The 125109-nt window shown below is 43.0% G+C and overlaps 1 protein-coding gene across 1 annotated transcript; it reads left to right on the plus strand.

Annotated features, from left to right (window-relative positions):
* The first annotated feature begins 14051 nt into the window (after positions 1-14051).
* Positions 14052-120923, plus strand: KIAA2012 (KIAA2012 ortholog). Its single transcript, XM_075285413.1, has 28 exons — positions 14052-14152; positions 25630-25911; positions 40028-40187; positions 42891-43049; positions 44258-44451; positions 45776-45959; positions 47372-47478; positions 50226-50433; positions 55207-55356; positions 66719-66910; positions 70833-70973; positions 79495-79500; positions 92181-92257; positions 92866-92928; positions 94294-94341; positions 100112-100276; positions 103961-104083; positions 105515-105574; positions 106120-106258; positions 108351-108503; positions 109326-109422; positions 110109-110265; positions 114108-114249; positions 115050-115390; positions 117038-117240; positions 118966-119138; positions 119911-120130; positions 120698-120923. The coding sequence occupies exons 1-28, from the start codon at positions 14066-14068 to the stop codon at positions 120855-120857; spliced, it is 4191 nt and encodes a 1396-aa protein (XP_075141514.1). The 5' UTR covers positions 14052-14065; the 3' UTR covers positions 120858-120923.
* The last annotated feature ends 4186 nt before the right edge of the window (positions 120924-125109 follow it).

Below are 125109 nucleotides of genomic sequence, written 5' to 3' on the forward strand. Positions count from 1 at the left end.
TCTCTTTTCTGTCTCTTGAATAAGAGGCCAGTACTGTATCAGTATGGTTATCATAATAAGGTTTCCGATTTTGCTCCACCCTAAGGTTTACTGCTCAATAACAGGCTATTGTTTCTCCGTCTGCTATGAATTAAGCCACAGGCTGGAACTCTGATTGTTGTTTGGAGAACTTGTTCAGCCAAGATGTAAATCTGATCTAATGTACATCAATGTCTGTAAAGCTCATATTTTATAAATGTTGGCATTTCACTTGAAAGGCCGCTCCACCCAGAAGTATAAGCTCTATATTAGGTTATTGTTTCTCTGATTGTAGCTGCAGATGTTTTACATTTGGGTCAAGGGTACATTAGATCTACATACGTCAGCTGTATTGCTGTGGCACTTATCCTCCGCAGCATTGTATACACACAATCTCTGCAGCTACAGAAAATGCAGGGTTGTGTGTCCTTTGCTGGATCTGTCTATATCTCAAGTGTATCTGAGTTGAGCCGTCAATATATATCCGCAGGGTCCAACGGTTCACCACTGATCAGCTGTTCAAGCAAGCATTTTCGTCTGTTTAAGGTTTCCATTGGGATTGTTCATAGTGGCAAATGTCAGCATTGTCCCATTTACTTGAATTAAAGGTACAGAATTTACAAGTATAAACCAGTTTGCAAACCAATTTTTGCATTGAAGAGGCAAGTGACTTGGTCCCCTTAAACATCTGATCTGTGGGGCTACCATTGCTACAAACTCAGTCCCTGTACCTAATGCCCCACTGAAATATTCTACAAAGCGATGATCCTGTTCACAAAAAGTGGATTGCAAACTGTAGAGTACCATTATGAATTGGCATGTAATGTAAATCTAGAGACGTAGCAAAACCTTTCCAAATGCCTATAGAACTTTCACATTGTTCCCCAATGACAGGTGTTGGAGAGAAGGATGAGGCTGTTGGATTCCAATATGCTCGATCATTTTGTTCTTGGGAAGGTATATGCCCAGCTGAGATGTCTGTCAGCTGTTTTTCCCTCTGATCATGCAAAAGACATGCCAAGAATTCATGCATACGGGGGTTGGCAGAGATAAGTCGGCTGAAGATCTGGGGTTGTTTTTGCAGCAAGTGCATGGTGTTCTCAGTGCAGGTAAATGAATTGTATGCAAAAATTTCTGCAACAAATCTTGTGAAAATATCCTGATAAGACACTTAACTCCTTCATATACCTTGATGTAACTACATGCAGTTACTGAGATTATAGCACTTTGATGTACCACATCTGCATGGTGTTTCCTCAGGCTCAGTTCTTGGACTGTCACTGCACATGTATTAGATAGGTATGGACCACGCCTGTTATTTTTGAGGGGTTTCACCAATATGTGTGGCAGCTTTGATTTTTGTGCTAGTGTCAGGGTCTGTGACGGCATAGGACATAACATGAATAAAGAAGCATAAACAAGTCACTACAACTTTAATGCACTTTACTCAATACTGGACATTACATTAATTTTATGGTTGCACATGTTTTTTTTTTTTTTTTTTTTTTTTATACCTAAAGCCCCTTGCAGACGATCGTGGTGTGAGTCAGTGTGCTATGGGCCCGTATACACGACACACGTCTTGTGTGTGGGCCAACAGCAGGGGTGAACTTGCCCCTTTCGCCGCCCAAGGCGAACTACAGAAAGCCGCCCCCCCCCCCGGAAGGAGGGGGCGGCGCACGAGGGGTGGGGTGAATTAAAGGGGCGGGGCTTAGCGGCGTTCGCAGGCAGAGAGCAGGCACGGAGAAGACCTTCTCTCTGCCTGAGCGTGAGGGGAGGCTGCTGGAGCAGCGCTGCTTCAGTGGCCTCCCCAATCCAGCGCTCGGTGCTAAGCCAGTCCAGGACAGCTTGTCCTGGACTGGCTTATGTAATCAAAAATGCCGCCCTCCCTGGGGCCCTGACACAGGTCGCCTCATGGGAGGTGCGGCGCTGGAACAGTCCAGGCTGCATCAGATAGGACAGGTCCTATTTTTCGGCCTGTGGTTCCGTGGCTCCCATTCATTTAATGAAAGAAGCTGTGGAAGCGCGGCCCATGCACGGGCGGCACACGGGGACATCCCTATGTGCAGCCCATGCTATAATTCACAGGAGGTCGGTTGCAGCATGGTCGTATGATAGTATGAAAACAAACCTACTTTTATTCCAGACTTTCTATTGTTAATGTCTATAAAATAAATGAAGTTCTTCACATTCATCTGTTTTAACAAGTTTCCCCATTTGGTGCCGCTGGTAACATTAGTTGACATTAGTCATGGCATACACAAACTTAAAATATGCTTTATTGTCGGCTGCTAATTGAGAGCAGAGTGTCTTGTATCCCTTATGTGTGATGTGTGGGGTATTCAGCCTGCTTTGTGGGTATATCTTCAGATGACATTGTTTGAAACATAAAACGAATTCTTAGATTAGCTATAAATCATAGGGAATGTGGGCAGGAAGAAATAGTGTGATATTCCTCTGTTACCACAATGCCCAATAGGCTTGTAGGATTGCACAACTAATATAATGCCGGAGGGCAACAAAGATCCAATTCCAGCCTATACTAATATATCATTTTTATTACACCCTCCTGCCAAAAATGTATATGTAATTGGTCAATTTGGACACAATTTTATATAATATATATCATTTTTAGTATGAGTAACTAATGAATGTTATAGCTTACAATAGGTTGGAATTGGATTTTTGTTGCCTTCAGACATAACATCACTTAATTTAATTCCTCTGTCTTCCAGAAATGGTCGCCCAACTAAAAAGATAAATTTCTGTTTTTGTTAACTGTAATATCCCTTTAAGTGTGTCATTACTCATAAGCTCTATATCTGAGTCCCTGATATAGGAGATCTACGTAAGGTTGGTCTATGGGAGGACTCATACTGTATACGGTAAGATAAATTTTATATGTTTTATTTAAGGCCTCAATAAATAATGTTGAATGTATGCTACTGCAATGAAGTCTCTATATTATATAGTCAGTGGATCAAGCACCTGCGTCTTGCAGATATTCTTATGTGAGTTACTAGCAAGTCTTATTCTGATTTGGCACCGCGTAATACATATAACCTAACCAGGGATAACCGCCAGAATGGCAGACATGACCACAGTCAACATCTGCATGGAGTTTGCAGGTTCTCCTGGCTTCTTTGCACACCCCAAAATATACTATTGAATTAGATCTAGTTGTTCTTGGCAAGAAAATTATGGTAGATTTTGAGCACTATAGGTAACTGATCTAAATAGTAAATCTTTGTACAGTGACGCTAAATACTGTATGTTGTTACAATACAAATAACCAGAACTATTGGTTTATGTGTTCAATGGTAGACTCCCTTTAAGGTTGTTTTATCTTTTCCCCAAATGCAAATGAGGTACTTTGAGCACTGGGGGCGAGCCTTCAGCCCTGGGAGCACTGGGGTGATGTCATAACAATGTATGGATAATGGAGGGAGAAAGAGTAAGGTGTACACACACAAGAGACTGATGGAAAGCCATAAGAATCGTACCCCCCCCCCCTTCCTGAGCTTGGGCTGTGAATGGGCATCAGGTAGAATTGGGCCCCTAATCTATATAGACATGTAAATGTCCTATTAACAAGTCCCTGTTTATTACTTGAATGCTAGTAAATTCCAGCTTTCTAATTAATATATGACGGCCTTAAGTACTAGGTATGGAAAGCTTACATTGTGAGGATAATCCTCAGCGCTAAGGTCAAGCACAACAACAGTATGTGTTCTCTGGTTACTTAAATAGCTCCAGACTAACAGACTATTTGCTCTCTGCAAGGCCTGCATTCCAAAGTAGCGGCAAACGCCAATGCTTCCCAAATGATTGACAGCTTATGAGAACCTTCATGACCCTACGGTGAGGATAGCCTGAACATATAGCATATTTACTTCCTTTTGTCTCATAACACTTGTTTGATTTATAGTTACATGTGCCTGCAGACATTGACACATAATAAGCAGCTCCTAGGGAAAAAAAACATATTTGTGAGCAGTGAAAAGCTTTAAGGAACATCATGTAAAACCAGAATATACGAGGTCACAGTGCACCTCTCACCTGCAATATATACACATATATGTGTCCCAATAGATGTAGATAAATTGGTGTATGTGTACTCACAGCTTGTCCTCCTCATCCTTCAATAAGGGCAGGGCCAGCGTCCGCACCCGGCAGATGTGGGCAAGTCCCGGGGCTCAAAGCTCTTGATGGGGCCTACTGGACTGCATTTTTTTTTTTTTTTTAACCTGCTTCATAACCTCCGGTTGGAGCTAAGCTCCGATGGGAGGTTTTAACTCCTTAAATGCAGTGGTCAAACATGACCTCGGCATCCAATGGGTTCCGCTATGTTGCCACTCCCCTGGCACCCCCCGTGGCAAGATCGAGGGGTGCCGATATGTATAATCTACAGCCCGGGGTCTGGCCAGTGATCCCAGGCTGCCTGGAGCCCCCTGTTTCCTGGTTGATCTGGCCGGGACCTCAGGAAGTCCCAGGACCCCAGAGTATGATAATCGGAAACCCAGGGAAGGATACAGACCTAAAAAACACTATTTACCTCTCCTGGGCTCCTGCGCACTCCCTGCTGTCGGCCATCTTCAATGATGGAAGAGACTTCACTTGAGTTGGGCTTGTGTCGTGATGCATAAGGATGCAAGCCCAGCCCATGTGATGCCTGGGATGTCATCAAGTAGGTCTGAAGCCTTCTGGAACCAGGAGAGGTAAATAGCAGTGTTTTGTATGCTAACCTCCCCTCCCCTGGGCCTCCGATCATTATACAGGTAACAGTGTATTAAAAATAATAAAATCTGCAGCTACTGCCGCTACCCCGGTAGTTACAGCCCTGACTAGAACATGTTCTATATCTCATCTATTAGTATGTATAGTTGTTTTCATTTATATAATGCAATGTTATGGTTGGAAAGAACCAAAATCCTTCTGGTTGCAGCTGTACAAACCCTTTTTGCCTTTCTCAGTCACCCATCCTTTCCATGATATGCGTAAACTAATATTTGCTTCCCTCATCCTCCTGTGTTCTTTCACACTAACATGCAGAACTTCCTTATCACATGGACATGACACAGCATGTGATGTATTCTGCGTCTAGTAACGTTCTGTTTTTGTGCTGCCTTTGTAATAGCATAGACAGTTGTCCCTGGTGTGGACTGCGCCAAAATTATTCATGTGATCTTGTCCAATGTTAATAAGCGTCTGCCCGTTATATGACCCAGATAAGACAGTTTAGACAGAAGAATTTTCATTCCTTTGTCCAAAAATTCCAGAAAGTTTTGTCCATTGTTCACCAGATTTGTTTTCGCTCTTATGCTTTTATTAACTTCACCTATGGTCAACAAAACCATGTCCAGGTCTGTCCAATACTGAGAGAGCCAGTTATATGTTACTAGTGGGGGGCCAAAAATTGTCAAAGAACGTTTGCAGATTCCATTACGATGCACTATTTTGTCTTAAAAAATCCTGGATTCCCATTATGATGTACTGGGTCAGTCGGGTGCCATTCGTGTCCATCATTTGACAGATCTGATGCCTCTGTAATTGTTCTCTTTCTGTTCCGTTAACTGAAATATCAATGTTTTAGTGAACTCAGCCTAACCCTTGTCACAAATTAAGACATTACTTCTTCCTTCACACGCCTTTTTGTTGTCTCAGCTTTTGGAACGTTGAATGAAATTCATCCATTTTTCTCTTTTCAAGTGCTTTTTTTTTTACTACACATTTTTGACATGCTTTTTTTTTTTCTATAAAGAGATCTACATGCTACAATTGCAAAAACAGCTCATGCTTCTCGGTATATTGGAGAGTCCTGGGTTTGAATCCTGCCAGGAACAACATCTGCAAGGAGTTTGTATATTCTCCCCGTGTTTATGTGAATTTCCTCCCTTACTCCAAAGACATACTGATAGGGAAAAATGTACATCGTGATTCCTATATGGGGCTCACAATCTACATTAAAAGAAAGGAAAAAAACATTGTGGCCGTTCAGGAGTTGAGTAACTACCATAGCTGTCAGGTCTCCATTGTATACTACTGATCGTGGGCATTCACCTTTAATGGTCGGACATGAGCAAAGCATCTTTTTCCTAATGGCCCCGCCATTTTTGTGATGATCGCTACCCCTTAGAATGAGATCTGGAGGTGACGATCCATTGCATTGACATCTGGGAGCCTATTGAAGGGTTGTCATTGCTACGGGTCTATTACAAGCTTCCACAGGCAGGGTAAAGCCTCACATTGCAGAAATGCAGTGTTTTTTGTTGCAGATTTTCTTCTGCATTTTTTTTTTTTTTTTTTTTTGAGCCACAGTCAGGATGTTAGATGTTCCCCTTTTGCTCAATCCACTCCTGACTTTGGCTCAAAAAACGCATAAAAGTCTGCAACAAAAAAATGCTGCAATTCTCCAACTTGGAGCTTTAGGCCGGGGCCCCAAGGGTCGGAAACACCGCGAAAAATTGCCTCCGTTTTACAGTAATTGCAAAGTGGATGGGATTCTTGTGAATCCCATACCCACTTTGCAGGTAAAATCGCTGCGCGGACACGCTGCAATTTCCAAAACCGGTGGGATTTTAGAAATCGCAGCATGCCAATTATATCTACGGAAACGCCGGCTGCTTCCCTGTAGATATAATTGTAACAGTCCGCAGAAGAAAACTCTGAAAACTTTCTTTTCAAAGCGCTGCAGGAAGAACCGTGATTTGTCCCGTGGGGCATTAGCCTAAACCAGTCTTTGGCTAAAGCCCCACGTTGCGGAAACGCAGTGGTTTTCCCACTGCAGAAAAAACACTGCTTTTTACACTAATTTCAAAGTGAACAGATTCTGGCTCATTCCACACACACACATTGCAGAAAAAAATGCTGCAGAAAAGCCATGTTTTTGTAAATATCAGCATGTCAATTCTACCTACGGAAATCCTAGCGTTTTCCCTATATGTTTAATAATAAAAAAAAAAAAAAAAAAAAACGGCAAAAATGCAATGTAAAACGCTGCAGAAAAAACACGGTGTTTCCACTTCGTTTATTCGCTGCATTTCGCTACGTGGGTCCCATGCAGCCAGTTCATTCAGGTTTCCCAATAGAGTTGAAAGGACTATGCGACCAGGATAGACCCATCTTACTTATGACTCTAAGACACATGAGCCAGCAGTAAGGCTATCTTAAGGATATGGTCATTAGGATAAAGTTTGGACCCAAGTTTTGGGGTTATGGTCTAGTTTTGGAAGGGGTATTGCCAGCTGTACCCTCTTGTCCCGGTTAAGATGGCATGATTAGGAGAGGTGGAGGGCTTCACAGTAGGAGCCTTTCTTTAGAAGAAAAGGCTTTGATTGATCCAATGTAAGCTGTTTCCAGGGAAGCAGATGCCTTGAACAGACCTCTCCAGTAGCAGAAGAATACAAACCATGTGAGGACTGCAGAGACCAAAGTCTTTTGTTAACCCTTTGCATGCTGGTACAAATGAGAAAGTAATTGTATTCATAGTTCATCGCTTCCCCCTCCCTTTGACATAGAAAGGTCTATAATTAAATGCCCAGCTCTAAATTCTGGCTCTTTGTATTTTCTTCAAAGCAGGTTCATAGGGCAGGCACTGAAATAAAGGTGGAATGCCTTTGAATGGAAAGATCAATCTGTTAATGCTCCAAATTATTCCGCCTTTCTTATAGTTATAATACCCCAGCACATTTCAAAGCTTTCATGGTGAGTAACAGTATGTATTCATATTGTACAGTACATGTATACTTACACTTCTACATAATGCAGATTCCCAGGATCACTTGGCACAGACTTTTGTCAACTTGTCGCTCACCATAAAGATCCTTGGCATGCTGAGACTTGCAGTGTTTTTCTTTGTACATGCTTTTTTTTTTTCCACAAGCACAGAGGATTATTTTGCAGAGTTACTTCTCTGTTACCTGCTCCTAGAAATGTGTGCACATGTATACAACTGTCTATTGTTTCAGCCAGGCAAACCACTGCATTCATACGTACTGCTCACTCAGCCCTATGCACGTTGCTGTGTTACATGTAACGTTTGTCGTGACATAGAAGGATATAGCATATTGAAGATTTAGTTTTTCCCCTGTAATATTTTTAAGACTAAGGCCCCCCCTTAGCGGGCCACAGGAAAAAATGATTTTCACAGAAAGTCCACAGAGGCTTCATTTATACATAAGGGGAACTACCAGCATTTCCATAGTCAGTGGCGTAACTACCGCCATAGCAGCGGAGGCAGCTGCCACAGGGCCCGGGACATTGGGGGCCCGGTGACAGCCGCTACCGCTGCTATCATTATACTCGGGGAGGAATATAATGATTGGCGGACCGGGAGAGGTAAGGAACATAAAAAACATGTTACTTACCTCTCCACGATCCTGCCAGGCCTCCTTCCTGACGTCTCTGACGTCACATGAACCTGGCCTGCGTCCCGGGTCATGTGACGTCTGACGTCATTGAACAAGGACAGCAGCGCAGAAGGCAGCGGAGAAGACCGCGTAGGAGCCGGGGGACAGGTAAGTAACAGTAATTTTTTATGTTTTTATTCCCTCGGGTCTCCGATTATTATACTCTGGGGTCTGAAAAGACCCCAGCGTATAATAATTGTTTATGGGTGTCTACAGTGGGACATAGTACTGTGTGCAGGGGCAACTATGGGGGATAATGTGTTAAGGGGTCACTATGGGGCATAATAGAACGCGCAGAAATGCGTAGGAGGGGGTCGGTCGAGGTCTTCGGTGTAGGCTGGGGGGGGGGGGGGCATGTCAAAAGTTCGCCACTGGGCCCCACCATTCCTAGTTAAGCCACTGTCCATAGTTCTAATTGACATGCAGCGATTACGAAAACCGCAACGGTTTGAGAAATCGCAGCGTTTTCGCTGCATGTATTTTTCTGCAATGTGTATATGGGACTCACTAGAATCCCATCCACTTTGCAGTAACTGTAAATCGCCACGGTTTACCCCACGTGTGCCCCAGGATTAAAGGGGTATTCCATTAATTACTGCCGTTAGGTGATAAAAGTTAGATTGGAGGGGGTTTGACTGCTTGGACCCCTAATAATTTCTGGACACATCTCATCTGTGTCCTTGATTGGTAACCGACAAGCTCAACCACTTATCCATTCAACTCTTCTGGCTGCTGTCTTGCTCCTAGGTAAATACCTGAAACTCTGGGACTTGCAGATGCAATTCTTGAGACAGATGCAAGTAAATGGAGGAGTCGCACATGCATGTGTTTCTCCATTCACTTGTACAGGAGTTATGGAAATCACTCTTCTTGTAGCATAAGATACATTTTTAAAATAATAATCTGTAGGACTTCAGGAAATTTCATTTACCCTGTACCAAGAGTTATTTTCCTATTTTGTGTAGTTACAAATTCTTTTAGGACATTTTAGGGTGGTGTTACATGCTTGCATGTATATAATTCAACATTCAAATTTGGTATCCTTTCCATAAACCCTTTAAGGATAGATACAGTATAGTTTGTACGTTAAAGGGGTTTTCCAGGCAAAAAAATCTTTAAAAAAAAAAAAAAGTCTGTTATTGCTATTAATGGCTTAATAAGTGCACCCAGACACCTTTAGCAGTGCTTTGAGTGATTTCTGGGTTTCTCTGGGAGCTCCTGGCATCCTCTGCATTTGTTTACCTGGTGTAGTTTCCTGCTGTGTAGCTTCCATACTACCTCCCTCTCACTCCCCCTCCCTTCTCTCTCACTCCCTTACACCCCCTCCCTGTCTTCCTAGTTATCCCACTACTAGCCCTTCCCAAATAACTAACTCAGCCCACCCCCACCACATCATACTTACCTGTCTTCCTCTTTAGACTTCCCTTCTGGTGCGGGCCCTCCTTTCCATTCACTGTTCTGGCTGTGTGTAGGCTGGAGACACCTAGGCAATAGAGACGGCACCTCTAATGGTGTGTCCACAGACTGAAAATTCCTCTGACACCTGCACAGTAGAGATGGAACGCCATCTTTATTGTGCATATGTCAGAGACACCTCCGGACTGCGCAAGCACTAGCAGAGAGGGAGAGAGGAGGAGCTGTTCCCAGAGAGGAAGACATGTAAGTATGATGGGGTAGAGGAGGGGAGCAATGGTGATGTTCCATTTTGAAAACGGGGAAGCGGAACGTCACCAGATTATCAGAAAGTGTGCCTTGAGTTATCACTTGAACGCCCTAGAGATACGGGTAATTATAGATTATTTTTTATTTTTTTTTTAATGTAAGTAAATTACATGTTAGGCGGGGGAGGGGGGTTAGTTTAGGGATTAATTTTTTTCATCCTAGACAACCCTTCTAATGCTTGACTACTTTTTTCATATGTTCTTTTCTTTGTATGACTCATTTTTACATCTGTAAACCTAGAACTGATGTGAATTGTCAAAAAGCTCCAGTTCTGCCTCATCTGTCTAAAAGATATTCTCCCTGCAGCTTTGTGGCTTGTCAATATGCATTTTGGCAAATTCCAGTCTCGCTTTATGATGATTTACTTTCATCAGTGGTTGAGAAGCACTGACGTACCTTGACCTCTAATCTCTGGAAGTTGTTATAGGTTACTATTCATATTATCCATCTCTTTAATTTGTCCTCATTTTTCCTCCTCCAGCCACGTTCCGGGTAGGTTGGCTTTAGTCCTGTAGACCTTAAACTTCTGAATAATATGTGCAACTGTAGTCAAGCTGTTTGGAGATGGTCATGTAGCCTTTATATTTAACATGCTTGTCTATAACTTTCTTTCTAAGCTCCTGAGACAACTCTCTCCTTAGCCTTCTTTGGTTCTTATTGAGTCTGGTAAACACCATGATACCAAACATCAAAGGAACTATTTTTCACCCTCTACATAGGCGGAGTGACTGATAACAAGTGAGAAGACACCTGTCATGCTACTTACTGGACACACTAGTGTTCCGATGTCCACTGTTTTGGTCCACATGGAGACCTGAAAGACGGAGACCCTGTCCACTTAAAAAGCGATTACTATCGGGGTCCATTGGGTTTTCACTGGTTTTATACTAAAACTGGCGGAGAGGAAAGTCCTCTTTGCAGAACTTTTCTCTCTGATGATTTTACGTGGAATCTGCGGTGAAGTCTCCCATAGAGACTGACGCAGATATGAACCTAGCCTTAGTTCAGCATGTTCCAGTGTTCAAATTATTTTCAATCCTTTGTAGGGTACAGTTGGTGTGTTCAGCTGACATATACTTAATTTGAATAAGTTGTCCCATTACGCACACACACATCCCCTATCCACAGGTTTCTTCAGCTATGAAAACGGGAAAAATGTGCAAGTGATTGACACTCCATTGACTTCTATTGGGCTGTCAGGACTGATGGAGATTGCAGTCCTGGAAGCCCATTGCTGTATGGAATGCCGGCCATGGAAGCGCAATGGCTCCTAATTCACAGAGTGGATGCAGGGGTACTTGTAATCTCCTTATTGCTGGGTGTCCCAGTGGTCAGAGCCCCAGTGATATATCCTCTGGGTAGGGGATAAATGTCTGTAACAGGATAATGCCTTCAACTCTGCAAAACAGTTTAGCATGCATAATGATGGCCGATGACTATGATTTCAACTGCATCACAATGCTAAATGCTCGCCACATGTAAAGGCTTCCTTTGAGAGCTGTAGTGAATGATCATATCATAGGCCATATTCACAACTGCATTATAACCTTTAATGAGGAACGCCATCTGGGCTTTGTCAGTTTTGACAGCAAGAACAGAACAATATCCAGTGGTATTCTTGCTATCTGAATGACTGAAACCTGATGGAACCATTATGGTGATAAGAGCCGTCAGGCACTTTTTGGGTATTTGTAGGATGGGCTGAGCACGTTGTGGTGTGAACCGGGCTGTTGGTAGCATAGAAGATGATGTCTATACGAAATTCCAAAATAGCATTTTATACTTATCAGATGTATGGGTCAGAAAGAGATGGGTGCTTAGATTTTGGATCCCCATAGTGTCAGTGGTGTTTGCTTGTAGATGGCTGCAGTAGATAAGATCCCTGAGCTAATAACAGAACGCAATGAAAGAAGCCATTTATCTTTGTACACAATGTACTCCCTCGCGCCCTCTTTCTTCTTTACACTTTCCCTGCGGGTTTTATAAGATGAATTAGTGGTTTTAACCTGCTTTGACTACAGAATAAACTGGCCACGCGCATTACAAAAATATTGGCCAAACCCATCAGATCACATGACTATTGAGTATAGAAAGAGCCCAACACTTACTACCCTTATGGAAAGAAGCGTCAGACATGGCCAGCAATGGCTCCTACTTCACTACCTATGAATTATAAGACTGTAATGGCCAGTATGAAAGTACAAAGCTAAGGCTGACCATGGGCTTGGGATAACTTTTGGATGAAAACCCATTGGGCACCCATTTTAATCGCAGGTTTTTTTGCAGCATTTTTTTTTGCTGCAGCTTGCTAAGGTACCAAGTTGCAGAAGCGCATCCTTTTCTTATAGCAGATTTTGCTGCGTTTTTTTTTTTTTTGAGCCAATGCAAAGAATGGGACGCATGCGTAGTCGGCTCTGCCATCGGGCAGAGACAACTGTGCATGCATGCGGCCATTTTCTTGTGGTCACTTACACGAGCGTACTGTGTAAGCGGTCAAAAGAAAATGGCCGCAGGCATGGCAGAGCCGACTGCACATGCATCCCATTTAAAGCCAGAAGAAGCCATCCGAAGAACACGTCGTGGAGAGGGTTTTCCAGAGGAAGAAGAGGCCGTTGCTGGAGTGTTTTTTCGCAGCACTAGGGACGCCCCCACTGCTGCGAGAAAACTAATTTGCATACCGATGAAAACCGTGATATCTACCGAACAGCGGCGCGGAGAAGACATCTAAAGGTAGGAGAAGAATAGCCGTTCTTAAGGCTAAAAAAGATGCAGTTTTAATGATTGAATCCCATTAAAGAGCTCTGGAACATCTTTTTTTTTTTTTTTTTTTTTTTTTTTCTTTTTTTATAACTCTGTGCTGTTCCTCTGTTATTCCTCCTAGACATATATGAATAAAGTACTTACTGGGGACGACTCGCTATACTATTGGTCACCATCCTATCAGTGCTGTCAGTGTCAGAATGTAATGGTAACAAGCAGTTGTCAATTTATCCATAAATTTCTATGAGGAATAACACAATTCAGAGCTATAAGAAAAGACGATCCAGAGCTGTTGATGGGGAAAGTATTTACTAAGTCTGGAAATGCTTTCAATTTGTTTGAGGAAAGCTGGAAGAGCAGTGGTATAAATACATTCAGCTTTCCAAGGCTCCTGCATAGCATAGCAATTTAGTATCGTTATACAATGAAATGCATCCCAGTTTTGTATAGGTAGGATTGACATTCGACATGTAATGATAAATCTATATATAAATGTAAAACATTTTTACATTTATACCTATATAGATTTGCCTATCTGTAGCTTAATAAAATAATATTCCAATTACAGTGTATAAGAACACATACAGACAATTCAGACATGTATCTATCTATCTATCTATCTATCTATCTATCTATCTATCTATCTATCTATCTATCTATCTATCTATCTATGTATAGATCTATAAATAGATATATAGATAGATATATAGACATACAAGGGACTATATAGATCAGCATGGAGCAAGTGATTTCCCCAATTTTCCTTCTGGTATTTGCACACCTCCCTGAGGGCTCCTTCTCTCCTCCACTTGGTTGCTACCAAGGTAACCGCAGAAACAATCTCCTTTAACAATGCAGAGCACTGAAGAGTTTCACAAAATGACTTGGGACAGTGCGGTCTATGGCAACCGGTGCAGGGCAGACAACACAAACAGTGCGAGCAATGGGCGGGCCTGGAAACAACACAAATCTTTGCTAATACACGGCTACAGGTCTCTGGCTGGAATCTGATCACTGGATAACTTTGTGAACCCCATCTATCCTGCAGGATTTATCACAAGATGGTGACGGCTTAGCACACTGAAGGCTGGCAGCCCTGGCATGTAAGAGCGCAGAGTATTGGGATGTCCAGCACTGCTGGAAGTCGGCCATGAAAGATGTCAACCCTGTCACTGCTGAGCCGTGGGAATGCCCAGGTGGTCAGGACCACTCAAGAGAAGTTAGTGGTCTACTATGAACCACAGGTGAGATGGACATTTTGGATAATTTACTTAGAGGGTATTTCATTGTCATGTGTACTTACCGTATATACTCGAGTATAAGCCGAATTTTTCAGCACAGTTTTTGTGCTGAAAAAGCCCCCCTCGGCTTATACTCGAGTTAATAAGTTTTCCTAGTTTTTTTTGTGGTAAAATTAGGGGCCTCGGCTTATATTCGGGTCGGTTTATGCTCGAGTATATACGGTATATATAATACTGTGCAAAAGCTTTAGGCAGGTATAAAATAAAATGCTACAAGGTAAGAATGCTTTCAAAAATAGAAATGTTAATAGTTTATTTTTGTGAATTAACAAAATTATGAGAATAAAGAAAAGAGAAATCTAAATCCCATCAATATTTGGTATGACTGCCCTTTGTCTTCCATCAATTCTTCTAGGGACACTTGCACATGGCAGGGAGTTTGTTCCCGCCATCTTGGAGAACTAAGCACAGATCTTCTGTGGATGTCGGCTGCTCCAATCCTTCTGTCTGTTCATGTAATCCCAGACAGACTGGATGATGCTGAGATCAGAACCACCTGTACATAACCATATATACCGTATATATATATGAGTGGTTGTAGCACAGGATTTCTATTTTATTAATGGACATCTGTTCACAAATTTCCTCAGCAAAAAGTGACAAACCTCCACAAAACATCCAAATGCAGATCAGCGAAGGGACATTAACATTTTCAAAGGAAATCGCCATTTATTAAAAATAAAATTTCCACAAGTTTTTTTGTCACTGATTGTTTTTTTGCCCCATGTTCTGAATAGGTCAATATGCAAATTGCTCCATTCCTTTCAATGGGAGTGACGGTGATAGCCAAAACACAGTGCTCCGCTATCTCTGGCACTTCCATTAAACTGAATGGAGTGTTGCGTACACTGCCCAACCACTGCCACTACACACCCAACCAATTCAGAACGGGGGTTGAAAAATGAGGGTCTGAGTGGTCTGAACGCCACTGATCTGCAAGTTATCCCATGGACTGGAAACCCAACAACTCAAGTACATATAAAGCGCAAAGTGTCATGGAAAAAGGCCACACATTGTGAAAAAGCAGCTTTTTTTGTTGCAAATTTTGCTGCAGATTTTTGAGCCAAAGTCAGGAGAGGATTTAAGGCCAGGTTCACACGGGGTATTTTAGACCGGAATTTGACGTGTAGGCCGCCTCAGATTCCGATCCAAAAAACGGGTAGCTGCATCTGGATGCCAGTGCAGTGCACTGGCATGTAGTTGTGGCATTCCACTCCAGATTAGGCCCAAATGAATGAGCCTAGATGGGAGGGAGTGTCTTCAGGTGGACGTTCTCAGCTGAACTGTCCGCGGCATCCGCCTGAAGAATGAGCATGTCGCTTCTTTTTTCCGGGAGCTGGAACAAACCGCTCGCGGAAAAAAGAACTGACAGGATTCCGCTTCAAAATCCCGGACAAAAAACTCAGTGTGAACTCAGCCTTACATCAGGGAAACATCTAAGAGCTTCCTTTATATCTTTCATTCCTTTTCAATCCACTCCAGACTTTGACTCTAAAAAGCACAGCAAATTCTGCAACAAAAAAAGTTGCGTTTCCGCAATGTGGGGCTTAAGCCTTACATATATGTGAATAAAAATGTTCTAAAAGCTATGTTAGTAAAAAAAAAGAGCATCTCTAGTTTATTGCATTTTTAATAATAATTGGCAAATTTCAGAAACCTAAAGCGGTGTTCACACTACCAGCGCTGACCGCCCACGGGTTTCCGTCCTAATCCTCTGAGATAGGGGACAGCTTACTGACGGTCAGTTTTAAAACCCAATCATTTGAATGGATTTTTAAAGTAAACCACCGGTGTCCGTATGCGGACTACCGAACACATTGACAAGCGGTGAGCTTATGAAAGCACACGGACCCAATAGATGCCATGCGAACTCCCTGAACAGATTACCAAACGCAGATGTAAACTGGGTCTCATTTAGAATCTGCAGGTCATTGTGATTATGGCAGTTTATATAATTTTTGATATATTTTAACACCATAACAAAGATATTGTGACACGTATTTAATATTTCCATTAATGGGGTTGTTTAAGGCATCTTTTTCTGCGGGGCCAGATGGGAAAAAAAAATTTTATCTGGTTGTGGAATTTTCAGACCCGGGATAACTAATTTACATATGTTTCTATTTGATTAGAATTTTTGTTTATTTTAAGAATTTTAAGTCTTTAAAAAAAAAATTTTTTAGTGTGTGTGTATATATAGGAAGACTACTATATAACCTGGGAGTCTTCATCGACATAGTCATTGAAGTTATAGACCACCAGACAGCTCCCACGATCTCACTGGGGGGCAGTGGAGGGGGCCTTTTCCACCACATTAGGCCATTTTAAATGGGCTATTGCCTGCAATCATGGCATAAAACACCTGAGAGGCCACAGAACTCATTGCCCCTTCATACAGTATGCCGATCCCCTAAAATTCTTTTAGGCCTCACATAGTAAAACGCTTCAGAAACACGGAAGCAAATGCATCTGAATCCACTGGGCCAGATATATAACAGCTCTGAGCCACTTTGCGTTTCCATTTTTTAAATGCCATATACAAAAAAATTCCACATTTTTTAAGTAAAAAAATATGCAAATCTATTCTCAGGATGTAATTAGGTGAACAGTGCCTCTGTATGCTGCCCTCTAGAGGGTAGCCCCCTTAACATCATGCATGACTCAGTTAATAAGCCTACTGACATGATGCAGAGTTTATTGCCAAATTAGTATTTCTATTCCAAAAGGAACAGATTCCCAGCTATGGACAGCACTGTTTCTGTCTTTTGGACCTCCTCAGCATAGCGCAGGGATAAAAAGGAGGTCCAAAAGACCGAAACAGCGCTGTCCATAGCTGGGAATCTGTTCCTTTTGGAATAGAAATACTAATTTGGCAATAAACTCCATACAGAGGCACTGTTCTCTTAATTACATCCTGGAGAATAGATTTGCACATTTTCTACCCAGAATCCCTAGCGGAGCAGGAATGACTTGTAAGTTTCCATATGCCTATGTAAGCACACACTCTCCCTAATGTGTATGATTATCCCCTGACATTTTTTAAGGTGAGCTTTTTTCTAATGGGGAGGTTGCTGGTGAGCAGTCACACTATTCCCTGATATTTTCCATACGCTCCATATTTGTCATTGACAAATGGCAGGTATGTTCACAAGTTTGTGAAGGACTGTGCTCTATGAGCAGACTCAGGGCTCTTTGTTCTGATTGATTTTGGGTGCTTGTGGCTACAGATGGAGCATTGTAGGCCGTATTCCTTATCTATATACAAAGTGTGATTAATGAGAAGAGCAATGGCCCCCAACAGCTGTCTGAACTGGTGTCTGAAGTCAGGACAGATCTTTTCCAACACTTGAAGGTAGTGCACTTTAGCAGACAGCTAAGTTACAGGATATGTCGCTTGTCAGAGAGTAGGCTTTGGCCTATGTCCGGCCATTAAATTGTGTGGTGAAAAATGAATGAGAATGGATCAACATAAAAGTGGACGGAGCCAATTTTGTCCCTCTTTCTAATCTTCAAAAGTGGGGAGGTATGGTTAGAAGTGCGAGGCCCTTAAAGGGGTATTCCCATGTCCCTTACTCACCAGTCTTCGCTGCAGTAAACTCTTCTTTCTTCCTGGTTTTCTTGCTGCAGTTGGTGGGTGAGGTTTCATATGCAAAGCCAGCAGCGAGACTACGTCGTTTCTATGCCGCTGACCTCCCAGTAAGTAGGGCCCCGCCAAAGTCAATTGCCCAGGGCCCCGCAAAGCCTAGATCCGCCACTGCATTCAACAAGCCACCAGTCCAGGCCATAAAAATGAAGACCAAAGACTGCAATTTTACTAAAATACTGTATTATGTTCTCACAAAGACTAGGACAAATCAGTACCCAGCAGATGAATGTTGTATTTTACGACCATAGTTTGCCCCTATTAACTGTGCCCCGGGACTGTTCCCACATTGACAATATTGCCTGCAAATTGTGCCACATACCCATATTATATTCTGCCAGTAATGTTAGTTTTTTGAGCTCCAAATCCCCTTTATTACCTTCACAAATCCATTAAATGAAATATTAAGGTTTCTGATGCCTGCATTGTCTACAGGTTGTGCATACATATTCACACTAGCACTCGAGTCTCCGTATAAGGCTCCGTCCCCCATTCCACCTAAAATTGGCAGAGAGAAAAGTCCTGCAAGGAGGTTTTTTTTTTTTTCTCCACCGTTTTTGGAGGAAACACAAAGAACCACTTTATAGTGTATGGGGTCCACGAGTTTACTCTGCGTACGATGTGTAGCTGCTTTTTATTTGGATAGGGTTTCTATCTTTCGGGTCACTGAGAAATCCGAACACTAGTGTGAACCTAACGTTTGATAAATGATTAAAGAGCATATATATATAACAGTAGCTAATACTTTACTAGTATACTACTTTCTTCCTGAAGCAGCATTCTGTGAGATCAGACAGCGCTATGGCCATGTCCAACAGATTAGCTTATATTGTCCTATCATCGCCATCGCTCTGGTCTATAAGCATTACCCCTTTTTCCTTCCAAGATGAAATGTCACTGCATAAGTCTAAGGGTAAGTTCACACAGAGTTTTTTGGACAGGATTTTGAGGCCATATCCGCCTCAAAATCCTGACCAAAAAGACAGCTCCCATTGAAATCAATGGGGACTGGTCAGTTCTTTTTTCCGGCAGCCGGAGATGAGCGAGATGCGCATTCTTTCCGGCGGATTCACCTTGTGATATCCACCTGAAGACACTCCCTCCCGACTAGACCCATTCATTTGGGCCTAATCTGGAGCGGAGCGTGCGACTTGATACCGGTGCACTGCACTGGCATCCAGTCGCGGCAACCCGTATTTTCAGGTTCCGGACCGAAAAACCCTGTGTTAACCCGGCCTATAGCTGGTCCTGAGGTTTAGATAGCTGTCAGTAAATACCTGTTCCACCCGACCACATAATACACATCAGGGCTGGCGTCAGCGCACAGCATAGTCGGGCAAGTGCCAGGGCCCTCAGAGGCTCTGGGGGCCCCCTGGCACTTGCCCACCCCAGCACTTGCCTGACCCAATTTCAGCTCATTGGCGTCCGTCTGACGCCAATGAGCTGAATACATAGGCGATTAAAGCAGGAGCTGTCACAGCTCAGCTCCTGCTTTAACGCTGCGGTCCGGCTTCTGCATTTGTAGGCACAATGTGATGACGTCACATCGGGCCTACAACTACAGTGCCTACAAGTAGTATTCAACCCCCTGCAGATTTAGCAGGTTTACACATTCTGAATTAACTTGGCATTGTGACATTTGGACTGTAGATCAGCCTGGAAGTGTGAAATGCACTGCAGCAAAAAAGAATGTTATTTCTTTGTTTAATTTTTTTTTTAAATTGTGAAAAGTTTATTCAGAGGGTCATTTATTATTCAACCCCTCAAACCACCAGAATTCAGTTTGGTTCCGCTAAAGTATTAAGAAGTAGTTCAGGCACAAAGAACAATGAGCTTCACATGTTTGGATTCATTATCTTTTTCCAGCCTTTTCTGACTATTTAAGACCCTCCCCAAACTTGTGAACAGCACTCATACATGGTCAACATGGGAAAGACAAAGGAGCATTCTAAGGCCATCAGAGACAAGATCGTGGAGGGTCACAAGGCTGGCAAGGGGTACAAAACCCTTTCCAAGGAGTTGGGCCTACCTGTCTCCACTGTTGGGAGCATCATCCGGAAGTGGCAGGCTTATGGAACTACTGTTAGCCTTCCACGGCCTGGACAGCCTTTGAAAGTTTCCTCCCATGCCGAGGCCAGGCTTGTCCGAAGAGTCAAGGCTAACCCAAGGACAAGAAGGAAGGAGCTCCGGGAAGATCTCATGGCAGTGGGGACATTGGTTTCAGTCAATACCATAAGTAACGTACTCCACCGCAATGGTCTCCATTCCAGACGAGCCCGTAAGGTACCTTTACTTTCAAAGCGTCATGTCACGGCTCGTCTACAGTTTGCTCATGATCACTTGGAGGACTCTGAGACAGACTGGTTCAAGGTTCTCTGGTCTGATGAGACCAAGATCGAGAACTTTGGTGCCAACCACACACGTGACGTTTGGAGACTGGATGGCACTGCATACGACCCCAAGAATACCATCCCTACAGTCAAGCATGGTGGTGGCAGCATCATGCTGTGGGGCTGCTTCTCAGCCAAGGGGCCTGGCCATCTGGTCCGCATCCATGGGAAGATGGACAGCACGGCCTACCTGGAGATTTTGGCCAAGAACCTCCGCTCCTCCATCAAGGATCTTAAGATGGGTCGTCATTTCATCTTCCAACAAGACAACGACCCAAAGCACACAGCCAAGAAAACCAAGGCCTGGTTCAAGAGGGAAAAAATCAAGGTGTTGCAGTGGCCTAGTCAGTCTCCTGACCTTAACCCAATTGAAAACTTGTGGAAGGAGCTCAAGATTAAAGTCCACATGAGACACCCAAAGAACCTAGATAACTTGGAGAAGATCTGCATGGAGGAGTGGGCCAAAATAACTCCAGAGACCTGTGCCGGCCTGATCAGGTCTTATAAAAGACGATTATTAGCTGTAATTGCAAACAAGGGTTATTGCACAAAATATTAAACCTAGGGGTTGAATAATAATTGACCCACACTTTTATGTTTAAAATTTATTAAAATTTAACTGAGCAACATAACTTTTTGGTTTGTAAGATTTATGCATCTGTTAATAAATCCTGCTCTTGTTTGAAGTTTGAAGGCTCTAACTTATTTGCATCTTATCAAACCTGCTAAATCGGCAGGGGGTTGGATACTACTTGTAGGCACTGTATGTGAGTGGAGTGAGAGCGGCAGGGGAGCGTTGGAAGGTGAGTGTTTTGTGTTAAACAATAAGGTGGAAAAGAAGGGGGGGAGAATGGCATGACACTGGGGAAGATGAAGGGGGGAGAACGGCATGACACTGGGGCAGATGAAGGGGGGAGAACGGCATGACACTGGGGCAGATGAAGGGGGGAGAACGGCATGACACTGGGGCAGATGAAGGGGGGAAAGGCATGACACTGGGGCAGATGAAGGGTGGGAGAACGGCATGGCACTGGGCCAGATGAAGGGGGGGGGAGAACGGCATGACACTGAGGAAGATAAAGGGGAGAGAACAGCATGAAACTGGGGACAGAGATGGAGGTGGGTACATGAAACTGGGGGCAGAGGAAGGGTGTATATGAAACTGGGGGAGAGATGGAGGGGGGGCATATAATTTACGGGTGACTGTAGGAGGATTATACTGTGTGGAGGCACATGAAAAATGAATGAGAATGGGTGGAGTCAACATAAAAGTGGGCGGAGCTAAATTTGCCAAGGTGCGCGCCGCATCTTTTGTCCCTCTTTCTAAGTTGGGAGGTAAAGCGTAGGTAACACCGCGCTCCTGCGTGACGTCACTCGCTTAGTCCGCCCACAGCGGTGTGCAGTGTCCCGACTCCTGTCTCCTCCACAAGGGGGCCCACTGTGGGTCTGTCACCCAAGGGCCCATAAAAAAACCTGGAGCCAGCCCTGATACACATGCACCCTCAGGTCAGCTAAGCATGCATGAGACTTTGATTGGGAGAGGGGAGTAAGTTGCTGTTGCCCACTACTGGTGGTGGTTTCTTTCTCCTGAGACTGAAAGGGTCAAACACGTTTTCCATTCAAAGCAAAGTGGATGAGTCCTAGCGAATCCCATGCCAAGTTTGCAGTAAAAACCGTGCTGAGGACATGCCATGATTTCCAAAACCGGCGCTGGATCTACAATAAGATGACCATAAAATAGACAGACAATGGATTTTAATGGCAATAATAACCTGTTTTTGTGAAAGTAACTTCTATCTGGCACAAAGTATATTTGCACCTTAGTATAAATAATAGGTGGTGAAATATTACAGTGCTCGGCTATTTATTTGTATGTATACGGGATGTATTTCATATTTGTAAATGGCTTGCAGTCTCTCAAGCAGAGGAAAATTGGATTTGGCAAAGCTGTTTAGCAAAGGAAGTTGACTTAGCCGCCATGATGTGTGAATAGTGTGAAGCTGTCATGCAGCAGCTGTGCTCTAACACCCGATATGTATTTTGATGGTCACTTTAGTCTGGGCCTTTGATCTCTTGGATGGGAAGAAGCCAAAGGTTTAACATTTTCTCATATGTTACATCCTGTCTAGTAACATAATCATATTACCGGCACGTAAGGCTGAATCACTTACTATAAATGATTTGTAAATTTCTGCTTAGCAGTTTTCTCAAAGATTGTGTCTTCTTATACTTAGCACTCACTGAAATTATGAAGATCACAAGTTAAGTTAATGGAAGTTTCTTCCCAGATCCCAGCATATTAACCCAACCCCACAGGGAGACAGGTTAGGGTCACCTGAATCAATTGGTGTTATTCCTTTGTGAATTGGTATCTCTGTCGCCGAGATATTGCCTTTTTTGTCAATATGCAAATGACTTCTTTGGAGCAATTAGGATGATGCCGATTACCCCTGTAGAGCAATGACAACACCCTTGTTGCTTCAAAGAGCTAATTTGCATATTGACTTGAGTTCTGCATTTGGGGTATAGACTGGAAGAATCTTCCATACATCATAGTATCCATAGATCTCCATTCACCCAACTATTGCCAATAGAGTGTTTCCTTGCCATTCTTCAGGGTCTTGCGCAGTACTATAATGAAATAATATAATGTCTGCCTGTCTGTTCTTTATGCGCGACCAAATGACTGGACTGATCTTCACCAAATTTCGCACACAGATACTTCAGGTGTCTAGGAAAGTTTAAGACGAGGCCTCAACTCGCTTGGATGTACCGTTGCTGAGATACAGCATTGCCAAAGCAATGACACTCCCCCCCCCATCAGCCAATACAAACCTGCAAGTCTTTCACTCATATTCCAACTGCCATACACACGGTCACTCCACATGTACAATCAAACGCTGATATCCAAACTAAGATCCACACGTCAGAGGATTAGATACGCATGTCTGCACACAGTTCCACACGCCAGAGGATTAGATACGCGCATCAGCACACTGTACCACATGCCAGAGGATTAGATACGCGTGTCTGCATACAGTACCACACACCGGAGGATTAGATATGCGGCTCTGCACACAGTACCACATATTAGAGCTTTACTCCAGATTTCAATAGCAACCCAGCCATTTTTCTTTACTGCTGTATGTCAGCTTTAAAGGGGCAGGGCACTGTGGATGACACTGTTACACAAGGTCACATTCACACAGCTTTACTCCAGGTATCCATAACAACCGATTGCAGGTTTTTCACTGATATAAAAAATGAGATACATATGATCATGTGACACTTAAGGACACACAGAAACACACAAAAACAACATACAAAATACACCATTGCAAAACTGGGCAATTCTTATGGGGCCACTATGCAAACAAAAAATGAAATATACCCGTGCAAAGCCAGGTCCTCCTGCTAGTAGATGATACTGTATATGTCGCTCACACTGTATAACTGTACAGTGGCATATGTTTTACGTAGACATTCACAGGTGTAACTTAAGGCTTACGGGCCTTGATGCAAAACCTCAACTTGGGCCCCCGTATGCACCTTCTCCTCACAATCACTAGTCACACCCCAGCCATACGTTTTAGAAGTATTTACATTTTCCTTCTTCTCTCTTTATGGGCCCAAACCATTGTAAAAACGTATTCACAACATGTCTTTACACAAGCTTCCAATCATTCCCATCCCCTGTCGGTGCCCCCCCACATACTGTAGTAATCTTGCCCCCTTTTGTGTCACAGCCTCCCTCTCAGAATCCCATACCTCCCAACCGTCCCGATTTCCGCGGGACATTCACGATTTCGGTGACGTGTCCTGCGGTCCCGGTTGGAGGGAGGTATGTCCCAATTTTAACTCAGATCTGCGTCCAGAGGACGCAGATCTGAGTTGAACACATACACGGCTGAAGCAAGGAGCTGTCACAGTTCAGCTCCTTGCTTCGCCGCTGCACGCCGCCTACTGGCTGTGTAGACGCGATGTGATGATGTCACATCACATCTACAACTGTGTGCAAGTGAGAGAGAGAGAGGTGCACAGAGAGCGGCGGGGGAACGAGGAGAAGGTAAGTGTAATGTGTACACTGAGGTGGAACGTGAAACTGGGGGCAGATGAAGGAGAGGACGGCATGACACTGGGGGCAGAGATGTGGGGACATGAATCTGGGGGCGGAGATGGAGGGACATGAATCTGGGGGCGGAGATGTAGGGACATGAATCTGGGGACAGAGATGGAGAGGACATGAATCTGGGGACAGAGATGGAGAGGACATGAATCTGGGTCCAGAGATGTGGAGACATGAATCTGGGGGCAGAGATGGAGGGGACATGAATCTGGGGGCAGAGATGGGGGGACATGAATCTGGGGGCAGAGATGGAGAGGACATGAATCTGGGGGCAGAGATGGGGGACATGAATCTGGGGACAGAGATGGAGGGGACATGAAACTGGGGGCAGAGATGGAGGGGGGACATGAAACTGGGGGCAGATGAAGGGTGTATATGAAACTGGGGGAGAGATAGAGGAGGAACATATAATTTACAGGTGACTGTAGGAAGATTATACTGTGTGTGGGCACATGAAAAATTAATGAGAATGGGCGGAGTCAACACAAAAGTGGGTGAGGCTAAATTTACCGCAGCATGCTATGCGCGCCGCACATTTTGTCCCTCTTTCAGTTCTTCAAAAGTTGGGAGGTATGACTATATGCTGCTGATGAACTGCTATCTTTTGCCATTAAAGGGTTACTTTTCTCCTTTCTGAGCGTGGAAGGCTGCGTATCATAAATCTTCTTACTCCAGCTCACCAGAGGGTAAGGGTCATAAATTTATGACCAACTAGGACAACAAAGGAAATCAGAAAGTAGATCAAAGAAAGCTGCAGTTGCTACCACTATGGTTTTGCCAATGTGTATACTGGAAGCCTTGAAGGTGGTGTGGTCAGAACCTTAGTCTCTATTCACATGATGGTGAAAAACAGCCTTTAAGCAATTAAAGTCTATGGGGCTATTCACATGTCTGTTTTTTTTTTTGCCAGCCTGTCAAACAATAGGACATGCCCTATTTCTGTCTGATTTTTGCCGATCAGTCATAGACTCAAATCTGTTAGGGATCCATGGCATTATAGTTGACCATGACCATGGCAAATTGACCATGGGAAATGGGACATCTAATCTGTTTTTCATGATCGATCTCCATCATAGTCGTGGGACTATGCTCCAAGAAGTGTTGATTTTTCTGGCAACCAAGTTCTGGATTTCATGTTCACAAATAACGTAATATAAAATAATAGAGGTCATGTGATTGATTTCTATGAGCAATACTGATCCTTCGTGTTTTGATGTGAATTCCTCTTCAGCTTACTTTGTTTTCTCATTTCTCATTTTAGGATTATTTCAATTGGAAATCCCGCCAAGATTATCACATCAGACAATTTCTCAGTAGTAGATATACTTCCAACCACTACTGGGCAGTGCCAACTCACAAGACTTACAGCACTAGGAAGGGAGCATTGGTTCTCTTTTCTGAGGATTTGGCATTACCAGCATGGAAGGTATCGCAGGACAGGAGGTTGAAAAGAAGATATCGCTACAAAAGGAAGAATTACCAGATTGAGCTCAGCACTCTGCAAGATCTGACGGGGGCGATTTTATCTTACGGAAGAAAACAGGTACATTTATTACAGAGAACAACACCATGGACCCTCGCAGAAAGGTTCAGGTGGACGCAACGTGCGATTAGGATTATTAGTGGCAGACATGTAATGTGCAGAGTCGTAAAGCACAAGAACTATAAAGTAAATATATTTACAGCCAAAAATATATATATAAAAACTATGGGCCTAAATCTTTATGTGGGATATTTGGGGAAGATTTATGAAGATACTGGTCAGGGGCCCAATCTGTATGTCCAGGGTCATGGTTAGGGATCCGGCCCCTGAGCAATGCCTTTGCCTTGGCGACATGAGCACTAGCAGGGGACCTGCAGCTGCCGTATTAGCGCAGCAGCAGAGAACGTCCATTAGTGGGAAGGTAGGTACAGCATACACAAACACATGTTTTCCCCCTATTTGGCCCTCAAATCTTTCAGGTTTACTGACCCCTTTGAGAACTACAACCCACAGCATGTCCAGATGCACTGGAGCTGTTGAGAGTTGTAATCTCCACCCCACAGCTAATTTCTCACTGTATTGTTATGCTGGTGCCTCCTCTAGGGCTCCAGCACAACAATACCTAAGTTGCAGAAACTGCTGAGGACATTTCTATCTGTCACTTTCAGTTTGGAAATGGCGGACACCCTGTGGATCTCATAATAGCTGAGCAGCTGCCATAGCTGCCCAGTGTCTGCTGTTTTATACAGCAGACACCATGCGCTAATGCCCCCGCAGTCAGTGTCTGCACCAAACATGGGCATTAACCCCTCTGGCGCCTTGGTCAAAGCTGACCAAGGCACCATTTTACCAGCGTTTACCGGCATTTATGGGCACCTGGAGCAAGTGTCCCGTTGCTATGACAGCCGGGAACCTTGTCAAGGCTCCCCGGCCTGTCATTCTATACTTTCTATTGCAGGCTACTCTACACAGCCTGCAATAGAAATGACTTTTTTTTTTGCAATGCATCAGCATTGTAATGCATTGCATTAGTAATCAGACTCCCTGGGGTTCAAGACCCCTAGTGGATCTAATAAATACAAAATAAAACATAAGATAGAAGTAAAAAAAAAAAAAAAAAAAAAAGTATAAAAAAAAAATTAAAAATGATTAAAAATTCAAATCACCCCCCTTTCCCTAGAAAACATTTAAAAGTACTTAAATACTGTGAAACACCTACACATAAGGTATCCTTGTATCCAAAAACACCTGCTCTACAAATCTATAAAAATATTTTTCCTGTACGCTGTAGCGTGAAAAAAAGCCAAACATACCAAACCGCCATTTTTTCACTGTTTTGCCTCTGATAAAAATTGGAATAAAGAGTGATAAAAGCAAAAGCAATTCCCCAAAATTGTAGAACTGAAAAGTACACCCGGCCCCCACAAAAAAACCACGCTCTATACATCCCCGTACACGGAAGTATAAAAAATTTACGGGAGTCAGAATATGGCGACCTTTAGAAAAATAAAATAAAATTTTGGCAAAGGTTTGGATTTTTGTTAAGGGGTTAAAATGTAAATGAACCATATAAATTTGATATCCCCGGAATCCTACTGAAACATAGAATACAGGTAACATGTCACTTTGACTGCACAGTGAATGCCATAAAAATGAAGCCCCAAGTCGCACAAATGCACTTTTTCTTCAAATCAACCCCATTCTGAATTTTTTCCAGCTTCCCAGTATATTGTACAGGGTAATTAATAATACTATCATGAAGAACAATTTTTCCCGCAAACATTAAAGGGATTCTACCATTAAAAACCTTTTTTCTGTGGATAACATGTTGGAATAGACTTTAGAAAGGCTATTCGTCTCTTACCTTTAGATGTGATCTCCGCCGCGCCGTTCCTTAGAAATACCGTTTTTTACCAGTATGTAAATTAGTTCTCTGGCAGCGATGGGGGCGGCCCCAGTGCTGAAAATGCGATGAGGGCGTCCCCACTGCTGCTCGAGAACAGGATCCTGCTCCGCCTCTGTCTTCTGCTGAATCCTCCCCTTCTTTCTTCGGCTGCGTCACCTCTGTCAGCTCTGACACTAGTAGAGCCAACTGCACATGTACGGCCATAGTTCCGAGGCCGCAATTGCTATGAACTATGGCCGTGCGTGCGCAGTCGGCTCTACTAGTGTCAGAGGTGACGCCGCCGAAGAAAGAAGGGGAGGATCCAGCAGAAGACAGAGGCGGCACAAGATCCTGTGCTGGTTTTGGAAATCGCAGCGTGTCCGCGCTGTGGTTTTAACTGCAAAGTGAGTATGGGATTCGCATGAATCCCATCCACTTTTCCTGTACTGTATAATGCCGCTGTATTTTTCCCACAGCGTTTCCAGCCCATTGGGCCTCAGCCTTAAGGAGTTTTCACATATAAAAAATACACTCAGATTTTCCGTCATGGAATTGCCATGATGTCACTAAAATCTGCAGTACAAAGTGAAAAGTCTGGTTACTGCAGTGTATTTCACTTGTGGCTTTCAACCATGGCTATTCAGGTGTGCTGAAAATACTACCAAATTTTAGGTGATTTCTGCTGAGACAGCAGTAAGGGAAGCCAGTGAATTTCCCTGATAAAAATGTAGCAGCATCTCCGTCCCATGTGACTCTAGGCATAAAGAAGCAGTCCAGAAAAGACATTTTTTTTCCCCATCCCTGTACCCCTTAACCGATTGTCTCCACACTTCTTGTATGTATATTGCTGTTATCTATCTGCAGTTCACCGTCTTCTATGACTTTTAGGCTAAGGCCCCACATGACATCCTGCAGCAAAAAAGCACTGCAGGAAAAACCGCAGCAGCAACGCATCGCGGGTTTCCTGTAGCGCTTTGTACAGAAAGTTTGCAATGGTTTACTTTGCAGACTTTCTCTTTCAATTATACCTGTAGGGAAAGCTCCAGCGTTTCCGTAGATATCATTGACATGCTGTAATTTCCAAAACCGCCACGGTTTTGGAAATCGAGGCGTGTCCCCTTTGTGTATTGTATAGCAAAGTGGGGATGGGATTCGCTACAATCACATCTACTTTGCTGTGACTGTAAAACACTGTGGGCTATGCTATTAATTCCATGATTCCGCAGCATAGTGTGACATGAACAGCTAGAGGCAATACCATCTTTGCCTGCTGGGGACAGTGTAAGTATCATTCTCTCTGTAGTCTCCCTTGTAATGTAAGAGACCATAAGTATATGGTAGTGAAGGAGGCTGCATTGTTATCTTCCTCATTATAACTGTCTGTCAGGAGCCTGTTTATTATCAGCAGTAACTGCAATAGGAGTTTGTGTCCCTGCTGTGCAGAACCTGTAAGGTGCAGTCTATGCAGATTTAGGGAATTCTAGACTTTTACATAGCAAAAATGAGATCACATGACCTAACTTAAAAGAGGGCTCTCATACATTTTTAGATAGGAAGAACTAACTAAATAAGATACTAACTGAATTATATGTATTGTGTGAATAGGTTCATGATGAAAGAAACAAAAGTACTGACTAGAGATGAGCGAACAGTGTTCTATCGAACTCATGTTCGATCGGATATTAGGCTGTTCGGCATGTTCGAATCGAATCGAACACCGCGTGGTAAAGTGCGCCATTACTCGATTCCCCTCCCACCTTCCCTGGCGCCTTTTTTGCTCCAATAACAGCGCAGGGTAGGTGGGACAGGAACTACGACACCGGTGACGTTGAAAAAAGTAGGCAAAACCCATTGGCTGCCGAAAACATGTGACCTCTAATTTAAAAGAACAGCGACGCCCAGGTTCGCGTCATTCTGAGCTTGCAATTCACCGAGGACGGAGGTTTCCGTCCAGCTAGCTAGGGCTTAGATTCTGGGTAGGCAGGGACAGGCTAGGATAGGAAGGAGAAGACAACCAACAGCTCTTATAAGAGCTAAATTCCAGGGAAAAGCTTGTCAGTGTAACGTGGCACTGACGGGCTCAATCGCCGCAACCCAGCTTTCCCAGGATCCTGAATGGAATACACTGACAGTGTATTCCCGTATACCCCATATATACACCCCAAATCCCCGTTCCAACAGTGTGCCCCCCCCCCCCCCACCTTCACCTCAGAAATACCCTGCAAGTCCCCTAGCAATAGGATTGGGGCTATATACACCCACTATTTTTGCTACTGCCATATAGTGCCATTGTCTGACTGGGAATTCAAAGAATATATTGGGGTTACAAATACCCTCATTTCTTGCTACTGCCATATAGTGCCATTGTCTGACTGGGAATTCAAAGAATATATTGGGGTTACGTGCACCCACAATATTTGCTACTGGTATATAGTGCCATTGTCTGACTGGGAATTCAAAGAATATATTGGGGTTACGTGCACCCACAATTTTTGCTACTGGTATATAGTGCCATTGTCTGACTGGGAATTCAAAGAATATATTGCGGTTACGTGCACCCACAATTTTTGCTACTGCTATATAGTGCCATTGTCTGACTGGGAATTCAAAGAATATATTAGGTTTACAAATACCCTCATTTCTTGCTACTGCCATATAGTGCCAGTTTCTGACTGGGAATTCAAAGAATATATTGGGTTTACAAATACCCTCATTTCTTGCTACTGCCATATAGTGCCAGTTTCTGACTGGGAATTCAAAGAATATATTGGGGTTACGTGCACCCACAATTTTTGCTACTGCTATATAGTGCCATTGTCTGACTGGGAATTCAAAGAATATATTGGGGTTACAAATACCCTCATTTCTTGCTACTGCCATATAGTGCCATTGTCTGACTGGGAATTCAAAGAATATATTGGGGTTACGTGCACCCACAATATTTGCTACTGGTATATAGTGCCATTGTCTGACTGGGAATTCAAAGAATATATTGGGGTTACGTGCACCCACAATTTTTGCTACTGGTATATAGTGCCATTGTCTGACTGGGAATTCAAAGAATATATTGCGGTTACGTGCACCCACAATTTTTGCTACTGGTATATAGTGCCATTGTCTGACTGGGAATTCAAAGAATATATTGGGGTTACAAATACCCTCATTTCTTGTTACTGCCATATAGTGCCATTGTCTGACTGGGAATTCAAAGAATATATTGGGTTTACAAATACCCTCATTTCTTGCTACTGCCATATAGTGCCAGTTTCTGACTGGGAATTCAAAGAATATATTGGGGTTACATGCACCCACAATTTTTGCTACTGCTATATAGTGCCATTGTCTGACTGGGAATTCAAAGAATATATTGGGTTTACAAATACCCTCATTTCTTGCTACTGCCATATAGTGCCATTGTCTGACTGGGAATTCAAAGAATATATTGGGGTTACAAATACCCTCATTTCTTGCTACTGCCATATAGTGCCAGTTTCTGACTGGGAATTCAAAGAATATATTGGGGTTACGTGCACCCACAATTTTTGCTACTGCTATATAGTGCCATTGTCTGACTGGGAATTCAAAGAATATATTGGGTTTACAAATACCCTCATTTCTTGCTACTGCCATATAGTGCCAGTTTCTGACTGGGAATTCAAAGAATATATTGGGGTTACAAATACCCTCATTTCTTGCTACTGCCATATAGTGCCATTGTCTGACTGGGAATTCAAAGAATATATTGGGGTTACAAATACCCTCATTTCTTGCTACTGCCATATAGTGCCAGTTTCTGACTGGGAATTCAAAGAATATATTGGGGTTACGTGCACCCACAATTTTTGCTACTGCTATATAGTGCCATTGTCTGACTGGGAATTCAAAGAATATATTGGGTTTACAAATACCCTCATTTCTTGCTACTGCTATATAGTGCCAGTTTCTGACTGGGAATTCAAAATGCGCAAGGCTCCCGGAAAGGGACGAGGCCGTGGGCGAGGTCGGGGGAATGGTTCTGGGGAGCAAGGTAGCAGTGAAGCCACAGGGCGTCCCGTGCCTACTCCTGTGGGGCAGCAAGCATTGCGCCACTCCACAGTGCCAGGGTTGCTTGCCACATTAACTAAACTGCAGGGTACAAACCTTAGTAGGCCCGAGAACCAGGAACAGGTCTTGCAATGGCTGTCGGATAACGCTTACAGCACATTGTCCAGCAGCCAGTCAGACTCTGCCTCCTCTCCTCCTATTACCCAACAGTCTTGTCCTCCTTCCTCCCGAAATTCCCTAGCTTCACAGAACAATAACCCCAACTGTCCCTGCTCCCCAGAGCTGTTCTCCGCTCCTTTCATTGTCCCTCAACCTGCCCCTCCACGTCGCGATTCCATGAACGTAATAGAGGAGAATCTGTGTCCAGATGCTCAAACACTAGAGTCTCCTCCATCTCCGTTCGATTTGGTGGTGGATGACCAGCAACCCACCCTCATCGACGATGATGTGACGCAGTTGCCGTCAGGGCATCCAGTTGACCTGCGCATTGTGCGGGAGGAGGAGATGAGACAGGAGTTGGAAGAGGAAGTGGTGGATGATGAGGACACTGACCCGACCTGGACAGGGGGGATGTCAAGCGGGGAAAGTAGTGTGGATGTTGAGGCAGGTGCAGCACCAAAAAGGGTAGCTAGAGGCAGAGGCAGAGATCAGCAGCTTAGGCGAAGCCAGGCCACACCCGGAATCTCCCAAGATGTTCCAGTTCGTACCCAGCCCTGAAAAACTCCCACCTCGAGGGCACGTTTCTCGAAGGTGTGGAGTTTTTTCAAGGAATGCGCCGAGGACAGATATAGTGTTGTCTGCACAATTTGCCTCTCGAAATTGATTAGGGGCTCTGAGAAGAGCAACCTGTCCACCACTTCAATGCGCCGTCATTTGGAATCCAAGCACTGGAATCAGTGGCAGGCAGCAACGGCAGGACAAAGGCCGCCTGCCGTTCACGCCACTGCCACTGCCTCTGCCTCTGCCACTGCCACTGCTGACTGTGCTGGCGATGCACTCCAGAGGACGAGCCAGGACACCACTTCATCTGCCTCCGCCACTTTGTTGACTTCTTCCTCACCCTCCCCTTTTCCTGTCTTATCTCCTTCTCCTGCACCATCAAAGGCACCATCAGGCGCTTCTTTACAACAACCCACCATCTCTCAGACATTGGAGCGGCGGCAGAAATACACTGCTAACCACCCACACGCGCAAGCCTTGAACGCCAACATCGCTAAACTGCTGGCCCAGGAGATGTTGGCGTTCCGGCTTGTTGAAACTCCCGCCTTCCTGGACCTGATGGCAACTGCGGCACCTCGCTATGCCGTCCCTAGCCGTCACTACTTCTCCCGGTGTGCCGTCCCCGCCTTGCACCAGCACGTGTCACTCAACATCAGGCGGGCCCTTAGTTCCGCGCTTTGCACAAAGGTCCACTTGACCACCGACGCGTGGACAAGTGCATGCGGACAGGGACGCTACATTTCACTGACGGCACACTGGGTGAATGTAGTTGAGGCTGGGACTGCTTCCCAAACTGGCCCGGTGTACCTCGTCTCCCCGCCTAACATTCCTGGCAGGGACACGAGAAGAACACCCCCCTCCTCCTCCTCCTCCTCCACCGCCTCCTCCTCCGCCACCGCTTCCTCCTCCGCTGTTAGATTGACCCCAGCTACGAGTTGAAAACGTTGCAGCACTGGCGTTGGTAGACGTCAGCAGGCCGTGCTGAAGCTGATCAGCTTGGGGGACAGACAGCACACTGCCTCCGAGGTGAGGGATGCCCTCCTCGATGAGACGGCAATATGGTTTGAGCCGCTGCACCTGGGCCCAGGCATGGTCGTTTGTGATAACGGCCGGAACCTGGTAGCAGCTCTGGAGCTTGCCGGACTCCAACATGTTCCATGCCTGGCCCACGTCTTCAACCTAGTGGTGCAACGTTTCCTAAAGAGCTACCCCAATGTTCCAGAGCTACTGGTGAAAGTGCGGCGCATGTGCGCCCACTTTCGCAAGTCGACAGTAGCCGCTGCTAGCTTAAAATCTCTCCAGCAACGCCTGCATGTGCCACAACACCGGCTTTTGTGCGACGTCCCCACACGCTGGAACTCAACGTTTCAGATGTTGAATAGAGTGGTTGAGCAGCAGAGACCTTTGATGGAATACCAGCTACAAAACCCTAGGGTGCCACAAAGTCAGCTGCCTCAGTTTCTCATCCATGAGTGGCCATGGATGAGAGACCTTTGTGACATCCTACGGGTGTTTGAGGAGTCCACAAGGAGGGTGAGCTCTGAGGATGCGATGGTGAGCCTTACAATCCCGCTCTTGTGTGTTCTGAGAGAATCCCTGATTGACATCAGGGATAACTCAGATCACACAGAGGAGTCAGGGATAGCATCCGATCCGTCACAGCTGGAGAGTAGGTCCACACATCTGTCCGCTTCATCACGTTTAAAGGAGGAGGAGGAAGAAGAGTTGTCCGATGATGTGATGGTGATACAGGAGGCTTCCGGGCAACTTCGAATCGTCCCATTGTTGCAGCGCGGATGGGTAGACATGGACGATGAGGAGGAAATGGAGATTGAACTTTCCGGTGGGGCCAGAGGAGTCATGCCAACTAACACTGTGGCAGACATGGCTGAGTTCATGTTGGGGTGCTTTACAACCGACAAGCGTATTGTCAAAATCATGGAGGACAACCAGTACTGGATCTTTGCTATCCTTGACCCCCGGTATAAAAACAACATCTCCTCTTTTATTCCGGTAGAGGGGAGGGCCAATCGCATCAATGCTTGCCACAAGCAATTGGTGCAGAATATGATGGAGATGTTTCCAGCATGTGACGTTGGCGGCAGGGAGGGCAGTTCCTCCAGTAGGCGACCAAGTTCTCACCGGTCCACACAAACAAGGGGCACACTGTCTAAGGTCTGGGACACCTTGATGGCACCCCCTCGCCAAAGTGCCGCCACGGAGGGTCCTAGTGTCACCAGGCGTGAGAAGTATAGGCGCATGTTGCGGGAATACCTTTCCGACCACAGCCCTGTCCTCTCTGACCCCTCTGCGCCCTACACGTATTGGGTGTCGAAGTTGGACCTGTGGCTTGAACTTGCCCTATATGCCTTGGAGGTGCTGTCCTGTCCTGCCCCCAGCGTCCTATCTGAGAGGGTGTTCAGTGCAGCTGGTGGCATCATCACTGACAAGCGCACCCGTCTGTCAGCTGAGAGTGCCGACCGGCTCACTTTGATAAAAATGAACCACCACTGGATAGAGCCTTCATTTTTGTGCCCACCTGTGTAAGCACCCCAACATGAAACTCCATGTCTGTGCTCAACCTCTCCAATTCCTCCGCATCCTCATACTCATCCACCATAAGCGTTGCACAATTCTGCTAATACTAGGCTCCCTCCACCATGATTTCCCCCAACTCTGCTGGTTAGAGGCTCCCTCCACCCTGATTTCCCCCAACTCTGCTGGTTGGAGGCTCCCTCCACCCTGCTTTCCCACAACTCTGCTGGTTAGAGTCTCCCTCCACCCTGATTTCCCCCAACTCTGCTGGTTAGAGGCTCCCTCCACCATGAATTGGTCCAAACTGGGGTTTTTAGAGGCTCCCTCCACCATGAATTGGTCCAAACTGGGGTTTTTAGAGGCTCCCTCCACCATGAATTGGTCCAAACTGGGGTTTTTAGAGGCTCCCTCCACCATGAATTGGTCCAAACTGGGCTGGTTAGAGGCTCTCTCCACCATGAATTGGTCCAAACTGGGGTTTTTAGAGGCTCCCTCCACCATGAATTGGTCCAAACTGGAGTTTTTAGAGGCTCCCTCCACCATGAATTGGTCCAAACTGGGGTTTTTAGAGGCTCCCTCCACCATGAATTGGTCCAAACTGGGGTTTTTAGAGGCTCCCTCCACCATGAATTTGCCCAAACTGGGCTGGTTAGAGGCTCCCTCCACCATGAATTGGTCCAAACTGGGGTTTTTAGAGGCTCCCTCCACCATGAATTGGTCCAAACTGGGGTTTTTAGAGGCTCCCTCCACCATGAATTGGTCCAAACTGGGGTTTTTAGAGGCTCCATCCACCATGAATTTGCCCAAACTCTGCTGGTTAGAGGCTCAATCCACCCTGATTTTCAAAACAAATGTTGGTGCCAACCTCAACTTACTACAAGGGCCAAATTCACTGCTGGTGACAAGCTCTCCTCACTGCAAGTGCCAAATACACATGTTTCAAGGTGTTTTCCTACTGTCAGAGATGTGGTATTGAGTGTGTAAAGTGTGTAGTTGTTAGGCTGTGATGTTGGGGTAATAGAGGGTCTTTGGTGTGTTAGATGCCCCCAGACATGCTTCCCCTGCTGTCCCAGTGTCATTCCAGAGGTGTTGGCATCATTTCCTGGGGTGTCATAGTGGACTTGGTGACCCTCCAGACACGGATTTGGGTTTCCCCCTTAACGAGTATCTGTTCCCCATAGACTATAATGGGGTTCGAAACCCGTTCGAACACACGAACAGTGAGCGGCTGTTCGATTCGAATTTCGAACCTCGAACATTTTAGTGTTCGCTCATCTCTAGTACTGACGGGTCGCTTTAATATTTTTCTATGCAATTTGGAGAAACGTTCCTTTCCCATTAGCAGCGATGACTGAATTTGACTGTCGCTTTAATTAAAGTGATGCATTATGGCAGATTCCTTGGGTTCTGCACTTTCCACTCAGTGCTCTGCTCAATCCGGGCCTGTTGGGAAGTGTCCTAGAGAAAGCAGCGGATAGTTGAGACCTGTTCATACATGCCTGTAGTCTGGCAGCCTCCTCAACTGTTTTCAATAACTGGCTCCACTATCAACACAAAGGCGGCTTTGTGACTTGTGGAAAGAACTGCAGTGAAAGATATTGTCATTGTGTATTACCAGCCATGGAAAGTGAATATTCGCCTAGCACGGACATAGTTCACATTTTCCAAGCAGAGATGCAGCAAATATGTTAAATATGTGAATTTACTACAACTAATTTCAAGAATGAGGTTCTGAGTCCGCTGTCAATGAACTGCTATCTAGAGGATAGAACTATGCACGATATAGTTATATAAAATATACCACCAAATGAAAAGTAGGCCTTACTTTAAGGGAGTCCATTACCTCCTAAGTGTATTCAACTGCTACCACCACATTACGGTAATGAATCTTTGCTATGTATGACTATTTTGTTTTTTTTTTCAGAAAAAAAACCTGAAATTTTTTTGTAAATAAGGCAGTTGGTGCACTGGGGGCGGACATTAATCTCCCGTGCTGCTTAAGTAGGATGGGTGATGTCATAGCAGTGGGAGGATCAACTATAATTACAAGGTGGGTAGGCCGGAAATAGTATGGGTCTGAAGGGCCAGAACAGCGCTCCCTGGAGGTAAAGTCCCGACTCCCAGGGCTCCAACTGGACCATTCACTTAAGACTTCAAACCTGTTTTTCTCCAAATCCACAAAAGGGCCATATATCACAAAGGTAAGTTGTTACAGCCTCTATTATCAGAACCTCCCACGCTTGTCTACAAGACTTCTCCCGAGCTGCACCACTCCTCTGGAATGCTCTACCCCAGACAATCAGATTAACTCCCAATTTCTACAACTTCAAATGCAAACTAAAGACGCATCTTTTCAGACAAGCCTATCACAATGTCTAACGTAATGATGGTAGCAAAAACTGTGTCCATAAATGTACAGAAATTCGATATTACCCATCATCATCGGCTGCGTACTAAGTGGAAAAAATAAAGCTTTACAGTGTAAGTGGCGTTCACACTACAACTGGAAGTCCATTATAAGGGCCATTAAAAAAATTTAAAACCGGATGTCTAGCATAACAGACAGAGATAAAAAATGGACGGAATAATAAGAGACATTAGCAGACACTAACTGATGTTAATGTGTCAGTTTTTTAACTGATCAGGTTAAAAAAAAAACCCAGAACAAAAGCCATTGAAATCAATGGTATTTTTAACAGATTTTTGACGGATTTGTGTCTGCTATCAGCAGACAGTACTGCTAGTGTGAACGCTCCTAATAAATGAATTCACATGATAATAGTGTGGCTCACAAGAGCTTGCAATCTATGAGGTAGAAGGGACGATAGCAGAGGTAAAAGTGCTTATACAGATTGCAAAGAGGACAGTTTAAAGAGGAAAAGTCGGGTTAGTAGGGGGAGTAGTAATAAGCAAACATAATAAGTAAAACTCCTGCCATTGCAATTCAAAGAGGCTACACAATTTTGACTGGTATAATATAAATTTGTCAATTTTGTGTTGTTTTTTTTTATTTCCACTGTTATTATTGCTACTGTTACAGATTTTGGCTTGGTATAATTTTTTTTTTATTTTAATCAAGTGATGTTTGTAAAGAACATTGTTCAGGAAATGTATTGTTGAGCGATGTATTATGGAGAGCTTAGCCGAGAGATCTGCGCTAATACACACCTCAACAAACCTTACCTAACAATAGTAATTGGAAGAGCTTAGCAACAAAGCAATCCAAACACTGCCAGCACACACCTAAAACTGAGTAATATAGGAACAGACAGCCAAATGTCTTCACTGCGTCCCATTACCTACAAGACATTCTATAATAGCACCAAAATAGACAAAGACATAATCTATAAGACTCTATTCTTACATATGTACAGATAAATCACAATACTCCGTTAAGTAAAACTTGAAAAGGATTTGTAAGCTTTCTGTAAATTCTGGTATGGTTCTGCATTGTGCTTCTGTTATTCCTCCTGGAAATTAACACCTGGGCATCACTATGTTCTTTGTACATTTAGCCCCTACACACACTGATATTGTCCAGTCCATCCTGACAGTGTCAGAGTATAAGATTGCACCACATTGATAAGGCTAAAAGCTCTTTTGTGACAACCACAGTATGTTTAGGGTGCAAGTCGAAGACAAATATGGCGCTGGCGGTAGAGCTGAACCTACATTACACCAGGTTATGGACATGTACCAGCAATATGTGTGATCGCAGGTAACTCTGATCGTGGACGTTTAAGTTGTTTGCCTTTGTGATCAGATGGGACCATAGCATCTGAGGGGTTGGTCACATGAATGAGGCTCCTTCTGGCCCGTGATGGCCCTCCCATTCATATGATAAATCCACAGGAGGCTGATTGATTGTCATGGCGGCTGAGACCACTGTGGAGGCTCCCAGGCATGCCACAATTGCAAAACCCTGCAATACTAAAACAAGATTGGTCATTAGTGTCTGATTTGTGGGGTCTGACAACCGGGCCGGCATGGACTAACTGTTCCCGAATTCAAGTAATAGGTGCGGCAGTGCACACGCTCCCCATACAATAACAGCTGATCTGTGCAGGGTCTGGCTGTTGGACTGTATATCACATGACCATGGACTGTTCATCTCATGATCATGGACTGTATATCACATGACCATGGACTAATTTTTGTATCCACTGGAAGTAACAGAATGAATGGCAGCAAGCAGAGATCTAGAAAACTGTGAAGAATTGATACAGAAAGTATATTGGAAAATTGTACAACTTTTTATTATACAAACCATAACATTGGTCTCTCAATAGTCTGAAAAAGGCAAAACCCCTTTAAATTCTAGAAAACCTGTTTGACTGATTCCTTCCAGCCCCCATGCATACAATGAGCTGGGGGTGCATGTGTTCTCATTAGGGAATTACTCCTGTACACAACAGGTACCGGTAGATTTAGACATCTATAACGGCCTCCCAATGGGATGATTTGTTCGGGGCTGGGTAACATTTACATACATTCAGGTCAGTCACTGAGTCTGCAAACTCCAGCTGATTTTTTTTTTTAAGAAAATGTTGACTAGTTTTGCCGGATTTGTTTTGGTAATGACATTTCTTTCTATATAATCCCTCTCTATGGTATGGGACTTTGTACCAGCTAGTTTGTATGGACATAAACATGGCAAGTACAGGACATGTATCACTGTATAACTAGGGAATGCAGGATGACAAACTGTAGGGAAGTTACAATGGCCGCCATATTGGTTTGTATACATTCTTCCTAGAAACAGATACAAACGACATGAAAGAAGGATACAGCTTAAGTAGCAATATTTATGGGTAGTTATATATAATGCGGTATATGCCTGTATGTTGTGTAGCCTGGTTAGTCGTTGTGTGATATTGTCTGTATCTTGTTTATAGATATATTGCAACATAGGAACATATAAGACGTACAACTCTGAATAATCTGTGATTACTGTGACTTCCTGACTGCTGCGGTGTTGTCTTTCTCCAGAAGGATCACGTTGAGCCTCACTGGCAGCCATACCTACATTTTCTAAATGAAGAGGATGTTCGGTATGCAAGACAGATCCGGCCTGGATATTCACCAAAGAGATATCTTACCCGTCTCTTCCGAACATGGGATCCAAACACCGTTTACAAGCTACAACAAGCAGGTCAGTTGGCAATACCATGGAGCTATAAAACACTCTTATGTCTTAAAGGGGTGGTCCAATTATTGAAAAGAGCCACAAATCTTATAAAACACTGTATCTTAAAAGGGGACATAGCTACAAAATTTAATGTTTCTCATTTAGGGCAATTCCTTATCGGTTTGAGTTGTCTGTTATGATGGATGTCAGAATTTTACTTTACAATTTTCCAAAGTTTCACATACAGTTAGGTCTAGAAATAACTGGACAGTGACACAATCTTCATGATTTGGGCTCCGCAGCCCCCACATTGGATTCGAAATGAAACAACTGAGATACAATTGAAGCGTAGTCTTTCAGGTTTAATGCAAAGGGTTGAACAAAAATATTCTGTGAAACGTTTAGGAATTGCAACCATTTTTCTACAGAGTCTCCTCATTTCAGGGGATCGAAAGTAATTGGACAGATTAATATTACCAGAAATAAAATGTTCATTTTTAATAGAGAATCCTTTGCGGGCAATGAGTGCCTGAAGTCTGGAACCCATGGACATCACCAAACATTGGGTTCCCTCCTTTGTGATACTTTGCCAGGCCTTTACTGTAGTTGTCTTCTGTTGCTTCTTTTTTGTGGGTCTTTCTGCATTAAGTTTTGATAGGCATGCTCACTGGGCTTGAGATCTGCTGATGGACTTGGCCATTGCAGAATATTCCACTTCTTTGCCTTAAAAAAACTCCCAGGTTGTATTCACAGTACCGTATATACTCAAGTATAAGCCGAATTTTTAAGCACAGTTTTTGTGCTGATAAAGCCTCCCTTGGCTTATACTCGAGTCAGCAAAAAAAAAAAAAAAAAATTATTTTATTTTTTTTATTAGGAGGAGGGGGGGGGAGTTCTATGACCAGCCGCAATATCAATGTATAGAATCTCCCATAAAATAGTGGGAAAAAGAGAAGCTTTAAAAAAATGTTCGAAATCACTCCTTTCCCTAGAATACATACAAAAGTAGAAAATTACTGTGAAATACATATACATTAGGTATCCCTGTGTCTGAAAGTGCCCCGTTTACTGAATATAGGGTATCTGCAGAGCTCCTCTTCTGTCGGGAAGGGGTTAATAGGAGCACTGCAGATCCCCTATATTCAGCCAGACTGAATTCCAAGTGGGGGAAGAAAAAACCCAGTCCTCAAGCTTAGGGAAGGGGCAGACAGACAACCAAAACACCCCCTCCCCTTCCCCAGCAACTACTGCACCCAAAAACTCCGACCATTTTAGTTTTTGAAATTTTCCAGTAGCTGCTGCATTCCCCCCCCCCCCCCCCATCGGCTTATACTCAAGTCAATAAAAACTTCTCCGATTCAACCAAATGCAGCAAGGTGGATTGGACAACCCTTCACAGTACAGACTGTCCATCTGTACTGTGAAGGGTTGTCCAATCCACCTTGCTGCATTTGGTTGAATCGGAGAAGTTTTTATATCCCTGTACACTTCAGAATTCATCCGGCTGCTTCTGTCTTAAATCACAGAATCAATAAATACTAGTGACCCCGTTCCATTGGAAGACATGTATGCCCATGCCATCACACTGCCTCCACCATGTCTTACAGAGGATGTGGTGTGCTCATGAGCTGTTCCAAGCCTTCTCCATACTCTATTTTTCCCCTAATTCGGATTCTGGCACATGTTAATCCTGTTCAATAATAGGACTGGCTTCTTTTGACCAGTTCCCCAGCTCACATTGCACCTTTTTTTACCAGAATGTACCACTCCTAACATTTCTGATATCTCTTTGATAGCCCAATGAAGCTCTGTTTCACTTCCAATGAGAGCTCCTTTGACCACATGTTGTGCATTCACAGCAACAGCTTCCAAATGCAAATCCGACAGATAGAATCAACTCCAGACCTTTTACCTGGTTAATTGCTGACGGAATAGCCCAGGCAACCCATTAAATAGCTTGAGATAATTGTCCTGATAATTACTGTTGGCTCCTTTGACAAAAAGACGGATACATATGACAGAGCTGTAATTCCTAAACCCTTCCTCCAATAAGGATGTGAATACCCTGAAATTAAAGCTGAGAGTCTGCGCCTCAAGCCCATATGCTTTACATAACTGTAATCTGAATATGTTTTGGTAAACTACTAAAATGCTAAAACTGATGTCACTGTCCAAATATTTCTGGGCCTAAGTGTACCTCTAGTAGTTCTGGCTTTGGTTTTATTTGAAGCCTGCTGAATTTTATTTTCCATTTTTCTTTATCTTGCATTACAAAATGTTTATGCAGTGATAGCGGTAATGTCATTTTACACGGTCTACATTTATTTATGTCCGTATATTTGTATGCTTTATAGGATGGATACTCTCTGTTATTGGTCATTTAGGTTCTGTAATGGATTTTTTACAAGGCAGAACTGCATTTAAGGGATTAGATAGAAATAGGCAATGTTTTGTATGACAGCAAAGCTCTTACAACTGCTCCTAAAGTTAAACATATTGTATTTGAAAGTGACCCAACTTGTTATACTTTCTTTATATTGTTCTTGCATTTGGGTTTGTCTATATTTTCCTATTTTATAGAAAAGGGAAGCAGTTAAAATGTAACATAAACATCTTAAAAAAAATTAAAAGGTCAGAAAAATCTGCAAAGTTCTTATACAGGTTTTAGGATGTGAACAGACAGACTGGTTAAAAGCAAGCTTTTGTTTTTACATTTTTTTTTTCCAGGAAGCCTTAGAGACTCTGTACAGCTTCAACAACTCACAAGCTCAGGAGACGGCAATGGAAGACATCCAGACTTGTCATCTACGCCATTAAAATATCATCGACTACCTGTCTTCACCTCTTTACCTTACTGGAGTAATACTGATGCATTCACCAGTCCAGGTATCCTTCTCCTCCTCTGTGTATGTGCTTTGACATAACACTGCTGTAATATATCCAAAAATGAAAAAGAAGAAGTCGTCATGTTCTCTTGTGTAAGAGAATTTACCGGTAATCTATAATATCGTCTTGGTCATTTGTAGGTGATGATCTTGGACATCTTGGGAATCTGTTTTAATGACTTGTTGACCCAATAGGGTATTAAGAAATGTTCCATATTTTGTGATTTTATGTATTTTAGGATTTCTAGTGTGCCTGGAGAAAAAAAAAAATTAGTTCTGAACAAACTTTCCAGCAAACTTTTTCTGTAGTATGGACTGGCACCAAGGAAGTCTTCAATGTTATTTTTACTATACATAGAAAGATCTGTTGCATGTATTAACACGATAATTCTTTGGTGTTCCTTATTGATAAATTGGACTATTATTGCTCATATAAGTGAAGCAACTTGTATTCATTTGTATTATGTTGACCAGTCAAAGCTCGAAGAATCATAAATCTCAACAGAGAGACGTCTTAATTCTAAATGAATCTTCAGATAAGTAATGTTGAATTACTTAGTGGGGTCCGTGTGTTTTCCGCACAAGTCATGCAGAGGGACAAGAACTTCATGAACTACTTTCCTCTCCGCATGATTCGTGTGGACACTACGCGGAAAACACATGGACCCCATTATAATCTATGGGGTCCGTGTGCTTTCGTAAGCTCACCGCTTGCCAATGCATTTGGTATTCTATTCGTGGGGTCCCTATGCGGACTCCGTGAACAGAATACTGAACGCAGATGTGAACCAAGCCTAATGGTGCACAATAAAATATACAATCAGATAAAAAATAGGAGAGAAAGAGGCTACGAAAACCCAACCCAAACACTGCAAAGTATAGACAACACCACCTAGGAGATAGAGAAGGCAGCACATATAAATCTGTTACTTGATCACAGTACTACCCTAACACAGACATATATGGTCCGAGACATAACATTTATTACTGTATAGCTAAAATATAAAGTAATGCTATATACCATGTAGTTAAAACATCTTTCTGGAATACAAGAGAAATAAAGCATTGTTTAGCACATTGCTTCTGGAATGATTCTTCATCATATAGTGGGCATGGGAACAATCTTTTTTCCACCTTTCGTAGTCTTTACCCTGTTAATGCCACATGAGCAGCGCGTATTTATGCATACTGGTTATTTGCTTTTACTAGGACGTTGTACCCCGGTGGAAGAGGAGACTGGAAATGAAGAACAACTGGCCTATGAAAGGGAAATCCTCGAAATATATGGGAAAAACTCAACTTTACCAAATACAGCAACCTTCAGAAAATCCAGTCCAGAACAAAGACCATCTCAAGTTACACAGAGTTCCTGGAAAGTCAAAGAGCAGATCAATTCACATATGGTAAGTGTATTATGAAACCAAATACAAAGGCAATTATATACTGTATAGACCGTCCCAAGTTGGAGGAGGTGGTTGCCTAGGATGCCACTTAAGAGGTGAGGTGCAATTTATGGATAAAAATAAGAAAACAATTTTGGCCGCATCCAAGTACTGCTAGTTATGCTGCCACTTCATGCAGAACCTCCAGAAACAAGGGTGGAGGGTAGCATTGGGGATCCACCTCCATGGGAACCTAAACCTGGTACTGGTATTATAAGCTAGTAATAAAAAGTGCAATAAGAAAAAAAAACTTGAAAAGGTTGTCCTCCTTGGACACAAGGGCATAATTGGGTGCAAAAGTAGAAGTCTCTACCAGACCTCGGAGCCTCAGGGGAACAAAGGCCTCTCTACAACATAAGAAAACATCAACGTTATATGGGGGCTCTGGTACAGATTTTGATGAGCTTCAAGCTTTGCTTCTGCTTGGACAACAACTTTCCATGTGCATTGTTGGGCATATCTATCCTTGGATCAGGAAAAACCAGTCGTGCAGTTATCAAGTGATTCCTTTGTGTAACATAGAGGATATGGAACCATTGTGTGGACCTACTGAACTGGTTAGACTTGGGTCTACTTCTCAGGATATTGTCTAGGTGTTCCCATGGTCTTCATCCTTTCACCCCTGTACGGGAATCTGGTCTTCGCTTCAATGAACCACAAGGTCTCTACCTTAGGAGTTGTCCCAGCTTAGTAATGGCTGACTTGGAGGATTCAAGAGATAGTAGCGCGCTGGTAGGGTCTATTCACACGGAGGAAAATGGTGAGGAATTTAGTGTGGAATTTCAGCGCTCAAAAAAAAGCCTCCCATTGACTTCAATGGGGTTCTTTCTCTGCTAGCAGAAAAAGGAACCCATTGAAGTCAATGGGAGACTTTTTTTTTCAGCACTGAAATTCCACACCAAATTCCTCACCATTTTCCTCCTTGTGAATGGACACGTACTGAATGAACAGGCAGAAACATGGCAGTGGAAAAGCCAAGGTTGGGACAGTCTGAATTCTTTCTTAACGGTATATGGACTAGAGATTTAATGGACAACACTAGCAGATGGACTGGTCATTTTTTTTCTACATAATACTCCCTAAATTTAACTGTAAATGTTTATGGAGAAGAGCGTATTAGGCATTTTACCCATATCCCATTCCTATATGCTCTACAGCTGAAATCATGAAATCCAAATATATGTAATCTATTTTGCCTTTTGCAGCCATATTCATTGGTGCCCCTGAACATCTTATTCTGCCTAACTTTACCCATACTTATTCAACACATTTCTATTTCTAACAGGGAGAAGCACAGCAGACTCAGGCAAGTGGTAATGATATGATGACTAGTCTGACTGACCGCCATGAGAAGCCTCCAGCACCTGTAGATGTGTCTTTTCTTAAGGACAATTATGCACCAAATCAAGGAAAGCCTCACACGACTTTCTATGGTGGCCCTTTTGCTGGGCGAAGGAAATACCCACACAGTGAGTTACTATCTTAAAGCAACTCTGTCCAGTTATGACCTTAAAATGATATGTACCTATAGAGGATGAATATCTGCTATTTATTTTTCACAAATTCTGCAGCATGGTTGGTTTTTGGCATAGCCCTCATAGGTTAGAGGTGTGACTACAGCTTAGCTACAGTGTCTGCAGGGAGTCTCACGTAGTCTAAGACACACCCGCTTCATTATTAGGGCTCGTTCCCACGGAGTAACGCGGCAATCAATCTGACACGTAAACACGTATCAGAGTAAGCGCTTCAAAACAGAATCCCATTGACTTCAACGGGTTCTGTCTTATGCACGCTACACATTGAAATAAATGGGAGGCTTTTTAACCCTTTGATTTCAATGTGTTACGCGCGTTAAACGGAACCCATTGAAGTCAAGTCAAGTGTTTACGTGTCAGATTGAGCGCCGTGGGAATGAGCCCTTATTCTGCAGAAGACCACTGCTTATGGACACAAGTCTATCCCGAGCTCACCACTGTATGAAGAGGTGAATTGTATTACAGCAAGGACTAAATGATTCTAAACCACAGATCACTGAACTGCCAGTGAGAAAGAGAAGATGAACAGATAATTCCTGCAAATGTACTGAGCGAGATGACCCTTAGCTATGAAAGATCCTGGAGTAGTTTTAATAATAAACTATGAAATTGGACCATAGTGAAGTATGTCTACTGCCGTGAGAAAGTATCTGCTGCATTCCAGATGGCCACTTTTATTGCATATTTGTCATATTATATGGTTCTAATAATATGTAACACAGACAAAGGACAAGTGTGTAAATCCTTTTCAATTAATATGTTACGTTTAAGGAACATATCCTCCAACATTAATAGGTTCCCTATTCGTCAAGAACAAGGGGTCCGTAAAAACAGAATGGTTGGCATCCGTGTTTTGTCCACTGACCCATAAACTAAAGTGGGTCAAATTTTTTGAGGATTATTTCTATGGCCCAGACACTCAGCCATAAGATTACAGATCTATAATTGCAGATCATATACAGCAACAAGTTGTGTGAATAGAGCTTTATCCAAGGAACATTTGGGAATTCTGGTTTGCAAAAATAGTCCAGGGAATAAGGACTTGTTCATACACACCTGCCGGCATCCATGGCTTGATTCTCTGTTTTTTTTTTTTTATAACAGACAGAAAAGTCCTGCATGTAGGATTTTTTTGTCCGTTGATAAAAAAAACCAGACATGGGTGTAAACAGACACAAGATAAAATCCCATTTAAATTAATGTAAATTTTAATGGACTACTGACGATTCAGCTAGTGTCCATTGCTGACGGTCACCAACGGTAGTGTGAACGCCCCCTTATATTTGGCTATTCCTACTATAGAAACATAAACCTAATATATTCTCTGCTAATAATCTGGTGTACAGGTAAACTGCAAAAGGATTATACAGATCTCCCAGCGGGAGGATTCTTACCACCGATTTCTCAATCCCTTGGCCCAGAAGCAGAAGTCTTAAAAGATCCAAATACCAAGGTATGTTTCCTGTTTACAGTACATTCCGGATTTAAGAAATGACACCTAGGTATATGTAAATAACCATTATTACATCGGAGTGAATGAGACCACAGAACGTTATCCCTGAGGATTTGGAATAGGATTTCAGTAACGTATTAAAAGGATGTGTCATCAGGAAAAAAATTATGGTATATATACGCATTTTTATATATACATAGCGTTTATGGTGAGTTTTTGTTCATCTTCCATGTTACTATCTATATTAAAATAAAAGAAAATTCGGAAATCCTTCAGTTTTCACTCTTATGAGTCTGAGTAATCTTCTGAATCGAGGATCTTATGGTCCACATGACTGCTGTAAAGCATATCATAAAACGTCTGTCCCATATTTATGTACAGAAAATAAAATTAAAAAATTACAACCATAAGATAAAAACAAATAAGAAAATGTTTAGTATAAATGTTTCAGGTTTTAATTAGTACAAACATATAATTGATCTCCCTTTATAGGGGTTTTTTGATAAACAGTTTTTTCCAGAAAGTGCGATTCAATTTTATTTCTTGAATGTGTTCAAAATGTAAAGAAGCATACAAATAATCTTACGCTAGGTTCACACTTGCGTTGAGGACCCGAAAAACAGAAATCCAATCCGCTTAAAAGTGGTCTTCCGGATTTCCACCCGAAAAATGCAGAGTGGAACGGTGGACAGAATCCCCGAAAGGTCATCAAGCGCAAGTGTGAACCCAGCTTTACGTTATCAATTCTGCTAATTTTCTTCACAGACATATGCAATGATGTGAGGTCCATGTGATTTGACTTCCATCAGCCAGTCACCTCCATATGATGTGACATCAGCACAGATACATTATCACTGTGTTGGGTCTCTATTGCCATCACGTCATGACATACAGTAAACAATAGGGACGGGGAGTGGCAGGGATTGGCAGCGTGAGAACCGCTTACAATGAATAGGATAAGCATTGTACACTTTCTTAAATTTTTTGGAGTATTAAAGTCATATCATGCAATAGTTCTTTACACTTAAAGTATTTTTTTCAGAAAACCTTTCTATTTTATAGATATAGGTGTGTGGGATATTATTATTTAAAATTAAAAATTTGCACATATAATTATATAAGGTTACCCAGTTGAACCAAATATGTATGTGGATATTACCCAAACGTTTAACTCCTTAAAGGGTTTACCCACTTTCTGATATTGTTGGCCCAGCCCTATGATAGGCCATCAGTTTTAGACATGGGAGGAAACAACAGTGACCCCTGCAGATCAGCTGCTCTGGGACCGTGCAGACTCCAGTAACGTATACATGCCGAGAGCCACGCTGGTCCCTTGCTGTACAAAATGTAGTAGTGCTTTAGGTACTGCTGCACTGTCCCATAGATTTCAATAGGTACCTAAATCTCCACTACATATTTTACTGCAAGTGAGCAGCATGGCTGGTGCCATGTAAACAGTACCGGGAGCTGTGATGTACCAAAGCAGATGGCGAGGTCCCTGGTGTCGGACCATCTAATACAATATATACCTGCTGACATTTTGTCCATAGAGACATCACATCCATCTGTACACAGTATTTCCCAGAAGCAGCACTAAATCTGTCCATGAGTTGTGCCTGCTATACAGTATATAGTAGGTATATTTGTGGGCAGGTGTGGCATTGTTTCTGCTGTATCTGTGAATAAAATTTCAATATTTTTTACCATTTTGGTGGTGCCACCTGTTCTATGCGTGTTTCCGTTTTCTTTTTTGACCTTTAACTGTTTCTGTTCATAACAATGTACCTCAGATATGAACCCATTTATTAAGACTGATGTATCATATGGCAGTTGTAAGAAAGGCCCCGACTGGTGCAGAGAAGGCTCCGGCCTCCTCATAAGTCACCCATACGGCCCAGTACCAGAATGGAACCTGGTGTAGATTTACATTATAACTCGCATGAGAAAACTGGTGTGAGTTGTAATGAATATATTGGGCTGAGACATTCCTGCTCCATTCCGGCCACATTCACACAATGTGGTGTGCAAGGCATAGAACATGGATTGAGGTGTTTGTGTGGCCTTGCGATATAGGTACACCACAATGTCATACCACGTAGCGAGCCACTGCCGAAAAATGCTGCAGAAAAGACTGCAGTGCTTTTCACAAAGTCCGCAAAGATTTCCTCTGTGGACTTTCTGCTCCTATTATACCGATGAGGAAAACACCAGCGTTTCCATAGATATAACTGACATGCTGCAATTTACAATAATGCAACAGTTTTTCAAATCGCAGCATTTCCGCTGCAGATTTTTTTCTGCAATGTGTGAATAAGGGCTAGTTCACACGGGGCCAAAGGGGCGGATTTTGACAGCGGAATCCATGTCACAATTCGCCCCTTTACAATGGAGGTCTATGGAGACCACTAGCGTTCTTTTTTCCGCTATTGGCAACTGCCGATAGCGGAAAAAAAGAAGCGAGCTGCCCTTTCTTCAGGCGGATTCCGTGGCTCGCTGAGCCGCGGCTTCCACCTGGCAGCCACAACCTCCGGCGTCGGCCCATTCATTTGAGCCGACTCCAGAGTGGGGGAAGCTGCAACATCGTGGCAGGCCGGTTTTGACCATATTTTGACTTGGCTCCCCGAGTCAAAATATGGTCAAAATCCGCCCCACCGTATGAACGAGCCCTTAGATTATCCAGAATCCCATCCATTTTGCAGGTACTATAAAACGCTGCATTTACGTTATGCATACTGGGGGTTTTTCAGGTCCAAGAATCCTTAAAGTTACCTCGCATTATTGAAGAACCTTCCAAAATTCCACAAAGAAGGAGAAGACGTCAAGCTACTGACCCACCAAAGGAACTCTTGGTCATACCATTGCTTGTCCATTTTGAGAACCAGAGGGTAAACCAGGAGGATCAGACAGGCAAAGACGACAAGTACAGGAATGGAATGTCTGATTCTAATAATGAAGGTATAGCATGTTCTTATCTAGTGTTGCACAAGGGTGTAATGTACAGTACTGTGCAAAAGTTTTAGGCAAATGCTTTAACAAAGAAATGTTTTCATTTTTTTTTTTTTTATATGAACTAACAAAATTAGATGATTGAACAAAAAAGAGATATGCACACTACTGTATTAAGCTAAGTTCATATCTGCTTTGTGGCCTCCATTGTGGATTCTGTCATGCATGGAGTGCTGTTCTCCCATGATAAATACAGACAACTTTGCGGGATCCTACGGACTCCATTGTAAGTGAGATGAGTCAGCTGTCAGCCAGGGGTAACCGCCATATATTGGATCGAGCAATGCATTGTGGTTTTACATTATACATGGATGCAAGAGTGAACAGAGCCTTAAGCTACTTTTGTGTTGTGTCAGCGGATGCTTTCTAGTGCCATAATACTCCTCCTTACATGACATGGTATATATCTTGCTTAGCTAAACATGTGTAACCAGATAATACTAGGACACAAGTTTGTACTCTTCATCGGTCACCCGTGAAGTTTATCTTAGGAAGTTCTTGTGGGTTGCTGGTTTTCTTCCTGTCCTTCTACCACCTGATCCTTTGACCTTTTTTCTTTCCTATCTTCTTATGCCACTTCCTACGTCCACTGCCCCTACACTGACCTACATTCTTAATCTATCTCTGTCACTTCTTATCTTCCCTTCTGCAAGCATTTCCTCCCCCTACTTTTGGCTAAAACAAACATGCAAAAAAATCAATGAAAACTGTTCATTGGGGTTTTGTGAGCTGGTACTATTGATGGGTTACAATAGATCATCAATAATATATTGGTGGGAGTCAAACTTCCAGTACCCCTGCTGATCAGCTGATTGATGAATACTATGTTCTCTTTGTCATCGCTGTGACATCATGTCCATCAGTCACATGGTTTTTCTGCAGCCAGCTATCTCTGACAGACCCATAGAGAATGAATCAGAAGCTGCACTATGTCTCCTTAAGTATAAAATATGAAAATCTATTCTCCAGGATGTAATTAAGAGAACAGTGCCTCTGTATGCTGCCCTCTAGCGGAGCAGGAATGACTTGTAAGTCTCCGTACGCCTATGTAGGCACACACTCTCCCTAATGCGTATGATTATCCCCTGACCCTGGTCTATAGTCTCTCACTCTGCCAAATCAGTATCCCTGCGCTATGCTGAGGATGGCCCAATAGACCGAAACAGCGCTGTCCATAGCTGGGAATCTATTCCTTTTGGAATAGAAATACTAATTTGGCAATTAAATCCACATCATGATAGTAGGCTTATTAACTGAGTCATTCATGATGTTAAGGAGGCTGCCCTCTAGAGGGCGGCATACAGAGGCACTGTTCTCTTAATTACATCCTGGAGAATAGATTTGCATATTTTTTACCCAGAATCCCTAGCGGAGCAGGAATGACTTGTAAGTCTCCGTACTGCCTATGTAGGCACACACCCTCCCTAATGTGTAAGATTATCCCCTGGTCCTTAAGTATAAGGAAAACTTGTATGTACCAATAACCAGGGGCGGATCCAGGGCCGCGCGAGCTGGGCAACCGCCCGGGGCACCGCGGGCCGGACCTAACAGAATGGTCCCGGTCGGCATGTCCCGATTTCAACTCATCGGCGTCCTATGGACGCCGATGAGCTGAAAACATAGGCGTTTAAAGCAGGAGCTGTCACGGCTCAGCTCCTGCTTTAACGCTGAGCTCCGGCATTTGTAGCCGCGATGTGATGACGTCATCACATCGCGGCTACAATATGTGTCTGAGAGCGAGATCTGCGGGGGAACGAGGGAAAGTGTGTGTGTGTGTGTGTGTGAGAGAACAGTATGACGCTGGGGAAGATGAACAGAGGGAGAACGGCATGACACTGGGGCAGATGAAGGGGGGAGAACGGCATGACACTGGGGCAGATGGAGGGGGGAGAACGGCATGACACTGGGGCAGATGGAGGGGGGAGAACGGCATGACACTGGGGCAAATGAAGGGGGAGAGAACGGCATGACACTGGGGCAGATGAAGGGGGGAGAACGGCATGACACTGGGGAAGATGAAGGGGGGAGAACGGCATGACACTGAGGAAGATGGAGGGGGGAGAACAGCATGACACTGGGGCAGATGAAGGGGGGGAGAACGGCATGACACTGGGGCAGAGACGGGGGGGACATGAAACTGTGGGAAGATAAAGGGGGAGAATGGCATGAAACTGGGGACAGAGATGGGGGGGGGGGACATGAAACTAGGGGTAGATGAAGGGTGTATATGAAAATGGGGGAGAGATGGAGGGGGGACATATAATTTACAGGTGACTGTAGGAGGATTATACTGTGTGGAATCACATGAAAAATGAATGAGAATGGGTGGAGTCAACATAAAAGTGGGCGGCGCCGCACATTTTATTCCCTCTTTCTAGTCTTCAACAGTTGGGAAAGTACAGGTTAGAAGTGCGAGACCCCCCAATAAGTAGGGCCCCGCCAAAGTCAATTGCCCAGGGCCCCGCAAACCCTGGATCCGCCACTGCCAATAACCTTACACCCTCCCACCTAAAATTGTATTCCTATGTGTCCCTCTGTACATAAATATGCATCCTCCAGAAATTGTCTTTAAATTTACCTGAAGAAGAAGCCGAGAGCTCCGAAAGCTTGTAATCTGTCATCATTATTAGTTAGCCATTAAAAAAGGTATCAACTACTGAAGACTCTCAAGGTTTTTGTTTTTTTTATATGTCTCCTTAGGGAGACATTGCGTTTACTGGCCACCTTATTGTGTGTACAGTCTAACAGACCATGCATGCTCTAACTAGAAATTCTGGGAAAAGAATATGCAAATAAGTTCTCCTTGCTGGAAAATAGAAAACCCGCTTTAGGCCAACGCCACACATGACGTAAATGCCCCGGTTTGCCTGCTGCAGAAACGCAGTGGAAAAAAAAGACATCATTTTACAGTCTAGCGAATCCCATTCCCACAGTATGGTAAAATATGCACAGTGGATATGCTGCAATTTCCAAAACCATCGTGGTTTTGAAAATTGCACCATGTCATTTATACCTACAGAAATGCCAGCAGTTTCCCTATAGGAACAATTGAAGCAGAAAGTCCACAGAGGAAACCTCTGCAGACTTTGAGAAGCCCTATGGGGAAAAAAAAGCAATGCACTGCTGCCATAGTGTCTCGCACAGCACTTTTTTTGCTGCAGGACGCTACGTGGAGCCTTAGCCTTGAAGCCACCTTCTGGAAGGTAACTCCCTATAGGTTAATGCTTGGTTTTCTTCCTTTTGGAAGAGATGTTCAGGTTTAGTTTTATTTCTAGGCAGTTTCATAGAAAACCAGGCACTGATCTATAGGGAGCTAACTTAGAAAAGGTGGCACTAGAGTGAGTTTTCAAGTTTTTCAATCGAGGTGAAGTTGTTTCTAGAAGATGAATGGGCAGCATCCATGCTCAAATTGCTGGTCCATTCCCATGGAGTCATATTTAGTGGAGTGTTCCCTACAATCAGCCGCCAACAACCAGCAAGTCATTCCCTATCCTGTGTATATGTGATAACGTGAAATAACTGGAATACCCCTTTAAGTGAGAGTAATAGCTCTGGTCCAGACTTTTCACTGGAAAAAGAATGTAAAAGGCATACTGATATACTGACGCCACCAAGATGCGGTATTGACATATCCCACTGGTCTACATGATGCTCTAGGACGGTGCTCATTCAAACTGGAGAGACTACAGTTTACATTGACTTTTTGCCAGGGGCAGATTTCTATAGAGAAAAACCACTGGGATTGCTGAAGAAGGAAAGCAGCAGCGGAGATCATATCATATCTAATCATTATGTATTTATTGTGCTTACTTATATAGCGCCATGATATTCTGCAGCAGTTTACAGACATTGTCAGTCACTGTCCCATATAGGACTCACAATCTAAATTCCCTATCAGTATGTCTTTGGAGTGTGAGAGTAAACCGGAGTACCCGGAGGAAACCCAATGGGGAGACATACAAACTCCTTGCAGATGTTGTCCCATTAGTTCCTCAGCCGTTCTCCTTCTTAGATACAGAGTTGTTTTGTTTTGTTGTAAATTTGTAGAATTTTGTTTTCGAGCTGATCTTACTTGAGAAATATGTAGTAGTTGTCCTGCATTCTGGATGTGCTGTTTGTGTTCAGGACAGAATAAGCCATATGTTCATATTGTTTAAGCGTCTTACTCATCCAGCTGCAGGATGGAAACGCTGCTTAACCTCAAACATTTTTTGTGGCCGGCAGAATCTCCAGTGATGAGTCGCTCTGTCAGTCCTCAAAGCTTTGCGTTTTACTTCTTACATTCCAGGACATTCATTTCTATTGATTATTAGCCAAGCAGACAACCATTAGAAGCCTGTGTGTTCTTAACCTTGTTTCTCACATAGTATAAATGAGCACAACTGTTCAGATTTTTGTACCGATGCCAATGGTCCACTAACGTAATGCTATCCGTATAGAAAACAATAGGCCTCTGAAGATGACACAGGAAGATGAATTCCTGTTGTATTTGTAGTGTATAGTAGCCCTAAATAAACATATACACAAAGTATTCCTCTTGGCTTTGATCCAAGGTGGGCAAACATTTTGGGAGGCTTAAGATCCTCTTGAATGGGTTCATTCTATATGGTAGCTATGCTTAGACTACTTGCTTAAGATTCAGGTGTGCGATCCACTTGTGCTCCATTGTCTTCTTTTGATTCCATTACTGTGAAAATATTCAATAACTGTTTGTGCTTTTAGAACCTGCTGGTGGTAGATCAAAGAGTGACAATGGCTTTAATGTGGAGCAAATGGACCCCCTACTCACTAGTGAAGTCTCCGCAGCAGCCGCAGAGAACAGATGCAAAACCATTCAGATGGATATTGAGTGGAATTTGGATCCAAACCCAGGTAAATCCATACTTGAATGCACATGATTATAGAATAGACACGTACAAAAGAAAACAATTAGTTTTTTGGGTGCTACATATATTACTACTTGTCATTGCATTCTAAAGGACCTCATATTTATAAGAGAAGTTCAGCCAAACTCACCCAGCCAAACGATCTTGTTTGCATGTTTGTCTCCCAATATTCTCAAAAGATCTTGGAGAATAAAAGAACTTGCCCAATCATTTGTTACCCTCCTAGATAAGCAGCTGCAAGAGGTGTCTGGCAATGCCTAACTCTCCTCTATCCTTTAAGAACACAGACCAATCTGAGTTGGTAGGTGTATGGCGAGTTGAGAGGATTGAATGTTCAGCCAACAACTCTAGAATGTGTATGGGCACTTTTAAATGGATTATCTAAGACTACATATTGATGGCCTATTCTTGGGATAGGTCATAAATATCAGATCAGTAGGGGCCCAACACACCCATGATCAGCTGTTCTCAGTACACTGTATGGAGCCAAAAATAGATGGCTCTATGCATTGGATAGTGGCCGTGCTATCCTATAGCAGTTCAGTTCCCATTCACTGAGACCAATCCCATCACCATGGGCTTTGGGTGTCAAACCCCTACCAATCTGATATTAATCACCTATCCTAAGGATACTTCATCAATATCTAGGCTAGATAAACCCTTAAAGGGGTTTTCCGGGCATAAAATCTTTTTTTTTTTTTTTTTTTTTTTAGTCTGTTAGTGCTATTAATGGGTTAATAATTAAACCCATATACCTTTAGCAGTGTTTTGAGAGATTTGTGTGTGTCTATCGAAGCTCCTGGCATTCTCTGCATTTGTTTAGAAGGTGTAACTTCCTGCTGTGCAGCTTCCTGTGTACCTTCTACACTAGCTCCCTCTCACTCAGCTCCCCCCCTCTCACTCCGTTACACCCTCTCCCTTTCTCCCTAGCTAAGCTATCCCGTCCACAACTAGTATCTGCCCCCGTCTCCCTAGCTGAGCTATCCTGTCTACTGGAGTACTGTACTGTCTATCAGTCCTATAAAAGAGAATGAAGCAGTGGTTATAACATACATCCAAAAACAACTTCTCATAAATGAATAGTACAGGTGAAGAAATTTTAGAATATATCCTATTAACTGGTTGCTGACCGTTAAGTATATACATCTGGGAGGTGGCTAATAATCTCTGCAAGGGCATACCTGTATGTCCTGCAGATTTAAGCAGCTGCTCATCCCCGAGAGAAGGCAGAGATGGTTTATTACGTTCCTGCCTTCCTGATCTCTGTATACAAATCACTCAGAGGTCTGTGTGTAATGCTATAGAAGCCACCATGATGTGGTTTCCCCCAACCCAGCAGTCTTGTAATCCACCAAGTCCCAGGAACTGTAGGAACAACTCTGCAATATCGGTTAGCCTGTCAGTCCCAGACATGTTTCTCCTGATTTTTTATTTACATTTTCCTGGAAATTAAAAAAAAAAAAAAAAACTATGCAGAAATAAAAATGAAGCCCTAAAGACGAAAAAAAAAAGGATGCGAAAATTACTTAAATAACCTGAATGAAAAAAATGTTATAGCCCTAAGTCCAAGAAGAATAACATGAATGTTGTTCAGTCATGAAAGGGTTAAATAAGTATGTCTCCTTCTCCACTTATCGGGCTAAGTTACTTTTTATGTAGAAGTCTATGAAGAAGTGGAGGGGTGAGCAAGAAGATACATAATAGAAAACACACACAAATAACTGCAGCTGTTACACTACACTACTCTACACTACACTATACTGTGAGTGAGGGAACGCTTTGAACAAATCTTTATCTTCAAGATAAAGTTCTAGCACTGCACAGAAGAAGACACACAAACACATAAGACGTTGGATTTGGCCAACTTTTCTCATATGTATGGGAGTCTAAAAGTGTACCTCAAGTTATAAATAACTTTTCAGAAATGAATAGTACATTTGAAGAAACTTTGTATTATATCTTACTAGCTGGTATCCGCGACTTCGTCTGCGGTGATTGTAGAAGTGGGTAAATACAGGCGTGGGAAAGGTTTTAGTACTGTGTATAAGGTATGGGATATGAAATGTAACTGTGTATCTTGTTTTGGCTGTAATTCTGAGAATACGTGAGACTTTTGTGTTGAACGTAATTTGTAGTTCAGCTGCTATACGGTGTTGGTATAAACTGTACATAGTGTCTTTGGGATAGAGGTATTTCAGGTTAATATACTTCGATATACGACGTTGTATGATTTGTTATTTTGCGCCAGTACATGTAAGTTTTGGGCACAGGATACTCTTGAGCAAGCCACATAAAGTCTGGCCCTGTGCATGACAGTTTAGTAACTCCATGTGCCTCTTATTAATAGCAATTAACCCCATAATGTCCCTCACATTAACCCCTGTGTAAGAGTTACTGATAGAGATGAGCGAGTACTGTTCGGATCAGCCGATCCGAACAGCACGCTCGCATAGAAATGAATGGACGTAGCCGGCACGCGGGGGGTTAAGCGGCCGGCTACGTCCAAGCAGAAGTACCAGGTGCATCCATTCATTTCTATAGAGCGTGCTGTTCGGATCGGCTGATCCGAACAGTACTCGCTCATCTCTAGTTACTGATATGTGAGAGACTTGGAGGTAATAATTAAGTATCTTCATTATTGAGGTCTTTTATTAGTCCCTCCATATGTCTCACATATTAGTAACCTTTATATGGGGCACACAGGGGTTAATATGAGGGACATGATGGGGTTTATTCCTATTAATGTGAGGCACACAGGGGTTAATATGAGGGACATGATGGGGTTTATTCCTATTAATGTGAGGCACATGGAGTTACTAACACTAAACTAATAACCCCAAATGCCTGACATTAATGAGAATAGGAACTAAAGGAAGGTAGCTGTGTGTTTCTTACTTTCAGTTTGCTAGCAGCTTCCTGTCCTCCTCGGGGAACGTTTGCAGGGTGCAGATGGCAGGAGCTATCACTATAGCAGGCAGGCAGAGACTTGAGCGATTAAGCTCCACCCCCTGGGTTTCCTGCACCCCTCTCAAAGGGGAGTGTCCTTATGCCTCAGCTCTAGCAGAGCATGGACTTCATTTAACTCTTGCAGGTCCTGTGCTGCTGGTGTGCCAGTGAAATATGGCAGGAGTGCCACTCTTGGCACGTGTGCCAGGGGTTGCTGACCTCTGCTGTAGGGGGTAATATGAATTTTGTGGCTTGCTATGGTCCAAAGTGTGTGAGATTGCAGAGATAGTGATGTGAGTTTGGGTTTTGTGGGGGTCCTGGGAAAAACGTATGTGCGCTATTGTGACGAAAAGTAGTCTATTGCACAATCGAGTGTAGTGACTATGTTTGTAGAAAATTTCAGCCAAATCGGTGAAGCGGTTTTTGCGTGATTGACCGCCAAACATCCGAACATCCAAAGTCACAAACCCACAAACTCACAAACATTTCACATTTATAATATTAATAGGATAGGATTACAGAAATCTGTTTCCTTCACAACTTATTAAGCTGCTCTCCTCCTCCTTACTTTCAATCAGACTGTTTGTATCTATAGGTTTCTGTCTTGGTATTCAGCCTCACACACGTGTGACTCTATGGAGAGATGAGTGGGAGGAGGAGGCTGCTGGTTATTTATTGCCTTATTCTGTGCAGTCTGGAGGATATAGCAGTGTCAAAATAGTTATCCCTGAGTGTAGCAGCGGCAATTATTTGAGTGTCTTTTCCAGCAGCAGCATCCTCCCCCTCCCTTCTCCATAGAATTGCGCATAGAAAGTAACTCATCCTGAAAAGTGGAGAAGGAAACATATTTATTTAATAAGATATATTACAAAGTTCCATATAGTCACCTATACTATTCATTTATGCAAAGGTTTGTTGTTTTCTTTTATAACTGCTGTCATTTTGAGGCGAAACAATAACTCAGCTGTAAAGGAATGGGCCATACAATCTCACAGAGCAGAAACACATAAAATACATCTGTGCTCAGTGGCAGTACTTACTACTGGTTTCCAAACTTTCTGGAAGGAACATCACAAGAACTGAATGTGGGAAACTTCATGGATATGGTTTCTATAACTGAGCAACACAAACAAGACTGAGATCAACATGTGCAATGAAAGCATCAGCTGAAGTGGTGTGAGGCATACTGGCATTGGACTCTCATGTAGTGAAACACATTTTATGGAGCGACATCTCACAGTCCTATGGATAAAACTGGGTTATACTTAATGCAGAAGTACCAATATTCCCCATATGCAAAAATTGCCTAAAAGTTTATAGTACTAGAATTATATCACAACAATTTAAAGCATACCTAACCTTTAACCAGATTTTGAATAAATCGTCTATCTCTACCTATATGTTCATTATATGACTAGTATTCTGCATTATTTAGCATTGTGCAGGCTCCACCTCTAGTTGTATTTCTCTCTGAATTGGTGGATGGAGACTAGCTGCCCTGCACTGCACACATAAGTAGTAGAATATTTGCTCCATAACAGTCTCTCTCTCACTCATTCACAAACTGAGAACAGTCCCAGAACCATCCACGATATATACAAGGAAGTACTGAATTGTACTTTAGTGAATAAAGTACAGTGGTTGTGATAGAAAGTTCCTATTTAGCTGCAGCATCACACTAAACATGTGATTCTGCTGCTGTCTCTCTAGCTGTATTTCCATAGACTGCTGTAGATATGAATATATATATATATATATATATATATATATATATACACACATGAGTTATGGGATCTGCAGTGCATATCAGAACAGATATAGTAGGATTTTCAGAATGCAAATCAGTTTAGCAGAGAAGAAATAAAACAGCTGGTCAGTAATAGACCCAATCACCTTCGCGGACCACGTGATGGTCCATGCTGTGCTTGCGTCCCCTGCTGTGAGACCTCGGTCCTGGCAGTGGTGCCTCAATGAGTCGCCCCTACAGGATATTCCATGCTGTCTCGTCCGCTTTCGATCTCTACTTTTGGGAGAATGACACGACCGATGTCTCTCCTGTTACACCCTAGAGCCCCTGCTGAGGAAAATCAGGGCCAACTCTGCTATAGTGGGCCGCGAGATGGAGAATCGTCACCTCAAGATAGCAGCTTACGCGGACGATCTGTTGTTTTTTCTTCGCGAACCTGTCTCTTCTCTCTCCCCCCCCCCCCCCCCTCCGGACCACAGACCCTCCATTCTGATTAAATGGGAAACTGATCTCAACTTGCCCTTGTCTGACGCTGATTGTGCTAGGATGGTATCATGTCCCATCTCAGTTGAACAGGTTTTTCCCATCCTCCTCTCCACTCTGTTGGCACTGTGGCTCGGAGGCGGGGACGTTTCTGCATGTGTTCTGGAACTGTTCGGCGCTGAGAGACTTTTGGGACGGTGTCCACCGCCTAATCTCCCAATTATTCCAAACTACCCTTCCCAATACGCCGGCCTTCTTCTTGCTTCACCTCTCAGACATCTCCCTCTGTGCCTACCGTAAATCGAGGATGAGGCACATGATTAATGTAGCTAGAGCTTGCATACCGACTCTTTGGAAGTCCCCCAATCCACCCTCTCTTCGCCACTGGCTCCGCAAGGTGGAGGATATCCAATCCATGGAGGACCTCATGGCGTCTCTCCGGGACACTCATGGGGCTTTCATGAGGGCCTGGACTCCTTGGATCCTCTTCCAGGGGTCCCAGCTGTACAGAGACATTATGGGCTGAGGATATGCCTTGGCTCGGGGTCTGTTCGTGGTCTGGACCTGGGGATCCCCCCCACCACTCGTTGCCTCCCTCCTCTCTTCCCTCCTTCTTTTTCTCTTTTCCCGCTCTCTCCCATCCCTTTCTTTCCCCCCTCTCCCTTTCCTGTTCTGGTCAGTGATGGAGCCTGTCCCGGCTTGTCTGTTCGCGGGAGGCCGCGTTTCCATATTGTATGTTTCGCTTTGTTATGTACTTGGCCCTTTGTTGTTATTTTGGGCCCTCCTGGTTTTGATACCCAATTGAGTGTTGTTATGCTCTGTTCCTCCTTATGTTTATTTTGTATTTATAAATAAAGAACTTATATTTAAAAAAAAAAAAAAAAAAAAGAGCTGGAAAATGGCCAGATAAGAGGAGAAAGAAGCATTTTTCTCTAATATTGCAAAGTTTCTTATCTCTTGTATTATTCATTTATGCAAAGTTTGTTGAAAAGCTAGGGACCATTATCACACCCTTATTACAGATGATGTTCCTATTTTACTTACTGTCTATGAATGTACATTTGGTTGATAACCCTGTTCGGATGGTCTCATACCATATCATGTAATCAAATTATCTTCCAACATTACCGCCCTATAGTTGATTTGCCTCGTATGAGCAGCTTGCTGTGTATACCATACCATCAAGTTTCTACTTTGTAGATGCCACAATACAATAAATCTACTATTGTTAGGAATATATAGTAATATTGTATTGCATATCAAATGTGTATGTGCACTTAGACCTAACGTTTACCCCTAAATCTATGGAATTTCATATACATTTCCCTTATTTTCTTACTCCCCCAAAGCTTCCTGTGAAATCTGTTACTGGGACTGAATATAGAGCAGTGTATGAGTCATATATACACACATACTTCACTGGTAATTCCAGTACAGGCCTTGGCACTGGATCAGGAAGCAAACGTGACTAAACTAAACTCATTTAAAACCTTTGTTTTAGAAAGAATTTGGCAGAGATAAGTTATCCCTGTAGGATTCATGTGTTGGAGTATTCTCAGATAACTCAGCCCTTTAGGACTCTTGTGTTGGAGTATTCTCAAAGAGCGCTAAGTGAAGATCCATGAAGTGTACGAACATGTATGATCTCAGTATAAGAGGAGATGGCCCATTCATCTCTGGAGCTTGTTTAGTCCCACCCATGATCAATTATAAAGTATTATGTTAAATAAGAGGGATTAGTTGTATTTCAGTTCTGGTAACATTTTTTGGGTTGTTTCAGATAAGATATTTATGAATGTCTTTTTTTATATGTCCATTAGCATAACAGAGGCACTGTCTCCCTGTTTACATCTTGGGAGACAGATTTGCATATTCTTCCCATGTTCCCTTGCAGTGGAGCAACTATGGCTGTATAAGTCTCCACACACCTGAAAAGGTGGTCTCTCCCTAAGGATAGACGTTATCCCCAAAATCTGGTCTCTCAGCCTCTCACTTCTACCAAATCAGTTCTCTCTAGGCTGCGCTGATGAAGTCCAACCAGACAGAAACGGTGCCGTCCGTAGCTGAGAAATTGATTTGGTTATAACCCCGCATTATGCAGTGAAGACTTCTGGGAAAGTCGGGCATGATGTTCAGGATGCTTCCCATAGAGGGCAGCATAACAGAGGCACTGTCTCCCTGTTTACATCTTGGGAGACAGATTTGCCTATTCTTCCCACATTAACAACTATTAAACCTAAAAAAAAACTGATTCTGAAAAAAAAAAAAAAATATCTCGTAGAAAACAAGAGACTTTCACTTTTTTATATATCAGCTGGTATGTTGGATTTTACTAATCTTGTATTCTAAGGTTGGTATAAATTACGGCATCGCCCGGACTGTATCAAGTGACCACAACCATGACACCTTTATCTCACCTGCTGTACACACATGGATACAATAATGGCAACCCCTATACATATCTAGGAAGAGCAGTACAGATTGGGAAACCCCAAACACACAGCGCACCACAAATCACAGTAAACCAGACACTGGGGTCTCTTACCAGCAGATGATTCGGGTCGCGGTGCAGGTCCAAGGATCCAGAAGGCAGTGGCAGGTGGTGATCAACAGGTAGCAGCAGAGAGTAAAAGCGTAGTCGTACAGTCCAGGTCATCAACAAGAGGGCAGCGCAGTACAGTGAGAAATCCAAAGGAAAGGTCAGGCAGGCCAAGTCAGTAACAGGATGGGTAGAGCAGTTCAAAAACGGTGTTCAGGAAGCAAAGGTCTAAAGCCAAGCCAGGGTCATAAGTAGGGGCAGGCACAGTACACAAATCACGTGGCAGAAGGCAGGGTCAGAGGTGAAAGCAAGGGGTTAGAACACAGGCAATCAGGAGAATGCTATCAGGAATATGGAGGAAACACTGAATAGCCAGTGGAGGTCCAGAGGCATCCTTAAAGGGGTATTCCCACGTCGCATACTCACCAGTCTTCACTGCTGTAAAATATTCTTTCTTCCTGGTTTCTTGCGTCATTTGGTGGGCGGGGTTACACATGGAACTTGCCGTTTAGCTCCACACCAAATTATGGTGTAGCTCCGCCCACTGCATAGTGTGATCCTATGGGGCGGCTGAAGGGCCTGTGATGTCATCAAAGGTCCTCAAAGAACACTATATGCACAATATTGGACTATGAAGTACAGGCAGGAGCAACTCCATTCTGTGTTACATACAGAGACTGCCTGTCTCTGCCATAATGAACACAATTGAATTAGCTAGCCTGATAACTGGGAGAACAGAAGACTAGTTCAGAAATGAAAGCAGCTCCTCTCCCCTATCTGATAGCAGGATCTAGGTCACGTGGTGTAGACACAGGAATAGCTAGATACACAGGCTCGCTCCCTGCACTTAGCCCCTCCTCCCTCCCCTCTGAGAGCAGCAGATACATCACTTGACTTTTGAGCAGATAAGTCAAGGGCTGTGTCAATAATGAATTGAATAAAGTAAGATCGTGGACAAATAAAGCAGTTTTGCTGAAGCAGTGTATTTAGGAAAAGTCTTACATCCACATTGACAAGCAGTATAGTTAGGATCCTTGTGATGGGACAATCCCTTTAAATAGGTTCCAGCCCGCCACTAGTCCGAAAACTGTAAGTCCCCTGTCCGGCTTAGTAGGAGACTGGCAACCCCCGTACATCACTGCGGAGGTTCCGGCCTGCGTCCCAAGACTCATAAGCAGGGGACTCTGAAACTCAGGAAGGAGAGGGCCGGCAGCCTCCGCACATCTCTGTTGAGGCTCTGGCCCTACTCCTAACATTTTCACTTTTTAGAAAATCATTGTGATATGAATTCTAAGCCCAATAAGCCATTCAGTTATGTGTCAGCGCTACCAATCTGAATCTTTTCAGCCAATAAAATGTTGCCTTTTAATTCTGAACTGTTGGCACAAATACTACATATATATATTTTACATTTCTTCCCACTCTATACATTACATAATACATTCTCCTTAAATTAAAACTTAGACTTTGGCATTAGTTTCTTCAAAGAAGTCACAAATCATTTCTCTACTTATCTAATTATTTTTCCTTACTTAGGTGCGAGATCTTTGGGCAATGTTCGGTACTTTTTGCTCATTAAGACAAGCTTAAATATTCATTATGATAGAAAAGCTTCAGCCCTCTCAATAATTGGCAGAATTTCCATCCTCACCTATGAGCAACCCCTTTCCGACAGTTCTTACACGAAGTCTTTCTTAATTTATTACATGGCCGCAGAAATCGTTTTAACCAGTCATATTTTACCAGTCTTGACTACTAAAGTCCCAAACTGTTGCCCTACTATCTGCTCATTATACAGCCATGTATCCCATAGGAGGCAAACCGTGTCTGACGTTCCATTCATATGTTATTTTATTACTAACTTATTTCTATTGAATTAATGTTTTTTTCTGGTTTTAGGATTAATTCACTTGTATCAAATCTCTTTTATTTTACTTGCAATCGTTACATCTAATGTCAAGGTAGAACTTTTAGAAATTGTATATAAGTGTATGCTGTTCAGGCCTTAAAAACATCTTTATTGAGTTAGTGCATTGGCAAAACAGCCGGTCTTGCTTTGATGTGGTGAGCGCACTCTCACGCGTTAGTTGTGTAAAGCCTGTTGGAAAGCACATTAGTAATGCACCACCTTACTGTCATGTGTTTTATATACTCTTAGCATGTTAAAAAGTTCACTTAAAGTCCTTATTTAATACATAACAAGAACAGGGAACGTGCACCCACAACACATATTGGGTGAATTTCAAGGGGCTTTTCCCACTGTACACATTTATGGCATATGTTCTGGGACCCCTACTTATTTGAAGAACACAAGCTCTGAAGCTGAGACAGCCACTGGCTTGCTTAGCTGTCTCTGTAACTCTACGCTTTCTCCGCTGCGTTCACAATTCCCTTAGAAGTGAATGGAGAAAGTTATAACTCTTTATTCATTCTCTGCCTGGGTGTTGAGACCGGCTATCCAGGCAGAACTTAGTTTGGACGCTGATTCCAATATTTTTTAGTTGCCATCATATTCCGCAGCACTTTACAGACACACACACACACACACACACACACACATATATACACACATATATAATAATTAGAGATGAGCGAGTAGTGTTCGATCGAGTAGGTGTTCGATCGAATACTACGGTATTCGAAATACTCGTACTCGATCGAACACTACTAGCTGTTCGAAGTTTAAGGTTCGATGCAGAACCAACGTTGATTGGCAGAATGCTATACAATCTGCCAATCAACGCTGGTTCTTCTCTTACGTTTAGAAGTCTTCTCCGTGCAGCGTCCCCGCGGTGTCTTCCGGCTGGAATTCACTCTGCCTAGGCATCCGTCCTAGGAAGAGCCGACTGCGCATGCGCAGTAGGCTCTGCCTAGGTCCCAATGCCTAGGCAGAGTGAATTGCAGCCAGAAGACGTCGCGGGGGCGCTGCGGGAGAAGACTTCAAGGGGAATCCAGCCCGACCGTCACTCGTGGACTTGGTAAGTATAATTTTATTGAATTTTGCATACCCCTGAAACGAGCATTTCCCCCCATAGACTATAATGGGGTTCAAAATCCGTTCGAACAGCCGAACAGTTTGCGGCTGTTCGAATCGGATTTCGAACCTCGGACATTTTAGTGTTCACTCATCTCTAATAATAATCTATGTCAGTTTGCATGCACAGCAATGCTTTAACCATTCACATCACATTTAACGGATGCAAAAAATGGACACAAATTGATCAGTATTAAAAAAATAAATAAATAAATAAATTACCCATTTCTGTCTGTTTTTTTTAAGGATAACATAATATACCATACTTTTGTGTCCGGCCCCAAAAATGAAAAGAAATGGATCCAATTATTTTATTTTTTTTTAAAACAAATGGCCATACGTTTGCTTTCTGAATCTTTTTTTTTTTTGCATGTAAAAAACATGATCTGAATAGAGCCTTAGTTTCACAAAGCAGCTTGGATTTGGAATAGAATTTCAGATAAATACAATATGATCTCCACTGAGAGCGATAGAAAAAGCTGGAGTTGTATATAACACAGTATAACATAAGGCTTCATAAGAAACGAAGGAAATATGTCAAATGTAAGGGCCACGGTGCCAATAGTCATGCAGCTAATGTTGTTGTTTCTTCTTACAAGATGGTGATCTTTTAGCCCCAGAAGTTCCTCCACTAGGTTTACTACCTCCAATAAATGGCAAGAAAGGACCCGGGAACCAAAGCAGTATGGCAAATGTAAAAGCAACAAATGCCAGCAATAGTGCCAGTGCAATAAACGCTAAAGGTCTGCCCACTGGAATCATTAGAGGATCTCTACCTGAAGAACTCAAAGGTAAGAAGACTCTATAGAATCATCCAGAACAGAATGCATTTATACTATACATTGTGTTTTGAGCAGCCCCATGCAAGTGATCTATGGCACGCTATCCTTGGGAAAATGTAGAGTAGTACCTGTACATTCACTTGAATGGGAGCTGAACTGTAGTAGTGCCGGGCTCTATAAAGTGTACGGATCTGTCCACTCACTGTGCAGATATCAGCTCATTGGTGACATTTCAACAACTGACACCCCCACCTTAGCACAGGCCATCAATATCAAGTCTTACACAGGCTAGGACCCCACATTCCAGATTTTGGAGCAAAATCTGCAACAAAAAAAAGCAGCTTTAGCCTTAGGTCCTCTTTAAGGTTAAAGCCCCACATATCAGCTCTTCTTGTATGTCTAAGTAATTGTTTACATCTTTTCTCCTGTGTCATGTTGCTTCACTACTGGGGTATGTTCTCACTACCATTATTAATTCCAGAGTGATTTTAGAAAGTTTGCTTAATCTGCATGAAAAAGCGGTTACCTGAGGAATACCGCAGATCCCATCCCATAGATTATAATGAGTTCCATGTAATTTCCACTCGGTTTCCGCCCGCTTGCAGCACTTTTCTCTCCACATTTTTAATGCGGAGAGAGGAACGTAGTACGAGCGCTGGTTTGAACCCAGTGTTAGACAGCCTGAAAATGCACCAGATTTATTACAGTGACCAATACTGGATGATAAATCCGGGGTGTCATTACAATGTCTATGCTAAGTCTATACCAGCTTAGGCTTGCTTTGAGCCAGAATTTTCCAACATAATTTCCGTTCACTTTTGGGGTGTGTAAGCCATGACCCTTTAGCCCAAACTAGATGTGCCAAGTTGTTCCAAGATGTGCCATGTTTACACCAGTTTATAGTCTGAGCCGCTGTGTTGAGGTACAAAAAGGGACTAAAACATAATAAATGAAAGTGCAAGGCATATCCGCAAGTGGTTTTGTATCTGGAATAGTGTTGTTTCGACACACAAAGCCAAAATCCTGTATAGAGCTTACCCCTCGCTCACATCTGCATTTGGTAACCTGTATGGGGACCCCCCCGAACAGACTACCAAACGCATTTGCAAACGCTGTGCAGTAAAAGCACACAGACCCCATAGACTATAATGGGGTCCGTGCGCTTGCCGCCAGATCTCCGCACGAGTCACGCAGAGAGGAAAGTAGATCCTATTACAGTCTAAGGGGATCCATGTGCTTTCCCTGCACACAACTTGCAAATGCATTTGTTATTCCGTTCAGGGAGGGGTCCTCATGTGGACTCCCAGAACGGAATACCAACGCAGATGTGAACGAGGGGTAACCCTTCTTACAGATACAGCATTTCAGTAGCATTGAGTTGCTGCTTGATTATCAGAACATATGGAGTTAATTTTTTAATCCCTTAAATAACTGAGATTTTCCATCTCCTGCTACTAAGGATACTCTTTGTTGCCGAATTTATCTTCACCTGTGTTATTGATCTTTTGGGGCAGATAACTGGACTAATACCTGTGAACTTATGACTGATATATAAAAGGTAAAGAGTATTACCACCTAAAGAATCATTATCTGGCTAATGGAATAATATATAAGGTTATTGTGTTTTTTTGAGAAAACATCAGAGTGGTCACAAAAACCAAGTATTATGCTGGGTTCACACTAGCGTTTGGGTTTCCATTCTGAAACCCAATCTGCTTAAAAAGTGGTTACCCACAGAGCTCATAGATTATAATGCTGTCCGTGGGATTTTGGCCTAAACAAATGTGGACTTTTCTTTCTGCATTTGGAACGGGGAATGGAATCCCCGAACGTTCACAGAATGCAGATGTGGAGCCAGTCTTAGTCTTACCTTTATACCGTTTCCCCTGGTTTTGACTCTTAGAACTACTGTATATCAAAAATTGCCCACAGACATGGGAGGAATATGCAAATCTGTCTCCCAAGATGTAAATTGGGAGACAGTGCCTCTGTTATGCTGCCCTCTATAGGAAGCACCCTGAACATTATGCCGACTTTCCCAGAAGCCTTTACTGCATAATGTGGGATTTTTACCAGACAGTTTCTCAGCTACAGACGGCTGTTTCGGTCTGGTTGGACCTCATCAGCACAGTGGAGCGACTATGGCTGTATAAGTCTCCACACACCTAATAGGTGGTTTCTCCTTGAGGATGGACATTATCCCCATAATCTGGTCTCTCAGCCTCTCACTTCTACCAAGTCAGTTCTCTCTACTCTGCGCTGACGAGGTCCAACCAGACCGAAACAGCTGTCCATAGCTGAGAAACTGACTTGGTAAAAATCCCACATTATGCAGCAAAGGCTTCTAGGAAGTCGGGCATGATGTTCAGGGTGCTTCCCATAGAGAGCAGCATAACAGAGGCACGGTCTCCCTATTTACATCTTGGGAGACAGATTTGCATATTCCTCCCATGATCCCTTACAGTGGAGCAACTATGGCTGTATAAGTCTCCACACACCTGAGAAGGTGGTCTCTCCTTAAGGAGTAACACTAACCCCATAATCTGCCCACAGACAGTAAGTGAACACTTGCTGATACAGCAGAGATTTTTGACACCTGTTTTTGAATGACTTTTGGCTCATGGTTGGTCTGTAAAGGTTGCTCTTTGGATGACAAAGCCATATCTTAAAACAACAATTCTCCAATTGATCTGTCCCATTATCTATGGCCTAGCCTGAGATTCCATTGATGGGATGCAGACCTGTCACTCGGCATACATGACTTTTCAACTAAAGTCCAACAGGGTAGATCAATGTTTCGACAATCTTGCGTGTCAAACAAAAGACGATAATGTTTGACAGAAATTGGTCTAAATGATCTTTTTCCCCAAAATATATAGTGTATGGCCAGCTTCATCTGTACAACCAATAGATACTGTATATATAGAGACGTCTTTGACCATAATGAAACAATTCTTACAATATACACTGTCAGAGGGCTATTAACAAAGCAAAGGCCTAAAATAAAGATACCACTTGTAAAGTCAGTTCTCAGTTCTAATATTTCATCAGCCATTCAATCCATAAATTTCAGGTTGGAAATATCCAGCTCAGTAGATCAAATTTTTGTCACATACACTTGAAGAGGACCTTTCACCGCCTCCACCAATTTCAGCTCCTTGCATCTTTCAATAGGATTTACTCCACTGATTTCGGGGAGGTTGGAATTTTTCTCTTGCCTCTATTATTCCCAAGCAATGATCTCTGTTACATTTAGCGCCCAGTATGTTACTTAGGTTCTCTACTGTCAGGTGATCAGTCCTACGCTTTCTGCTCTGGCTGAAAAACATTTACGGTCGCATCTTCCCCATAGATTTAATACGGGAAGAAAAAATGCAATGAAAAACACAGCAGGAAAAACTGCATTTGTTTCTGCAACGTTTTTTAGCTGCGTTTCACAATATGGCGCTTCGTTCTATTAAAGCAAAATGGTGTGGCTTAAATTGTAACCAAGGGGCATGTTTATTAGGCCAGGGCACCATGTGGCATTTACAGTCACTGCAAAGTGGATGGGGTTCTAACAAATCCTGTCTACACACTGCGATTTCCCACACCATTGCGGTTGTGTTTCCGCAATGTGGGGTCTAAACAAAAAAGTGACCCTATCAACCAAGAACAGCTTTATATTTGTATTTTGCTCTAAAAAAAATGAAAGCCACACTGTTTTTGGTCACAATGGGCAACTAAGACGGTTTTTCTTTTAATAAATCTGCCCCAATGTGCCCCCCACCTGCACCAAATTCTGGAGTAACATTGCCTGTTTGGCTTTCCTTCCTTTCTTTATTGATACTACTGGTTGATAAATATGCTATACGTTACCAGTGATGTTTTTGCAGTAATTTAGGACAGATAAATCTTCTCCATGTACAGTATATGTCTGGGTTTTTTTTAGAGTGCTGTAGAGGCAGTTCTGTGGGGAGCCTTATAATGGGCCCTGATGGAGAGATCGTCTGCCTCTCTCTAATGGGAGCAACGCGGGATGCAGACATTCCTATTCGTTTTGATTTCATTCCTGAGGAGGAGGAAGAAGAAGGTAACATTTATTATGGAATATGGATGGATATGGCCAGATTGTTATTTTCTTAAATAGCCCAACTTATCCTTCCAGACAAACCCTTTTATAGAAGAAGTTGAGATGATGATCAGCTGGTCATTGCGGGTCCAACTTCTCTCACCACTGGTGGCCAGCTGTTATCTATTAAAGATGTCTTGGTGTATATTTCACGGCAGAACCCATGTATCATTACAATGAATGAATGGCCTTCCATTTAATGCATTGATGGGCTGGGTCAGTCAAAGCAAGCATTGCCCTTACAGAGCTGCTCTTTATTTTGTCCTGAGGGAACTATTTATGACATCCTTATTTTTTTAATAGGGCATACAGAAAGGGTCATACAAAAAAAAATCCCTTTAAGGCTAAGGCCCTACGTTGTGGAAATGTAGCTTTTGTTGCGTTTTTCTGAACCAAAGCCAAGAGTGACTACAAAAGGAATGGGAAATATATAAAAAGTTCTTATACTTCTATCTTCTGCTCAATCCAATCTTGGCTTTGACTCAAAAAAACAAACACAACAAAATCTGCAACAACAAAAAAAAGCTGCGTTTCCACAACATGGGACCTCAGCCTGAAGGGAAACTCCACCCAAAACTACATTTTTCTATTTATTCTACTAACACTTTTCTGCTGCAGACATTTTTTCATTTTCAATATTTGGCTTTTTTACTACGTACCTTCCAAAAGCCATAGCTATTTTTTTCGAAATGGTCTTGCCTTTATTCTGGGGGTTGATACAATTACAGGGACACAAAATTCGAAATGTTTGAAAAAAAAAATCTGACACCCATGACTTTTTATTTCCATATAACGGGGCTGCATAAGGTGTCGTTTTTTGTTGTTGTTGTTTTTTTTTTGTTGTTTTTTTTTACTTATTTCAATTTGGGGAATGTCTATTGTTTTGATCGCTTTTCATTTACATTTTTTTGGGGGGACAAAACAGCAGAAAAAAAAACATCTGTTGAGCCATTTTGATATTTTTTCCGCTTTGATGTTCATCGTGTAGGAAATCAGTTTTCAGATGCGGGAATGCCAATTTTCCAGTTTCTGTTTGTAATCTTGGGAAAGGGAATAACAATAATAATAATAATAATAATAATAATAATAATAATGCATTGTATTGATATAGTAATTTGAAATTTAATATTTATATGTTTTTTAATATTTTAAACATATAATTTTTTTTTTGTGGAAGTTGTCAGGAAGGGGTTAAAGGAAGTTTGTCGCCAGAATCTAGCATATCAACCCTGTCCTGCAGATAGATAGACAGGTTAGGGTTATCTGAATCAGTTTTTTCCCCTTGTGATTGATGCTTCCATTGCCAAGATACTGAGATATTTGTCAATATGCATGTGAGCCATTTGGAGCAATGAGAGCATTGCCATTTACTACTTTGGAGCAATGTCACAATACTCTTTGCTCCAAAAAGCTTATTTGCTTGCATTGACAAATACCACAATATCTCGGCAATGGAGGCAGTGATTCACAAGAGGAACACACCATTTGATTTAGGTGATCCTAACCTTTCCAGCTGCAGGGCTGGGTTGATAGCCTTTGTTCTGGTGACAGAATCCAAGGCCTCAGTCTCTGCCTTGCTGTTTTTCTTGCTGCATTGGGACTATTGCATAGGAATCATGTGATTTAGGCTTTGGTAAGACACTTTTCAACTTGAAAATGCAAGGACTCTACCACGCTTTTTGTACCACAGGGTGGAGAGGACTTGGATCACAATGATAATAATTAGTCAACTCATCACACAGTTATAATGAAGAAGATGACAAATACGGTTAGGAAAATATATAGGGAGGATAATCCCACTGTCCTCCCCGAAGGCAGAGATCATACTCTGTCTACCCATGAGATGTTGTGGCATCAAGGATTGACATTAGAAAACTACAAAGGATGTGATACAGGGAGAAGTCTGAGGATTAATAGTTTCTGGTTAATATGCAATAACAAGCTGAATAAGCTTACCCCTTGTTCACATCTGTGTTTGCTAATCCGTTCGGGGAGTACGCATGGGGACCCCCCGAACGGACCACCAAATGTGTTTGCAAGCGCTGTGCAGTGTGCTTGCTGCATGATCTCCGCACAAATCATGCGGACAGGAAAGTAGATTTTGAAGTACTTTCCTGTCTGCATGTTCACTGTGGAGATCTCGCGGCAAGCACACGGACCCTATTATAGTCTATGGGGATCCATGTGCTTTTACTGCACAGCGCTTGCAATTGCGTTTGGTATTCCGTTCGGGGGAGGTCCCCGTTTCCGAACGGATTACCAAACTCAGATGTGAACCAACCCTTACCCCTCGTTCACATCTGCATTCGGTATCCCGTTTGGGGAGTCCACATGGGGACCCCCTGAACGAAATACCAAACGCAACTGCAAGCAGTGTGCAGTGAAAGCACACAGACCCCATAGACTATAAAGGGGTCCGTGTGCTTGCCGCGCACGAATCATGCCCACAGGAAAGTAGATTGTGAACTACTTTCCTGTCCACATGATCCCTGCAGAGATCTGGCGGCAAGCACACAGACCCCATTATAGTCTATTGGGTCCATGTGCTTTCACTGGCACACCGCTTGCAGTTGCGTTCAGCATACTGTTCGGGAGGGTCCTCATGTGGACTCCCCTGGACGGAATCCAAACGCAGATGTGAACGAGGGGTAAGATATACACTTATGTTTGGATCTATCTATCTATCTATCTATCTATCTATCTATCTATCTATCTACTTATAATAGTCAGTGCACTTCTGTATACAACAGGCAGCCCTTACAACAGGCGTCCATACGAGATCTATTAAATATTAGCATTTCTACAACCTGTCTCTAAACCTTGGTTTATAATCTGTTGTCTTTTATGAAGAAAGACGAGTTAATAGGAAGGAGGCTTTTTTGGGGGGCCGCTGACAAGTACAGATGTAAAAACATGTGTGTTCCATTTATAGAACTACTATGGTGGGCCGTGACAGCCTGTCCCGAAGCTGTAGTACTACCAGATTAACCCTTGGCTGTGTGCTACAGATTGTACAGCCATAATTGCTTATCTTAGCAAGATCTATTTGTTGCGGTCTATAAAATTTTGTGTATGACAGTAACCATTTTGTGCACACTGGGGAAAATTCCCAACCACAGGGCATAAATAACCCCAATATACACCATTATGTACTGTTGGGATAAAGAATTATACAGGCAGCCAACTGGAAACTAAAATATTATTAGGCTGGACTTCATTACTGATTTATGGTCAGTGAAATACGGGGTTGGAAAGTGAAGTTCATTAGACATTGATGGGTCGCAGTGGGTTCTTATTAGTGATGGCTGAGCCACAGGGGAGACAAGGCTTTAAAACTCCCCTTCTAGTTTCAGTGGTAACAGCTCTGCGAGGCGGCCCCCTCCTTCCCATCATGCTTTCACATGGCCGTCCACCCCCTGGTTTTGCCCCTTCTAGTCATGGGCTCCAGACTAAATCAATAGTCCACACTTGCAGGCTTGACTCCATCACACTGTGATTGTCAGGAAGAAAAACAAACCTCGCTGACAAAGGTCCCAGCAGAGAGCAAAGAATACAAGACTGGGTGAATGTCAGACAGATGTCCAGAAAGAAAACGTGAAAAGAAAAATATCCAAGGCGCTCTTGTTAATATTCAAGGATTTCTTTTTGTTCATAGGGGGGGGGGGGGGGGGGGTTCTTATGTTTCGTCTATTTGGACATAAGATGTCATTTTTGCCTACTTTATGATGTCATTAGCAATAGGATGTGAATTGTGGGGTCTGCTGCAGACTCTTATATTTTATAGGTTACCACTTAACGTTACTGTGCTAGTAAACACGCCTGTAATTACTGCGTATGGTAATGAGGCCCCGAGAAAACCAAAATTTACATTGGCTTTATTTAACTTCTAATTTCTACCCTTGTTATAGTCGCCTTCTCTTTATTAGTAGCCAGAGAAACAATCCCTTTACTTTGCCAGACCTGCTAGGTACAGATTACTGATACAGATACAATGTTGGTTTGGTGGTTTATTTTATTATAAGGCAAATATTTATATTGGTGTTTAAAAGAAAAAAAAGTCTAAAATTCAAGAAAACCCCTTTAAGGCTAAGGCCCCACGGGACGATACACAGCACTAAAGCGCTGCGGGAAATCCGCAGCAGGAATGCATCGTGGTTCCTCCCGCAGCGCTTTGAACAGAAAGTTCACAGAGTTTTCCTCTGCGAACTTTCTGTTACCATTATATATATGGGGAAGCCGCTGACATTTCTGTAGACATAATTGACATGCTGCGATTTCCAAAAACACGCTGGTTTTGGAAATTGCAGCGTGTCCGCGCTGCAGTTTTTCCATAAAGAGGGCATGGGATTCGCATGAATCCCATCCACTTTGCAGTTGCTGTATAACGCTGAAATTTTTCCCGCAGGCGTTTCCGGCCCGTGGGGCCCCACATGGCTTAAATGCTGCAGCAAAAACCTGCAGCATTTTACAGTCCCTGCAATGTTCTAGAGAATCCCAATCACACAATGCAGAAAAATACCCTCAGCAGAAATGCTGCAATTTCTGTTTATGGAAATCGCAGTGTGTCAATTATACCTACGGAAATGTTGGCGGTTTCGGCACTCCAATCGTTGGAAAACTACAACTCCCATCATGCATACTTGCTCTTCTTTTCTTGGAACTCCCATGGAAGTGAATGTATCATGTTTTGTCACAGCAGCTGGAGTACCGAAAGTTGCTGACCCCATGCTGCTACGGCCCCATGTTGCAGAAATGCAGCTTTTTTTTTTTTGTAGATTTTGCTGCACTTTTTTGAGCCAAAGCCTATAATGGCTATAAAAGGAATAGGAAATATATATAGAAAGCTCTTTTTCTTCTCCTTTCAGCCCAATCCACTCCTGGCTTTGGCTCCAAAAAATGCTGTAAAATCTACAACAAAAAAAATGCAGCATTTCCACTAAGGCCAAGTATTGCAGAAATGGCTTCAGTGGAAACACAGCGGGAAAAACCTTGCATTTACAGTAGCAGCAAAGTAAAGTATATATCATTAATCTCATCCATACATTGTGGAATAAAAGATCTGCAGAAAAGCTGCTTTTTAACAAAATGGATGGATTTTTTAAATACATCATGTTAATTTTACACTGGATACCATTGGCCCGGAGGGGTAGGGGGCCCTCGGCCAACGGGGGATGGCATCTTGGCAACGGTTGGGGACAGCCTGATTCCCACACCGCTGTCTCCTATGTAAAGCTAATACAACTCCTGCCGCAGAGATCAGCACTCAACTCGGCCACATGTGGAGGTCACTGTACTGAATTCTCCAAGCAGCGGAGATACGCAAGTGCCTCTGTCAGAGGTTTATATGCGAAAAATTGTGATGGCACCTCAAACAGGGGACTATGGTTGCTGTGTCAGGCCCTGCCAAGAAGCTGGAGTGGTGATCCTATAGTGAATAACCCCACTAACTGGTATTGATAATGTAACCTCAGGATAGATTATCATCAGTGGGGTCCAATACATGGGACCCTTGCTGATCAGCTGTTTAAAGGGGCCGCAGCTCTTGTGCAAGCAATGTGACCCCTTCACTATTACATGCCATCTCTTCCAACACAGACCATTCAGATTTAGTAGCCATTTTGTTATAAGGAGATTCCTTGAGACTGTAATATCATTGACAGGATTGTGGTCTAGTTAGAAAAATGACTTTCTGAGGCCTGGTCATTTATCTCCTTTCTGATAACCTTACATACTGCTTAATGTTTACTGCTATGGAGGCGCCTAGACATACTGCAGCTTTATTGGGAGGGGGTGTTAATTGGTAATACATTGTGTAATGAGTGTTACATGAATGATGTCACTTCATTAGGACCCTGCTCCATTATAAACATGTCTTATCTGTGTCACTTGTAGATCGCCTTCCAGCGGAATCTGCAGGTCAGGAAGAACAATGGTCTAGCAGTCAGCAGGATTCGGAGAGAGGTAAAAGACCCTGCAGTGTACAGATAATTGGCTATCAGGAAAGAAGGTTCAGTAACTGATAACTAATGGGACTCTGACAATAAGACATACAGTATTGTATATCAGTAAGCTAACATTAGATCACACGTTGTAATCTTGCAATGTTACACCCGCATAGTGGGAGGTAAAGCTCTGGTTTCTGTATAAAGTGTAAAAACCAACTTATAAAACATACCGATCTGGCATTAGTTCTACCGGCTATATAACGTCCAAAGCATTAAAGGGAATGTGTTGCCAGAAATAGACCTGTATTTTATCTAGTTTTATGTCAAACATATTTCTAAAGAATATTTGATATTTTCCATGTTATTATCTATATTTTAAAAAATTCCTAAAAATACTGCAATTCTGACTATGACCACTAAGCTAAATAATATGCTGAGACGTCCTATTTTCCATAGGAGACTTCTTTGCAACAACCTGCTTACTTAACAGCACAACTATAGTCTAGGGTGTAGCTATAAGGGGTGCGGAGGTAGCAGTGGACCCAGAAGTGGTCTCAACAGTCCCTCTGCCACATAAGATATAGCACCCAAATGGCAGAAGGGGCCCCGGCTCAGATATTGCATTGGACCCTGGTGTATCTAGGTAAGACACAGAATCACAATAGGTGATGGTCACAGTTTATGTAATCCTCTCTCTGTTCAGAACATGCTTAAAAAATCTAATAGGACTGCTCCAGACCATTGTGTCCATAGCCCATGGTTCATCTCTAGCAAACAGGAAGTCACAAAATAATTTAGGCTTAATGGCAAGAATTGGAATTGCAAGATTTTTAAGATTTTTTTTTTAACATAGATAATAACATAGAAAAAAAATCACCAAAAATTCTTAAAAACCATGTTGAGTCTAAAAACATGATTTAAACGATAGGTTATTTTCTGGCGATGCATTCCCTTTAAGCTCAAGTTCACAAAGCACAGCAGATATAGCCACCCTGTTCTTTTAGAAAAGAGAAGTATATGCCATACGTAAGTATCATTAACCCCTTCCTGATGGAGGCAAAGTAATGACTTCATATAAGTATTAGTAGGAATGTTCGGTGCTTGATGGCCACATAACCACAGGACTACTAGCTATGGTATATTTTAATAAGGGGCTTTGTCTCTTGGTGGAGGTAAGTGACACGTCTTAAACTTTTCTACCCTTGCCCATCCTGGCACAGCTGGGCATGTTTGTTTGCAAACCCTATATGTCCTATATGTAATCAGTAGGGTATAGGGGTAGCAAAGAGCAATAAACATTGTAGTCTTTGCCTGAATGGAATGACTCAAGGTCAGAGGATCAGCCAGTGCTGAGCCCTGAGACAATGAGCTGCTGAGGGGCAGCTAGAAAGCAGTGTACAGAGCATGCTCAGACAGTCCCAAATCAAGAGGATTGTTATTGTGCCCCTGTGGTTGTAACAGTGCGTAACTAAATTTAAAAAAAAAAAAAGCCAAATTCCTCTGGATGTCTGGAAACAATAAGGCAGATGGTAACCCTGACATCACACATCAGCGTTTCATCCCTGTTTTTCAGGACAGATTTTTGCGGCATGTTGAAGCGATTACAGATCTCTCTCCAGCAATAACTAATTGGTCCTCCTGCATTTGTCTAAATAAAGCGCCTTATTGCCTTCAGCCTAATACCTCAGCTCTGTCACTGGAGTTCAAAGGTGGACGCACCAAATTCCTGTAAGCTGGCACATTTAACTCCTGGGCTGCTGGAAGATTCATCAATTTCTGCAGTCTGACACAGAGCCCAAAGTAGTCTTTGCACTGGTACTTAAGTAGAGCCAGCCCCTTTAAGAATATGAAAAAACAAGGCAGCATAGTAAGAGTTAAAAATGACATCTGCTAGATTACCAAACTATACCAATGATGCAATGCACAGGCCGCATGTATACAGCAGGGTCATGTATAGGCTCCGTAGAGTATAGAAGAGCCCCACAGCATGCTCAGTTATGACTCCATGTTAAGGTGCCATACTATGACCATGTGCATGGGCCTCTATCATCGAAAGAAAATGAGTTAGAGCGGTCTTTGCAGTAAATGATCTATTACTGATGCACACTGGACACTTGCAGGTCCTATGTGCCAGAACAGCGAATTATTCTATTACAGCGACACACACTCTGTCAGACCTATGGTGTCCGAGAAATAATGTCCTAGGAAAGGTCATCAATTTCAGATCAGTGGGGACACACCAGCATTCAAGTGAACCTTCCTCTTCACTGAATACCAAGCACAGAGTCATACATTGCATGGGGGCTTTGCTTAATATTAGATCTGAGCCTCATTCATTTGAATGAGACAGAGTTGCCAACTGGCCACATAAGGCCCGGTTCACATCCACGTTCGGTATTCTGTTTGGGTAGTCCGCTGAGGGACCTCCCAAAAGGAATACTGATTGACAAGCAGTGAGTAATGAAAGCACAGGGACCCCATAGACTATAACAGAGACTGTGTGTTTTCCACCCAGTGTTCACATGAGTCATGCAGAGAGGAAAGTAGTTCATGAAGTGCTTTTCTCTCCGCGCAGAAAACACACGGACCCAATTTTAGTCTATGGGGTCTGTGTGCTTTCATTGCTCACTGCACGTATCACATTGAAAGCAATAGGTAAAAAACCTCCCTTTGATTTCAATGGGGAGCGCACATATGCCGGCACCCATTCAAGTCAATGGGATCTGGTTTTTACGCCGCTCACTCTGAACGAGTTTTCCTTTCAGAATGAGCGGAGCGTAAACTCCGCGTGAAGGCTCCCTAATGGTGTTGTCGGTTTTAAGTAAAACTTCTTCTATGTCCGATCAGATGGGCATTCTCTGCTATATGACCAACCAACCTGCCTATTACTTTCCTGCCTTATTTTTATTTCACTTTCTCCCGGTCTTTGACCCATCTTAGTTGAGTTTAGTGATCTTAAACTGATGTTGCATCAGACATTCAGTTTTCTTTCTCTTCTTCCATCTTCCTTTCTCTGGACTTCTTTCCCTTTCTGTGAATATCACAGTTATGCCCTTTGATGTTTCCCACGCACCTTGTCCAAACCTATTAGTATTTTGGAGAACAAGAAACAGAGTTAATACAGGTCACATTCCTGGGTCTTAGGTAAAGAAACACACAAGTTTCTGAGCTTCCTTTGCTAGTCTGACTTCTACCCGGTGTCTGCTTCTTGTTGAGTTGTTGGGGTAACCCAACTGCACTACATATTTAGGCTTCTTTGGCTTCTCAAATCAGCCCTTTGTGTTCCTCTCTGGCCCTTGTGAATTGACAGAAAACAGATAAATTTTAACCGTTCTTTTATTGAACTGGCTGGCTTCTGATTGTGGGGCTGGGGGAAGGGTAGAAGACATAATAATTTGACATTTTTTGTGGTTTCCTCTTAAAATGGTCTCCATCTGCTTTGTATTATTACTGTTAGGAACATGCCCGGGGAGTAGAGTCTTTCTCCCAGGTACCAGTATGGTGAAACTGCATATAAAAAGAAACATAAAATGTATTCATATTAAAATTTAAAAAAAAAACAAAAGCTGAGCCTATACGAATAAGATTGCACAGCCATTGTGGTTTCTCATGAATGCTGTTTGCAATCATGATGTCGAGTTTATAATATTATAAAATTAGGCGCAGTTATGTAAAAAGAGTCATAAGGTTCATTGTGTGAAGCTCTCCATAGTGTATATGGAACGGTTACCATAAGACCATTGGGTATCAGCTATGTTTATTACCTTCATTGGTGTAAGTCAAATTGCAAATTTGTTTGAACATTTATCAGATGTGCTTTAAAATTTGTGTTGCCTGATAGCGACAGAGGACGCCGAAGTAATAGAAGTTACGTAACTAATCTGCAGGAAATGACACGAGGGGCAGTGCAATAGGACAATGGGGCCGACTTACTGTGTAATAGATGGATGGGACAGATATACTAATATTTATGTAATCAGGGACATAACTTCCATGGTAGCAGCGGGACAGTAGGAGACCCAGCAGGCCCTTGTTTTTTTTTTAATAGGCCGTTACTTGCTGGAGTAACTCCAGCAGGTAACGGGCCCTATTTACTTACCAATCCACTCTCCTGCTCACAGCCGCCAGCGCTTTCCCTTCTGTGAGCAGGAGCTGGGGTCGGACCCCCAAGTATAATGATCAGAGGGCTAGGAGAGGTGAGGGAACATAAAAAAACACTATTACTTACCTCTTCTGCGCTCCTGAATGCTTCGGGCCTACTTAGTGACGTCCCAGACATCATGTGTGCTGGGCTTGCGTCATAATGTGTCGCGACGCAGGCCCGGCTCAAGTGACGTCTCTTCCATAATTGAAAATGGCCGACATCAATAGGGAGTGCACCGGAGCCCAGGAGAGGTAAGTAACTGTGTTTTTTTTTATGTTTGAATCCTCCTCTGGGTCTTCGATTATTATACTCTGGTGTCTGAAAAGCAATATGTAGCAATGACAATATATACAGAGTATCATAGAAAAATGACATAAGTCCATTCACTTAGTCTATTCATCTGCTGGATTCAGAGGAATGGAAAAAAAAAAAACATGGGTTAGAAGTCAGCCCCTTCACAACGACAAATAACGGACTCATTTACCATGACAACTTCCTTTAGCAGAGATTTCCATAGTCGCTCATTGCTCTTAGGCCTGGTCACATCTGCATTCGGGATTCCGTTCAGGGAGTCCGCTTGGGGATCCCCCGAACGGAAACCTATACGTGTAGAAAAGCGGTTATCTGGGATAACACGCGGACCCCAAGTCTAACCGCTTTTCTATGCGTATAGGTTTCTGTTGGGAGGGTCCCCAAGTGGACTCCCCAGATAGAATCCCAAATGCAGATGTGATCTGGGCCTTACAGTAAAGACTCCCTTATATATTATTGGACAAACCTTCTTTACTTTACATATAGAGGATGCCTCTTTGTTACAGTCCTGGGTATAAAATAAAAAAAAAAATCATAGGAGAAATAGTTGTATTGACTTTTGATATATTTATACATATTTAATAGGTTGCCTCAGCTGTCGGGCGAGGACCCTATCTCTCTGGGTATTGTAGTGCACCCATTTGTTACTTTGGGTGCTCGCCTTGGATGACACTTGAGCACGATTGCACCTTTCTGTGCACTTTTGCTGAAAACTGTTCCTAAAATTCCACGTACGGGTCTGATTAGTGATTTGTCTATGTTCTCATCGTGTGCATTTATGACCTCTTTGATACACTCCATGGTATTATTTGCCTTGGCAGCAGCTGCCTGACACTGGGTGCCATATTTTACTGTCAGCTAATCTTCCTTTTCTAGGTCAGTTTAACCCAGTGAATTCCCATTCTTGCCAACATTTGCAAGGGAATCTCACTCCCTCAGTGATGTGGGTATAAAATGTGTTGGCCACGTCCCTTTTTTCTACACGTGACGGCAGATAAAGTGCCTAAGTCGCATATAAAATGATGGACCGCAACGACTTTGTCCCCTCCCCTAGTTCAGTACATATACATTGCCTGGCTGAGCCAAGCATGCATGTATTTGAAGGCATCCAGGTATGAGCAAGTCTATTGTGTAGGGACAGATTAGCTAGAGATTAGATATGCAGGAAATGGCTGTCTCTGCCCCTATTGTTTTCTCCTTTATGTCAGATGACTATATAGACTGATGGAACATGATGGTATAACAAGGGAGCTATATGGTCGCTATATGGTCCTTGACTTCCTCCAGCTGCATTTCTGCATTCTTGGACTATTTTCACTTTTAAAAGAAAAGGGTACAAGTTACATTGTAGCAATGTTCTCATCTCAGAAAATAGTTCTAAGCATGTCCAATAAATTAACCAGCAAATGCATCAGATTTCAATCACTTGGAAACAGTTGTTCCATTGCCATAGAAGCAGAGATTATTGGAACCAATGCCGGGTATTACACATGTGTCAAATTATCCATTGGCCTATGAGAGATTTCATTTGGCTGACCATAGACAGAAAGAAACAATCTAGTAAACTGATAGAAGGGAGAACTTAAGACGTCCTTGCTATATACAGTATAGTACACCGATCAGGCATAGGCTGGGTGCACAATAATCTATAATAATAACAATCACAATAATGCATAGTTATCTCCATTTACTACGGGGTCCACTTTTTGTATGTGCCCATTTTAGGCACTTCCAATGGTGGACCAGGGCCCTGTGACTGCACAACCCCATATGCTATAAACCAGGGGTCGGTAACCCCTGGCACGCGTGCCAAGACTGGCACGCGAGGCATATTTTGCTGGCATGGCAGCCAGCCTGACACTTCACACTAAAATTGAGAGAGAGAGCGTCCTTGTAGTGCTCTGGTAGAGCTGCGGTGTAGGACACGCCCCCTTCTCTCCCTGCCACCAATCAGAGATGAGCCTCTCACTGCACAGGATAAGGGCTCCCTGGACCTGCTGCTACACGTGAGGAGCTCCTGCCGTCTGCAGCCTGAGGAGGAGAGGAGCAAAGTGAAAGTAAAAACACCAGGTACGTGTGTGTTACTGACCATTCTTATTACTGTCAGGCATTTGGGGTTATTACTTTTGTTTCAGTAACTCCATGTGCCTCACATTAATAACAGTTAACCCCATCATGTCCCTCACATTAACCCTGTGTGGCTCACATAAGGGTTACTGAGGTGTGAGACATGGGGGTACTAATGAAGGACCTATATAATGAAGATGTTCACTTATTATCTCCATATGTCACATATCAGTGTCCCTTATGTAAAGCACACAGGGGGTTAATGTGAGGACATGATGGGGTTAACTGCTATTAATATGAGGTACATGGAGTTGTAACCTGTAATGCACATGACCAGACTCTTTATCTACAACTGTGGATAAAAGTACAGACCTATATATTTCAATTGACCCGTATATACAGCCATTCTATTTGTGGCTGTGTATCTGGGCCAAATTGAAGAACTGAAAACTATTGAGCAGGTCCTATATCTGTCCTATACATCCCCTATATCTGTCCTATACATCCCCTATATCTGTCCTATACATCCCCTATATCTGTCCTATACATACCCTATATGTGCCCTATACATCCCCTATATCTGCCCTATACATCCCCTATATCTGTCCTATACATACCCTATATCTGTCCTATACATCCCCTATATCTGTCCTATGCATCCCCTATATCTGTCCTATACATCCCCTATATCTGTCTGCATTTGCAGCCCTGTCAATTCATTTCTAATGTATAGGTCAGTGAAAACCACATCCGTGCCACTTGTATGCAGGAGGCGTAAGGCTGAGGCCCCACGTTGCAGAAATGCAGCGTTTTTGTTGCAGATTTTGATGCGGTTTATTTCAACCAAAGCTAAAAATGGCTACAGAAGGAATGGGAAATATATAGGAAGCTTCTTATACGTCTCCCTTCTGCTCAATCCACTCCTGTCTTAGGCTCAGAAAAACACAGCAAAATATGTAACAAAAAAAGCCGTGTTCCCTGTGCCTCAGCCTTAGGCTAAAGCCCCACGTTGCAGAAACAGCTTTTTTACGTTGCAGATTTTGCTGGTTTTTTTGAGCCGAAGCCAGGAGTAGATTGAGCTGGAGGGAGACGTATAAGAAGCTTCCCATATATTTCCCATTCGTTTTCTAGCCATTCTTGGCTTTGACGGAAAGAAAAACGCAGCCAAATCTGCAATAAAAAAGCAGCATTTTTGTAATGTGGGGCCTCAGCCTTAGTGTGATTCTATTGGGTGGTGACACTGTAACTAGATGCAATTATAGCCAAATCCAGTTCCTGGGCACCAGTGCGGCCACTTTGTTGTAAGTGTGACACCCATTAATTCCTGGCTGGGGTTTTGCTGTTACTGCACCGCCAGGAACTAAAAGTGACAAATTAATCTGCGTTTCACTTAGGGAGCGTTCACACTACCGTCAGTGTCTGACAGCTAGTGTCCGCTGCTAATGTCCGTTCAAAATCTTGTGCGGATATTAGTATCGGACACTAGCTGTGTCTGTGACATTTTGCATTGATTTAAATGGACATCAGGTGCGTTCTTTTACTGTTCATGGGTGTCCTTAAGTGTCCGTTCCCAAAGATGTCCGACTTTTCAAGCGGACAGAAAAACCTACATGTCGGGTTTTGCTGTCCGCTTGAAAAGTTGGACATCTTTGTGAATGGACAGTTAAGGACAGGCACGGACAGTAAAAGAACGCACCCGATCTCCATTTAAATCAATGCAAAATGTCACGGACACAGCTAGTGTCCGATACTAATATCCGCACAAGATTTTGAACGGACATTAGCAGCGGACACTAGCTGTCAGACACCGACGGTAGTGTGAACGCTCCCTTACAGAAAACTGAAGTTACTAACGGCCAAGGACTGGATGGAGTATACAGGTACATTGTGTGTCAGCTCTTTACAGGTGTTACCTCACTCTGCTCCCAGTCACATACATTACCACTAATTGTGGGTTACACATGTACTTACATTGCTTCTAATGGAAAAGAACATGTGTATCCAGGCAAATAGTAGTAAGCGCATGTGGCTGGGAGCACAGTATGACAGCACCCCTATGTTGTGCTATATGACTTTAGTGTAGGTGTCGTCGGCTTTACAATTATTGCCCGGCACTCCGAGGACCTCATCTTTGATTTTTTAATTTAAATCGGCACGCTGAACAGAAAAGGTTGCCTACCCCTGCTATAAACTGCAATGCTCTGCGTGTCCTGACACCCTTCTATCATAACCTACCAGCAGCAACTTTTTACATTAGGTACACAACAGCGCAAGGCTCTTCATTGTCCAGGTCCACTGTTACACATGGACACGGGCGGACCCCACAATATTGGGACATTTCTCTGTGCTGATTTTCAGCGATTTCTGTGACTCTGGTGCAGATGTGAATCCAGCCTTAATAATATGTGCTATATTCGCTCCTCTATGGGATCACACAATAAGCATCAGGCATCAGTAAGGCTTGGGTCACCATAACCCTGTAGCTGATTCACCTGTTGTCCATTCTTGGACCATTTTTGTTAGGTATTAACCCATGCATGCTGGGAACTCCCCACTAGACCATCTATTTAGGAAATAGCCTGACCCAGATATCTAACCATCACAATTTGGACTTTATCAAAGTTGCTCATACCCTTACCCTTTCCATTTTTCCTGCTTCCAGTACATGAACTTCAAGAAGCAACTATTCACTTCCTACCTTATCTCCCCCTTCCTGCTTGACAGATACCATAGTCACCAGATAATCATTGTTATTCATATCCTCTGGGTAGACACAGGGTTAACTGCCCCATCGGTAATAACAGATACATGTATGTCAGGTATACTCTGGTGAATTCCATCCCAATCTCACCTTGCAGAAAAATACGCCCAGTGGACACGCTGCTATTTCCAAAAACGTTGTGGTTATGGAAATCGCAGTATGTCAATTGTACTTACGAAACTGCCATTGGTTTATATAGGTATAATTGAAGCAGAAAGTCCTTGAGGAAACCTCTGCGAACTTTGTGTGCAAAGCTCTGCGGGAAGAACCATAGTGCGTTGCCACCGTGGTTTTTCCCGCAGCTCTTTTTTGCTGCGGCCTGCATTGTGGGGCCTTTGGGAGCCTGCACACAGAGTTACGCTCCGCTCATTCTGAACGTAAAACTCGTTCAGAATGAGCGCGTAAAAACCAGCTCCCATTGATTTCTATGGGTGCCAGCATACGCGCATATCACATTGAAAGCAATAGGGAAAAAAGCCTCCCATTGATTTCAATGGGTAACACACGTATGCTGGCACCCATAGAAGTCAATGGGAGCTGGTTTTTACCCAAGTTTTACATTTAGAATGAGCGGAGCGTAACTCCATGTGCAGGTCTCTTAGTCTAAAACAACCAGATAAAAAATGTCCTCACAGCTTACCCAAAACTTTACACAATTTGTCTCACTTTGTGGGGCTCGGTGACCCTCCCTGGACTCATCGGAGCAGTATGTAAAGTATTCCCAACAGTAATAAAAAATGTTACAGCATCCAATGAAGAAAAAAAATCAAAAATTAAAAACTTTTAATCCAGACTTGTTAAAAAACCATTGTAACTCTATGCTACTTTTTTAACACATCAAAACTTTCTAAGGCCGGGGCCCTACGTGGTGTAAACGCTGTGTTTCAAAAACTGCGGTGTTTTATTGTCTATGTAAAGTGGATGAGATTCTAGCAAACCCCATCCACACATTGCAGAAAAATACACTCAGCAGAAATGTTGTGGTTGTGGAAATCACCGTATATAAATACCTACAGAAACGCTGATTGTTTCCCAATAGGAATAATGGAAGCAGAGAATCAGCAGAGGACAACTGTGGACTTACTGTGAAAAGCGCTGCAGGAAAAACCGCAATACGTTTGCGCTGTGATTTTTCGCCTGAGGCCTGGTTCACATCTGCGTTTGGTAGTCCGTTCGGGTAGTCCACTTGGGGAATCCCAGAACGGAATACTGAACACATGAAAAAGCGGTGAGCCAAGAAACCACACGGACCCCGTAGACTATAATGGGGTCCATGTGTTTTCTGTGCAGTGTCCGCTTAAGTCATGCGGAGAGGAAAGTAGATCATGAAGTACTTTTCTCTCCATACGGAAAACACACAGACCCCATTACAGTCTATGGAATCCGTGTGGTTTCATTGCTCACTGCTTTTTAATACGTTTGGTATTCCATTCGGGGGGTTCCCAAGCGGACTCCCCAAACAGAATACCGAACGCAGATGTGAACCAGGCCTTAGCAATATGTAACCATCAATCTGCTAATATTCCTACCCCTATCTCTTCTTGTTATGTCCTACTACCGCCATATACATGACCCACCACACTGTCAGGTGCTTAAGGTGTAAAAAGTTCAGCTTGGAAGCCAATCAGGTGCTTAATATCAGCTGTCTGTGACCTTCACCCAGTTCCTACAACTCCCTCGGGGGTCTTTATGACCATATTCTTTTAATTGAACACTTTCTGCTTTTTTTAACTTTCACTACTTTTTGGTGGGTGATTTGCGTTATCAGAAGTATTGAAGGTAAGCTGGCAACACGTGCCCGTCCCACTTCAAAGATAATGATGGCATCCTAGGTCTGGCAAGCTATGCGACCCTTGTGTCAGTGCTGGATGGTTTTGTGGTTTTGGAGCCTGGCTGTCTGTGCTGTATCAAGGCCTCAAAGCGAGGTCGGACAGCTGCCTCTCATCACAGAACAGCCTTCCTCATTAGAAGACTCTTTGCCATGGCTCTGTCTTCACTGCAGCCTGTACACACTGCTGGGAGGGCCTGGACCTTTCAGCCATCATTACAAGCCAGGCTTTGAAGTTCTAAAACCCTTTACTCCTACAGGAGCCAGAGGTTGAGGAATGTTTTTAGAAACCTATAATACCGCTCAAGTACAAAAATGAGATAAAATGAATGCAGAAATAGTTGTGCAGCAGCATTTTTACTTTATCATCTTCTCATGTTACACATCTCTATTTTCTGGCAGGAGATCACTCTCACACCATTGCGATGGAGTGTAATGAGTCAGGTTTCCCATTAGAGGTGCCAATGACTTTACTTCCCAGAAACACCAAGGACTGTAGTGTCAGTCATATTTCTATAATATGCAGTCATAGGTGGACGGTCTATGATCATATTGAAGTTTTGTATTATTGGAAACGTGGCAACTTCCTATCTTGGCATTTACTGGTTACATCTTGAAGAAACTAACCAGAGAGAACGGAATTATTTGTCACTGTACAACACTCCCCTCTAGTGGCAATGGGCAGTACTACACTACCAGTATGGCGATTTGCCTTTTTCTTTACTTATCATCAATATATTCTGTATTGCTACCAGTGGCGTAACTACCAGGGTAGCAGCAGTAGCGGCGGCCACAGGGCCCAGGAGTATAATGAATGGAGGGCCAGGGGAGGTGAGGGAACATTAAAAAAACTGTTACTTACCTCTCCTGCGCTCGGGCAGTCTGGGAGCCTGTTTGGGGCTGCATCATTATGCGTCGTGACACAGGCCTGGCTCACGTGACATCTGTACCAACACTGAAGATGGACGACATCAGCGGGGAGTGCACCGGAGCCAGGGAGAGGTAAGTAACAGTGTTTTTCATGTTTGTATCCTCCCCTGGGTATCCGATCATTATACTCTGGGATCTGAAAAGACCCCAGAGTATTATAATTGTTCATGGGTTTCCACAATGGGGAATAATACTGTGGGCAGGGGTCACTATGGGGAATATTACTGTGTGCAGGGGCCACTGTAGGGCACAATATTGTGTGCAGGGGCCACTGTGGGGCATAATACTGTGTGCAAGGGTCACTATGGGGAATATTACTGTGTGCAGGGGCCACTGTGGGGCATAATACTGTGTGCAAGGGTCACTATGGGGAATATTACTGTGTACAGGGGCCACTGTAGGGCACAATACTGTGTGCAGGGGGGCCACTGTGGGGCATAATACTGTGTGCAAGGGTCACTATGGGGAATATTACTGTGTGCAGGGACCACTGTGGGGAATAATACTGTGCACAATAATACTGTCCAATGTTCACCTTGGGGCCCAGCCACTCCTAGTTATGCCACCCACTGCTACAATTCTATATTTAATAGCATTACAAGTAGATCAGTTAATAACCAAAAATCTGCATGAAATATTATCATTGCAACCTCAATATTATTTAATTATAAATTACCCAAATTGTCATACTTCTTTCCTGTTGCTTTTGTAGCGGCAACATATTCCATAGCACCGTACAGAGATTGTCAACAGTCACAACATGAGTTCCTGTCTCTAATTGAGATCACAATCTAAATTCTCCCATCTCAAACACACATTATGCCTCATTTCATAGGAAGCCAATTACCAGATCAGTGTGTTTTCTGACATGTAGGAGGAAACCGACACAAACAGGAGGAGAACGTACAAGCTCCATGCAGATGTTACTCACCACCGGGCCGCCAGACCTGTAATTAACTATCATTACTGACTGCTTATTGCAGGACCTGAGTGAGCCGCCATCATTACCTTCCTATACTTCCATACAAACACTGTAGTTAGCTACTGAGCTGATGGCAGCGGATAATTTCTAGGTAAAATAAGATCCATAGTGGTTTATTGCTTCCAAACAATTTAGAAAATTACATTGTAAAACATGCCTGTGCAGCAATATAGCAGCTATAGTCAGCTCCAAGGGGTACAGAAGCTTAAAGGGAGTCTATCACCTCCTCGAGCATATTCAGCTGCCACCACCATGTCATGGAGCACAATACAGTGATGCACAGAAAGCGAAAACCAGCTTTGAAGTCTTTTGAGGCAGTTGGTGCACTGGGGGCGGGCCTTCAACTCCGGGAGGTCTGCTTTTGCTGCTTAGGTTGGATGGGTGATGTAATAGCAGTGGGAGGAACAAGTCCCACCACATGGTCTGGCATAGGCAGGAGCTGGTAGGGGACTGAGCGGCATGAGCAGTGCTCCCGGGAGCTGAAGGCCCGCCCCTAGTGCACCAACTGCATCTTTGCAGTTTTTCTCTAAATCTACTAACGTGACATACATAACACAGGTATGTGATTTATCACTGTCATGTGCCATGTAATAGGGTGTTGACAGGTGAGTATGCTTGGAAGAGGTAATAGACTCACTGTAACTAGTTTGATATTTAAAGGGGTTGACAGGGGATGTCCGATCACGGAGGGCCGGGTCACCAGGTTTCTCAGGGATCAGTCCTCATAAGGCCTTCTTTTGCACATACATGCAAACACTTTATTTTCCAAAAATAATTTGTTTTAGTGTCATCATATTTTGAGAGCCATAACCTTATTCTTTTTTCATTGACAGGTTTGTGTGAGGGTCTGATTTTTGTTGGATGAGCTGCAGTTTATAGTTTAGGTTATATGCAAAGAAGCAGTGCAATAAAAAAAAAAAAACAGCAATTATGTTTTTTTTGTGGTTTTATTTTATTTTTTAATGACATTCACCATGCAGGATATATACTGTAATGTAATATTTTTATAGTACGGATCATATTTTTTTAATTGTTTTTTTAAGCTTTTTCTCTTAGTCTTAGTATGCTGGGACTTGTATACTAAGGGGCGAAATTAGTATCATAGTATACTGCATAAGGGCAGGTTCACACCAGCGCCCGGTCTCCGCTTTAGCCAATCTGGTGGTTTTCCGTCTTCTGCCCCGAGAAACTGGACAGGGGACGGAAACCTGGCAGTCAGTTTTCAAACCCATTCACTTGAATGGTTTTGCAAAGTGACCGCCCGTGTGCGTCTGCTGTAGTGCCATCTAGAGGAGGCAGCAGAGGCTGGACAGGACAGGAGCATGGACAGGTGAGCAAAAATTATCGATTGCTGCTTATTACAATTACAGATTAGGTTGCAGGCGATTTAAAAAAAACAAAAAAACCAGTTTATTGCATGAGGTGCCGCTTAAGGTCAATGTCTCATGGAAGGTGTGCCCCTGCCTGGTACCCACTAAATTACTGTAAACAAGGGGCCTCTTCACTTCAATGCTCCCACATACACCTGTGTCTACTATACACAGCCACATAGACTTAGAGGTGGCTTTGTCAATTACTGTAATGAGGGTTGCCATAAGGACTGTGGTCCCTTCATTTAGGCAACTTTTCATTTTCATAAATCCATAACTCAAGTGAAGATAACAAACTTTGTAATATACTTTATTTATGGAAATTGCCTGTTTCTTCACTTATTTGCCTATTTCTGTCAATGATCAAATCTGCACAATAGAACTCTATGGAGAAGGGAGGGGAGGAAACAGAGGTATCACCATTATATAGAGACAGTTCTGTGTTGTCAGGAATTAGTATCCAGCTATCTCCTAATAGGAATGACTCAATTCATGTTGTAGACAGCCTCATATCTCTATCTTCCCTGTCTTCTCCCCCCCCCCCCTCCATAGAGCCCATTGCAAATGGAGACTGCACTATGGATTTATAACAAGTAAATAAAAGTTTGCTTACACTATAGACACAACAATTATATTTTTCTACTGTGAAATAATGAGCGCGATCACAACTAAAAGTGACTGTAGATAGAAAACTGTTTGCTTGTTAGAAGGAACAATGGCGTGGAAGCAATATTGTATATTAGTAGTTACATAGTGGAAGTATTTCAGCACAATATCCATCTACTTTGTGTGTTTTGTGCCTACATTTCTAAGAAAAATTCTTGTAAAGTTTTCCATTTGTCTTCTGTTTCAGAGCAAGACAACGTCTCAGAAAGAGGAGGCACTCCTCCCCACCGCAAGGTGAAGGTATTCGCAATTAAATCCTTACTATAAAACTTCATACTTTGTGAGTACACAAATCTGTCTGCAGAGTATAGACAGACTGATGTTCTGATGGACTCCTGAAAACTCTACAGGTTATAACAATTCCAATAATTCTATATTGCTACTTGTAGTGCAGACATCTAAGGCCCGGTTCACATCTGCGTTTGGGTTTCCGTTTGGGGAGTCGGCTTGGGGTCCCCCCGAACGGAAACCTATACGCATTAAAAAGCAGTTAGCTAAGAAATCACACGGACCCCATAGACTATAATGAGGTCTATGTGGTTTCTGCTCGGTTTCCGCAAGAATCTTGCAGAGAGAAAAGTGCTGCTTGCACTAGTGGTCCCATTATCTGCTTCAGACTAGGATCCAGTTATTCCAAATTTTTACTAGACAATAAACTTGCCCCACTTATGTCTAGTGTCTATAAAAAACAGAGTGATTTATTATGCCGTATATTACCATCACTCATGACATGAGATAGCAATGCTGTCTACTTGCTGCTGAATGTGCTCGAGCCATGTGCACCTTGCTAATGTTAATGTACTTTCATAAGTCTAGTTGTAAATTTCTGACATTTTTGTGTTTTGCAGAAAGGAAAGAAGAGCCCTGTAAGCGAGACATCTTGGCAAGATGAGAGTAGTGAAGTTAGTGCTGCTCAGGTGAGTGCTCAATTGTAAAACCAATTTGACCAGTGATAATCGGCCATCTGATGCACAGAGGCATTGAATTTACAGTATGTGAATGGGAACTATTTACATGGCAGATTTTCTGTTGGATGGTCTTGAAGGACCGTTAAAAAATAGGTTATATCCTAGTATCTGTGAAAACGGGCACCCCACGGGTGCAAAATGGCCTTTTGTTCCATGGTCGTGTGAATAAAGGTTAGTTTTGGCTCTAGTACAAGTGCTATAGTGACAATAACAGAATAACTACAAATGTGGTGGGGAAAGCTATTGCTGATTTAGGCGGTGTGCATAGGATAACTTTGCTAAAAGAACACTTTACTATGTAAAACCATTTAACACATCAAGGTCACTGATAGGCTCTCTCCAAAAACAAAATCTCTGCATCCCCAGTGCCAACTACAGGTCAGTCTTTCACAAAGGTCAAAATTTCAAGGTTATTTTTTAATATAGAAGAAGGCAAAATTTGATTTAAGAAATCATCTCCTTCATTACATGTAATTGTGCCAGGAGTAACTGTAAAATAGCAAACATATATCAGAGAAAAGTCCAAGATAACATAATATAGGAGATCCAGGGACTGCAAACTCAAGTTATGATGCAGATAAAAAGATCCCTGACACAGAAAAGGAGAAATCTGAGCACAATAAGAAAAGCTGCTTGCTTTCTATAACTAATATATCTATTTCTGGCTGCTCATGTTATTGCTGATAGGATAAGTACATAGTAGACTTTCCTTACATTGTATGCTGTGAGCTCAGATCTGCCTTGAAGCTCCTGGGCCACAGTGCAGTATCGGTACTTGGATCCCTACCAACCATGTGCAATTTAGAATAGTGGAATATTTTATGTGTTAAAAGGACCTTTGGGGCCCCGTCATCGTCATGGCCCCAGTACCGATTGCTACTGCTGTACCCCCTATAGTTACACCTCTGGCTGTGTAATGCTGCAATATCTTCTCAGTGCATTGTACAGGGAAATTTGAGTGCAGACATGTACAGGCTGTGAAGAGGTACCAGCAGTGGCGTAACTACCGCCGTAGCAGCAGAGGCAGTTGCCACAGGACCCGGGACATTAGAGGCCCGGTGACAGTTGCTACCGCTGCTATCATTATACTCGGGGGGTCTTTTCGGACCCCTGAGTATAATGATCGGCGAACCGGGAGAGGTAAGAAACATAAAAAACACTGTTACTTACCTCTCCACGATCCGGGCAGGCTTTGGCCTAGTTGTCTGACGTCTCATGACCCCGGCCTGCGTCCCGGGCCAACTGCGCAGGCGTCGGAGGTGACGCAAAGGAAGACGACAGAGAAGGGGAGGATCCAGCCGAAGATAGAGGCGTCGCAGGATCGTGTTCTCGAGCAGCAGTGGGGACGCCTCCATCGCATTTTTCAGTGCCCACTCTGCTATACACTGTAGAGATAGTCACATTACCTGTAGGGTATCATGTATTGCTATATGTGTGTAGTGTGGATTTCCAGTGTTTATTGCACATACAATATAAGACTATTTTATCACATTAGGTATATTACCGCTATCTATACTTCATAGTGAATATATATTGCTTAGGAAATGCTATAAGTATTCTAATAACCCAAGAAAACTCTAACACAGCAGAGTAATAGTGTAAATGAATAACGCCTGCTAAGACTGGATAAGATAACTTAGATTGGAATTTAGCACAAAGTAAAAGTTGTAAAGAGTTGAGTGACTTTCGACTTTTTATCTCAGTCTCAGCGCCATTGCTTTACCTTCTCCCTTCTCTCCCTGCCATTTTGGCCATTGCGGTAAAATAAGTAGTGTGAAGCTGTGGATGAAAGAGCATAGAGAAGAACCCAGGCAGACACCTCTGAGCGGTGAGATCCTCTCTCATCTCCTGTATGATCTGGCACCCTGCTGGGAGACCATGCACTATTTATGAATGCACTCTCTGAATATTTACTACCTTGCAAAGTATTCAAGCCTTGAAGTCCTTAGGTTTTATGTTGTCTGGTTTAGCTGATATAGGTGCGCTCTGTCTTTTCACTCCACAAGCCTTTGTGTAGAATTACAAGTGGAGAATTACACCATCTGGCACCGCGCAGAGCGGCGACCTACTAATAGCAACTTTTTTTTGGTGAAAATACCCATATGTGTTGCAAGGAATGATAGTAGCATTATACAATCTATGTTGTATAAAATCAGTAGAGACAATGGGGGAGATTTATCAAGACACAGGTACTAATATACCTTGCGCCACCATAGGATCTTCCTATTTTAGGACGAGGAGCATGCCTCATTATAAATCAAGTGCAGCCAGTATATCTATGCCAGATTATAGGTACTATAGATCATCTACACCATAACATTTGTGTAAGTGATAATAATCTGCTGGGTACGAAGGCCCTTCTCTCTGCCAGGGCATGTGACAGTGGGAATGTGGTATAATAAAAATGCCATTGGCACAAAAAAAAAATGCTCAAATGGCATGACGTAAAAACTTTTACATCAGTTTTCTCGCATATGAGGATAATAAATCTCCACCAATGTTTATACTGTATATGTGGCTACATTTGATCTCATTGTTGTCTTGCAGGCACTTTGGTATACTAGTACAGACACTTAATTGGTTTGTGGCACCAAAGCAAACATAATTTACCAATCTCTGGGATTCAACCACTAGAACCCCCTCTGATCCCGAGAATGGGATCCTGTCTCCCCTGTGTGAATAGAACTGTACTTGCCAATCTCCTGCATGGAGAATGCACATGGGCACCTTGCTGCTTCATTCACACAGAGGAGAAAGGACCCTGTTCTTGGGATCAATGAGGGTCTCAGCGGTCAGACTCTACCAATCAGTGGCTAGGTCATAACTTGGTTTTGTGGCACAACCCCTTTAAGGGAAAATGCTTTTATAACAACAATAAGACCGGCCATAACCTGCTTTGTTGGCACAACTTTTTATTTTTAAAGCATTTTATCTTATAACTATGCATTGTTTCATCTCTCTGTTACTCCTCCTGGAAATGTATGAATAAATGGACAACTGAGAGTTACCCTTCCCTTGTCCTTCCATGGCCTGACACTCAGTCGGACCTCAGTGAATTGCGGCAGTGCTATGTGGTCTCTTATTCTGTAACTGAAAGTGGGTTTGATCGCTCTTTTATTCTACTATCAACCTGCAAAAACAGCACAGGGCTACCTAACATTGTACTCTAAAGCTGGTTGCACACGACCTAACTGGCAGCCATGAATGAACCGCACAAGTGGCGCGCTGGCGAACCACGGATGCCTTCCGTTTACCAAGCATGCTTCCATGGCCCCTTTCTTTCAATGAATAGGAGCTATGGAAGCAGGACCGCAAAATCGGACAGGAATAGGATCTGTTCCCTATTTTGCAGCCCAGACGTCGTCCCACATACGTGACCGTGTAATTCTTGGTCATGTGTACAGGCCCATAGAAATTAATGGATCAGTGTGCTACATGGGAAAAACGAGACTAAATCTCAGCCTGAGACCAGATATAGTAGGACTGAATATGAAGTGCACCTCATAATGGGATCCACTATGTATACAGGATTTTCCTGGGAAAGATGCCATTAACTGATCATTTTATGATGTAGTATTGGGTGGCATATTAGGGTGGGACAGATCTGCCAAAGTGAGAGTGCTGGCGGTTAGTAGCTCCCGATTCATAAAGATCTGAGCAGAAAACCCTTTCTATGAGGTCCTAATAATATATGGAGAATATTTTGCAAAATACTCTAGGGGAGAACAATTGCTCTTGAGTAGGCTGCTTTGCTGTGGGGTCCACTCTTTTGAGAGCAGTGTTGTACCCCAGAAGATGGCTGATCCCCAGATGGGTCCTGGTAGGGTAGGTTACAACTATTCCTGGCCATGGGACTGCTCTTTTTAGGGCACTACTCTTCCCAGCAGGCTACCATATATGTATAAACCCACTGTCCTGTAACAGGAGACTTCAGGGCTAGAATTCTAGTATACTCCATATTTATGCCATCTTTAAGGTAAAAATATGCAAATCTGTTCTCCAGGATGTAATTAGGAGAAAAATGCCTCTGTATGCTGCCCTCTAGGGACAGCCCCCTTAACATCATGCATGACTCAGTTAATAAGTCTACTGACATGATGCGGAGTTTATTGCCAAATTAATATTTCTATTCCAAAAGGAACAGATTCCCAGCTATGGACAGCGCTGTTTCGGTCTTTTGGACCTCCTCAGCATAGCGCAGGGATACTAATTTGGCAGAGTGAGAGACTATAGACCAGGGTCAGGGGATAATCATACACATTAGGGAGAGTGTGTGTCTACATAGGCATACGGAGACTTACTAGTCATTCCTTCTCCGCTAGGGATTCTGGGTAAAAATATGCAAATCTATTCTCCAGGATGTAATCTTTAAGTTATGCTTTATTTTCTAGTTCTACATCAATACACTCACTGGGCTGAATACAGTATAACCCACATCTCTGTTCATCTTTGCTCAATCTATGATTATTATGAAAATACAGTATAACCCCCATGGAGTTATATTTTATATACCTGGAATTAGATTTATACCGTGCTCCAAATTTTCATACAAATTGCATTTAAATGTTATGAAGATGTAATTTTTGTTTTTCAATTAAACTCATGTTTGGTATATTTTGTCTCAGGACTCCTTGGATCACGGAAATCAATCTCAAACACCTGTGATAATTACTTTGCCAAGTGAGGCCAATTAAAGGAAAACTAATTAAGGCCGGGGCTCCACGTTGTGAAAACACCATGTTTTACAGTACCTGCAAAGTGGATAGGATTCTGGCTAATCCCATTCACACATTGCTGCAACTCACAACATGGAGCCTTAGCAGGATGTTCCACATTATTAAGAAGGTCACAGGTTTTAAGCTAAATGAAAGAAAAAGGATATCTCTGCTGCTAAAAAGCATTAAATAGTGCAGTGCATGAATGAAAACATTAGGTATTTCAAGAACAGCGTGATCATCATACTGTACAGACTTTTGTGGCTGATTCAGAACACAGATAGGTTCGTGCAGATAAAGTCATATCCAGAAAGGTTTCTTCTAGACAAATTCATTGAATTAAGAGAGCAGTGGTGAAATGAACGCCTGAATCTCAAGCACTAGAAAGGAAAGGGAGGTGTCCCCCAAAACAAACAATTAAAATTTAACTTTTATTGGGATCTTTAAAAACTTGTGTCCCTCAAAAACATCAGCCACACTGACAATACTATGTGACCCCTCCAGTAGATATGATTGGGGAAACAACAATTAAATATCAAGGAATCAATAATCCTCATGCAGTGCAGTCCACCTATCTCAACATCTAAATCTCAAAGAGTGTGGTGGAATTCACTCTGATGTATGTTTAAATCTCCTCATACACTTCACCACACCCATAGGTATCAAAAGTGGGCCCACAGGTAAGTATTAGGGGCCAAGTAGCTGCTTTACAGGGGCTAAATCAACAATGCCTGACCTCCCTGTCCCATCAATAAGTCTGGGTCGACTGGACAATCATTTCTGGTGAGGCCATATATAAAATACTCCTTTCCTAAGTGATTCATACATTCCCTGTATTAAAGCCATTTGCCCTTAAAGTATCCAAAGCCTAATAATATTGCATTGGGTGTTTGTGTTCTACGCGTTTCACCTCCTAGCTTCTAGAGGCTCATCAGGAACAAAAATGTACCCTATGTGGATTAGATGCAGTAAAAACCGCAGTTCCTAGAGGCCAGATGGTAGCCTCCAGTACTTCAGTATGGTCCTATGGTACTGATAGTTGGACCGCACTGGATTAAGAGAGCAGCTTCTAAAATACCATTACAAAGCAGCAAAAAGGTATTGGAAGCTGCTGGTGCCTTTGGAGTCCCATGAACCTCAATGTGTAGAATCCTCCATGTGTTCTCAGTTATGCATACATCTACTATTCAGCCATTCCTATATAGTCCTCACAAGCAGAAATGGTTGCAGTGGGCCCAGACATACATGAAGACTAATTTTGCAGCAGTCTTGTTTATTTTATTTTTTTTTAATGTAGATTGTGAGCCCCACATAGAGCTCACAATGTACATTTTTTTCCCTATCAGTATGTCTTTTTGGAGTATGGGATGGAAATCCATGCAAACACGGGGAGAACATACAAACTCCTGGCAGATGTTTTTTTTTGCCCTTGGTGGGATTTGAACACCAGGACCCCAGCGCTGCAAGGCTGCAGTGCTAACCACTGAACCACCATGTGGCCCCCTTGTTTACTTATAATGCCGTGCAACCTTGTATAGTCCCAGATGGATGGAGCAGTAAATGGTTGGTAGGCCACCATGTCCCAACAAGACTGCAACGTCAGCAAGGAGGTGGTGGAGTCATGTAGGGCCCTTTAGAATCCCTGAAGGTGTGAAAATGACCTCTGCAAAGTATACAGAGTTTCTGACTGACCACTCTCTTCCATGGTACAAACAGAAGAACCTTAGCAAAATTATCTTGTAGCATCTCTCATGCAGCAAAGAATACCTGAGTCATGGCCTGCCATGGGAATAAAAGGAGAAAAACGCATGATGTGTCCCCATCCTCCCCTAACCCTATTGAGAACCTTTGGGGTATCCTCAAGCACTTAACCATTTTCAGTTCTTTACAACCTATAAAATGTTTAGAAACTCTGTTGCATATAATAATAATAATAATAATAATAATAATAATAATATTATTATTATAATATGGAACAGGGGGATTTATATTTTTTTAATTTTTGAACATAAAATTATCATTGGGAGGTTTGTCCAATAAAACTTGACTTCTACTCTTTGGACAGTTGACTATTATGCTGACTGTCATTTGCATTGACCAATTAGGAAAATCAGAGGAAAATATCATTTGCATAATAATTTGGAACACGGTGTATAATTTACCATATTTACTAGGGCTAATATTCAATCATACACTCTATACAGTGTAGTAGGAAAAGTTATATCTAACTATTATCTAACAATAATCTATTTTATACAACTTTCCGCATTTCCTTTGACATCTTTTCTCTGCAAACGATTTTACGTGTAAGCTGGCCGCGCACATTCATATCTGTTCATTTACCTGATTAGAAGTCTTGTGATACCGCGTCTGTATTCATATTGCAGATTTTTTTATTTATTTTTTTAAAGGAATTTGGACAATATAGACTTGCTGAAAAAATTCACAAAGGGCATAAAGGAGATGTCAGAAGTGGGCAGAAGAAGGACAAACCGAGCAAACTGACTGCGGAGGAAAGTGATCAAAGGATAGAGGATACAGAAGAAAGAAACTCAAGAACAAGATCTCCAGAACAGGTGCCGGGATTCATATAAACACATATCGTCTGCTACTAGATTTGCGATACCTGTCCAGAATGTAATATACATTACAGATTTTAGATAATAGGGTACATTGTCATGGACCGTTTTGGAAAAACAAAATTTGAATTAACATGAAAATTATTCATTTATTCTATTTTAATATATACCTAAAAGTCGAAAAAGTAGCAAAAATGATATTGGTAAAAGGTCAGATTCGACCTATAAACCTAAAATTACAATGAAAATCCTATAGTTCATGTCCGGAGGTAACATCAGAATTACTAATGTTTTCAGACAAAAGATGGGATGAGGTGTAGGTATCCCCCTAGAACCATGATGGTGATCCTATGGCAAATGTGCCAGAGATTAACGTAGAGCCCTCTCTGTTGGCATGCACGCCGTTGCCCTGATAGCTCACTAACGGGGAACCTGGTACAGAATTTTAGGCCACAGCCTACACTGACTGCAGAGTGTGAACTCTGTCCCAACGCAGGCGCGATAACGTATGTCATCAGCGCCTGCAGTCAGAAAAAAAAAGAAGGATGACGCTTTTTGTGGGACTGCATACTAGGTAAGCAGCAGATAATACTCTGTGGAGTATATAATACTGTGTGTGGGGCCTACTGTGGAGTATATAATACTGTGTGGGGGACCTACAGTGGAGTATATAATATTGTGTGGGGACCTACTGTGGAGTATGTAATACTGTGTGTGGGGCCTACTGTGGAGTATATAATACTGTGCAGGGCCACTGTGGAGTATATAATACTGTGTCTGGGGCCTACTGTGGAGTATATAATACTGTGTGGAGAAGTACTGTGAAACATGTAATACTGTGTGTGGGGCCTACTGTGGAGTATATAATACTGTGTGGGGACCTACTGTTGAACTTATAATACTGTGTGTGGGGCCACTGTGGAGTATATAGTACTATGCAGGGGCCACTATGGAGTATATAATAATGTGTGAGGGCCACCGTGGAGCATATAGTACTTTTTGGGGGCCACTGTAGGGCAGATTGTACTGTCTGTGGGCCACTGTGGGGCAGGTTGTACTGTGTGTGGGGTCCCTTCACTATTTATATCACACAGTATCTGTTTTATAGCAGACATGATATTAGCACATGCTGTAATAACATTGCCCGGTCGCTTTAAAACAGATCCTGTGTGATGTAAATAGTGAACATTAATTTTTCAAAAGTACCAAATGCGGAGACCATTTCCCTTACAGTATAAAGTTGTTCTTATCATTGAAAGCTCGGTAAAGCCCCATTTACACAACTGTATATTGCTGGTCCGTAACTGTCCACAAAACTGTGGATCTGCACAGTGTTAAAGTGAAATTGCTCTGTTGGCACTTTGTGATAATTTAGTGGGTTTTGGGTTGCAGTTTGGGCACTTGGTCTCTAAAAGGTTCCCCATCACTGATCTAGGGGGCCGCACTATCACAGCTGAAAGGGAACAATTTTGTTTGAGGGAAAAAATACTGATCTGGCATTCCTGCCATTGCCAAAAATATTTTCCTATTCCCATTCACTTCAGGAATTTGCCCCTAAAAATTGGACAGGAGTCTTCTTTTTTTTCACTAGCTGATTTTTTTTTTTCAGCTTGTCACCTACTGAAATGAATGGGATACAGATCAAGGAAAATTCTGCTGCAATATTCCACTTTGTGAACTTACTCTACGGCCAGTTGCAGATATATAGAAAATATTGGTGAAGCTCTACCACTACAAAACTGGTATATATATATATGTATATATATATATATATATATGTATATATATATATATATATATATATATATATATATATATATATATATATATATATATATATATATACACTCACCGGCCACTTTATTAGGTACACCTGTCCAACTGCTCGTTAACACTTAATTTCTAATCAGCCAATCACATGGCGGCAACTCAGTGCATTTAGGCATGTAGACATGGTCAAGACAATCTCCTGCAGTTCAAACCGAGCATCAGTATGGGGAAGAAAGGTGATTTGAGTGCCTTTGAACGTGGCATGGTTGTTGGTGCCAGAAGGGCTGGTTTGAGTATTTCAGAAACTGCTGATCTACTGGGATTTTCACGCACAACCATCTCTAGGGTTTACTGAGAATGGTCCGAAAAAGAAAAAACATCCAGTGAGCGGCAGTTCTGTGGGCGGAAATGCGTTGTTGATGCCAGAGGTCAGAGGAGAATGGCCAGACTGGTTCGAGCTGATAGAAAGGCAACAGTGACTCAAATAGCCACCCGTTACAACCAAGGTAGCCAGAAGAGCATCTCTGAACGCACAGTACGTCGAACTTTGAGGCAGATGGGCTACAGCAGCAGAAGACCACACCGGGTGCCACTCCTTTCAGCTAAGAACAGGAAACTGAGGCTACAATTTGCACAAGCTCATCGAAATTGGACAATTGAAGATTGGAAAAACGTTGCCTGGTCTGATGAGTCTCGATTTCTGCTGCGACATTCGGATGGTAGGGTCAGAATTTGGCGTCAACAACATGAAAGCATGGATCCATCCTGCCTTGTATCAATGGTTCAGGCTGGTGGTGGTGGTGTCATGGTGTGGGGAATATTTTCTTGGCACTCTTTGGGCCCCTTGGTACCAATTGAGCATCGTTGCAACGCCAAAGCCTACCTGAGTATTGTTGCTGACCATGTCCATCCCTTTATGACCACAATGTACCCAACATCTGATGGCTACTTTCAGCAGGATAATGCGCCATGTCATAAAGCTGGAATCATCTCAGACTGGTTTCTTGAACATGACAATGAGTTCACTGTACTCCAATGGCCTCCACAGTCACCAGATCTCAATCCAATAGAGCATCTTTGGGATGTGGTGGAACGGGAGATTCGCATCATGGATGTGCAGCCGACAAATCTGCGGCAACTGTGTGATGCCATCATGTCAATATGGACCAAAATCTCTGAGGAATGCTTCCAGCACCTTGTTGAATCTATGCCACGAAGAATTGAGGCAGTTCTGAAGGCAAAAGGGGGTCCAACCCGTTACTAGCATGGTGTACCTAATAAAGTGGCCGGTGAGTGTAGATATATATATATATATATATATATATATATATAATATGTGTGTGTGAATGAGCTGTATATCTGCGCGGAGAGACTCTGGATTGTGGCACAGAGTCACATAGGACTGTGAAAATCATGGTCGTGTGTACGGGCTCATAGAAAAGAATGGGTCAGTGGGCTATCCATGAAATACAAGGATAGCACACTGACCCACACAACGGTTATCTGCAAGGGGCCTGATACACTGAAAATTCTCTGCATGCAAGTCCACAATTCCAGATGAAAAACCTGCAGTCTATCCTTCCAATGTGAAGATACCCTTAAAGGGGCTGTCCTAGCTGCACAAGCTCCAGTCATTATGACTTTTCAATAGCGCACATTCAGATGACTGGACATGGTGGGGCGGCATCTGGTCCCTTCAGTGTTTTAGTCATTCTATATACTCTGGCTAATATATTGATGATCCTACTGGCTAGTAATACGGCATATAGAAAGGATATATTCTGATATGACATCTCCTTTATTGTGGCAATAACTTGACTCCATTCAGTATATTTAGGGATAACCAGAATAAAGCAAGGGCACATCAAAGCCTTTTGTACCAATATACTGTACTTTTCTCTATGACTTCAGGAAGGCAAACATTCTTCTGCAGAAACTGATACTGAAGATGGTGATGAAGCCTTTAGTACAAGTACTGAAGATTTTCAGGATCAAAACATTGAAGAAGAAGATTTGTCTGACCAAAACCTGCAGGTATGTTTCACTCGGGCTAGGTTCACACCTGCACCTGGGTTCCTTTTGGGGTTTCTGTCCCCAAATCCGCTTGAAAAATGCAGATAAAAGTCCCACAAGAAGGGCTTTTCCCTCTGCATTTTTCGGGTGGAAACTCAGCGGACCCCATTATAGTCTATGGGATCCACAAATTTCGGCGGGTAATCAATTTTTAAGAGGATTGGTTTTCCGTTTTTCGGGTCCACAGCGGACCTGAAGAACGGAAACCCGATCGTAGGTGTGAACCTATTGTTAACAAAACACCAATATAACCAAAAAGATTTGCAGTCTCAGATTAATGTTATGGGAACCTGTCACCATGAAAGGGCCATCTAATCTGCAGGTAGTGTATAGAGCAAGAGGAGCAGAGCAGATGGATATATAGATGTCATTTATCACTTGTCTTCTCTACTCTTTCTATGCTTAGAAGAAATAATTGAGTATAATGGGCGGTCATGGCAGTGACTGACAGCCTCCCCTCTGTCATACTGAGCTGTCAATCACTGTCAGGACCGCCCACTGGACTCAATAGCAGAGAAATAAATGGATAAATGACAAGTTATATTGAAGCTTTTCCTATGTATCAATCTACTCCACTCCTCCCCTCTCCAACATTCTGCATTTACATAGCAGACCCGTGCAACTGCAGCCTAAATATATCTTATGATATTATATTCAGCAGATTGCTTAAAGAGGTTTTCAAGGGAAATAAAATATTGCTAAATCATCTGAACAAGGGAACCCTGAAATAACAAAACTTTACTTGTATCTCGCAACACACAGGAAATTCTTGAAGATGTCCACTAGGGCAATCAAAATGGCCATCACTGTGGCCCACGTCTACCAGTGACTGGCTAAGCCGGCATGTCCAATTATTTTGTGTGCATGTTGGAGTACGGTGTGTCCAGATTAGAGGGTTTGGGCAGAGGTAATGTTTTGTTGTGTTAGGCGCCCTTGTTTAACCATTTTTTCCTGCAAGAAAGTTTAAGAAGTTGCCACATGTATTTAATTGAATGCATTACACTTTCTTACTAATTCTGGACAGTCTTCTGAGGTATACGTTGAGCCACCACACAGAGGTCCTCAGAGCCTTCCACATGATCTTACTAAAGCCCTGGTATGTACCATGAAAGGGTATGCGGAGATTATATGGGGAACGGTGGCATAACTACCACAGAGGCAGCTGCCACAGGGCCCAGGAGATTAGGGGCCCGGTGACAGCTGCTACTGCTGTGGTTTTCTCTTTTTTCTTAATAGGCCGTTACCGGCTGGAGTCCAGCCAGTAACAGGCCCTAATTACTTACCGATCCTGGCTGGGCCATGTCTTGTATCGGCATGTGGAAATAAACCATAAAAAATGTTTAATTCATATCTCAACTGTATCATTCCTCTACCGCACTCCTTTCTTATCAGATACAAGCAGATACAAGCAGGAACACACCAGAGAAGGAGCCATTGGATTCGTCCATACTGGTATTAGAGGAGGGGGTTTCTTCATACACATATACTGACAAGCTGGCTGACAACAGACACAGTATACTTACAGTATGTTCTCAATTTATAGTCTTATTGTTCTACTGAAAACAACTGAAACCATTCCATATTTTACCTTAGATGTACTCAATGATGTACTTTAAAGGGAGTCTATCATTGGGATTTTTGACTAGGCCCATCTACATGTAGCCCTTAAGAAGGCTATTGTAGGCATACCTTTTGTTTCCAGATTGTTGCTGGCTTTTTCACAAAAAAGTCCATTTCTTCTTCTGCACATCCACGTCATCAGCACGGACCTGCATCGCCGCCATCCCCTTGATTGAAATTCACACCTTCTCCTCCTCTTCTTTGCTTCGTTCTTACACGAGTCTGCATGGCGCCAAGGTGGCGCATGGAGAGAGTACTGTACGCTTAGCCCCACATGCACCAAAAAATGATGCAGGTGTAAACATAGACCTACTGGCTGTTGTAGTCATTTCTAATTATATGTATTTTTTGTAAGCAATTATTTATTTATTTAATAGCAGAACAAATCGGACCAAGTGGAAGAACATGAGCATGAAAGAAACCAAAAGATAAAACGTATCCAAGATAAGCAAAAGATACAAAATGAGGCTGAAAGAAAGCAATGTACGGAAAAAGAAAATCTGCAGCTCTCCCCAGGTGACCATTCATAACCAAGGTTTACTTATTATCACGTGGTTATAAGTGGGTGTGGACATGTTTGGTTTATTATAGGCGGGTGGTGGGACCTGAGATCCATTTCTAGTGGGGTAAAGGCAGCGCCGCACCTCCCATGAGGCGACCTGAAGCGACCTCTTCAGGTGTCGTTATGCCAGGGCCCCGGGGAGGGCGGCATTTTTGCTGACCTAAGCCAGTCCAGGACAAGCTGTCCTGGACTGGCTTAGGGTCACCGTCACTGAGCGGTGGATTGAGGAGGCCGCTGGAGCAGCGCTGCTCCAGTGGCCGCCCCTCACGCTCAGGCAGAGAGCAGGTCCTCTCCCTGCCTGCTCTTTGCCTGCTAAAGACGCCTGCTCGGCCCCCTCCTCGGGGGGGGGGGCTTTCTGACGGCAGAAACCCATGGTTCACCCCTGGGTAAAGGAACCCCAGGGCTCCTATCTAAGGCCCCACGTTGCGGAAACGCAGCTTTTTTGTAATGGAGTAGGAGTGGATTGAGCAGAAGGTAGAGGTATAAGAACGTCCTATATATCCTCCATTCCTTTTGTAACCATTCTTGGCTTTGGCTCAAAAAGACACAGCAAAATCTGCAGCAAAAAAAGCTGCGTTTCCGCAACGTGGAACCTTAGCCTAAATGAAGATAAGGCCCTTCCCTCACCAGCATAGATCTCTCGACCACCCTTACCCTTACACTGCAACTATGTTCAGACACACTGTTATGGCTTTTGGTTGTGTATTTTGCGCTAAAAACTAGCAAAAAAGTACAGTTCAATGATGTGAATGGGTTTTACAAACTTCCTTCTCATGTGGCGGAAAGTATCCATGGATTTTCAGATCTGCCGCATGTCATAGACATTACTTCTTTGATATGGAATTTCACCATGGATTTCACAAAAGCTGAATTCAACTGCAAAGCCGTAGAAAAATTCATAATTTGATCCATGCAGGTTGCCTGCAATAGAAAATATCTGCCACATATGAACATAGTGTCCACCTAGAAAATAAATTGAAAAGGGAATAGAGATACAAAGACAACACTTGCAGAGTAGCGAGGGCCTATCTAGTGTTTAATAAGATAGACTTTAATAGACTTTATGGCTGACACGCATAAACACATAAATATACACGAAAGCTAAACAGCTGCCGGGCACCAATTCTGTTCTTTTTGGTGCCTGATATGTTATTTAGTCTCTGTAATGTCAATAGGGGGTTGTCAGACAGGAACAGACAAGGGGTGTTATTCAGAGCTCCAATCAGAGGCAGCCAGTGTTAGAGCTCAGTCACACCCCCTTGTCTGCTCCGGCCTGACACCGCCCTCCTGACAGTACAGAGACTAAGTAACATATCAGGCACAAAAAATAACAGCATTGATTGCTCAAGAATGGTGGGGGCTACAGAAAAAAATTCCAACTGTGCTGGAATCAGTGGAGCAGTGACTATTAAATGATACAAAGAGCTGGACAAGTATCTTTGCAAACAGTAATTGTTTTGCTGTGCTTGTCTGCGGCATATACCCAACTGCACTCCATTCATGTGGCTGAAACAGGAGAGCAGGGCTCTCGTTACTAAGGGCGAGCTTCCCAATGTATGTTTAACACGGGCTGCCGACAGATGCCATACAGTGGAATATGTCACCCATATGGACTATTATGGCATTTGTTCAACACATACATTTTTACTTTTACTTTATTTTTTTCCCTTTAGTACACTGACTTATAATGGCCAGACTGAAACCAAAAGGACACTCTTATGGCCTTCATCTGGCAACAAATGGTGCGGACACATTTAGGGTGCGCATCGGGTTCATTCACGGCCTATACACTTAACATAGAGGAAAATCGTGTATGGGGCAACTTTACCCCATAATAATATAAAAGCCTAATATTTTTTATAAGGACTATTTTGGCTCAGCTTGCTTTAATATATCATGTGTAGGTATTAATGTCTAATATTTACAATTCACTATATGGAAGTTCTCAAATAAAAATTAAATCAAGGCAATTTATTTCTAAGGAGGGGCAGAAAGCAATTCCCAGCATTCATATCCTTGTGACCAATATCCTATATGTCTACCCAGATGCCACAAACATGGAAGCGAAGTCACATCATAAAAATGCATCTGGTAGAGAGGACACGACCCATGTACCAGACACTACAGACAGTGATCCTGCAGCTCCCTCTACTGGTCAGGATCAGTACCACAGCAAGAAGTCTGTACAAGTCAAAAAAGGTAGGAATATTGTGGAAGTGGTTGATCTATTATTTTACGTACAATTTTATTATTTATCTGTTATTCAGTGAAATTTTAGCTTGGAACTGCGAAAATAAAATCTAAAAAATCTTATAGTTGCTTTTTTGGTTCACGGTTTTTAAACATGTTTTGTTTTATCCGGATACTCTGGTTTCTTCCCACACTCCAAAGACATACTGATAGGGAATATAGATTGTGGACCCTATATGGGACAGTGACTGACAATGTGTGCACTGTGGAATATGATGGCGCTATATAAGTAAGCCAAATAAATACATAATAAAATACTTTGGATTGCTACCTCACATGTCTAAAAATTCTTGGCGTTAGGAATGTAATCGTATTTAGAGGGGTTGTCTGAGACCCAGGCGTAACAAATACTGTCCGAGATTCACAGGATAGCTCATCAATATCAGACTGGTGGGGGTCCGACACCTGGACTTGGCTGACGGACGTCACATACAAGGTACTGCACCAAATAAGCTGATAGGTGCAGGGTTCGGGTGTTAGACCCCCACCAATTTAATACTTGGATTACGCCTTTAAGTGAAGACACTACACAAGTATTTTCTATGAAAGTTAAATTGAAGATTTTGGTCCAAATATGCAAAATATATCGAGGAGTTGTGATAAGACGTCCAAGTCTGTAAAATGATTCAATTCCATCCATAACTCTAGGAGACTTAATGGTAGTGTTAACCTTCCTTACAGTCCGCCATGCTCAGATCACTTATTATTAAAGTGTTCATGGGGGAGGACTTTGCACCATTCAAGTACCTGTCCTGTCATCTCATTTACTAGGCTCCGGGAAACAAGCAAACCTGAAACATAAGACGACAGAGGTTACAAAGATGCAAAAGCCAAAGCCCAGTGATATACATGAGAATAACCCTGAAATGTGAGTAATCTGCCTGGAATCTTCTTTCATCTTAAAGTGTCACTAACATTTTGGACACCTTTTCATTTTCCTGTAGTATATGTATCAGTAATACACTTTGTCATATGAAAGAATTGGAATCTCCTCTTTCATATGACACCAAAAGCAAGTTTGTATGTTTTATAATGTCCAACATATACCTGTATGCAGTGTCCCTGGTCTTCCCTCATATTCTCTACATTTCACACAACCCCGTAATCCATACACACAGAAGCAGAAATGGAAAAATAATAGACAGAATAAAGAGATACAGGATTTCACAGAAAGGAGCCAATATGTGTTAATAAAGTATAATGTCACAAATACGGCTAGAAAAGCAAAAGTTATCCAAAAGTTCAGCAACGCTTTAATGTCTAGATTTTTGGCTACTTATCCGTTATCTATAATTCCTAATCTAGACCCAGATTAAATCTAAATAATATATAATCACTAGTAGGATGTATAGGCATGAGACAGTAAACTGCTTTCTTTCTTGTGATTAACAGCTAGGATGGAGCCCAGAGGTGGCCTGCTGTTAGCTATTAACCCCCTCACCAATCTAGACCACCAGAGATTTTGGACACCCGACGGACCCCATTGTACTTAATGGGATCCATCGGTTGTCATAGGCCGCAACGATATGCATATCTAATACAATGTGTTCTTAGTCTTAAGGATGTAGAGACAGTACCCAGCGAGAGGAAAGAGAATCTGTCTGTCAATCCACAACAGGCAGAAGTCACTCAAGAAAGCGGCCACACTGAGAAGCAGCAGCTAACAGAAGAAGAAGAGCTGGCACTTCTCCAGGAAATCACCAACACCGTGGTCAGTATCCTGCCCGCATTCGCTGCCGCACATTCTCCTACGTGCATTGTTGCTGGATGAGAAAACATTGATCGCAAGGGAAATTCATATTTTTTGACTCATTGGGAGATTTTTATTAAGCAAAATGCACCGGAATTCTGGCTAAAAAATCTGTCTAATATTCCTTGTACCATATTTTCCTATATGAGCGTATCATTTATGATTTTACAAAAGGCGGGCGTGACCTATAAGAAACTGGGGATGGCCTAAATTGTGACACCATGCGCCAAAAATGCATCAACATTGCGGTAATTTTTTGTCCTAGTCTAAACCAACTAATAACTGGTGTAAAGTTAGACTAGATTGTATAAACATATGCAACATTTATCAAACATGACACTTTGAGAAATCTAGAACAGGTTAAGACTGTCCAGTGTAAATCTAAACTTAGTATTAATAAATCTGCCCCATTATATTGTCTGAAAGATCGTCCCCTCACAAGTATTAGCTGTCGGCTCTTTTCTTATCCTGCTTTCCCATTCTCCAATAAGTCACAATATCATACTGTGACATCTTTTTTTCTAGCATGGATTGCTATGTATAAATTAGGTCTCTCCGTGCTGCCTGCAGATAGTATTATGAACTATCATGTGACCTCAGATTCAAAGTCCCCCTGTTCTTCTTCTGTATATATGACTCATCTGCCACTCGTATAATCTGCTCCCTATGGCCCCCTCTGTCACAGATTCCCATTCCACTGTTATTGCCCCTAGTAGCAGATTGTGTATTTTATAGGATGTGTGGTGACATCATCTTCACTGTCAAAGGTCCTGGAAGGTCAATTTTAGTATTGGCTCTGCAGTGATTTGCAGAAACGGGAAATGGATATACAGATACTAGACATGGGTGCAGGTACAAGTCATATAAAGGTAATGGTAGGTTCACACTGATGTTCGGGTGAATCCACCTGAGATTTGGTTTAAAGGGAGTCTATGAGTGGTGACATGCAATCTAAACTAAGGACACGTTGGAATAGTCTTTAGAAAGGCTGTTCTACTCCTACCTCTGGTTAAAGGGGTTGTCCAGGCAAAAATGGAAAACTCTTTTAACTTTTAAATAAGGTGGAGGCATTGAAAAAAGAATGCATACTCCCCTGTCCCCGATGTCCTCCGGAGTGTCCTAGTTCTTCTGCTCTCACTTCTCCCGGATCTCTTCCAGATTTCCCCTGAAGCCGCTGATTGGCCTTTAAGTCCTGAATGGTGCCGTTTCTGAAATTAAAATAATTTTTTTTTGATATATGCAATTGATGCTCAGGGAGGCTAGGGGGCGCTCCCCATATGCTTCGAGCATAGATTCGTCACAGCTCGAATGCCACCTCCTGTGCTGTTCCTACACATCCCCTGAGACATCATGGTGCTCCTCCTCGAAATCCTGCATATGCGCTGCGTATGCTCTGCCACTTCAAGTTCAGGCACAGCCGATGGCACATCCTCTGTCAGCCATCTTTATTCTATTACTAGAGACTCCACGGACTGTTATACCCCAAATCACCCCCGCCCCCATACTCTCCCCTTCGACACCAGCTCCCCCCCCCCCCCCCACTTTACTAGCTTTGGCAATGCCAAATATCTATTTGGACATGCCAATAAAGCCTGTTTGGTTTGATTTGATACTAAACAACCAGCCGGTGGAGCATGTGCTGTTGGGTCTTCCCGAACCCAAAGTGGGAGAGCTGATAGCACATACATGGAATTTCGAACTCTCTGAAGGCAGCGTCAGGGGAAGAGGAGCACCATGACGTCTCAGGCGGCACGTAGGAATTGCACAGGAGGCGGCATTCGAGCTCTGACGAAGCTGTGCTCGGAGCACAGGGAGAGCAACCACATCCTCACTGAGCATCATTTGCATGTATCAGAAAAGTTATTTATGTAAAAAATGGAACCGTTCAGGACTTAACCAGAGGTAGGAGTAGAATAGCTTTTCTAAAGGCTATTCTGACATGTCCTTAGTTTAAAATGTACCGTATATCACGAATGATAGACTGGGAAAGGCGAGTATGGTTTTGAAGTTTTTTTCACCTCCCTTAGCCTATGTAAAATATTACATTTTTGCCTGAACAATCCCTTTAAACCTTCACAAATTAAAAAATTACGTGGCAGGATCCCCTTAACGGAAATGCGTCTCACGAAAATTACCAATTTTATTAATCTACTATGATAAAACCTATTAATTCTAGTAATGTGGGGGGTTCCTCTATAGCAGCCACTTAATTTGCATCACTGACCATATGATAACACCTCTACAGATAACACTACTGACAATAGATAATGGCACAACGTTTCCTCACAAATTTCAAAGGATGGAGAGGGACAGTATGTGAAGGGCGCTATGCGTGCCATGGCAAATTTAGCTCCACCCTCTTCTATGTTGACTTGTCCTTTCTCATCCATTTTTCCATGTACCCTCACACCGTACAATGCTCCTACAGTCACCCTAAAAGTATAGACCCCCACATTATAATGTTCCCCTCCAATTGCCACACAGTATGAAGTCCCTGTCTTGGTGCCCCAGTTTAAACTGGGGGAACTAAAGGAAGTTATTAAACCATGGGGGGTAGTTGGATGGGGACATTAAAGTGGGGCAGTTGGAGGGGGGAGATTAAACCATAGGGGTATCTGGTGGGGGACGTTAAACCATGGGGGCAGCTGGAGAGTGACTTTAAACTGGGAGCAACTAGAGGCAGACATGTGTCCCCCCAGCTACTCCCACAGTTTAATGTTCCTTTCCAACTTGCCCTCAATTTAATGTCCCCCTCCAGCTGCCCCCAGTTTAATGTCCCCCTTCATCTGTCAACAGTATAATGCCCCCTTCATCCGTTGCCAGTGTAATGCCCCCCTACATCTGTCGCCAGTTTCATGTCCCCCTTCATTTGCCTCCAAAGTTCAAACATAAAAAAACACTGATACTCACCTCTCCTCACTCCCCTGTGAAGTCTCTTCTCTTGGTCTGTTCAGGGAGCTGCAGGCATGATATAAGTGACGTTATTACATCGCACCTGCAGAACCCGGGACCTGAGCACACAAAGGTGTACATTACATAAAATGGTAAAGTCTGTCTGCCGATGGCTCCTGCTTCATCACTGTATTTAACTCATCTGTGTCCGGAGAGGATGCAGATGATTTGATATCGGGACATACCTCCTGCCGAACGGAACAGCAGGACAGGACCCGGAATCCAGGACTGTACCGCTGAATCCAGGACGGTTGGGAGGTATGCTTATCTACTTCTACTTTCTGCATAGAGCATGTCTAGAAAACTCTTCCATATACTGCTATGACTCAGCTCCAGACTTTTGATGCCTATGGCCATGACTATGCTGTAAGGCATAACACTAAATGCTGTTAAAGCAGAGGAGAAGCTCAGACAAGATGGCAGCCCCACATTTACATAGAATAGAGTTAAAATCTATAGTCAAACAAAGGTTGTGGGTGAGTCCCTACAAAGTCTAACACCATCCAATCCCTGCTGACCATGCCAGAACGTGTAGCGATACCCACAACCAGCTGTCAATGTGTTTAGAAACTTCCAGTAGGAATAACAGAGGAACGGCATAACACAAAGTTCTAAGGAAAGATGTTCCATAGTTATTTCATGAGGAAAACAAAAATTTACTAAAACTCACATGTCATGAGGGCTCACCGGACCTCCGTAACGGACTTTGAGGATATTTTTTGTAAACTTGGGTATAAAGACTTTCATTCACTTGCCCATATAGTGAGGCACAAACAATTTGCTATGCTCTTCATTTTACCATTGCTTTGACATATCCCTGCTTTGATATGGTTAGTGTTACTTGTGTGCAGACAAAAGAGGCTGGAAAGGGGAAGGGAAAGAAGAAAGCCAAAAGTGAAAAGGTACAAAAAACGGAGAAAGCTCAAACTTCACGGGCCAAGAAAGCAAATCAGAAAGCCGGAGCAGAACAAGGAAAGGCTGTTTTTGTTGTTGGTAAGCAATTTCTAAAAATCAATGCGACCTTGTGAATATTATTGAACTCTGGGTGATATGACATATATCAAGGGAAAGATTCATCTGCAGATGCTTGGGAAATCTAAGATGCATCTTCAGACAAGCAGGTGCTGTGTGTCCAGGGGTGATACTCTCAACGGGTCCTGTGTGGTTCAGGCCTACAAACTCATAAGATGCTTCTGTCTAGAATCATTGGAAGTGCCAGCACACAATCTCCACTGGGTTAGGCTTAGTTCAACCATAAGCAATAATCCAGGCAATTTGCTTCAGACTTCTTGCTTCATCGTGGCCTTTCAGGGGGTAAGGTCCGTAACATGGGCCATCAATATCTGAATGGTGGAAGACCAACCATTGGGATCACTGCCAGAATGATGGTGGACCGTGAAGCTACATTGACACGATAGAGAATAATGACTGTGTGATGTCTGTTTTTTTTAACGGACGTCACACAGCACCATTATATTCAATGTCAATGAATTGGGGCTATTCACATGACTGTTATTTTAACGGTCTGTTCTCGCACGCTGTCAAAATATTGGTCATGTCCTATTTTTGGCTGTTTTCACGGATCCTTCCATACACTCAAATGTATGGGGGATTCGGAAAATGGGTTCAAGATGGCCCTCTGTGGTCATATGAATGTAGCCTCAGCCACGCAGAACTCCGCTGTACAAAGAGTTGGGCTCTGTCCCAGTCCATCAATATTAAAGTCCCAGAAAGTTGCTTAAATGGTTCCCCATACACAGTGCCACTCTCAGCCCAGCTACTGTATTTTACAGGGCAGCCCAGAAATAAAAAAGCAGAAAGCAACATATCTTATCCAAAGAAAACCTCAGAACAAGTAAAGGTGCAAGAAACCATCCATGAAATTCCAGAAACACCCGAAAAGACACAAGAAGAAGAGGAGGACAATGATACTGAAAGAGAAAGTGAAGACTCTTATGTCATAGAATACCATGAGAGGACTCCAACTCCAACACCGTTCGATGATATTCCCCCTGAATCAGAGAGAGGTGTATCCCCCGAGACATCCGACCAGGTATCGGAGCAGGCAGCTGCTACGCTAGAAGTGACAAGTCAAACCAACGAAGACGACTATTCCTATAGTGAAACTTCAGAGGTACCTTCTGTTTTTCCATGTTTATAACATGTCCATAAATCCTACATTACTTGTACAGCATTCAGTATATGGGCTTGGCTGAGCTGCCATAAGGATTGTCTAGGGCTGCGGTACTGTCTAAATGCTATCTGTAGTGCTCAGTATGGGGTCAGTATACAGTCCGAACCTTCACTGTAGTCCATGTTCCTCTGTGTAGTCTACTGTATGTTCACCTACAGGTAGTACTTGGACCAGTACAGTACATGAAGGGCCAGGGAGCGCAGTATACCACAATTGTCTTTACTGTACCTCCATTATCAAACTGGAGAACACATTTCCTGAATATGCTCATGTGAATAAGCCTTTATTGACATTTTTTTTTATTCTCTTTTAAGCTATAACCTCAAAATGCAACTAAAAACACAGAAGAAAAAAGTGAAAACACATCGGGTTTTTTTCTGGAGCATTTACATTAAGTTTTTGTTGCGTTTTTCTCTGAAATATATAGGAAAACACTTGTTAGAAAATGCTATTTTTTTCCCACAATGCATGGATGAAATTAATGAAATCTAATCTACTTTTCTGTTACTGTAAAATGCTAGGTTTTTTTCCATTGCATTTCCACGATTTGGGGTCTTAGCATCACAGTAGTTACTGGGGTACCGAAGTACCAGGTTAGTAAGACCCAGATGTAATAACACTGCCCCTACATCATAGCTTGCCTGAAGCCAAAGAGGCAGAAGCCCAATGAGCTCAAGAATTCGGGACCTACATGTGTCTACACTGGGTGGTTCTTGTGCGGTCAGGGTGAATGACCAACCCTGTGATTGGAGCTGCGTTATATAGTTATGGAGCATACTTAAAGGGGTTTTCAAGGATTAGAATAGTAAAGGCCCATCAACATCAGGTTTCTGAGGGCTCAACCCTTGTCACTTCCATCGATCAATTGTTTATAGAGGCCGTGGTACTCAGTTGAGCGCTCCTGCCTCTCCATTGTCTGTTAGTAGCTCCTGTCTGGTTAGTAGTGGAGACGCATAGGACGCATAGTCAAGTGAATAGGATAGGGCAACAATACCCTGCAGCTCAATAGACAGGTTGAACAGCTATTCGACAGGGATGCCAAGGGTCAGACCCCCGCCAATGTACCGTAATATTAAAGGGAAGTGGTCACATGGAAAATGCTGTTCAATCTGCAGACAGCATATTATAGAGCAGGAGGAGACAGTGATGGATAGGCTCGTGTAAAGGATTAGTATAATTTGTCATTTATCTATTACAATCTCTGTTGAGAAGTCACAGAGGCGGTCTTATCACTATCTCTGTATGTGCTGTCAGTCACTGATAGATCCGCCTTCTTGACTGTTCAAGATAGAAAGCACAGAGATTTTATTGGATAAATAATGTATATGTTTGTGGGAAAAGATTCCGTATAATCTGTCCTACTGCTCTATAACATACTGCCTACAGATTGGACGGCATTTTTTCATGGCCTATTTTAATAACAAGCCATTAGTATTCTGGTCTTAGAAAGCCCCTTGAATAGATGAAGCCTCAGTGTATGATCTTGGTGGATATTATAAGGGTGTAACCGACATGTGACGCAAGTACATTAACTTATAGTCTCTGCTCTTACAGTAACATCTACATATATCCATGTTTGGTTTTTAGGTGACTAGCAGCTCTGTCCGCCAGAGAAGGTCATCACGAGTCCGTGAGATCTCAGAGAAAGCAGAAAGGAGAAGACTTGAGGTAGAAAGGAAAAGGAGAGAGCGAGAGGAGCAGCTACGTCTAGAGAAAGAGCAGCAGGAAAGACTGGACAAGATGAAGGAAGAGTTTGAACAAGAGCAAATGAGAAGGGCAGAGGAACTACGGTCAGTATAACTCTGTGGTAAGACTCTAGATGGCACAGGATCTGTACTCTCACTTATAGTAGCTAGGACCTTTCTATTATAAAGAAGTGGGGCATGGCCTCATCACTGGAAAGCACAGGACACAAGGGTGCAAAGGCTAGGCTCCTCCCAGGAAACTTTCCACTTGCCTCCCCCAGCACAGCGCCCCCTTTCCTGACCTCCACACAGTATAACGCTCCATGTATACATACTATAATGTCCCATAGCGGCCCCTCCACACAGTATAATGCCCCACAGTGGCCCCTGCACAAAGTATAATGTTCCATAGTAGCCCAGCTACACAGTATTATGCCCCATAGCGACCCCTCCACACAGTATTATGCCACATAGTGGACCACCCATGAATTAATATTATACTCTGGGGTCTTTTCAGATCCCAGAGTATAATGATCAGAGGCCTAGGGGAGGTGACAAACATGAAAACCAGTGTTACTTACCGTTCCGCCTTTAGCCTCTCTTTAATCTTGTCCCAGACGTCACATGGGCCACGACAGTGTTGTGACACATAAAGAGTCCGGCCTGGGCCATGGAACGTCTGGGACATCACTAAAGTGGCCTGGAGATTGCATGGAGTCAAACCAGAGCACAGGAGAGGTGAGCTACACTGGTTTTTATGTTTTCTCACCTCCTCTGGGCCTCCGATCATTATACTCTGGGGTCTAAAAAGACCCCAGAGTATAATAGCAGTATTTGCTGGGGTTCATCCAACAAATACTCTTGCCGTGGGCTCACAGCCTCACTTACTCGCTCCTTCTCACAGCCGCATCCTTCTGCCCTCCAGGGGGCCGCAACGACATGATATGGGATGCAGAAGGGGAAGCGCAGGCAGCTGTGAGCAGGAGCGGGGTCAGGAAGTAAATAGGGCGGTAACAAACAACTGCTGCTAATCAAATGTCCTTGATAAACTAATCATTAGCAAGTGTGTCCACTTCTATAAAAGCAGAAGTTTAGGCAGTTTGCTGGTGTGGAGCATTGAGGCACGTGTTATTACAATGTCAAGGAGGAAAGACATCATCAATGATCCTGAAGAGGCAACTGTTGCTACTCATCAATCTGGGAAAGTGTTATTAGGCCATTTGCAAACAATTTGATGTCTATCATTCTACAGTGACAAATAATATTTACAAATTGAAAAAAATTCAAGACAGTTGAGAATTGTCCAGGAGTTTGCAAAGTTGCCTCTAAACAAACTACAAGACATCTGGAATAATGTAATTTGGACTAAAGAGGCCAAAGTGGAGATGTTTAGCCATAATACACAGCACAACATAGTGAAGGGCAAACACAGCATATGACCATGACCACAAACACCTTATATCAACTATCAAGCACATTGGTGGAGTGGCCATGATTTGGCCTTGCTTTGCAGCCATAGGAACTGGGGACTATACAGTCATTAGTATATAGAGGAGTTCCTCTTGGTCTACTCAAAGTATTCTAGAGTCAAATCTGAGACCATCTATCCATCGATTAAGGGTAAGTTCACACGATGTAACGTGCCGCGTGATGTGGCACGTATACGGCGTGTGAGAGTTTGCGTGCCGTAAAAACTCCCATTGATTTCAATGGGAGTTAGGATCATATACGCCGCGTTATTTTGCGGCCGTATATGGAGCTCTAGTCATGTATAGTGAATTGCTTGGTATTAGTAATAATGGCCAATAATCACAGCGTTTGTCCCCACAGACTACGGAGGAAAGAAGAGGAAGAAGAAAGGCAGCGCCAGGAGCAGGAGAGAGCTCGCAGGATGCAGCTGGAACAGCAAGCACTGGAAAGAGCACGACAGCAGCAAGAAGAACACCGCCGCAAACTGCAAGAAATACAGCGGAGGAAACAGCAAGAAGACTTGGAAAGAATAGGTAAGAGTAGAATATAGCATAAACTAGAAAAGTACACCATGACAAAGCCTGTTTCCGCATTGCGGTGAGTATTTTGCCACAACAAAGACTCACTGCCACTCTACCCCTTGCAAAACTGTAAGGAGGCAGTGGGAAAAGACTCCTTTGATCACATTGTAGACCATCTCAGTGCCCATTACTTATATGGGCAGAGCACCCCAATGTTCAGTGAAGGACCTCAGGGCTGTAAGCCTAACAATTGTGCGTACCATTATGCAATGTTCAGAAAACTCTTCTCCAAAACATCTAACCATACCAATAAGGAGGAGGGGGATGCAGCTGCAGTCTCTTTGCTTTGTACATCACACCAAAGAGCAAACCAACTCAGCAAACATTCGGAAAAATCAGCAAAGGGAACGAAAAAGACCCAAAGCATGCAGGTTAGACACGTATCTATAGCTCCAAAGAAGATCAACAATTATATTTCTCAAGGCACCAAATAATAAAGACATATCTATAACAATCTCTACAATACATTTCTGACATTAATGAAGACTAGTGGACGGCATAAGGAAACACAAAAATGTGAATATAGATTTAATGCTAGTGCAGTTTTGCCCCATAATGTCAACTCTCAATGTCCTTAATAAAGTACAACTTCTCAAGACGTAAAAGACTCTCAAGACTACCTCATAAAGCGTAAAAATGGCTTTGTGTGCTGAGGGCAGAGCAGAAGAGATAGCATGCACCTGCCTGCTAGGATGACGTTTCATCCAAAGCTTCATTTCTCCAGAGTCGGAGCGTCAGAGGCAGAACGAAAAGGAGCGTTTAGAAGCAGAAGAACGTATGCGGCTCCTAGAGATGGAAGCTGAGGAAAGAGAGGAATACCTAAGGAAGAAGCGGGAAAGAGAAGAACAAGCCAGACGGGAAGCAGAGGAGAGGAGGCTGAAGGCCGAGGAAGAAGCCAGATCTATAATGGAGGAAGCACAGAGACAAGCTGAACTGTTGGCCAGGTAAGTGTATGAATATGATGGAAATGATCCTGCTGGGTTTTTTAGGGTATGTTCACACACAGTTTTTTGCAGGCGGCTTTTGACGCAGAATCCGCCTCAAAATCCACCTGCAAAGACATCTCCCATTCATGTCAATGGGACTCACTCACTTTTTTCCCCACTAGCGTTCCCCACCGTTTCTGTCTGGTTGGACTTCATCAGCGCAGCCTAGGGAGAACTGATTTGGTAAAAGTGGGGAGGCAGATATCAGCGTCAGGGCAGGTTTTGGAGCTGATTTTGAGACATAATCCACCCAAACTTCTGTGTGACCATACCCTTAATAGGATTGAAAGTCTAGGTTATAGGATGGCTAAGGACAGAGGTATCATAGAGACCACAAATACAGCTCCTATGTGTCATGTTAAACAACTGCTAGAGACCTAATGTATCGCTGTGTTCTGGTGCCCCCTACCCTTTATGTATGGCACTGGGAATAGGTGTAGGATAATATATATAATTCTGGTCAGTGAATTGTAGAATTGTATGCAGGAGTCTGGTGAATGGCTAATATGTGTTCTGTCTTGACAGGCAAACTGCAGCTCTGGAGCAACAGCTAAAATTCAATCGAGGGCTTCTGAAGGAATCAGTTGGCTTGGACCAGACCCAAGGCATCTCCAGACCCTGGGTATTCTCTTATTATGAGTTTCTGGAGCTACTTGGTATACCTCTGCCAGTCGAAGGGGAGTAAGCACTGTTCACATGCTACAGAAAAATCCAATAGACATCCATATTGTAAATTCACGTGTATGTTTTTGCTTTTTTTTTTTTTTTCCTCTGAAAAGACTGGCATTCTGTAATACATGGCTAAAATAAGCCAGCAAGGGATAGAAAAAGAACGGAGATCCAAGGGCACAATACTGTGATGTCATGTTCCAGTTCATAGTCATATGCCAAGCACATTGCTCATAGAGGTTCTCGGTACAAAACGTTCTCAGAAGGAAGCCAGACTCCATTCAGTAATCTGAGTCAGGTCCATCCGAAAAACATCCTACACTCTCTGACGGATCAGAATAACAGAGAGGCGACGTTAGTGTGAACCTAGCCTGATATGTCACACCACGATCAGCTTAAGCTAACTGAAGTGTTTTACCCAATATATTGCTTTATCCATTTTACAGCTCATTCTGCCTCCGCAGTGTTTGCAGCTCCTTGCCTAGGTTTCAGGTTCCTACTGGCCACATTGGTGATGTAAATCACTGATCCCGGCAATCTCTATTCTCTTCATTATCATTAATGGCTAATGGAGTCATCTGTTGGCCCTAAGTGGATTTTCAAGGGCTAGGGCTCCTTGTGGTGCAAATGGCATGGTTTGGCCACAGCAGAAAAAAATCCAGAGTTTTTCAGTCACTGCAAAATGGATGGAATTCTAAGCAAATCCCACCGACACATTGCGGAAAAATATGTGCAGCGGACACGCTATGAATTCCATAACTGTTGCAGTTCTGGAATTCGCATTATGTCAGTTATACCTACAGAAATCTATAAGTATAATGGAAGCAGAAAGTCTGCAATCCCGGAGCCCGCTACATGGGGTATTAGCCTAAAGCTGAGGCCCCATGTTGTGGAAACACACGTTTTTTTTGTTGCAGATTTTGCTGTGAGCAAGTGCCAGGAGTGGATTGAGCAGTAGGTAGAAGTATAAGAACTTCCTATTTATTTCTCATTCCTTTCGTAGCCACTCATGGTTTTGGCTCTTAAAACCGCTGCAAAATCTGCAATGAAAAAAAAAAAAGGTGGGGCCTCAGCCTAAAAGGGTTTTCCCAGGAACATAATCCTATTTATATTTGTAGACAAAAGTTAAACATTTTTGCAAAAATAAGTCAATAAATATTCTGCATTCTTATAAAGATTTTCTATTCTATAACTACCTTACTGGTGACATCTTTTGTCTCGATCTTTCTTCAGGTGGATTCCGCGGCTGAATCACATCCGCCTCACAACCCTCCCTCCGGAGCCCAATCTGGAGAGGAGTGCATGACTGAATGCTGGTGCACTGTATGCACTTCTCCGGCATCCAGACGCAGCTAGCCGCCTTTTGGACCGGATTCTGAGGTGGCCTCCGCCTCAAAATCCGGTCCAAAAAATTCTGTCTGAACCCCCGGCCTTAGGGTACATTCATACAGAGTATTTTGGTGAGGAAAAAATCTGCTTCAGAAATTTGGTTTTTTGAAGTGGTTTTTGGAGCATTTTTTGAGGGTTTTTTTCCCCCTCGAGCACAGTGTATGGACCTTGAAAAACCCGCTAGCGTTTTTTCCCAATTCTGCACCTAAATTCGCAATGCAGATTTTCCACCTCCCATTGTTGGTTTTTGCAGGCGAAATCCACCTGAGGCTAAGGCCCCACGTTGCAGAAATTTAGCTTTTTTTGTTGTTGCACATTTTGTTGCGTTTTTTGAGCCAAAGCCAAGAATGGCTACAAAAGAAATTGGAAATACACAGGCAGCTCTTACACTTCTACCTTTTGCTCAATCCATTCCTGGCGTTGGCTCAAAAAACCACAACAAAATCTGCAACAAAAAAAATTTTCTAGCAGAAAAATTCCGCAAGTGGAAAAAAGGGATTTTGGTGTACTCACCTGTAAAATCCTTTTCACGTTGTTTCACTGGGGGACACAGCACCATGGGTATAGACCTGGTCACTAGGAAAGAAAAAAGTTGTCTCTGCCCACACAGGCTATACCCTCCCACTGACAGTGCACTCAGTCAGTTTTTTTCCTAGTGTTGTAGGAGTTTCGTACCACAGCAGTAGGAGAGATTCCAAAAACAAGAATATGGAACCAACCACCAAGCACAAACCTAAATTTGTGAAGAAATAAAACCCCATATATCAAATAACAACAGGTGGGACCTGTGTCCCCCAGTGAAACAACCAGAAAAGGATTTTACAGGCGAGTACACCAAAATCCCTTTTTCTCATAATATTTCACTGGGGGACACAGCAACCATCGGACGTCCAACAGCAGTCCCTGAGGGAGGGAAAAAACAGACAGTCCTGAGAACAATTGGCACACTGCTGCGTGCAGCACCCTCTGACCAACTGGCATTAGCAGAAGATACAGAAAAGATCTGGTAACAATTTGGTGAAAAAAAAGTGAACCAAAGTCCAGGAAACACCTCTGTACCAACAAACAGAAGCCTGAAGCCAAACAGCCCCAGAGGTACCGACAACCTTGTTAGTGTAAGCTGCTACACGGAAGGGCGAATCATTACCCTTTAGCTATAAGGCTTCCAAATGACAGACCGGATCCATCTAGAAATGGACCCCCTGGAAGCGGCAAGCCCTTCCTAGATCTCTCTGGAAGATCAAAAATGAGCATCACAGCGCCGAAGAGGATCTGTGAGAGTCTGAAAAACCGTCCGCCCGGAACAACATCCAGGCAGTGGAAGGCGCTCAAAAGGGTGCTTAGGCTCTGGCCAAAAAGACGGCAAGACAATGTCCTCATTAGTGAGACTAGCGGATGTCACCTAGTAAGAAAAGATGGTTGCGGATGAAGACCACCCTGTCCTGTGAAGAACCAAGAAGGGAAACTGGCGAGGCAAGCTGCCAGCTCAGAGCCCTACAAAAAGAAGTGATTGCAACAAGAAGAGAAGTGGAGCTTTTCTTAGAGGCTCCAAGAAAGAGCCTGAAGTACCACAAGAATGAGGAAAATATTAAGGATCAACTGGAAACCAGAAGGAGGGACAGACTGCGCCATACCCTGGAAAAAATATATATTTTTTTAACCTGAGCACGGAAAATCAGGGCCTACTGGAAGAGAAGGAAGCGCAGATAACTGACCCTTCAGGTAGAAGCCAAGACCCTGATCCAACCCAGCTGAAGAACACCAGGATCCTGGGCAAGAAAAAGACGATAATCTACAGTTCCGCACCAGCGGACATAAGACTACCAAGTGCAATGGAAAATCCTTGCTGACTGAAGCTCCCTGGCCTAGATTAAAAAAAGAAAAAACAGGCCTAGAAAATAATATGGCCTCAACCGCCATATCGCTAAACGTAGCTAATGTAAGGGGAGGTGGAGGGTCCTTTGGAGAGCAAATCCTCCCGCAGAGGAGCAGGCCAGGGCGTCTGCCAACATAACGAAAGGTCTGTGTACTAGCCAGACAGGGCCAGTATGGAGATACCTGGATAGCAGGCATCTGCTCGACCATGAGTCCCTTGAAAACCTGAGGAGGAAGAAAGAGGGAAGAACAGATACCGAAATGGATAACCCCCACCAGGGAATCACAAGAGCGTTGAACACAAACGTCTGAGGATTCCTGCATCTGGCCATGCATAGAAGAACCTTGAGGTTAAAACAAGAGGCCACAAAAAAACAGCCTGGCTCTCAATCACGCCCTAGATAGTCAAAAAGACGATGGCAGTGGAACAGTTGGGCTGAAAACGAGCCGGCAAAAAGGGGGGGGGGGTTTGGTGTCCAGGGTACAGAGTGTGAAAGAAGACCCTCAGTTCCAACAGATAAACTGGAGGGAGGATTCCTCCCTGACCACCGTTCCAGAACATTCTGGACTAGTAACCTTGCATCCCCCTAAAGGCTGGCGTCGATATTGACAGCTGCCTTGGATGAAAGACAAGGCGTCCCAAGGATAAAATCAAGAGAGGAGCGCCATACATCAAGTTCAATCCAGCTGAACCGTTGAAGATCCATAGAGATCTACAACAGGAAAGATTGTCTGTCCTGCAGAGGAGCCTTGGCTAGAGGAACTTCCAGCCACACCTCTGGGGCGGAACACAGCCATGAGAGGGGCCAGCGCAATGCACAAAGAAATTCACCCAGTTCCATAAAGGCAACTACGAATAGCAGAGACTCCATGCGAAGGATTAGAACTTCAGACAAACCTGTTGAGAGACTTCAGGTCCAGAATGGAACAGAGAGAACCGTCCCTTCTTTGAAACAGCAAGTAGGCTGAAACAAAACCCTGGAACATAGGGAAGGAGGCACGGG

Source organism: Leptodactylus fuscus, chromosome 8 (genome assembly GCF_031893055.1).
Source record: "Leptodactylus fuscus isolate aLepFus1 chromosome 8, aLepFus1.hap2, whole genome shotgun sequence".
NCBI lineage: Eukaryota > Metazoa > Chordata > Amphibia > Anura > Leptodactylidae > Leptodactylus > Leptodactylus fuscus.

Excerpts from the sequence above, each read along its gene's own strand:
- KIAA2012 (XM_075285413.1), top strand. The coding sequence starts at position 14,066 with ATGTCAACCCTGTCACTGCTGAGCCGTGGGAATGCCCAGGTGGTCAGG. Across the intron at positions 47,479-50,225 it reads TAAAAGATCCAAATACCAAG|GTCCAAGAATCCTTAAAGTT; the intron begins GTATGTTTCCTG and ends GGGGTTTTTCAG. Across the intron at positions 117,241-118,965 it reads AGAAGGGCAGAGGAACTACG|ACTACGGAGGAAAGAAGAGG; the intron begins GTCAGTATAACT and ends TTGTCCCCACAG.